Genomic DNA, 144,179 nt, shown 5'->3' with positions numbered 1-144,179 from the left:
GGGATGCCTCACCGGTAATGCCCAGGAGATTGGCAATGTCAGTCGTATGTGTTGGATCGAATGAGTCAAGAGGGACAGTGTTGAGTTCTTGGGATATCTGCTGTTCGAGGTTCGTCATGGTTTGTAGGGTTCGGATGTCAGCAATGGTTAAAACTGAGTCACTGTCATTGTTAGGGTTGGTACGTGTGTTATTGCAGTCAATTTTCAATGCATGCATTTTGCATAGTTTTAATTTACGCTCAAATTTATACAGGTCAACCCTGGCTTGTGCATAATCGAACCCTGTCTCGGGGCAAAAAGACAAGTCTAATTCTAATACACTCATTTCATCATCAGACAGAATCTTATTGGTTAGATTCATTACCGTTAGCTTTGGTGAAATGTTCTCCATTATTGGTTCTTTGCCGTCTGGCCTCTTGTCCCCATGCCAATTGTTCTTAGATTTTCGGCGCCTGATGTTTCTTTTCTGGTTTTGCCTGCGTTTTCTTGTCTTTTTCCTTTCGGCCTTCCTCTGTTTGAGTGTTCTTTTGCTCTCTATACAAGCAGAAGTTCCAGGGAAAAAGACTGTTGTTCCAAACTTCCCGATGTTGCGCTATCTAGCGACTCTTGATCAGAACTAAGATCCGTTATGGACCTCTCCTTGCTTGTTTCCAGGAGTTCATATATATACACACATATACATTAATTATACATATATATATGTATATATATATATTCACTGGCAAAAAACAAAGGTTACAGTGATGTTATAGTTAGGCTGACATTTCACTCGTACAAAACAAGAGAAATTCAGCTGTTATAGTTAGCTAGGCTAACTATAAATCATGCCCCTACAATACACTGCTTGTGACCTCACATATTACATTTCTGCATTTATATTTTTTTTGGGGGGGGGAATTCATGTGCCCTGGGGAGGTGGCGGTACCCGGGACAGGGGGGCCACAAGCCCCCCCACATAATGTAAATTAGCCTCGGGAAGGTGGTGGTCCCCGGGGTGGAGGGGTCAACAGAAAGTAGCCCCAGAGAGGTGGCTGAAGTGTTGGCAACCAATCAGAGCAGTGCATTTCCCTGCACAAGCTCGTCTTGCTTCGCGAAGACTACGCGACTAAAGATATTGCTATAATTTTAAACTTAATTTTCTCAACAACTACTGAACGGATTTACACCAAAGAAGCAAATGGCACTTTCTTGAACCAACATCTACATCCTTGCCAACTTTGGTGTAAGTCCATTCAGTGGTTCAGGCTGTAGGTGTGGCTGAAGGCTCCTATGGGAATTAATATTACAAATGCACCCTCATTTCGCTCAAATTCTCAGTCCCCACTGCACAGATCACCCACAAACTTTCCACGACAACCAGAACCTACATTGACACTTCTTTGGGAAAATGTCATGAAGATTGGTCAAACAACACCAAAGTTATAGCCAAGTAAAAAATGTGCTATATATATATACATATATATATAAATACACATACATATATATACACATATACATACATATATATATATTCACTGAAAAAACCATAGGTTTCACACATGTTATAGTTAGCGGAAATTTTACTGATAAAAAACCAGTGAAATTGCCCCGTTATAGTTAGTGCTGGCAACTATAACTCACGCGACCGCAATCCTCTGCTGATGCTAATACTGTATTTAGACACTTATTTGCCCATGTCTTCTTCCATACATTTTTAGCTATACATATATTACAAATATTTTTTTTTCATAAAGACACATATGTCATCAGCAGAAGATTGCGGTCGCGTGAGTTATAGTTGCCAGCACTAACTATAACGGGGCAATTTCACTGGTTTTTTATCAGTAAAATTTCCGCTAACTATAACATGTGTGAAACCTATGGTTTTTTCAGTGAATTTGCAAGGTTTTTTAAATGCTAATTCCTAACTATAACGTGTGTGAAACCTATGGTTTTTTCAGTGAATTTGTACGGTTTTTTAAATGCTAAGTTACTTTACGCCATTCGAGGCGTGCGCGCCCACTTAATGCAGTTCGTTCCGTGCACGGTTTTTATCAACTTTAATAAGCCCTGTACATTTGGTGGCCTTCGGCCACCAAAAGCACAGGGGGTGGGGTCAATGTGGATAGTGTTTTTTTTATTTCGATTTTATAATTTCATGTTGCCAAAATTTAGTTTTTTTTACCTATTAATAAGCCCTGTACATTTGGTGGCCTACGGACACCAAAAGCACAGGGGGTGGGGTAAGTGTGGATAGTGTTTTTTTTATTTTTATTTTTTTACCGTACGCTTACGGTAAGCGTACGGTAAGCGTACTCGGCGAAATTGCCGAAAAAAAAATAAAACCGTTTTTGCTCTTGGGGGATGTTTGGGGACTCCCTCAACATGACTATGTGGGAGGGAGTTGTCAAAACAGCCCCGTAACATGTTTTTGGCCATCTTGTTTGATAAACAACACTCAGTGCGAGAGACAAAATGGCGGCCGCCGCTTCCTGGTTTCGGCCGATTCGAATGTTTACTAAGATCTAAGAGCCAATCAGAATCGCGCTCGCGCACGCCACCGTACGCTTACGGTAAGCGTACGGTAAGCGTACCGTAAGCGGGCTCAGATATCTATATTGATTTAAAGGCTATTTTCTCAGAATCTACTGAACAGATTTACACCAAACCTACAAAAGGCACTTCCTTGACCTAGGGACTACCTCTCTGCCAAATTTCTAGTAATTCTGTTCAGCCGTTCGGGCTGTAGCTCGTTCTAAAGGTCCTATGGAAAAATGCATGGGAAAAACGCGTTTTGGGACCCCCCTTTTATCTCAGCCCCCGCTTGACGAATCCCCCCGAGACTTTCAGGGTAGGAGTGGAGCGTAGCGCCCCACCTATTTTGAGAAATTCGCGAGGATTCATCGACCGGCGCCAAAGTTATTCAAAATAGAATGTTGAGGTGTTCCTATGGAAAAGGGGTCCTAACTATAACTACCTACTGGCGACCGCCAGTAGGTAATACACACATACACACATACATACATGCATATATTCACATACATACATACATATAGGCACATACATACACATACATACATATATACACATACATACATACACATACATACATACATACATACATACATACATATCTAACACCTACTGGCAGTCGCCAGTAGGGAGTTATAGTTAGGACCTTGTTTCTATTCAAAAAGCATTTTTTCTTTTGGCAATATCTTTGGCGCCGTTTGACGAATCTTCGTGCAATTTTCAAAACTAATGGTTCACTCAGGTCAGCTCAGGTCTTAAAAGTTTCGGGGTGATTCATCAAGGGGGGCCAAGACAAAAGGGGGTCCCAAAACCAGTTTTCCCCATGTTAATTTCCATAGGAACTTTAGACACAGTTACAGCCCAAACTGCTGAACGGAATTACACCAAATTTGGCAAAAAGGTAGCTCTTGGGCCAGAAAGCGACCTTTTTTAAAATGGTGTAAATCTGTTGAGTAGTTGCTGAGAAATTCAAACCATTGACAATTATACATCTGGGCACCGAGGAGGAGTCGCAAACCCTCCCAAGCACGAGCTTAATTCTGATTGGCTGGCAACACTGTAAAGCAGAATGTGTTGGCAGCCATCTTGTGACTCGATAACCAAGTCACAAAAAAAAGGAGAAAAAAAAGTAAAAAAATGAAGGAAAGGGGCCGAATTCGTGCTGGATGTGCGAATTCGGCTGAGAACATTTTAAAAAAAAAGAGGGCTTCATTTCCTGCGCTTCATTTTCCTTAATCCCGCGGGTGGGCCAGGTCCCAGGAAAAATGTATAATTATATAGTGGGGGGCCCACGGGGTCCCCCCAACCCCGGGGACCACCACCTCTCTGGGGCTTAGTTAATTTTATGTGGGCATGCAGCCCCCACGCTGCCCTGGGGACCACCACCTCCCCGGGGCTTTGTTACTGTAAGGCGGAGGCCTGCCATAGCAAACTCCTGCTTTGCTCCTTGGAAGCGAGAGCAGGAAACCTGCTCTCACTTCCAAGAAGCAAAGCAGAATTGCTTTTGGGCAAGTGGAGCTGCATGTCAGCAGCTCCCCTTGCCTAAAAGTAATGCTGGCTCTAGCAGGAGGCAGGGAGCCAGCTGGGGCTATGGGGGCATTGGTGCTCCCCCCACAGTCTCCAACATTGGCCAGGCCCCGGGGGATGGGGTCCCCGAGGCCAGATGTGGCCCAGGCGAGAAGTGCTACATGGCTCCCCTCACTTTTGATGCTTTTTTAAAAAATAAGGCCGGGCCCAGGGGAGGGGTCCAATGCGGTCCCCTCCTCAATAAAAGGAGAGAAAATAATTTTAAAAACAAGGCCAGGCCCCGGGGGATGGGGTCCCCGGGGCTGAAGTGGCCTAGGGGAGGGGGGCCACACAGCCCCCCTCTCAGGGAAAAATACATTTTTCAAAAAATAAAAACAAGGTCTGGCCCCGGAGGATGGGGTCCCCGGGGCCAATAGTGGCCCAGGGAAGGGAGGCCACGCTGCCCCCTTCCCGTTTTTAAAAAGAAAAAAATGCTCAGACCCTGGGGGATGGGATCCCCAGGGCCCAAAAATACTAAAAGAAGGGGGGCCACACAGCCTCCTCTCTAAAAAAAATTTAAAAAAAGAAAAGCCGGCATCTCGCCGGAGGCCCCGTCCCCTCCCTGCACTGCTCTGCAAACACCACCCCCGGCGCGTTCTAAATTGGGAGATTAATTCCCCTTCATTCCTGAGGGTCCCTGTGGGCCAACTAGCCCACCAGGCACCTCCAGTAAGCCCCACACAGTGGGATTGCTGAGAGGTGGTCCAAGGCCATGCCCCTTTTAACACCACTCTGCAAATGCGCCTCTTGGCGCACTGCTGGTGGGGTGATGAGGTCCTCTTGTGTCCTGAGGACCTCAGGACACATGTGGACATCATCCCCCAAGCAGCAGTGCGCCAGGAGCCGCATTTTCAGAGTGGTGTAAAAAGGGGGCATGGCCTTTGAGCACTCTCAACAAACCAGCTGTGTGGGGCTCACTGGTGGTAACAGGAGGGCTAGTTGGCCCCCAGGGACCCTCAGGAGGAAAGGGGACTTCATCCCCCAACCAAGAGCATGCCAGGAGGCGCGTTTGCAGAGTGGTGGAGAAAGGGGGCATGGCCTGTGTCCAAATCTCAGCAATCCCACTGTGTGGGGCTTACTTTTGTTAAGAGGTAGGCTAGGTGGCCCCTAAGGACCCCAGCAGCAAAGGGGACTTCAATCCCATCCAAGAGCATGCCAGGGAGCGCGTTTGCAGAGTGGTGGGCAAAGGGGGCGTGGCCTGCTATGAGAACTTAGCAATCCAGCTGTGTGGGACTTACTGGAGTTAATAGGTTGGGCAGTTGGCCCCAAAGGATGTCCTTGGGGGCCAACTACTCCTCTTATTACCTCGAGTAAGTCCCACACAGTGGGATTGCTAAGATGTCTTCAGAGGCCACTCTCCCTTTCTCCACCACTCTGCAAATGTGCCTCCTGGCAGACTACGGGATGGGGGATGAAGTCCCCTTTACTTCTGAGGGACTTTGGGGGCTAAGAGGCCCTCCTGGTACCTCCTGTTAGTCCTACGCAGTGGAATTTCTGAGCGCTGGTCGGAGGCCCAGCACCCTTTCTCCACCACTCTGCAAACGCGACTACTAGTTAAAGAAGCATTTGCAATGTAGTAGGTTTCGCATTTGCGAGGGTTAGAGCTATTGGCGTTGTAAATGTAAAAGTTTTTTACTAATGTTTTTTGGTGTAGGGTGGATGTACGTTGTGTGTAGTGGAATTATGTGGTATGTTGTGCAGTGAAATTATGTGAATAGAAAGTATGTGTTATTTAGTGTGTAGGAATTATGTGGAGTGGGATTATGTGTTTTGGAGAGTAATTATGTGGTATTGTAGTCTGTGTTGTGGAGTGGTAACCATAGGTTTAGTCTTTCTTGTTTCCATAGAAGCTAAACTATAACTCAATGAGACAAAAAAAGAAGGACCCACTGAGGAGCACTTCTGGACCTAATCGGAGGTATGAGCAGGGCCACTGGAATAATGTGACTGTTCAGCTGCACCAATTTTCACAAAATTAAATTTTTTCCGCATTTGCCAAATATTTCATCATCTGCTGCCTAATCTGCAGACTTGGGAAAAAAAAGACTTGTTTCTAGCTCAAACGGCTCAAATGTTCCCAAAAAGGCAGCGTGATGTGTTACAGCGTGGTGGAAGGCCCTTTGCAAAGCTGGAATGGTCACGTGTTACCAATTGCAAAATGTGGGTGTTAAACTGGTACTAATGGTACACAAACCTCTCTTCTTTCTGTGCCTCTCTTGCCTCCTTCTGCATTTCTCTTGCTTCTTTCTGCACCATTCTTCCTCTTTCTGCACCTCAATGTCTTCTTTCTGCACTTTACTTGCCTCTTTCTGCACTTCTCTTGCCTCTTTCAGCACCTGTTGCTTTTTTCTGCAGATCACTTGCCTCTTTCTGTACCTCTCTTGCCTCTTTCTGCCACTCACTTGCCTCTTTCTGTACTTCTCTTGCTTCTTTCTACACCTCTTGCCTCTTTCTGCTTCTCTCTTGCCTCTCTGTGCATTTCTCTTGCCTCTTTATGCAGTTCCCTTGACTTTTTCTGTACCACTCGTGCCTCTTTCTGTACCTCACTTGCATCTTTCTACACATCACTCTCTTCCTTCTGCACCTCTCTTGCCTATTTCTGCACTTCTCTTACCTCTTTCTATACCTCTTTTTCCTCTTTCTGCACCTCACTTGCCACATTCTGCCCTTCTCTTGCCTCTTTCTGAACATCACTATCTTCTTTCTGCATCTAAAGTGCCTCTTTCTCCACTTCTCGCCTCTTTCTACACTTAACTTGCCTCTTTCTATACCCATTTTTCCTCTTTCTGCACCTCACTTGCCACTTTCTGTACCTCTATTGCCTCTTTCTGCAACACTGTTACTTCTTTCTGCACTTCTTTTGCCTTTTTCTGCACCTTTCCTGTCTCTTTCAACACCTCTGTTTCTTTCTGAACTTGTCTTCCTTCTTTCTGCACACCTCTTGCCTCTTTCTGTACCCTTCTTGCCTCTTTGTGCACCTCTCCTACCTCTTTTTGCACCACTCTTGCCTCTTTCTGCACCATTGTTGGTTCTTTCTGCACTGCTCTTGCTTCTATCTGCACTTCTTTTGCAAATTTCTGTATCCCTGTTCCCTCTTTCTGCACCCCTGTTCCCTCTTCCTGTACCTTTCCTGCCTGTTTCTCCACCTTTCTTGCCTCTTTCTGCTCCACTGTTGCTTCTTTCTGCACGTGTCTTGCTTCTTTCTGCACCCCTCTTGCCTCTTTCTGTACCCTTCTTGCCTCTTTCAGCACCTCTGTTGCTTCTTTCTGCACCTCTATTGCCTCTTTCTGCACCTCTCTTGGCTCTTTCTGCAACTCTCTTTCCTCTTTCTGTACCCCTTTCGCCTCTTTGTGCCCCTCTCTGGACTCTTTCTGCATCCCTCCTCCCTCTTTCTGCACCTCTCTTGCCTTTTTCTGTACATCTGTTGCTTCTTTCTGCAACTCTCTTTCCTCTTTCTGCAGTTTGTTTGCCTCTATCTGCACCTATGTTGCTTCTTTCTTCACTTGGCTTGCCTCTTTCTGCACCCCTCTAGCCCCTTTCTTCACCCCTGTTGCTTCTTTCTGCACTCATGTTACCTCTTTCTGTACCTCTCTTACTTCTTTCTCCACCCATCTTGCCTCTTTTTGCACCCCTTCTCCCTCTTTCTACACCTCACTTGCCTCTTTCTGTCCATCTGTTTCTTATTTCTGCACTTCTTTTGCCTCTTTCTGCACCTCTCTTGCTTCTTTCAGTAGTTCTCTTGCCATTTTCTGCACCTCTCTTGCCTCTTTCTTTACCTCACTTGCCTCTTTCTGCATCTCACTTGCCTCTTTCTATAACTGTTGCTTCTTTCAGCAATTCTCTTGCCTCTTTCTGCACTTCTCTTGCTTGTTTCTGCACCTCTCTTGCCTCTTTCGGCACCTCTGTTGCTTCTTTCTGCACTTCTCTTGCCTCTTTCTGTACCCCTCTTGCCCCTTTAAGCTCCTCTGTTGCTTCTTTCTGCACTTCTGTTGCTTCTTTCGGCACCCCTCTTGCATCTTTCTGTACCCCTTTTGCCTCATTGTGCACCTCTCCTGACTCTTTCTGCACCTCTCTTGCCTCTTTATGTGCCCCTTGTGCCTCTTTCTGCACCTTTGTTGGTTCTTTCTGCACTGCTCTTACTTCTTTTTGCACCTCTGTTGCAAATTTCTTCATCCCTCTTGCCTCTTTCTGTACCCATCATCCCTCTTTCTGCACCGCTCTTGCCTCTGTCTGCACACCGGTTTCTTCGTTCTGTGCTTCTTTTGCCTGTTTCTTTAACTCTCTTGCCACTTTCTGCAGTTCTCTTGCCTTGTTCTGTACCTCACTTACCTCTTTCTGCACCCTTCTTCCTTTTTCTGCACATCACTTGCCTCTTTGGGCAACACTCTTGCCTCTTTCTGTACCCCTCTTGCGTCTTTGTGCACCTCTTTTGCTTTTCTGCACTTCTCTCTCCTCTCTCTGTACCCCTCTTACCTCTTTCCACACCTCTCTTGCTTCTTTCTGCACCCCTGTTGTCTTTCAGCACCCCTCTTGCCTCTTTGTGCACCTCTTTTGCTTCTTTCTGCACTTCTCTCTCCTCTTTCTGCACATCTCTTTCCTCTTTCTGTACCACTCTTGCTTCTTTCTGCATCTCTCTTGCTTCTTTCTGCACCCGTCTTTCTTTTTTTGCATCCCTGTTGCCTCTATCTGCTTTTCTCTTGCCATTTTCTGCATCTCTTTTGCCTATTGCTGCACCTCCCTTGCCTCTTTCTGCACTTCTCTTGCTTCTTTCCACACCTCTGTTGCTTCTTTCAGCAATTCTCTTGCCTCTTTCTGCACTTCTCTTGCTTGTTTCTGTATCTCTCTTGAGTCTTTCTGCACCTCTGTTGCCTCTTTATACACCTCAATTGCTTCTTTCTGCAACCCTCTTTTCTCTTTCTGCATCTCCTGCCTCTTTCTGCACCCCTGTTCCCTCTTTCTGCACCTTTCCTGCTTCTTTCTGCACTTCTCTTGCTCTTTTTGCACCCTTTGCCCCCTTTTTAGCACTTCTGTTGCTTTGTTCTACACTTGTCTTCCTTCTTTCTGCACCCCTCCTGCCTCTCTCTGTACCTCTCTTGCCTCTTTGTGCGTCCCTCCAACCTTTTTCTGCACCCCTCTTTCCTCTATTTGCACCTCTGTTGGTACTTTCTGCACTTCTTTTGCTTCTTTCTACACCTCTGTTGCTTCTTTCGGCAATTCTCTTGCCTCTTTCTGCACTTCTCTTCCTTCTTTCTGCACCCCTCTTTCTGTACCCCGTGTGCCTCTTTGTGCACCTCTCCTGACTCTTTCTGCACCCCCTTGCCATTTTCTGCAGTTCTCTTGCCTCTTTCTGCACCTCTTTTGCTTCTTTCTGCAGTTTTCTTGCCCCTTTCTGCACCTTTCCTGCCTCTTACTGCACCTCTGTTGGTTGTTTCTGCACTGCTCTTGCTTCTTTTTGCACCTTTGTTGCACATTTCTGCATCCCTCTTGCCTCTTTCTGTACCCTCTTCCTGCACCTTTCTTGCCTCTGTCTGCACACCTATTCCCTCTTTTTGCTCCCATGTTGCCTGTTTTTGCAACGCTCTTGCCTCTTTCTGCAGTTCTCTTGCATCCTTCTGCACCTTACTTGCCTCTTTCTGCAGTTCTCCTGCTTCTTTCTGTACCCTTCTTCCTTTTTCTGCATATCTCTTGCATCTTTCTGCACTGCTCTTGCCTCTTTCTGTACCCCTCGTGCCTCTTTGTGCACCTCTTTTTCTTCTTTCTGCACTTCTCTCTCCTTTTTCTGCACCCCTCTTGCCTCTGTGTGCACCTGTTGCTTCTTTCTGCACTTCTAGTGCCTCTTTATGTAACTCTGTTGCTTCTTTCTGCACCCCTGTTGTCTCTTTCTGCACCCCTGTTGTCTCTTTCTGCACTTGTCTTCCCTCTTTCTGTACCTCTTTTGCTTCTTTTTGCACTTCTCTCTCCTCTATCTGCACCCCTCTTGCCTCTGTGTGCACCTGTTGCTTCTTTCTGCACTTCTAGTGCCTCTTTCTGTAACTCTGTTGCTTCTTTCTGCACCCCTGTTGTCTCTTTCTGCACCCCTGTTGTCTCTTTCTGCACTTGTCTTCCCTCTTTCTGTACCTCTCTTGCTTCTTTCTGCACGTTTCTTTCTGCTCCCTTCTTGCCTTTCTGCTGCTCTCTTGCACTTTTCTGTACCTTTCTTGCCTCTTTCTGCACCTCTCTTGCTTCTTTCTGCACCCCTGTTGTCTCTTTCTGCACCCTTGTTGTCTCTTTCTGCACTTGTCTTCCCTCTTTTTGTACCTCTTTTGCTTCTTTTTGCACTTCTCTCTCCTCTTTCTGCACCCCTCTTGCCTCTTTGTGCACCTGTTGCTTCTTTCTGCGCTTCTAGTGCCTCTTTCTGCACCTCTCTTGCTTCTTTCTGCACCCGTTGTCTCGTTCTGCACTTGTCTTCCCTCTTTCTGCACCTCTCTTGCTTCTTTCTGCTCGCTTCTTTCTGCACTTTTCTTGCCTCTTTCTCCACCTCTCTTGCTTCTTTCTGCACCTCACTTGCCTCTTTCTGCACTTCTCTTGCTTCTTTCTACACCTCGGTTGCTCCTTTCAGCAATTCTCTTGCCTTTTTCTGCACTTCTCTTGCTTGTTTCTGCACCTCTCTGCACCTCTGTTGACTGTTTCTGTACCCCACATGCTTCTTTCTGCACCCCTCTTGCCTCTTTCTGCACCCTCCCCCTCTTTCTGCACCTCTCTTGCCTCTTTCTGTACCCCTGTTCCCTCTTTCTGCACCTTTCCTGCCTAGTTTTGCACCTCCCTTGCCCCTTTCTGTACCTGTTACCAGATGAATACACACCATTTGAGGCAATAGAAGTTTCACCCACTTACCAAGAACATATTAATTGGTTTAAAGGTGCCCTTCCACACACCACAGAAAATGTGAGACTGGGCCTACTCAGCAATGAGGCGGCGACATGTCCAGTCCTAGCCGGATACACACTGCATCCAGCACTAATGAATACCATTGTGCAGAGGAAATACAAAACAACACTAGACGTCTCGAATGGATTTTTCTGCCAAAAAATAGCACCGGGAAGCAGATATTTGGCAGCCTTCACAGTGCTAGGTTCTTAGAACAATTCTGCTTACCATAGGCATATAAGAATAGCCCTGGGTGTTCTTGGCAAGAGTTAGACTGCTTGAACATTTTGATGATCAGGCACTGCCCTATGTTGATGACATAGATCTGATGGACAATGACCTTATGGAACACTTGACCATAGTTGACCGCATAATCCTGGGGTTTGCTCACATGGGTTAGAGATTTGGTTTAAAAAAAGAAAAAATTGCCCACTTCAGTGTTCTAGTTTTGGGATACGAGTTGTCAAGTGAGGGCAATAGCTTGGCGACCTATTTTTTCGAAATTTTGGCAAAACATACATTCTAGATTACGCAGAACGTGTCAATCCACTCGACGACTTGATACATTCAGGCTTCCCAAGCACACACTGGAAGCAGGAACATACAGAAATTTGACATTGCGTTCAAGCTGACATGATAGCTCCCAAACACTTACACACAAGTGTAAACACTACAAACTTGATGACCCGTGTAATTGCAGGTACATTTGGGTATACATATTACAAATTCAATGAAGGTGACTCAATACCAATAGCATATCTGAAAAAAACTACTGACAGCAATACAGACTGCTGTAGTGAGAGAGCGAGCCCTTGCTCAAGGGAAAACACATTACTGTTGTGACCTCGGTACCAATCTTATAGGCGGTGTTAGAAATGGGGGTCTCTATTTGGCAAGGGTTTGCACCGTTGTCCAAATAGGGACCGTTTTTCCTAGTCAGGATAAGGGAGTTACACTCCTAAAATAACCCCTGCTGACCCTCTTGGTAGCTTGGCACGAGCAGTCAGGCTTTTCTTAGAGGCAGTGTGTTAAGCATTTGAACATAACCAACAGTAATACAGTGTAAGCACTATAAAAGGACACTTCACCAGTTTAGAAAAGTATCCAATTTTTTTTATACAAGACCAAAAACGATAAGAATCCACAATACAGTATCTAAAATTCTACAGTTATCAAAATATGCTTTAAAACAGTTCCTTGATTTCGATAGCTCCGCCCGGGGCAAGAAAATACCTACTTTCTTAAAGTGGTATTTTCAAACACAGAATGTAAAAATCACCTTCACTAAAAGATCCATCTTTAGATTCTGAGTTCAGGCATGCTAAACTTTATTTTCCCACCTAGTTCCCAGGGCCAGTTATGTTTATAAGATGTTATAAACAAACTTCCAATTCTGTCCTATGGGGAACAGGTAGCCTTGCAATAGTGAAAAACGAAATGAGCTGTAATTCACTATCAGGACATGCCACACACACCAGGGTATGTCCTACCTATCACATACACTGCACCCTGCCCTCATGGGGTACCTTGGGCCTAGCTTAGTGGTGACTAACATGTAGAAAAGGGAAGGTTTAGGGCCTGGCAAGTGGGTGCACTTGTCAAGTCAACATCTCAGTTACAAACTGCGCGCAGACTCTGCAATGGCAGGTCTGAGTTACCTTTTTAGAGCTACTCATGTGGGTGGCACAATCAGTGCTGCATGCCTACTAGTAGCATTTGATTTACAGGCCCTGGCACACGCAGTGCACTTTACTAGGGACTAACAAGTAAATCAAATATCCAATCATGGAAACACCATTCCATAACACAATTTACCACAGGAGCACTGGCACTTTACCACTGATCAGCAGTGAGAAAAGTGCGCAGAAACAATAGGTCAGCAAAAACAGAGTAAAAACCGGGAGGGCATAAAGCAAAAACTCAGGGGAAACACACCAAAAGATGCCAAGTCTAACACATGTCCCCTCCACCTGAAAGTACCTTGTGCATGGGTGCTGTGCACATGGTGGACTTCAGGGCATCAAAAGCCGTCTGGCAGGACTCAGCCCAAATCACCTTTGTGGGCTGCTTCCTGGAAGTCAGCTTGGTTAAGGGGGCAACAATGGTGCCATAACCCTTAACGAATCTCCGCTAGTACCCGGTGAGTCCTAAAAAGGCCCTCACCTCTGTCTGGGTCTTGGTGGGCTCCCAAGTCAGAATGGTGTCAATCTTCGGTTGTAGGGGTGCCACCTGGCCGCTTCCTACCTGCTGTCCCAAGTACACCACTGAACCCTGCCCAATCTGGCACTTACTGGCCTTGATCGTGAGGCCTGCCCTCTGCAGCGCCTTCAACGCTTCACTGAGGTGCTGCAAGTGTTCTTCCCAGCTGGAACTGAACACTGCAATGTCATCCAGGTAGGTGGCACTGAAATCCTCCAGCCCAACCAACACCTGGTTGACCAACCTCTGAAAGGTGGTAGAGGTATTCTTCAACCCAAAGGGCATCACCCGGAACTGGTAATGTCCTTCTGGGGTTACAAATGCTGACCTATCCATGGCCCCATCAGTTATGGCAATCTGCCAGTACCCAGACGTTAAATCAAACGTGCTGAGGAACTTGGCAGCTCCCAACCAATCAATGAGCTCATCAGCTCTGGGGCTGGGGTGTGCATCAGTCCGGGTGACAGCATTGAGCCCACGGTAGTCCACACAAAACCGCTGTTCTAGAGTGGCACCGGGTACAGCAGTCTTTGGGACTAAGACCACTGGGCTGGCCCAAGGACTTCTGGAAGGCTCGACCACCCCTAACGCCAACACCTTAGAGACCTCCTCTTGGATGCTGGCCTTGACACGGTCAGTCAACCTGTAAATCTTGTGCTTCACAGGCGGGCTGTCACTGGTGTCCACATCATGGGTACACCAGTGAGTAACACCGGGGGTCAAGGAGAACAGTGGGGCAAACTGTCCCAACAACCGGTGACAGTCGCTCTGCTGCTCTGCGGTCAGTGTAGGGGATAGGATCACACCTTCCACTGACCCATCACCTTCCTTGGCAGACAGGAGGTCAGAGAGAGGCTCACTCTCCTCTTCCACCCTGTTATCTGTTGCTAAGAGCATGCTCACTTCGGACCTCTCAAAGTGGGGTTTGAGGCGGTTCACATGGAGGACCCTCAAAGGGTTCCTGGGAGCCTGCCAAATCCACCAGGTAGGTGACATCACTTTTGCGATTCACCACCTCAAACGGCCCAGTCCAATTGTCCTGCAAGGCACAAGGTTCCACTGGGGCCATGACCCACACTTTTTGTCCAGGTTGAAATTCGACCAGAGTGGCATTCTGGCCATACCACTTCTTCATTTCTTCCTGGCTTGCTTCCAGGTTCGCCTGAGTGAGTTTCCTGAAGCGAGCAGTTTGGTTTCGGAAGGCCAGCATGTAACTAAACACATCCTGGGGAGTTTTTTTGGGAGCTGCCTTCCAACCTTCCTTCACCAAAAACAGAGGTTCCCTCACAGGGTGACCATACAGTAGCTCAAAGGGACTGAACCCAAGAGACTTCTGTGGTACCTCCCTGTATGTGAAGAGAAGTCACGGCCAGAGGACGTCCCACTTAAGCCTCATGGTTTCGGTTAGACCCTTAATTATGCCTTTCAAGGTCTGGTTGAATCTCTCTACCACACCGTTACCTTGTGGGTGGTAAGGAGTGGTGAACTAGTAAGTTTACCACAGCACCTTCCACAGGCATGTCATATACTTAGATATGAAGTTGGTCTCCCTGTCAGAAACCACCTCTCTGGGCAACCCCACTCAGGAAAAGATCCCCATTAATGCCTGGCCCACCACTGGCGCCGTTGTTGTCCTGAGAGGGATTGCCTATGGGTACCGGGTGGCATGGTCCACCAAGACCAGGATGTACCTGTTGCCCATGGCGGTCTTGGGATCCAGTGGCCCCACAATGTCCATTCCTACCCTTTCAAAGGGTGTTCCAACAACTGGAAATGGTTGGAGAGGAGCTTTGACCTCCCTTCCACTATTACCACTTGCCTGTCAAGTTTGGCAAGATCAGCAATGTTCATCTGACTGCCTTTGCATTTGGGGCCAGAATAAGTGGGTGACGAGCCTGTCAAAGGTCTTGTCCTGCCCCAAATGTCCTGCCAAAGGCACGTCATGAGCCAGACCCAGTAGGAAGGTCCTGAAACGCTGGGGTACCACCAGCACACGGGCTGACCCAGGCGCAGCGACCTTAGGCTCTTAATACAGGAGATCACTCACCCAGTAGACCTAATGTGATCTGGACTGATCACCAGCTGCCTGGTCTGCAGCCTGCCGCCGCAGACCCTCTAGAGAAGGGCACTCTTCCTGCTCCTTGCAGAATTCCTCCCTGGTGGGACCCCCTTCTTGCTACCAATGGGTCAGCTCAGAGATGTCCCCCAGTTCAGCTACCTGCTCCCTTGTAGGCACCGGGGCGTCCCCCTCAAGGTCCGCCTCCTCCCGGTCCATGGGAACTTCAGGACCGGTTCCCCGAGCCCCTTGCCCTTTCTCTTGGCAGGGACTTGGGCCACTGTTTCAGGCTCCAAGTCCTATTGACCACCCTCTCTGTCCGCCATTGACTGAGTGAACACGCGTGCCCACTCTGAGAGCCCAAGCATCTCCAAGTGAGACCTGAGCTCAACATCCTTCCACAAGGACTGCTTCAGGTCATTACCTAGCAGACAATCTACAGGCATGGAAGGGCTCACAACCACCCTCAAAGGACCTGAGAACCCCCCCCCCCCACTCGAAGGGAACCTGCGCCACCAGACACTGGCACTCTGAATTGTCTACCCCAATTACTTGGTGGAATGCCCCTGGGACTACCTGCTTCTCAGAGACCAGGTCACACCGGACTGAGGTCACACTGGCTCCAGTATCTCTGAGAGCCTCTACCCTTTTCCCATTGATGGTCACCCAGGTGCTGTCTTTCTTTGTGTTAGGAGGCACCTGGTTTCCTGGGACCATGTCACTTTTTCCCTAGTGAGCCGAGGGTCATTTCTGGGGGGTCCCCACCCTCCTGTTGGTACTCCTCCTCCTCCCCAAGCGCTACATTTTGGACTGCCCACCGGTGGGTGGCTGAGCCCCCTTTGAGCACCTGGGGTCCCCCATCATGTGCCCCACCTGGTCACATGCTAAACACTTGTGGGAGCCGGTCTCGGCAGGCTTTCCTGACGAGACCCCTTGTTTCTTATCTCCGGGGGGATGGGAACCTTTACCCTGGGTGTTAGTTTGGGGCCCTTTTGAGAACTCCTGTGCTTTACCCTTGCCCCTCACATTTCTGCTGGGGACCCTGCCCACCTTTGGCTGAGTTTCCCCCAAATGCTTTCTTGTGGACCCTAGCACTCACCCAGCGGTCCGTCTCCATAGTAAGCTCCCTGGGGTCAGTCAGCTTACTATCAACTAGGTGCTGGCGCAGATCTGAAAAACATAGACTAGACAAGTGCTCCCATGCAATCAAATTGTAGAGCCCCTGAAAATCTGTCACATTACTGCCCTTCACCCAGCCATCCAGTGACCGGCAAAACACATCCACACATTCCAACCAAGTGTTGGCATCAGACTTCTTACTGGACCTGAACTGATCCCTGTACTTTTCAGGAGTAAGACCCTACTTAGTGAGAAGGGCATCCTTCATGTCTGGATAGGTGAGGCGATGCCCCTTATCCAAAGCTATTAAAGTATCCCTTGCTTCTTCTGGGAAGAGAGGCCACAATCCTTCTCCCCAATTCTCCTCAGGGACCCCATTCATGTGGATTGCTGCCTCATACCCCTGAAACCACCTTTGTATGTCATCCCCATTCTTGAATTCCTTGCCTACATTCTTAGGGATGTGCACAATTCTGTCTACCTGTCTTGACGGGTTGCTGCCATCATCTGGGCTGGCTCTACTCCTCTGATCCAGCTCCTTTTTCCTGATCTCATGATCTAACATCATCCTTTTCTCTTCCATGGCTAACTTAAGCTTCTCCAGTTCTACTGCCACTCTCCTTGCTTCCCGCCTGTCCTCCAGCTCCTCTGGGGACAGGCCACTGCTGCCCTGCCTTAAGGGTTCCCCCCCTCCCAATAGCACACCCACCCTAAAAATAGGCTCCTCTGCCTCTCCACTGAGATAACCAGACAGCTCGCTGGCATGTCTGGCTGCTTCCCAGGCCCTCTGCGCCTTTTGTAGCTCGTCCTTCCTTGTGAGGTCTCTGACTTGGACTTCTAGGTTTTTGCAAATTGTTTTCAATTTCCTAACATTGTAGGCTTCCAACCTATCCTCCTCAAAGGAAATTTCCAGGGCTGCAACGGATGATGCTCTTGAGTCTAGCAGGATGAAGTAGCAAGTTCCAACTGGCAAGATCACAAATAGGCCAAAAAGAAAAAGAACCAGTATGTGGCATGTAATGGTCTGCGATATGGTAGTACTGCACACCAATCACTGTAAGTCAAGTGCAAACGCAAGTCTTATCCTCACCGCTGACAACCAATGTTAGAAATGAGGGTCTCTAGTTGGCAAGGGCTTGCACCTTTGTCCAAGTAGGGACCCTTCCTCCTAATCAGGGTAAGGGAGTTACACTCCTAAAATAACCCCTGATCATCCCCTTGGTAGCTTGGCACGAGCAGTCAGGTTTATCTTAGAGGCAGTGTGTAAAGCATTTGCATATAACCAACAGTAATACAGTGTAAGCACTACAAAAGGACACCACACCAGTTTAGAAAAATATCCAATATTTTTATATACTTAGAACAAGACCAAAACGATAAAAATACACAATACAGTACTTAAAAATCTTTAGTTATCAAAATATCCTTGAAAAACAGTTCCCTGATGTCAATAGCTCCGTCCGGGGCGATCACGGCATCGTGAGCAAATAAATCCAAACAGTTCTTGCTGACCGCGACATCGCGGGCCAGCTACGGTGTCGGGAAGACCCGCAAACACTACCTTTCAGAAATGCAGGGCGTCAATGACCTCTCATTGAGCTTCCGAAAGCACGGCATCCGCAGGCATCGGTTTCGGAGGTTTGGCAGGAGTTGTCGGGGCCCTCGAAGTCACACGTGTTGCAGATCAAACTCCTCTTTGTTGAAGTCAGGGGCGCTGCCGTCGGCAGGCGTCAAGTGCTGCAGTGCGAAGTGCAGCAGTGCGGCGTGCAGTGACCTCAGGTCGCCTTGCGAGCAGCAGCTCGGTGGTGGCGTCAGGTGGCATCGTCGGGGAGACCAGGGTCACGGTGTGAGATGAAGGCAGTGCTCCTCACGGTGCTGGCAGGTCACGGTGCAAGCAGCGGCATCGTCATTGCTGTAGCGCTGTCGTCGGCAGAGGAACTGGAGTCGATGGCACCGGCATTGGTAGGCCAAGGCTGTGGTGCGGGATGAGTGCAGTGCGTCATGTAACTTTACAAGCGGTGCCCCCAAACCATGGTGCAGGCAGCGGCGTCGAGTATGGCATGGAGCGACATCGTCGGGGGTACCAAGGCGTCGTCGTGAAGCGATGTGGTGCGGAGTGCAGTCCCACAGGTCGCGGTGCGAGCAGTGGCTCGGTGGCGGCATCAGCAGGCATCGTTGGTGAGACCAGGGTCACGGTGCGGCATTGCGGCGGAGCCCTCTGCGGTGCCTTCAGGACACGGAGTCGGCAGCGGCGTCATAGACGGCGTTGAGCTTGAAGTCTTTGCTGTTCCTGAGACTTCTTGAACAGGGGGCAAGTTCTACCTCAAGCCCTTGGAGAAACTCACAAAAGTAGATTGCTGTGCGCTTTGCTGTGTTGGCCTGCAGTGGCTGCTTCTGTCTTGGGCAGTGAAAGGATTGGACTAAACTTTCTGCAAAGTGGTAGTTCCTCCTCACAGCTTCTCCAGCACTTCTTCTTGACAGTCTTCTTGATCCCAAAAGAATTCTAAAATCTTGGGGTCTGGGCCCCAATATTTATACTAGCAAATCCTTTGTCCTCTGAAGGCAGATGGTCCTGTACCTAGCTCAAACCAGTTCTGGGTGAATTTTGCCAGTGTGCACCTTCTTCCTTTGTCAGTGTGGGCCAGGGTCCAGACGCACCACAGAAGGTGGAGCCAGTATTGTGGAAGGCAGGCACAGCCCTATTCAGACCCAGGTGCTGCTCCTCCCATCCATCTAAATGCAGATAGGTCTATTCAGCCCTGTGCTGACTCACCCTGTCTCCTGGAGTTTCCTCCAGCCCCTGTCACTCACAAACCAGACAGACAATACACAAGCTAGCAGAGGCAGACTGGATGGTTAGGTAAGAAAATACCTACTTTCTAAAAGTGGTATTATCAACCACAGAATGTTAAAACCAACTTCACTAAAAGATGCATTCTATCATTCTGAGTTCAGGCATACTAAAACCCGAATTTCTACCATGTTCCCTGGGTCAGTTAGGATTATAAGATGTTATAATCAAACTGCCCATTCTGGCCTATGGGGACAGGTAGCCTTGCAATAGTGAAAAATGAAGTAGGCTGTAATTCACTATCAGGACATGCCACACACACCAGGGCATGTCCTACCTTTCACATACGATGCACCCTGCCCATGGGGGTACCGTGGGCCTACCTTAGGGGTGACTAGGATGTAGAAAAGGGAAGGTTGAGGGACTGGCAAGTGTGTGCACTTGCCAAGTCAACATGGCAGCCCCAGGCTGCACAATGGCTCTGCAATGGCAGGCCAGAGTTAGACTTTACTGGCTGTTTGCGTGGGTGACACAATCCAGTGCTGCAGCCCACCAACTGCATTTGATTTATGGGCCCTGGCACTCGCAGTGCATTTTACTAGGGACTGACACATACATCAAATAGGCCAATCATGGAAACCCCAATCCATAACACATTTTACACGGAGAGCATATGCACTTTAGCACTGATCAGCAGTGGTAAAGTGCCCAGAGTCCTAAAACCAACAACAGCAGGTCAGGAAAAAATAGGAGGGAGAAGCAAAAAGTTTAGGGATAACCCTGCAAAAAGGGCCATCTGCAACACATGCCAAAAGATGCCAAGTCTAACAGGCGGTTACTAGAGTAAGCGTTATGAATGCTAAAGCTTTGCAACCAAGATGGATACAATGGGCAAACTCACTAACTGCAACAGCTGTAGATTAAAGATTTGACTCTGCACTACAAACACAAGCATTTCTGCAGTGCGAACAAGAATATCCTCGGCCTAATGAAATTATGCCTCTAGATAGCGATGACTACATCATGTATACTGATGGTTCTGCTCAGCTTACCATAGGGACAAAACAGCAATACTCAGCTATATGTGCAGTTGTAATAGGATGTATGCATGATGGAGCTTTCCATCCTGAGAAAAGCTGCACGCAGTCACTAGGTGATTCCATAGCACAGCTGGACGCATTAAAGGGTCTAGTACTTGCGCTACAGAATACGGATTCTGGATTCCCCCCACTTATAGTGTGTGATTCGTAATACTGTGTGCAGTCCTATAATGGTCTCTACATTATTGGAGCCAGAATGGATTCAGAGATTCAAAAGTCTGCGCAATAAAGCACAAGCTGCTTTGGGAACAGGTAGCTAAGCTGAAAGAATGCTTACCACAGGCTCACTTTTCAGGGAATTAAATGGTGGATGAAGCTGCAAAAGCAACAGTTTGCATTGCCTAGGTAGCAGCGATCACTTGTGCAAGTACGAGGATAGGTAGAGACATCATGGTGGCCATCAATGCTGCTCGCACTAACACACACCTGCCGAATGGCTGTCCTCTCACGTACTCCTACAAGGTAGATGCACAAAACACACCGTATGCTCAGATTCCAGGAGTAGGGGACAGAGTAAAACCAAACCATGATTTCACACTGGGATTGATTCAAGATGCACATGAGGGTCTGGCTTCTGCACACAGGGGTGGCTGCTACAATTTCACTATTGCAGCAACACTATTGGTGGCCAGGTCTTTACAAACAGACCAAGGACTATGTCCTCAGGTGAGACATCTCCAGAAGATGAAGGGTTCCAACACGGCAAGCCCATCTCAGATGCCTCTGCTGATTTCAAACAAGCCATTAACTTTTGTTTACTTGGACAAATATATCTTGGTGGCAGTGGATTCCTGCTCTAAATTACTTTGGGCCTGGCCATGGGGATTGGCTTACCCCGCACTGTTATAAAGGATCTGCAAATCTTTATTGGGATGTACGCAGTTGGCATATTGCGTTATGACCAGGGTCTGGCGTTTAGCTCTCTGGCTTACAAAGAGGCCATGGGAAGTTTGGGTGTGACCTGGCATTTCTCGTCTCTATACCATGCCATGGAAAATGTGGTAGTATAGAGAAAAAATCTTAAATTAAAGCAGTGTTTAACAGTAAGGGTCCTAGGCTCAAGGTACAATTGGGTCCATCACCTATACGGGGTCCAGAGGATTTCAAACAATATGCCAAGAAAATCCCTAGGTGGTCGGATTCCATATGAGATCCTGTTTGGGGTTAAGATGTGGGTCCCAGATCTCGACAATGCCAGCACATTGGTGGCAGAAACACAATTTGATATCAATGAACGTTTGACTGTTTTAGGGGAACTGACTGACTTCTGGGACGAACAAAGCAATGTCCAAGTAAAACAAACCACCACTGGAGAAGTGAAGGTAGTTCTGGCAAGGCCCGGCTGGATCCTGAAACTCAGGGATCTGGTCAGAGAAAAGATTGTGGACAAAAAGGAGTTTGGTCCATTGTATAGAGCACCTGTTCCTGTCCTGGCTGTTGAAGGTACACAAACTGTACTTCTTTCACCCCTTGCCGGCTGTCTAGACAAAATGTTTGTCTCTATTAATCAGATCAAACCGCACTCTGTGGCGGATTCTCAACAGTGAGGCGTGTGGGCTCTTGAGAATCTACCAGTCTGCTCTTGCTACCATACAGGAGGTACAGATGGAAGCTTTAATTACAAATGAAGCCTCCTCGCTTCAACAAGAAACAACACTAAACAACAACGAAGTATGTCTTCTTCTTGTTGCACATACTATGACAACTGTACAGTCAACAAGTACGGAAATACAAATTTCAATTCGGAAACCTGAAAAGAACAAGGTGTATGTCAAATTACCACAGAATAAGTCGCCATCACGTTCAACACAACTGCTAAGGATAGAGTGGACAGATTCTGCCTACTTTGACTTTGATTACTTCTCTTACCACAGATCGGAGCAACCTTACCCTCCACCGCCCCTACCCTTTGAACAGAAGGTGCTCGGTTTCCATCTTTGGCTGAAAAGAACATACTTTGTTTCTCCATGGTTACACATTTGGATTACAATTGCATTACGTTTCTTGGTCCTTTGGATTGGTTTAGTGACAGTGTTCTTTCTGCGTCTGAATGGACATTTTATCCCAGAACGCTGTACAGAACACATGGTAAAATTGGTTCTGAAACCACATGCATCATCACACCGTGAACAGATAGACTTGTCCGTTGTGAATATTTTAGCTGTTCCAGTTACAGATGGAATTGTATGGGATAATGTATCATTTGATGTGTACTGTCCCACTGAACCTTTACAAATTCCTTATTTGTTTAAAATTTCTTTAAATTATATGATCACCCCTACTACTACTGTTTCTGATGATTGGGACATTGGTGCAGTGTACGAAATACTAGAAGATCTAAAACATTCAACTGTGTTTTCTTCTGATGAGTTTCAGGATGGTACAGCTAACTTTGATGAAATCTTTTGTTTTTAACATCACAGGCTTCATTTTCTACACAAAGCTAGTATTCTTCATGAAGTTTTCCTCTTTGCACAATGGGAAAATTGCCCTTCACCACCAAGGGGTAGTTCAAATGCCTTTGCATAGAAGTTTGATTATTTTTCTGAGTATGACATTGCTGACCCAGCCTCTTTCTCTTATAGGCTTGCACCATCACTTGCAAAGGTAAATATGTTAATTGATGCTTAGATGAATTACTCCGCTTCTTTCCTTTACCAACTCTCTGTACCAGGTTTCAACTTTTGGAGAAACACAGTAGATGCCAAATCTATCTGGGGGACTAAAGATTGCCAGGTTCAGAGAACTGAGGCTTTATTTAGGGGCTGTTTAATACCACAGCAAATTATTTTCCTGAACAAAAGTGTGCAAAAGACAACGTGTCTTTGCTTTGCCAAAATAAAAGATTTGAAAACACCACCAGTTCCCACTCTTACACAATTTGAGAACTGGCAGCAATTAACACAGTACAATGAGGATTCCATAGACAGCATGCTGCGTATAAGTAAGCATAACTCGCCAGACCCCAATTGAAAGGGATGGTTATTCTGGCCATTAGACACAAATAAATGTCGGGTTCGATTCTTAGCAAGGGATTTACAGCAAATAGGCCAACATACTATATGTGCAGACTGAACATTTGGGGGTGGTAACAACTTAGTGTTGAGAAGGTGTACCTTGATTGGCTAAAACACTTGACACTGTCTCAGGTAAAGTAGCACTTGTCCCTATTATCTGATCTAATGACCTGGAACTATGAGACTTTTTTTGGGGTCCTCAAAAACCTCATCAAAATCGCTTTCTTTATGCCATCTATAATGAGATATAGAAAAAGTCTCAACAGGAGGCTGCTGAAAGATTGCGCGAGATTTCTAGGGCCAACCTAGAACAGGCTCTTGCAGTAGTGGACAATGGCATGACTACATTATCATCCAGAATATATTCTTTGAGTAACATTGTATCATCAGCAATAGACATCGTACAGCAAGACATGTCTGCATTATAACATGGACAGTCCCAAATTAGGCCTATCCTATTGTTGAGCTGGACATAATAGACACTGCGTTCTGGCCATGTGCTATGGCAACACATTAACATCATGAATCTGTTCCCACCTTATTACATATTGAAAGACTGGAGAAATTACCTTTGATCGTTGCAGAGATATCATCCTTGGATTGGATAATCCACGCGTATATTACACTATCAATCTCGACATTCCACTTTTGAAGGGTACATACATAAACAGTAGGAGCTTCATTTCAAATTACGGTGTTGGAATAAGGGTGCTGAAGTTTTTCTCAATGGTTCTGAATGTTAGAATACTTTGAGTGGGTTCCTAGTATGCAAAGATGTTTAGTTGCACCGAGCAAGTAATGCATCTGTGGAGAACTTGTCTTCATACTGAAAGGCTCTGCAACGGCTGTGATATGTCAGACTTTCAGATTACTCTTGAATGGGAGTTAGCTGAGGTTGAACGTTCAGGATTGCTGCGGGATGAAACCAGGGGTTGCCTATGTGGTAATCATGTATTCCATTGTTACATGTTGTACACAAGTTCTGTTTCCGCCTGCCTGTACAGTAAGGAAGGATACGCTCTGGCCTTCAACTCATCTTACCAATGTGCGTTTTGATGCCCTGAGCAAACTGGGAGCCTGATTATTTAAAAAAAGATGTGGCCTTAACTATGGCAAAGGAGACGCTTGATCTTCAGGTGGCACGTTCCTTTTCAGAGATACAGGCACTACCCCCCACCAACTTCCCACAACATTTTGGGGAGCATCGTATTTTTAACATGTCCAGTACGACTGGAATAGCGGGTGTTTTCAGAAGCACGGGCTCCGGGCTGGTCAGTAACTTCCAGACGGTGTTTGGAGTTATTCCATCTTTTATCCACCCCATCCTCTGAAGCATCTTTGGAGGCCTTCTGCTAGTCCTGCTCCAAGTTGCAGGGATATTTCTTTTAATATGTTTGCTCCGTAATAGATTTCCCATTTCAAGTTCAAATATAGCTGGTACTGCCTAACTTTCTGTTGTGCCATGAATGCATGGGCATTGCTTTGGCGCACCTTTGCTTCGGGAACCTGATGGGAATTGGTTTGTGTCATTCTGGCCTGTATGGCTTCATTGCTTTCAGCCCTTGTTCCACTGCCTCCTGTGCACTCACGAGTGTGCCCTGAACTTGTGCTTGGGGTCACAATTGGTTGAGCATTCGGATATACACGCACTGATTGACCGGCTGACGGTCCACTGGTATAACGGTCTCTTCCATTGATCTTGGACGTATTTTATGAGCCAGCCCCCTGGGTTGACTCTGCACCTGGTGGTTTGGATCTTGGTTCTGTCTCGACAGAATACCAATTGGCTGTTTTAGCTCATACAGTGGCGGCTGTGGGGGGTGGATGGGAACATACTTGCCATATCAACTTGCTCTGAGGTGCGTCTCTGGGATAATCTGCAGACACTGGGAACAAAACTGTTTTGCCTATCACTCGGAACACAAATATTTGGCTCTTCCATGCGGTGGGAACTTTTTATTTGGCCTAATTTGAACTTCCAACTTTCTTTTAGATTGGCCTACGTTTTATAACTTTTTTTTTTTTAGACATATTGCCTTTCTTTATGCTTTGGGCCTCCGAATATCATGAGTGCCTGTTTTTAAGCACTTTTATTGTTTTTGTTAATGAATGATTTTTTAGCAGTTTCTTCTAAATATGCTGTTGCATTTTTTTTCGTGATGGGATTTGTTTGCTTTAGATACTTTCTTAGCCTACTTATGTCCTAGGAGTGGTGTAATGCGTCCCAGTTAGACCTAGTAGGACTTGTTGCCATTTTTACATGTACACAGAGCTTTTCTAAAGTTGCTTTCACTTTTCATATCACACATTTGCATTCGTGACACTTTGGGTTAGTTTCCTGCCAACACCGACCTTGCTTACATGAATCAACTGCACAAGTACACTATCATATTGCCTTGGCATTGTGTACAAGGCCTTCACAAACTATTTGCAAATGTGTTTGTTATTTACGTCCATATGGCGCTATGGCTATCTGTAGAACAGAAACAATGGCAGCCTGATTTCAATCTCGGCTCAAAGCAAGGATGCCTTTTCCTATTTATAAACATCGGTTTCTGGGTATGGTCAGAGGAGGCACTTCTGCTGACTTTGAGATGCCCCTATATGCTGAAGCTTTCACCCAGCAACTAACGGAAATCTCTGTGAGGGGTGTCTAGCTTGTGACCAAGATGGGGTCTTACCCACCTGGTAATGGGGTTACATCATGCAGCATGGGGTTTATTGGCAGAACATACACCCTGGACATGTAGGTTAGGGTTTTTGCATAGTAGGAGTATGCTAGATTGTTATATTATACCATATGCTTGCATATATACGTTGTCTCAGCACGATGGTGGAACATTTGGTTCTGTTTACTGTCCTGGCGCTTATCATTACTTTTATCTGCTTCTGTCTATTGATCATTGCAGCACATATTTTCTATACAAGAATCACTTTGGTTAAAAAAACATTGAAAACGTCCCTTTGTATATTCTTAGCATATTGCTCGGCGCAAACGAGAGCACAAGTGTATGAGCGAAACGTTCTAGGTCTGTCACCATGGTTCCTTGGAGAACAGGATTGTCATATTTAGTAGTTGCAAGAACTGTTTGCTCCTTGTCTAGGTTTAAGGGGGATTATGATGGCACTGTGAGCTACGTGGTCTGAGGGACAACATATCCTACAGGGATGCATGGAATCAGTCAGCCATGTTTCCATAAGGAAGAGAAGGTCCAGGGTGTTGTTGTCCAGGATGTCCCAGATTTCCATTGTGGGTTTGCTAGTTGGAGTGGGAGGTGTGCTGTGTGTACTTTGTGTGAGTGGTGCAAGCATGGTGATTGGGTCCCACACGTGTAGTGACAGTGGGTGCAAGCAAAAACTCCTTCTGGGATGCATGGTGCACTTTGGCAGCAGCATGGGGTGTGCGTGTCTGATTAAGTGGCCAGAGAAACACTGCAGAGTAGCCAAAGTGGACGGAAGGACAAGGGTTTGTGGCACTGGTCGCAGTCCAGGTGAAGACGTGCGTGACTTTGACATGCCAATGGTGAGCCCACTGCATGCATCTGCACTGCGGCTACCATGAAGTAGGTCCCAGGATGGGGACAGAGCATAGGAGGTGGTGAGTGGGGCTTACTTTGAGTACAGGCGGGAGCATAAGCACAGGAAGAAGCAGGAAAGGAGCGGGGGAGGTGTGAGGGGACAAGGAGGTGAGAGGCAAGAAAATGAAGGATGTGAAGGGGGCATCAAGAGATGGCAGAGCTATGGGAGACAGATTTTAAAAAGTGAGAGGAGCAAAAGAGCAAAAATGAGCAAGGCAAATGAGTAAAAAATGAAACTGAAGAAAAGAGTAAAGGATGAAAAAATATCAAAAATTGAAAAAAATAGAAAAGAGTTAAGAAAGACCAAAGAAGAGTGAAAAAGGGGCAAAGAGTAAAAAAGAACAAAGAGTGAATGGAAAAAGTGCAACGAGTGAAAGGCAGATGAGCAAAAAGTGAAAAGTGAAAAGGCACAACATTTCTAAGCGCGTAAAGTGCACAAAAAACCAGACAGGGCAAAGAGTCACAAGGCAACGAGTGAAGAGAATGAAAGGGTTACAAAAGTGAAGAGCGCAAGGAGTGTAAAGCAGAAGAGAAAAAAAGTGAGAGGCACAAAAAAAAATCATATTGCTACAAATAAAAAGCACTGCTGACTTAAATTGCTAAAACCTGAAGGCATAGTTTAAACACATATGGATGCCATGGGAAGGGACGTCGGGGAAATCGATGGCGTGAAAAGGTCTGGACAGCTGCTCCCATCGCCCACCATCTCAAAGGTTTGGGAAGCCTGTTTTCACTGTCGGATGAAGTAAGGCGAGCCCTGAAAGGAGCAATGGGAGGCCGGGTCACATTTTTATGGGCACTACCATAATTTCCTGCAGTGATGAGTAATGTTTCTGGGTACGGTGCCAGGCCATCAAGCATTGGAAAATATTCCATTGGTGGCTTTTCAGAACAACTTGCAAGCCATATGACTTTTTATGTGAAAACGTGTTTTGTTAAATGAATCCCTAGGCCTCGTTATTTAGGCATTGTCCAGGAATGAGACCCCTTCACGCCCTCCAGAAAAGAGCTGTGCTAGTTTGGTTAGTGCAGTATGGGGCTGGTGTCCGCAAGTTTCCATGGATGCTTTTGGCTGGCTCTCCAACCCTGCAGAAGGGCCTAAAAAGGCATAAGTAACTGAAAGCACATGAGGCATGATTTGCTCTTTCCCTTCCATTCCAAATCCCATCGAGTGCGGGTTATAGCTCGGCAGACCATGAAATAATGGTTTAAGCCACCGGTATCGAGTGAGGTGAATTCGCCCAGGCACCAGCGCATTCATTTCTGGTTTATCCTCGCTGTGGAAGCGTGACTGTTTCCATTGTAAATTACTATACCGTGAATCAAGTCAAAAATGTAAAGTCACGCGTGGCCATCCTCCATAGGTGACCATGGTTAAATCAAAGGAAGAGCCACTGGAACTAGAAGGCAACGGAAGACCAAGTAATGTGGCAGGTTTGGCCGATTATGCGGCAAGGAAAAGCAAATAATGCTGCTTTTTTTGCGGCACATTCAGCAATATTATTATCTTGCTATTGTCACTTTTTAACATATATCGGCGCAGCAAGGATTCCGAAACTTCAAACACATTCTTGGGTAAGAAAACTATACACAATCAGCACATCACATTCAAAATGAAAAGCCTTCAAAATTAACACGTTTATCTTGTGTAAACGCGCAAGAACACAGCTGTTGTTTTAAACTCCCAGATTAAGTTGTGTGAAAAACTTAGATTGTGTACTCATAAAAAAACAAAGGTATGCATATATATTTTATACTAAAAGGCAGAAGTCTTTAATATTGTGCATCGTTTAAAACTGGTCTTCATAGATTTGTGTTCATTTTGTGCCCATGTGCAATTGGCCTCTTGAAGCACCGATTACCATTAGAAACACCCCTGCAGTAAAATAATGTATATTGCATATGTATTATGTAACAGAGTCACTAGGAATCACTGCAAGATTCAAGACAACATAACTTAAAAAGAGAAGTCAAACATTTAGGATTTGTCTCTTGGTGCTCGTTTGAAATAGCTGATGCTTTGTGAACAATGCTAGTGGTGTAAAATACGGTTAGACCCAGCGGTTTCCAGAATCCCCCATCCTAGACAGGATAAGTAGATACAAGTGTCCAATAATCTGTGCTCACCCTTGGGTAGTTTGGCACAGAGCTGTCAGGCTTATCCTCAGGGTCAATGTGTAATGTATTGGCATACCACCACCCTCACAAGACACTGTGTATGCTACAAAAAAGCTCCACACCATATGTATAAAACACTGGTCTTTGAATTACACACACAAATCAAAATCAACACAATATATAACTTGAAATCAAAACAATCTGCATTTTGAATATATACTTTATAGGTATATGCAGTCGTCAAACTTTCTTATTAGCAGCAGAACGGCATAACCGTACATGCCCTATTCAGAGGTAATCAACAAACACGACGTTCCCAATATCACATACCCCAATGTTTGCAATGGTCAAGAAAACACCTCCTCCTCAAGACCCAGCCGCTCAGTCACTCAAGTGCACCAGCCAATGATACATTTTGCCCCTGCTGGGCACATAAAACAGAAAGAAACAGTTATTTAGTTTTGTCCATCCGGATTAGACCTCCATGCACCCGGCAGCACCTGCACAAGTGCAGGATCACTTTCCCGTCCCTCCCCCCCATAGACCAAAGGTTGGGACCCAGGAAGATGGTGCTCTTCCAAGTCTGAAGAAATGTTTTCCCTCAGGCAGAGGTGTGAGCTGCTGTAACTCCCTACAGCCAGCCGTAGGTGCCCACAAAGCACAACGAAACCCCTTGGGCCTCATCACGATGTTCTCCACAACAAAGTATCTTGTGGAGTGGTTCCAGGGAGAGGGAGCAAGCGACCACAGATGGAGGCCATGATATTAGGCACTGTCATACTCCCAATCTGAAGGTTGAGGACAGTCTCAGTTGCCAGTTCAGGTTTCCCAACACCTCTCAGACACCATACGGTCCGGAGTGCAAGCTAGCACAGGTCCCCTGGTTGCAAGCATGGGTTCCTCTGACTCTGCAAGCATCCCCTGCACTCCATGCCACTGGAGTCATGCTAGTCTGGCTGATGAACGGTGATGCACCGATACCAGTCCCAGGATGCTTGTTTCCAGTCCAGGGGGGACCTGGCCTGCCAGTACGGGCTGGACTGTTCCCATGGGGATCAGGGTCAAAACTGATTTGCATATGGCTGGGTCTCAACTGGAAAAGGATGGGTGGATTTAGGCCCGGATCTCTGTACTGGGGTGAATGTTTTACATTGTGCAGCATTCTGTCCAACAATTGTTCATTTGGCATTATTACTGCCTAAACAGTTTTTTAAAACAAACAATGGTTATAGAGCGACAATATTTCTTTTGCAAAGTGCTTGCCTACGCTCAGTACAACGTGTGACTATTTTCAGTAACTTTGATTTGCTTGAGCTTGAAACACTAATTTTGTGTTGTTTTCCTGAAAGAGTGTTTGCTGTGTTGTAGTATACCCTGAATAAAATAAAACTACTATATAAAGAAGAAAAAAACAGACTGCTTTGTGGTCTTGAGTGAGCTAACTGTTTAAGGATTGAACTGTGTGACAGTTCAGTTCAGAATTAACACGATCAGCTTCATTTGCTTATGCAAAGTATAAATAAACTATAAAAGCTTTGGCTGTTGTGTTTCTGATGGGGGCGTTGATGTATTTGTAATTACTGTTTTCTATTCTCGTTCATGTACTTTTAAACAATGAACAATTTCTAAGCTAACATAACGGAAAGTTTCAATTTGTTTAATGACGCGGAGGCGTGGATTAGGCTGGTCTATCTTCACTTTTTATTCATAGCAACCTTAACAACAACAAGCTTGGATCAAAACAACTACTTGGGAAAGGAGAAAAACGAAGTCTGTCCAATCAGGTATCCTTATCCTCAATACCTCTGCCTAGGGGACTCTATATGCAGCTAGATTTCCAATATAGATGGTGCCATGTGTGAGACATGACTAAGATTTTCACTGGTGAGGGATTTCAACTACTCTGACAGGACAAATAGGTGACCATATCAAACAAGCATTGGCATAGCCAATAGTTCTCACCTTTGGGACCTCATAAGTATTTAGCTATGCAGAACAACATCCTCCGTGCAACAACATTAACTGTTGCATGGCTAAAAACTTATAAGGTCCCAAAGGCGAGACCAATTGGCTATGCCAATGCTTGTTTCTATAAGTTCCTGGGGCGGGGTTGGGGAACACCCTCCAAACAAACACACCTCCCAGAGACAGGGTCACCGCGCTCGCTCTCACTGGGGGCTGCTTCGAACATGTTTTTACCAGAATTGACTGCAGTTCCAGGAATAGAAAGCACTCCTCGTTGCTTTTCAGCGCTACTAATGGCTGAGAATACATGAATCGGAAGCAGTGTAGAACTCACAACTGTTGCTCGACAAGGCTAGCTGCCCAAATGCAACAGGTTCCAGGATTCCGGTGAAAACTGGAAAGTTTGAAACACATCTCCCCTTTCCCACGTTTCCAAGGTGTCCTCCTCAAGGGCTGTGTCACTCGGAGTCCAGAAGAGCTCAATGTGAACTGCATGCGCCACACTCACTGATGGTTAAAGAGTTTAACACCCTCTGCCCCGCTGAGGCTTCTGGGATGTTGTGTACACGTGGCCTTATCTGCAGTAGAGCAGTAAGGATGCCATGGGTCCTGGTGCAATCAAGGAACATGGCCCTCCCGACTGCTGTTGCGGGTAGCAAACTACAGCAATTATGAGGGTTCAGAGGACACCGGTGCCACTGCACCTGCTGCACCAACTTATATTTTTCTCTACTGTTAAGAAGTGGGTACTGAGAGCCAGCCAGCTATAAAAACAATTACGATATATACATTAAAGCATCTGGGAGCAGCATAAGGAATGGCAAATCATGTTATTGGTATTACCGGACGACCTGCGTTTGGTGGCTCTATAGAACTTGACCATATGAAAATTATGAATATGAAATTCAAAATAACATTACTATTTGGTGTACAGTGTATATTATTCTTTGCGAAGTGTTCAAACACGATGTTATGGTTCAAGCTCAACAAGTATTTAATGGTATCTATGGCAGTTAGTAGGTCCATCTGTCCCAGTGCCTCTCCACATAACATCATGGAGACAAGGCCCATAGATTTCCCTGGGGACTTCTGAGGAGCACACTGTACAAGCAAACACATTTCATAAGAACGATATTTAAAAAAAAAATTTTTTTAAAAATGCTGTATAAGCAAAATCCATTCACAAGCATGTTATTAGAAAAATAATTTTAAACATGATAACTCATCACATAGATACTAAGAGAATGACTTCGATAATATATGCCTTTGGCATACCAAGCAATACAAAATTAAAGCAATATGGCTCTGATTAAAACATACATAGTTATGTATAATATCTATTGAATACCACATGTGTTAATTATTAAGAAAAGTGTATGCAATGCACGCTTATACGACATGCCCATTGAAGCAGACGCGCATTAAAAGCATTGGCATTTTATAAAAATGTCACAAGCATAACTTAAGACACTATGAATACATATGGTGGTGAAACGATACTATGTTACAAAAGTAAAGAATATTAAATATGAAAAAAACGTAAACTTTCTCACACAGGTAAACTGTGTATATACATACTATATTATTGGTGTTTCAGGGATGGATATTTTATAATCAAAAAAGCTGCGAAAGTGAAAGTAATGGCCAGCGATGCGGAGGAAGAGATAAGAAAGGCAGATGCAGCTGTGTGCGTGCACGTGAGCATGCACGCAAGCTTGAGGCCAGGAAAAGCTTGTGGGTAGCACTTTGAAAACCCCCTTACAAAAAGTCGAGCAAGCAGCGCATGCGCTGCTCTAGGCTCAACCTAAAAATATCTGAGGGTGACTGAATCAGCTATTGCGTCAGTGAGATTTGCACAATTGCCCCCCGTTTGCCTTCATCGGATTGGAAATTATTTGTGATATATACATGTGTTCCAAATCGAACTGTTCAAATTTCATTGAAAAATATGGCGTAAAAACACAGTAAAATTCAAATTTGCAGTATATAATCGCTAAGAAAATAATAAAGAAGCAAATAAAACATTTGGTATACTGTACATTACATTAATGTAAAAGAGACATGAACAGAATTAAGATTTTTGTTACTATGCATGGTTTATAAAAGGGCTAAGAAAATAGGAGAAGAGTTGAAATGTTTTTATTATGCTGGGGAGTATTTATGTAGTTTTCCCCAATTAGAAACATTTGATAACATTTCTTTAAATTTGTTTACACTAAGTACAACCGCACTTCCAAAAGATAACATAAATTAGGCTCCGTTTGTTTCTATTTTCAGAGAAATCGTGTGTTAATCAAAAAATTCAAAAACTTACATTTTGGCAAAGTCATGCAATCAAGTTATACACGAATCAAAATGCACGCTTGTGTGCAAGATTTGTTCAGATCATGAGGGGAAAGTAGTGGAGTCTTCCAGGAGAACCAGCCGAGGAAGCAGTGCCGAGAAGCAAGCTGTTATTTTAGACTGTTTTATATAATGCATGTTTACTGTTTGCAACAGTCGTTTGGTGCTCTCTGGCGTTGGAAAGCCTAGTATAGGTTGTAACCTCCTAAAGTGTGCCGCTGCCGGGCGGGCCAGCCTTGTAACCCTCAGCCTGAACACAGATGAGTGTTTGTACTCGTAGTGTAAGGGTGCGCTTTGAACCCAAGAGTGTTTAACTCCTGTTGTTTGGGTGTATTCCATTCCTCCATCATGTTTGCCTTTATAATGTGGCCAGGTTTCCTTGTACCTGGTTGCCAAATGTTTCCTGTTACAAACCATCCAAACCGCTGTTTTCTGATTTACCAACAGTGGTGTGCAAAAGTCTGATTCTAGAAGTGTAATTGTATAAAATCATTAGTTTTCAGTTTCATTCAATTTTGAATTTCAACAAATGTTTGTTTCACCTCTACGTTGACAAAGCTCTTCTGTTTTTGTGGGAAAACTGTGCAACAATTCAAGTTTCAGGATTTCTAACATCATGTGATTCCACCTTGCAAATATATTTCTAAACATTTCAAACTTTCATGGTGTGTGAAGCTTGCAAAGGTGAAAAAAAGAAAAAAAGAAAGGAACAGCTTAAGCGGTCTTTTGCAGCAGCTGCAAACTGTTCCCCCTTGTGGTATAGGGTTGACTGCTGCCACTTGGCAGAACTTCCCCATTTGGGCGCCCGACTCTGACAAGTCCCTTGCATCCCCACCCATGGAAGAGCCCATCACTCCATGAGCTACCATTCTCTACACTCCATGGCAAAGACCCTGTGTCTGTTCCTCCCGCCCACACGCACCATCCCCATAGCTCTAGTTCCCCACACTTCAGCTCTTGCTCCATCACAGCCATACCTCAGTCACTCCCCAGTGGCTTCATCAGATCTTCTGCCTGAGCATCTGTATCTATTGCTTGACTGGGTTTGTTACTTGATTGCTCCTGAGTGGACTCTGAAGTGAGAATACTTTGACTGCATTTCTCCAATGGGTTACTCCACTTTTACTCTTGGGTTGACCCATAGAGCGTTTGCCCTAGCAGCCTATAAGAAGCAAATTTCGATAAGTTCCTCTAGTGCTCCTGGTTAAACTAGGTAGAGCACATAGTCTAGCAAGCATATACTCAAACTTGCCCTTCTCTGTTAATTGTAACGACGATAGAGAATGGACCCGGGCCGGGAAGGCGAAGCCGGACCAATGGGGCGCCCAGGTAGAACACCCACATTAGCATGCCGACTATGATGGCGGGGGGCCAGGATTGGATTGGCCCCCTTTAAACAAAGCAAGCCCCCCCCCCCAATCAGGGGGCGAGGGAAGAAACGAGAGGGGGAGGATAAGAAGGGGCCAAAGGAATGCCGACCGGAGAAGAGGACGACTTCCAGAAACAGACGATATCCCGGATCGGACCCTCCACCTCGTCTTGTGCAAGCAGCGGTAAAAAAGCAAATGTTTTTGGTCTCAGAAGGCACACCCTACCACAGTAGTCCCTGGCACCGATCTCCAATATGTGCATCAAAGCAGAGAGCATTTGGGAAGCATGAGACATAGCGGCATTTTGGCAAACGTTGAAGCAGGGTACACAATATTATAATGGAACCATTGGCAGCAGGTAATCAGAGCGTGCAACGCTACTTTGGGCGCTCACCCTAAGAATAAAGGCTTTCCTTGAACTAACCAGAAACGCAAATAGGAACGGCATTAACATAAGGACAAACGATTTACCTTAACTACAGACAGTGCTCATACCCTAAGCCGTAATATGGCACTGCCACTGACAACCAAAGGGATGGTGCAGCAGGAAGGGGGGGGGGGACTACATGTCCCAAGGATAAAATACACAAAAAAGCGGTGGCCCTGACCACGAACAATGTATGTGGGGCACTATGCTATAGGAATTCCACACCCCGGAGATAAACAAATTCAGCCTAGACAGACCAGTCCCGCAGTGGTGGTGCAAGGGCGCGGGCTGGAGCATGCGCGTGGCTAGAATGAAAGGAATTCCATAGTCTTTTCTTATACCAACGCCGCAAACGGAGGAGCTGGGGTAGGAACCATGGGCTACCGTGGTAGGTGCGAGGCCTAGAGCAGAGGGGTTTCTCTCGAGGAAGAAGGCGAAGGGAGAGCGGGGGGAGCGTGACGGAACAAGCACAAGGAAGCTAGTAGAAAGAGAAAAGTACTAGAAGGTAAATGGAAGGCTCTCACAGTGTCCTTGGGATGCCTCACGGCAGGAGCACTGAGGGAGCCAAGGGGCGGCGTGGCGCCATAGAAAGAGTAGAAGTGATGCTCCCGCAGGACCCTTGGGATGCCTCACAGCAGGGGTACTGAGGGAGTAGATGGCAAGGACTCAGCCCCAGGAAAGGTAGAGTAGATGCTCAAGTAAGGTCCTTGGGCTGCCTTGGACGGCAGGGACTCCTGGGAGAAGGAAGAGCCCACAAAAGGGTTACAGGGCGAGCGGGATGGCACTTGCAGCCCGGGCAGGTCCAGACGGACACCCTCGAAATCGGTAGCAAGCTGAAGCCTCGACCCATGAATCGGAAGCCCAGAAAAAAGGGGCCCCTCCCCTCCCAGGAAATTGAGGAGGCTTGGTCCATAATGCAAGAGAAAGAATTGCAAGGAATAAGAGATGAAAAGATACAACTTGGACATTAAATGAGCTGATGACCATGAACGTTTGATATGGATAACATTTTATGTAAAAAATGTTATGTGATGAATAAACTGCGACCTTTTCAGGCACCAAAGAAAGTTGTCAGTGGTGATTTTAAGGTAAAAGCGCGCAGATGGGAGCGGGACGACGTGACGCCTGGAGGGGATTTACAATTTTTAAGAACAGGGCATTCAACAATTGTGGTGTCCTTCATTTGCCCGTTCTCTAGCTTTTTGCTTGTGGGCCAGCAATCGTGACCTCAGAGCCCTGGCTGCCTGTACTCACAGCATGCATGTGGGCTGCTCCTCTGTCACCCCCGCCTGGAATTTTCTGATTATTTCAGATATATGCATCAGTTTTGCATGCCATACATGGCTAAGAGCTTCCCTCGTCTGTTGGAACCTGATCAAAAATCATCACCTTTGAGACGTCTAGGATAGCAGGCAAGTCCACATTGCAGCTATCTGTAACATAACGTCAGTCCACTGCATGCATTTGTACAACTACACAACTCCAGCAACACAAGGAATGGATTTTACTACTCATCATGCACAATACCAAAACACTTGCCTCTTAGACCACTCTCCTAACCCACACCCTTTCAATCCAGACAAAGCTATACATTAATGAAAAAGCACATGTGCTTAATGCTTCCTTTGTCTTTCCTCCATTGCAGCCTAGGCACTGTAAACCAAATTAGGATAAGACCAAAACTCTCTTCAATCGCGTACTATAAAATACTTCCCACACAGGTGTGTGCTGGTGTGCTTTCACTCCAAAATTTGCGATTCCCTATTTTGCGAATGCATTTACGAAACCGCAAATTGCGATTCCTTAAATGCAATGTAGGAAGCACCCAAGTTGTGCGATTTTGGCTTAAGAAATCGCAAATTACCACAAACTTCAGGTTGGTGGTAATTAGCGATTTCTTTGAAAATGCACTTTTTTGCATTTTTCAAAGTGCCATGTAGCGCCACATGTGCACACCTATATATTTCAGGGGTGCTACAGGGTGTCCTTTTGACACCCTTGCACCCTTGAAATTGCATTTGCAATTTGCAATTTGCGAGTACCTAATGGGTACTCGCAAAATGCGAAGGTCTTCCCATTCATTCCTATGGGACTCTAGGCCTACAGGAATGAATGGGAAGGTATTCCTTAATTGTGAATCGCAATTTGTGATTCGCAATTGAGGAATATGTAGTAATCGTAATTATTATTACGATTCCTACATACATAGCATTTTGCCAGTCTATAATAGCGATTCGCAAAAAATCGATATGAAGGACTCGCAAAATGGCTATTTCATATATATGCCCTAGAAGCCAGTGGTGTAGAGTGCAAAATACTATTCTTTAAATATAGATTTCCAGCCCAGCTAAAGAATCAGCAATTTTATGAACAGTTCCGTATTACTTTGATATGAGTTATTAAGTACTATTGATTGTTTTTTTTTAGATATTTGTTAGCACTCCCCCATTTTAGTTTGTAATCTCTTACTATTGTGAGGGTTCCTGAGCAGTGGGACTCTTTGAGGTGAAGCACAACTAATTTACATTGCTTGTCTACTATCACTTGTGCGGTTTTCCTTGGATATTACTGATCTTTTTGTAGTTGCTTGCTGAAGCCACTGTTTGTTTTAAAATCAGGAAAATCAACAGTAAAATCCGGCCCAGCAAACAATAAAACAGCCCACAAACTGACATTTCAGACCAGCCTATCGCGCATTTTCTGCCCTCCCCTAAGGCCAGTCCAACCCTGAGGCTACCTTCTGGGAGGAAGGGTAGGATGGTGGTGTGACAAACTAGTCCATCCTGTTCCTAGCACTTATCAGTTAGCCCAAAGTACCCCAGTTTTGCAGGATCTATGGGTGCGACAGAGTGATTGTCTTCTATCTCTGATGAAATGCAGCATACTAGGTGCTACCAGGGTCTCTATAACTCCTAGAGGCAGCATGCCTCTTCCTCCAAAGACAAATGCAGATCAAATGTCAGCATACACAATACAGACCGTGCCTGTGCGCGGTTAAGTTTAAGTTAATTGGTGAAACATTATTTTTCCACTGTAAACAAACTAGCACAACTACAGCTTATCGAGGTCCAGAGAAACCTACTGTGTAAAAGAAGATCCTGGCACATGTGTGTGGCGTCCGGCCGTGGACAGGCCGGCACACAGCGGTATAAGGTAGGCCTTGCACACGAATAACACATGCGACGCAGACACTAGATATTTGGTATGGACCAAGACCCCGAGCGGTCATGCGCCCCTTCATTATATACCATTGGGTGTGCCCGCCCTTCGGGTGCCTGCACTAGAAACTATGTAGAGTGCGGGCCGGGTGGCTCTGTCACTACATCCCTCCTTTTGTTTAGATGAGAGAGTACACAGTCCCTTCATGGCTTATTTGGGCACACAACAAACAATGTCACGGAGTCTTTGACTAGGAGCGGGGTTTGGCCGGAGACCATACTTCTTGCTCCGGGAGATGGTAGCATTCCCTGCCCCAGATGCATCTTCTGCATGGAGCAGCAGGCTCCAGACACTGGATGGTGATTCTCCAGCTGGGGGTACGAACCCCTCCGGGCTCGCAGGGAGGCGACCCGCATCCTTCACCGGGGTGCCACTTCTACCTCGACGCTATTCTCACTCTCCATGAATGCACTTTCCACTTTCTTGAACCAGGATACGTTTCTGGCAACAGTGCGAAGCCTGCACCTGACGGAAACCATTGTTGAGTGCAATATTTCCAACCGGGATGTCGATCCTTCAGTATGACTCGGTCTCCCACTTGGACACTTGTCACTTTAGCTCTTCGCACGTGACTTTCCTTTTCAATGGTTGTTTCTCTCCGGGCCTGAGCAGCTGTTGCATCCAAATCCAGAGGGAGCCATGATGAGTCAGCGGGAATGGAATCACGGGGAGCCCACCGGTAGAGCAAGTGCGATGGGGCACACCGGGTCGTGCAGTGAGGTGTTTGGCGGTAGGCGCTCAGGAACTGATGTAAGCATTGTTCTGCATCATCACTCTTCTCCACTCCGATTCGCAGGGTAGGTTCAAAGTCCGCATGAAACGTTCTACCTCACCGTTAGCCTGGGGCCACTGCAGCGTGATCTTTCGATGATTGATGTCATGGGATGCTAGGTATTCTTGGAAATCGCGGCCCTGAAAGGAAGAGCCATTATCTGACGAACTTCCATCGGGAGCCCCATCACTGCAAAGATCTTGTCCAGGGTATTCTTTACCTGAGGAAAAGCAGTGGATCCTATGACCTCTACAACAGGGAATTTGGAGTGGAAGTCAATGAGGACAAGAATGCTCTTTCCATCTGGAAATGACCCAAAGTCGATGCTGACTTGAGTCCATGGGTCGAGGCAGGCATCCTCCGTGATGACAGGGTGAGGACTCGGCTCACCGCTGGTGATGATGCACAAATGGCAGGAACAAATGGCGTCCTCTACCAGGGCATCCATGCCCAGAAACCAGACTTTGCTGCGGAGACAAGCCTTTGCTTTGGCGATTCCCTGACGCCCTGTGTGTGCGAGTTCGACGACTCTCCTCTGCAAACTTCTAGGGATCACTATCGTGGACCCCTGCAGAACCACTTCATGCGAACCCTCACGCAACTCACTTTGAACCCTCCAGAGTGGTTGGCGCGATATTCTTTCTTCCTCCCGCAGACCCCTGGACCCATCCAGGAAATGCTGCCAGCTGTGGTGAAGCAGTGTCTTCTTTACCTTGGCAAGACTTTCATCATCCCAGGTCGCACTCCCGACTTCCTCCAACATGAGCGCTACTGGGCATGCTTCTTGAGAGATCATCTTCACAAACTCTTCTGTGTGCTCTTCTTCGGGTGACTGGCTGGCCGGCACAGTCCTGACAAGGTGTCGCGACAGGAGGTCGTTGGGGTTGTTGATGCCAGGAAGGAATACCACATTAAAGTGATAGGCCTGCAGCTCTACTGTCCACCTCTCGATGCGGGGAGGCACCAGCCACACAGTGCCTGCAAAGAGGGGTATCAGAGGCTTGTGGTCTGTCGCCACACAAAACTCCTGTCCCAACAGGTACAAATGAAAGTGATGACATGCCCACTTTATCGCCAGAGCTTCCCTCTATATCTGGGCATAACGCATCTCGGTGTCCATCAGGGCTTTGCTAGCATGAGCTACCGGGATCCATTCCTTCGCGGGTGTCTCCTGAAGGAGGACGGCCCCTAGTCCCATCGGGCTGGCATCTACCACCACTTCAGTGCGCCTGTTGTACTGGAAGTAAGCCATTGTCGTCTTATCCGTAAGGGCCTCCTTGATGGCGTGGAATGCCGCGTCCTCTCTTCCGGATCACTCCCACGGAGTACCTGCCTTTGTCAAACTTCGAAGAGGCTCGGAGAGCAATGCTAAATTAGGGATGAAACGGCTGCAGTATGTTGCCATCCCCAGGAAACTGCGGACCTCAGTGGCGGAGGTAGATCTCGAAGCAGAGCATATAGCGGTAGCCTTCTTAGGGTCAACTTGCAGGCCATTGTTTGAAAATATGTAGCTAAAGAATTTCACTGACTCCTGATAGAAGGAACACTTGGCGCAATAAAGGGTCAGTCCGTATCCGCCAGTCTCTGGAGCGTGTCCCTCAAGTGGACGTGGTGTTCCTCCAGGGTCTTAGAGTACACTAGGATGTCGTCGCTCAGATTGATGACCTCCTGGAGCCCTGAGAGTGTTTCACGGATGGCATTTTGAAACACCTCAGCGGCTGACGACACCCCAAAACTCAGCCTCTTGCACCTTCTCAGTCTGACATGCGTAGAGAATGTTGTGATGTTCCTGCTCTCCAGGTGGAGTTCCAGTTGATGGTAACTGGCGTTAAGGTCCAACTTCGTGAACCACTTGGCCCCGTTGAGATCTACCACTATGTCGTCCATAGTGGGTGTGAGATGTCTTTCACGCTTCAATGACATTTTCGGAAGCCGCATGTCCACGCATAGCCGGATGGCCCCGGGCTGCTTTGGCTTCGGAGCGACGACCAGAGGCGACACCCATGGGGTGGGGCCATAAACTTTCTCGATCACCCCCAGTTTTTCGAGTTTTTGCAGCACCTCCTCGATCTGAGGGCATAGATGAAATGGCACTCTCCGATGCCAGAGTGCAGTTGGCTTGACAGTGGGGTCGATGTGTAGTTTGAATATCTTTCCTTTGATGCATCCCAGTCCCTTTAATAGCATGGGGAAGTCTTCGAGGATGTCCTGAGCGTGGAGATCATGAACCTGGTTCGCAAAAAATACCATCTCCAGATCCTCCGCCGTGTGGCAGCTGAGGAATGTCCCACTCTTCCCTTCGTTGACGTGAAACCGCGTCCGAAGGTGGTTTTCGTCGCTGGCCACCTCAATGACCCCTCAAAGGGGAAGCGGCTCCGTACCTCCATAGGTGTATATCTTGGCTTTCGAGGGTGACAGCGGCGGCCGTGGAGATAGTCGCTCGTACTGGTCGCTGTCCATGACATTCACTGAAGCTCCGGTGTCTACGAGTGCCTGGACGGTGGACCCGGCCACCACGATGGAGCACATGGGCAGAGGTCAGCGGCGTGGGCCATCCCGACTCACGAAAGAGACTACTAAGACATCATCATCGTCTGTACCTAGTCCGAATCCAGGCATGGCGGAGTCCGTCGGTTCCTGCGTGTCTTCCAACGACACCTGCCTTACTGCTGTCGACACCCCTTACTGCCCTTGTGTGGGGGCTCTGGTTCGTCCACTGTGACACACCTTCACGAAGTGATTGATCTTCCCGCATCGTGAACAGGTCTTTCCTCATGCAAAACAATGGCCTGTCGATGGGTGATCCAGGCTGCAGTTACCACATGTACCACTGCTCGACGGTTTTCCCGTCCCGCAAGATGTCGCGGGCGTCTCTGAACGGCATCCACTCTCTCTTCCTTGATTGTGGGTGTCCATGGCGAGATTACGGTGTTTGGTTGACGGTTGAGTGCTGCCTACATCTCATCTGCTCGAGCGTTCGAAAGCTCGTGGAATCTTGCGAGCACCAGGATCTCGTCCAATGTGATTCCGGGCTGTCTTAGTATGAGGCGGCGCAGCGTCACTGACCGGCAGCCCTGGATGATCTGTACTCTGATCTCTTCCCTCTGGTCAGGCATCGTACAGGAACTTGTCAGTTTCCGTAACCACGCATAGAAGACGTTGATCGACTCCGCCTCTTCTTGCCTTGCGGAGCTTGAACCTCTCGAAATATGGGTTGATATGAGGGTCAAAATGTCTGTTGAGAGCAGCCACCGCTGCATCATAGTTGTCATCAGCCCCAGTGTTCGGTAGCATCTCGAACAGATCATATAGCTTGCCTCCCCCGTAGCACATGAGTAAGGACCTCTTGACTCTCCCATCGGTCTCTCGCATGTCAATGAAATAGCAGTCTAACCAGTTGAGTGCTGCCTACATCTCATCTGCTCGAGCGTTCGAAAGCTCGTGGAATCTTGCGAGCACCAGGATCTCGTCCAATGTGATTCCGGGCTGTCTTAGTATGAGGCGGCGCAGCGTCACTGACCGGCAGCCCTGGATGATCTGTACTCTGATCTCTTCCCTCTGGTCAGGCATCGTACAGGAACTTGTCAGTTTCCGTAACCACGCATAGAAGACGTTGATCGACTCCGCCTCTTCTTGCCTTGCGGAGCTTGAACCTCTCGAAATCAGGGTTGATATGAGGGTCAAAATGTCTGTTGAGAGCAGCCACCGCTGCATCATAGTTGTCATCAGCCCCAGTGTTCGGTAGCATCTCGAACAGATCATATAGCTTGCCTCCCCCGTAGCACATGAGTAAGGACCTCTTGACTCTCCCATCGGTCTCTCGCATGTCAATGAAATAGCAGTCTAACCAGCCAATCCACGACTTCCACCTCGAGGTGGCAGTGGATGGGTCAGCCAGTTCTCTGAACGGTGGCAGGGGGGCAGCTGTGGTGTGGCCTGGCGGTTGATGGGCCTGCTGCTGAGCTGGATGCTGGACTTGTGGTGGGGGCGCCGGAGCACCTGCCCCATCCGCGTTCAGAAAACACTCTTCCTCCCTGTAGCACGTGCGTGCTTGTGCGCGCCTGTGTGTCTGCAGGCTAGACCTTCTGGGTGGCACCTGGTCTCCGGGAGTATGGTGCAGCCGCGTGAAGATGCACCCCACTGGGTCTCTCTTCATGCCTATGTGACTCAGCTAGGAGGCACCCTCTGTCCCCACCTCTGTCTCTAGCTATCGCCGTGACCTGGGCTTGGTTGCTGGCTTGATGTCCACCACATGCTTTTTGCACTTGCCGCCGCTTGGCTGTGAGCTCCTCTGCCTCACGCTGAGGCATGACCAGCAATGTAAGTGGGGCAATGGCACCAGGATGGTGCGAGCGTGTGTGGGAAGGTGGGGGTGGGGCACGGCCTCACCTCGGGCGCCCTTGCGCCTCCGTGTCGTTCCTTGCTGCCGCCGACAGGAAAACTCTGGAGCAGGCCCTACGCTGGGACATGGCCCGCTCGCTGCAGTCTTCACACCTCCCGGTGGACCGGGGACACCGCGGGCGGTGCTCACTCTCTCGCAGGGTGGGCACCTGCAGTCTCGGCGGCGAGTCTTCAATCGGGGCACCACACACCACCAGGGATGCGGGGTAGGCACCCACAGCCCCACTTTGTCCGCGGCACACTGCCAGGGCCTGAATCACAGCAGAGTGCGTGCGCGGTGGTCACCTTTGTCCCCACCTTGCGGCAACGGGCAGGATGGCTGGTCCGGATACAGGCGGCAGAGGTGTGGGTGGGACCCGCCTCTTCGCCAATGTGGCGTCCGGCCGTGGACAGGCCAACACGCAGGGGTATAAGGTAAGCCTTGCACACGGGATAACACATACGACGCAGGCACTAGATATTTGGGATGGGCCAAGATCCCAAGCGGTCATGCGCCCCTTTATTATATACCATTGGGCGTGCCTGCACTAGAAACTATGTGGAGTGCGGGCTGGGTAGCTCCGTCACTACATCGTGTATTAGAAATTAAGAAACAAGACCAGGACCTAAGAAACCTCGAAAATTTCCAGAGCTCAAGTCAAGTAACCGGGCAGCCCACCAGATTCTAAGATGGTGGTGCCAAGGCCTTTTGCTGCGCTGTAACTTGATACGTAATATGCACCACTTACGGTGGTTAAAGTAGATCTACAGCTAACCAGGGCACTAGATTTGAAATTACATCACAACTGGGCAAGACTTTCATGAGCTAATATCCCCAATGCTGCATCCATATGGGCTGCAGGTGGTCCGGCGACACAACAGCCACAGGACAGGAATTGCGCGCTCCCACATGAAGGATAATAAAAAGACGAGGGCGGAAAAGAACACGCCCCGATTCAGGGATGAACTTCATTACTATCATCGAATGTTTGCAAAAACGTAACCCACCTTGGGAGAAGGCCCGCGAGGGATAGATACTATTTTATTAACTTGAATTGCTTCCTCTCTTCTCTGTTTCCTCCTTCATACCATCAGCACAAGAGCAAGCTCCCAAGGAAATGTACTGTTAAGATATATGTGTGTGTTTAACAGAACGAAACATGCACCTCTTCTGCCATCTAGTGTTTGGCTAGATGAACAGTATCTTCGCTTAGAAAAAGAGTCTTCATCGAGCTAAAGTGAAAACGCACTCACTCTTTCGCAGCAGAATTTTCTGGTGCTTGGCAGCGAACTTCCAGACACCTAAAATCGATTCCCAGGTCAAGAGTCAAGACGGTACATCAAAATCCCTGGCCGCTCCTCCCACGCGGTCTAAACTCGATCCCGAGAAAACAATTTACGTAAGTCAGTAGCCTTAAATATGAATGAGACGTTCTCGTTTCGGGAGCAAACTCCTTAGGGCCGAAACAGGATTCCAAGTCGGATTCAAATTGTTCCTAACATAGACGATTTATGGCAGGCAGGCCGTAGCCAGGGGTGATGTTTCGGGGGCCTGGCTCCAAAGGATAACTACACTTGCGTAAAAGGAGTGGTACATAGGGATGTGGCTCCCTCAGAGCAGTTAAATAAAAAGCACAATATAGTGAGCTTTTTACATGCAAACACAGTTAGCAGTATTTTTATTCTACCTTGATAGCTATTTCTGATTAGGGGTAAATGATAACAGTAAAAGAAGCGTGAGAAAGGAAATTTGAGATTTTTTTCAGAAAATAACTGTCGGTGTTATGAAAGCAATTCTGGACAGTAAAACGGAGGAAAGCGAAATAGAATGTAAATGCAATTATACACAGGGATGTGTACTCTCCATCGAGGCACCTCTGGGGAAATTATATAGGCACATTTTAATAATTACTAATAATTGAATGGTTTTAAAGGCAGTCACATGGATACACACACGGACTTGGTGCATTCAAAGATAAGGTGCCACTGTCAATCAGCATTGTGCTGGCCTTACCAGGCTCCTGCAGGAGAGACAGGACAGAACAGTCAGCAGGTCGGAAAGACAAAGTAGGCATAGGTCGTTGGGGACCTTGAGCACCGCACAGGCAGTGAGCCTAATCCCACTGGTCAAAAGGGGCTAACACTAGCCAGGCAGCCACCTACCCATCAATCTAGGTTCTTGAGCCTAATGCTTAAGTTGTGTGGGTCGTTGGAGGCAGCAGGCACCAGCACTCATTTTTGGGGACACAGTCTTAATTTTCATCATCAGACTTTGACTGAGACCAAAAGAGAGGAAAGGATACCACAGGTCGAAGAGGAAGGTAGGAAAATAATAGCAAAGTGGGATAGTTGGGATGAAAAGGAACACACAAGAGAAAGAAAAAGACAGGAAGGAGGAGGCCCGATGCGGAGTTCAAACTAGGCAGACTTGCATTCATAAATGCAGTAACAGACTCCCAAGAATTGCCTTCAGCCTCTGAACTCATGTTTTTACAAAGTAAGGACTGCCTGGACCCCAAACCACTAACAAGGAGTGGCTGTGATACCTTTTGGGTCCAGGTCCTCATTGTATACCGATCTCTGTCTCTTTAGGTGGGAGTCTGCAGAGAACTTCCAAACTGAATGGGCAGAAGGTAGGGAGTGCAGTTTAAATGATGAAGAAGGCTCAAATGATAAGGGAAAGAAAATCTGGTCTTCTCCCAAAGCAGCATGCCTAGTCTGATTGAACCCCCCTTATTTTGTTTTACTCTGACACCAGAAAACATATGGACTTCTCGCCAGGCTGAAAACCACAAAGGTGCTTTCATCAATAGGCTGAGGCAGGGTTCTGGTTATTTTGGGCAGGGCTGCTGAGTTATCGCGTTTGGAAGCTGTTAGGCTGTCTTATCGTCTCAATAATAAAGATTAGTAAGTATTGCTGAGGAAAAGCATTTGTCAATGTTATGCCCTCTTGGTGCTAGGAGGCTTTTAAAGATCAATGTTTTTTAGTTGTGACCACAGACTAGTTGGCACTTATGCCCATGGTCTAAGTGTTGATGGTCTCCCAGTCTAGCTCACAGGCCTAGTCTTATGTCCTCATGTTCCAGTCCCAGTGACCTTGTGTAACCTTCAGTTGCCTGTATGCCTAAAAATCCACATCCCAGTATCAGTGTTGGGTCGTGTAGTTCCTAAAGAAAATATACAGGATCTGCGTGTTTAGACAACATACACCGTAGGATTGGTGTCATATAAACTCTAATCACCCCAACTGGGTATGTTAGCCTTTCTGTATCCACTAGCTCACAGTGCCACTATAATCTCCTCTTACCAAAGAGAGAATAGTTTCTGGCAACCTCAGAACATGACAACCCTGATCCCTCAGGACTGTGGAATCAATATACTACTTTTCGATCAGTCACTCATGCTTACTTAGTTTCTCACAGAGAGATGCACCGAATAAAACAAGCTGGGCATTTTCAATAATCTTTTATTGAACAGTTGTTATTCTGGTGTAAAATAGATGTGCTGCAACAACTGTTAGATAAAATGATTAACATTACTACGAAAGTAAAAGGATGGTAGAGTTCTACCATCTTACTAAAATCATGAATACATTCAAGTATATAGAACACATGATAAAAGATGCGTGCTCCTATGATGCCTCCTTAGCTAGATGTACCTAAATGTACCTAGCATGGGTGTAGGTGTTAAACCAAGAACTCCTGTACCTTAAGTGAGACTGTGGGACCCCAGCGTCTTTGGTCAGTGTGTCGGCCGGGAAGTCTTGATCTCCTCTAGCTATCTCAGCCAGATGTGATGTATATATACCCATAGGTCTCCCAGGGTTCCTACCTTACTGTGTTACTGTGTCGGCCTAAGGATGGCATTGGGCCTTAACTTTGTACATAGATTTTATACAGGAGATGGTAGTCCTGCTGTGCTTCCAAGTACCCTCATGCATAATGTATGAGATTTCGAACTAGGGAAAAACCCGCGTTTTGAATACAGTGTAATATCTAGGTAAAAGGTCAGTCCCTGTAAACCGCGACAAGTGTAATGTAGGGAGAGAATATAGGTGAAGTGTAGCGAGTTTACCGAGGCCTATATTTTAGTGCCTATATGGAATATAACAGTTGGTCATAAAGTCCATGTCACAGTGACCCCCACACCACAATTCAAATGTCAGTGTCTTCATGTCCATGTGCCCCTTTGCCAGTTTGTGTCCCTGCGTCAGTGTCCCATGACAATATGCGCATCACAAGGTCTACAGATTTGCGGATTTAGCTATGCTCATAGCGAAACATGCCATTGCAATGAGGTGGAAGTCCACCTCTCTTCCTTCACCACTTAATTGGCAGACGGAAATGATCAGATGGGGTAATGCAGAGGTCTGCGTTGGATCCCTATCTCATTGGAATGGGACCAAATGTTAGAAGCTTTCAAGGCCATGGAGTCATTAACTCCCGCGACATCTCAAGCTGGACCTGTGCCACCCACATCTCCCACACCCCCACTGGCTCACCCGACCGTAATTGCAGAACACTATATTGCCACATCTTTCTTATTATCTAGGGGTATATATATATCCGTATCAATATAAATGTATATATGAATGCCTATGCTTTGTACTAATTTGTTTTAATTGAGGGACTGCAATCTTCTAAAACGTTATTGTTTACACTAATGGACCAGTAAAGCGGGGTCGGGTGGTGTTCCTATTTTTGATGTAGAATTGTAGTTAGTAGATAAACAGATAAACACACACGTTTTGATTTTTCCCTTTTTTAAAAAAATATTTGATTGTTTGCCTATGTAATTGATACTAATATTTTACAAATTCCTTATTCCCTTTTCTTAGTCCATAGACATTACAATATCTGAGACTTATGTATATGTGCATTTAACTGGCCACCAATTATTTGGTGTAAAGTTACTCTTATAGGACTGTGTCGTTATTTTTTCATGTCTCATTGCTGGCATACGCAGTGTCATATGTAGAACTATGATGAAAAACTCAATAAAATCGTGTTTTAAAAAAAAATGCGCATCACAAAGTCTACATCATTGTCTCAGTTTCCCTGTTCCAATGATAGTGTCCCATGTAATTTAACTGTCCCAGTGACAGTGTCTCACCTTATCCGCGGCTATGTGCCACTAGAAGTAACGGACTTGTCCTTGTACAAGTTAGTGTTCCACTGTCAATACTGTAAACCCCGTGTTCATGTGCCAATGTGTCCAAATCAATGCTCCGGCCAGTGCCTTCCTCATCAGTATTTATGTGCAAATACCGAGGATAAAATGTGTCCACCCCATGGCAGTTTTCCTGTATCAGTTATGATGCTCTAGTGCCAGTGACCCCATGTCTGGGCCTCCATGCTGGTGCCCGGTGTGGTGTCGCTTTCTTGTGTTTGAATCCATGTGTTGGAGCATCTGCATCAGTGTCCGAGTGCCCTTGTGTCAGTGTGGCAGCTTTGGTATTTGTGGACTTGCTGGCATTCCTGAATCAATGACCCCATCTGTCATTGGTAGTGTTCATGTGGCAGTGCTCCTCTGTTTGTTTTTCCCTGTCCGTGTTCCAGTGTCAAAGGCAGTGCATCTGTTTCTCCAGTGCCCCGGTGTCTGGGTCCCAGCATCAATGACCCCATGTGAATTACTTTCTGTCATTGTCCATATGCTAATGGCAGTACTCCTGTGTAAGGTGTGTCTGTGACAATGTCCCCATGCCCTAGTGTTTGTGTTCTCAGACAGTGCCCAATGCCCATGTTATTGTCCTTGTATCAGCTCATGTCAGCCACTACAGGTCAGTGCCACAGTGTTGCGTCCCCTTGTGGTAGTGTTCCTGTGTCATCCCAATATCCTGGTGCGGTCTCCCAGTGTCAGAATTTTAGTTTGAGTATCCCAGTCTCTCCTTTTCAATCTCCGACTGTCACTGATCCTTGCCATTGTCCCAGCATTTGTGTTTTGCCCGGTCAGCATTTCAGTGTCACTGTTTCCAAGTCAATATCACTTTTTAAATGTTGTTGCTCCTGTACCTGTGTCCGAGCAACTGTGTTGACATGGGATTGCTTGCACCCCTTTGTCAATATTCCAGTTTCACTATTCCCATGTTAGCGATGGTGTCCATTTGTCACTACTCAATGTTATGTTATGTTATCAAGAGTTTTGTTAAGCGCTCAGCTACTCAAGGAGAGTGTCCCGGCGCTGACAGACCCAAGACCATAAAGCTTCTGCGGGGAGGAAGTCCTACAGGCTGAACAGCCGAGTTTTGAGCTTCTTTCTCTAGTGTCCCTGTTGTAGTGTTCAAGTGGTAGTGTCCCAGTATCAGTGTTTCCATGTCAATATCTTGGTGTCAGCACTCCCGTCAATATTCACGTCAGTACACAAATATCTCATCTTCCCTAGTCAGTGCCCGAGTCAAATATTACAGATACTGGGTCCCTTAGTCATTGTCCCAGAGAAATTCCCCATGCTAGTATTCCAGTATTAGTGACTGTGTCCCACGTCATCAGTCAAGTGTCACTGTTCTCATGTCAGCATCGGTACTCGTGTTTGTGTCCCTGTGCCAGTGACTAGTGTCAGTGGTGATTTGCCTGTGTCATTATACTAGTGGCAGTGCTCATTTGCATTTCTGTGTGTGTTAGTGTCAGCTCCTTAGTGCCCGAGTGTCAGTATATTTGTGGTTGCTGTACCATTGTCAATGTTGGTGTTTCTGTGGCAGTGAGCCAGTAACAGTGTTGGCGCCCCCTTGTCAGGGGCCCTTTGTCATTGTCAGTACACCTTCAGCAGTTTTCTGGTTTCATTGTGACCACCACCCCTGTGTCCGTGCATCAGCCTTAGAGACGCAAATAATGTTGTTGTTTGTTTATAAACTGTTGGACAGGCCACATGAAGGGCTTGCTCCCTCCCCGCAGGACAATGCCCAAGCCCCGGACTCCCAGGTGTTACCCACAAGGGCAACCCGCACCCCGTCTCCCGACGGAACTCCTGCCCCCGGACATCCATGTATCATGGGGCCGAACCACTACCGGCTCCCCCGGCCGGATCAGCCGCCATCTTGGACACTGCGCCACGAGGCCGCGTGGCCTCAGCTCGACCCTAACCCTGGGCCTGGCCCGGCCCCGACATCCCGGCACCACCATCCACCCAGGAGGTGAACGGACCACTTGGCAGGTCAATGGGAGAAAGAAGTGTCGATGGCTCTCCCCCGCCAGGTGCCGATCGCCCTCCAGCTCCCCCGGGCGCTGGCTCCACCCCCTGCTGGGTGTCTGGACTCCCTCATCCCGGACCCCCCCGACCTCCCAGTGCGAGGGTCCGGACATCAAAGGGCGCCAGACCTATAACTAGGGCAGCTCCAGAGCAGGAAGGCAGTTGTATCCTGGAGTCGAGAGACACCGAGAAGAACTCAGCCTTGACGGACTACTGGCGCTGCCGTAGCCCTGCCTTGTGAATTATCGTCCTGCCTGCTGGTGCTGCCGCGGCCTTCTGCATCATCCATCCTCGTCGGGACCTGCTGGCGCTGCCGCGGACCGTTGTAACGACCACCTTCATCGGGACCTGCTGGCGCTGCCGCGGACCGTGTAACGACCACCTTCACCGGGACCTGCTGGCGCTGCCGCGGACCATGTAATGACTACCTTCACCGGGACCTGCTGGTGCTACCGCGGCCCGTCCAAGCTAGACCACCGAGCTCGAGGATTGTGAGCCACCCACCATACCATCTCAGCTACCAGATTGGTAACCAGACTGTCCCGCTACCCCCTTTTCCCAAACCAAGAGACTAGAATCGAGGGGACCCCTGAGTCCAGACCTCCTTGTACCATTTCATCGTACCTCAAGAAATCGCCTATAAAGAACGTTAAATCCTATCCTTGTGTGGTGTGTATCTGTGGGGGGGAAGTTACTCATCTGTACGATCGCTGGAGACGGCTCTCCCCGGAGACCTCTCCCCTTGTCCTCGGCCGACCCTCCCGGTCCGTCTAACATTGGTGGCCAGCGGCGCGATCCGAATCAACGCGTAATCGTACAGAGAGTAGCTCACCCCACGACAAAACCACGATGTCAACCAAAGAGAGCGGATCCACCGAGAAATTCCAGATGGATAAATTGGAAGAGTATAGCCATCGTGAACTGAAACAATTCTGCATGGAACTAGGCATTGCTACCACCGGCCTGAGTACCAAAGACGATTTTAAGCACGCCATTGAGTCGTGGGCAGAAACCGGGGTCGCCGGATCCCCAGACCAAAACGGTGCAGCATCGGAGAGGAACGCCACGGCTCCCGAGGAGCGAGGAACGGGCCTCTCGCAGGAAGAGATCCAAGAAAGAGAAAAAAACAGATTACATGAGTTGGAAATGGCACGACTCAAAATGGACGGTGAACTAAAATTAGCCGAGCAAAAACTGAACTTAGAACATCTGCGGCTCCGAGAAGAACGGGAAGAAAAACAGAGGCAGAGAGAGCTCGAAGAAAAAAGACTAACATTCGAACACGAGCGCAAACTGGCGGAAATAGAACTACGGAAGCAGAACAAAGAACCGGAGGTGCCCGAGCGACCGCGCACCCCGGGAGCGACAGAAAGAAAGTCCACATCCCCAAGGATGTTGTCCGAGAGTATGTCCGAGAGGACGACATACAACAGTGGTTCAAGGCCTACGAGATCGCCATGACCTCCCACCGGATCGATCGAAGTGACTGGGGAGCCGGCCTATGGGGGAGGTTCGTCAACGAAGGCCGCGATGCCCTACTGCAGCTCCCAGACCATCAGATGTCATCCTATGACCACATGAAGGCCGCCCTCCTCACCCGATATGGGCTCACACCCGAAATGTACCGCCAGAGGTTTCGGGACTGCACCCGGATCCCGGGTACAACGTGGGTGGAATATGTCAACTATTTCAGCCGAGCCTTCGAGGGTTGGATCAAGGGAAGCCACGTAACGACCTACGAGCAACTTTTTAATCTCATGGTGTGGGAGCACCTGTCTAACAACTGCTTCGTCGAGCTCAGGCAGCACCTCCTCGACAGTAAATTGACTGACCCACGGCAACTCACCGCCGAAGCTGACCGGTGGGAAAGCACCCGAGTGGGCCGGAGAGGGCCACACGAGCAAAACCGGAACAACCAAGGTCAGCACCGTCCCCGAGGAGGAGGAGGAGGCCAGGGGCGAGGGAGAGACACCGTCCCGGCCACTCCCGCTGCCAGCACCCCGCCCCCGGCCGGCCGGGGCAACCCCCCGAAGCGCCCGGGGTTCCGAGCCAACGTCACGTGTCACCGATGCCAGCGAGTCGGCCACTACGCCAATGACCCGAACTGCCCGCAGAACCAAACGCCAAAACCCCGCCAGGTAGCTGCCGCCGCCCTGGGGGGAGAACAAATCTCCGAGGAACAAGAAGAATATGAGCAGGCACAACAAGAGTGGGAACCGGCCGCCATGGTTCTAGCGTGCCTAGGGGGAAGAGACATGGTCCCGCGGGCTCCCCTACCCGCCAACACCAGAAAATATAGCCAGTGGGTGAACATTAATGGGCGCCGGGCCGAAGCCCTACGTGACACAGGGGCCAGTGTGACGGCCGTCCGCTGTCACCTGGTAAAACCAGAGCAGATCCTGCCGAACATTCTCTGCCCCGTCCGCTCAGCCGACAATTCCGAGAGTCTATGTCGGATGGCCTGCGTCCCCTTCGAATGGGGAGGGGTCTCCGGCATGTTGAAGGTGACGGTCCGGGATGATGCCCCCGTGGACTGTCTCCTGGGGAATGATCTTGAGAGTTCCCCGTGGGCCGCCGCCGAAAGAAGAGAGCACCTGGGGATGCTGGGCCTCCCGGACTGGGCGTGCGTAACCACCCGGTCCATGGCCGCCCGTGCCATCCCCCGACCAGAAGAACCAGAATGGCCTGCACCTCCTCCCCCGATCGCTCCAGTAGAGGACACCGACTATACCGACCCCCCAGAGCAAACCCCCGAAGGGGTCGCCCAGCCCCAGGACCTTCCCGGCCTGGCTCAGTGGCGTCAAGAAGGGGGGCCCACCCAGGAACAGTTCCGCCAGGAGCAGAGGACCTGTCCCTCCCTCGAGGGACTCCGCCAGCAAGCCATCGCCCAGAGCGCAGGGGACTCCACCGGAGCCCATTGGGTCTATTGGGATAACGACCTGTTATACAGTGAACAGAGAATCGCGGAGTTAGGGGCCAGTCGAGTGCTGGTGGTGCCCCTCCGTTTCAGAGACTTCCTGCTAAATTTGGCCCACGATGTCCCCCTGGCTGGACACCTGGGCCAGGACAAAACCTACAGTCGCCTGGTGACCCACTTTTTCTGGCCAAGGATGCGAAACGACGTCCTCAACCACTGCCGGTCCTGCCCCACGTGCCAGGCCAGCGGGAAGAGCGGCCGCAAGCTCAAAGCACCTCTGCAACCCTTCCCAGTTGTCACCACCCCATTCGAGAGGGTAGGAATAGACATTGTGGGGCCCCTGGACCCCCGCACAGCACAAGGACATCGGTTCATCCTGGTACTGGTGGACCACGCCACCCGCTACCCCGAGGCTGTGCCCCTGCGAACTGTAACAGCTCCGGTGGTCGGCCGGGCCTTAATGGGGATCTTCTCCCGGGTGGGCTTCCCCCGAGAAGTCGTCAGCGACCGAGGCACAAACTTTATCTCGAAATATATGAAGTCCCTCTGGCAACAGTGCGGGGTCACCTACCGATTCACGACCCCCTATCATCCTCAAGGGAACGGACTAGTTGAGTGATTCAACCGCACACTCAAGGGAATGATTGGGGGATTGGAAGAGCCCCTCCGTCGCCAGTGGGATGTACTACTTCCGTGCCTCCTCTTCGCCTATCGAGAAGTTCCCCAGAGGTCCCTCGGTTTTAGCCCTTTCGAACTCCTGTACGGGCACCCTGTGCGAGGGCCCCTCAGCCTAGTCAAAGAAGGTTGGGAGATGGCCCCCCTAAAGACCCCTCCAGACGTCTTCAAGTACCTCCTGGCACTACGCAATCAGACCCGGCGATTCAGGGAAATGGCAAAAGCGAATCTTGAGGCCAGTCAGGAGGACATGAAAAAATGGTACGATCAAAATGCCTCCTCCGTCGAATTCGAACCTGGTCAACAAGTGTGAGTGATGTCCCCCACCGAACCCTGTGCCTTGCAGGACAAGTGGACGGGGCCCTTCAAAGTGGTCGAACGCAAGAGCCCCGTCACCTATCTCATCGATATGGAGTCTCCCCGGAACCCCCTCCGGGTCCTCCACACCAACAGACTCAAACCCCACTTTGTGCGCTCGGAACTCAGCCTCCTGATGGCTACGGACAGTGGGGCGGAAGAAGACTCCGAGCCTCTCCCTGATCTCCTGAAGACTCAGGAGAAAGACGGTTCTGTGGACAGGGTCCGGCTCTCCGATGCCCTCACCCCAGAGCAACGCCAAGGCTGCCGGGACCTCCTGCTGCAGTTTGCTACTCTGTTTTCCCTCACCCCAGGGGTCACCCCCTGGTGCTTGCACGACGTGGACACTGGGGACAGTCCCCCTATCCGACACCGGGCCTACCGCGTACCAGATCGGGTGCGGGCCTGCATCCAAGAAGAAGTGTCCAAGATGCTCACGCTCGGGGTCATCGAGCCCTCGGACAGCCCCTGGGCCAGCCCGGTCGTGCTGGTCCCCAAAGCCGCTGCCCCCGGCACCACTCCTGAACTCCGATTCTGCGTCGACTTTCGGGGCTTGAATGCTGTCACCAGGACCGACGCTCATCCCATCCCCCGAGCGGATGAATTGATCGACCGCATGGGGGCTGCCCGCTACCTCAGCATCTTCGACCTGACAGCGGGCTACTGGCAGATCGGTCTCACACCCCGGGCCCAAGAACGGTCCGCCTTTTCTACCCCCGATGGCCACTACCACTTCAAGGTCATGCCCTTCGGCATGAAGAATGCCCCAGCTACTTTTCAGCGACTAGTGAACCAGGTCTTGGCGGGGCTCGAAGAGTTCAGCGCCGCCTACCTGGACGACATCGCTGTATACCGCCACCACTGGTCCGACCACCTCCACCACCTCCGAGAGGTCCTGCAAGCCCTCCAGCGGGCCGGCCTCACAATCAAGGCCGGCAAGTGCCAAATTGGTCAGGGGTCCGTGACCTACCTCGGACACCAGGTGGGAAGCGGTCTGGTGGCCCCTCTGCAACTCAAAATCGCTGCCATCCAGTCCTGGCAACCCCCAGTCACGCAGACCGAGGTCCGAGCCTTCTTGGGACTCACCGGCTACTACCGGCGGTTCGTGAGGGACTATGGCAGCATTGTGGGGCCCCTCACGGGTCTCACGTCCAAAAACCACCCGAAGAAGATTAACTGGACCCCCGACTGTCAAGCGGCCTTCGAGAAGCTGAAAGCCGCCCTGTGCACCGCCCCTGTGCTCCAGGCCCCCGATTACAGTCGGGAATTCATTGTGCAAACGGACGCCTCCGACCACGGCATCGGGGCGGTTCTCTCCCAGCTGAACCCCGAGGGTCTTGACCAGCCGGTGGCCTTCATCAGCAGACGCCTCCTGGCCCGAGAACAGCGCTGGAGCACAATCGAGAGGGAGGCCTTCGCAGTAGTGTGGGCCCTCAAAAAGCTCCGGCCCTATCTCTTCGGTACCCACTTCCGGGTGCAAACCGATCATCGACCCCTGCAGTGGCTAATGCAGATGCGGGGGGAAAACCCAAAACTATTGCGCTGGTCCATCTCCCTGCAGGGGATGGACTTCACTGTGGAACATCGACCGGGCCAAGACCACGCCAACGCAGATGGCCTGTCACGCTTTTTCCACCTCGACGAGGAGAGTCCCCAAGAGGATGGGTGACTCTCCCCGCCTTCAGCTGGGGGGGACGCATGTTGGACAGGCCACATGAAGGGCTTGCTCCCTCCCCGCAGGACAAGGCCCAAGCCCCGGACTCCCAGGTGTTACCCACAAGGGCAACCCGCACCCCGTCTCCCGACGGAACTCCTGCCCCCGGACATCCATGTATCATGGGGCCGAACCACTACCGGCTCCCCCGGCCGGATCAGCCGCCATCTTGGACACTGCGCCACGAGGCCGCGTGGCCTCAGCTCGACCCTAACCCTGGGCCTGGCCCGGCCCCGACATCCCGGCACCACCATCCACCCAGGAGGTGAACGGACCACTTGGCAGGTCAATGGGAGAAAGAAGTGTCGATGGCTCTCCCCCGCCAGGTGCCGATCGCCCTCCAGCTCCCCCGGGCGCTGGCTCCACCCCCTGCTGGGTGTCTGGACTCCCTCATCCCGGACCCCCCCGACCTCCCAGTGCGAGGGTCCGGACATCAAAGGGCGCCAGACCTATAACTAGGGCAGCTCCAGAGCAGGAAGGCAGTTGTATCCTGGAGTCGAGAGACACCGAGAAGAACTCAGCCTTGACGGACTACTGGCGCTGCCGTAGCCCTGCCTTGTGAATTATCGTCCTGCCTGCTGGCGCTGCCGCGGCCTTCTGCATCATCCATCCTCGTCGGGACCTGCTGGCGCGGACCGTTGTAACGACCACCTTCATCGGGACCTGCTGGCGCTGCCGCGGACCGTGTAACGACCACCTTCACCGGGACCTGCTGGCGCTGCCGCGGACCGTGTAACGACCACCTTCACCGGGACCTGCTGGCGCTGCCGCGGCCCGTCCAAGCTAGACCACCGAGCTCGAGGATTGTGAGCCACCCACCATACCATCTCAGCTACCAGATTGGTAACCAGACTGTCCCGCTACCCCCTTTTCCCAAACCAAGAGACTAGAATCGAGGGGACCCCTGAGTCCAGACCTCCTTGTACCATTTCATCGTACCTCAAGAAATCGCCTATAAAGAACGTTAAATCCTATCCTTGTGTGGTGTGTATCTGTGGGGGGGAAGTTACTCATCTGTACGATCGCTGGAGACGGCTCTCCCCGGAGACCTCTCCCCTTGTCCTCGGCCGACCCTCCCGGTCCGTCTAACATAAACTTTTTATTCTATTCTGAGTTCACTTCGAAACACTAAAGGGAAGGATGACACCTGTGGGCTGAGGAGAAAGATGTAGAGTTTTGGTGAGAACAAAAATTGACCAGGGGTGGTGTGTATTTCACGAAGCATAGCTTCAGAAAACTGTAAAGTAATAGGACGGGTTTACTAAATGTTAGTGCAAAGGAACAACCAAAGTTGCGGCATTGTGTTACGAAAGTGGGAAAAAGTAGTATAGGGCTATTTTTTTTAAAAAATGTCCTGCTGCTGCTTGCTTCCCATGTGCTGCTGCACAAGTGCCTACTACCATGCACATGCATTTACATTATGGTACAAAGAGGTTTGTGATGTCCATAATAAGTTTTTTGCTAGAAGTAAACCCATACAGTACAACATTCTGTCTACAGTACAACATTCTGTCTACAGATGCCACACATTGCATGTGCTGCACTTTACAGAAAAGATGTATCCAATATATGAAATGTAAAGAGAAATTAAATAATTAGTCCAAATTGCACCTGCTTCAAGAAGATGTTATTTTGTTATGGTTTGGATATCGCGGTATAATGGGATTTGCATCAAACATGGACGCTTACACTGTAACACCAAAGTATCCCCCCTTGATGGACAGAGGGGCAAAGTATCGCAAAACACAATTTATGGCAAGAAAAGTGCTCATTTCTAGCAGGATCTTCCTTTTGCACTGGAAAGTACATATTTTTTTCAGACTTTGCAGCAGCACAAAGTCTTACTAAATGTGCCTGAGTGCTTTCTTAAAGAGAGATAGAGACCCACTTAAAAAAGGGAGAGTAGCCAACGAAACATCCATTTCTCTAATGCATACATTACAGTCACTCATGCAGCATTAAGATTATCCTCTTTTTCATACTAAGTTTTGTAGATAATCCTGCTATAGCAGTTTCACGTGTCTGAAAATTAAGTACAGTGATTGCATTGTGCTGAATATCATCTGATGTGAAGGAAGTATTAATGTGAGCAGAGCGCATGTTTCCAAAACTATCTCTTGACCTATGAGCCCTGCATGCTTGGAGCTGAATCTGGGGCCGCCAAGCATTGTGATGGGAGTGCTGTAGTATTCAGGGTCTTGGCAGACAGAGATCAAAGAAACTTCCTTAACATTCTGAGGGGACATGAATAGGAGGTGATGACAATGTTAATCTGTTGTCCAAATTTAAGGTGTTTGTCCAGCCGAATGCCCAGATTTTCATGGTAGATGACGGTAACATGACCAGGCCTAGTTCTGTGGACACCCTCAGAAGGCCCACTGATTTCCTATCACCAGCACTTCTATCTTACTACAATTCAATTTTAGACAGTTAAAGCCCATCCACTTAGCTAATGATTGGCGGCAGAGCTTAAATTTAGACAAGCCCATGCTCTCAATGGGCCTCAGTCTGATGATAATCCGGGTATTGTTCTTATAGGAGATCATGAAGAAGCCAAAAGCTTCTGCTAACGGGCGCATAAAAACTTTAAAAAGGGTGGGACTCATATAGAAACCCTGAGGAACTCCATAGAGACTCAGCCTTATAGATTAGGTGGATGATAAGCGTGCTATCTGAAAAGAGCAATTGTTCAAATAAGAAATAAACCAGTGTAGAGTAGTGGCTGAAAGCCCACACTCTTCCAGACTCCAGAACAGTACCTAGTGGAAGACAGTATCAAAAGACACACTCAGTTCCAGCAGGATGAGGGCTGCTGAGCCTCCCAAGTCCAACATAGCTTCAAGTTCTTCCATCACTGTCAAAAGTGCAGACTCTGTACTCTTACCTAGGCGGACACCTGATGGAGAGGTATGAAGGTAACGATGTGCTCAAGATGATTCGAAAGTTGGAGGTTAAGATGCTTTTCCAAAATCTTTCCCGTGAAAGGAAGGAGAGAAATGGACTGGGCATTTTAGAGTTAGGAGGAATATAGTGTAGGTTTCTTGAGTAAAGGAAGAACCATTGCAAGCTTCAATGCTTGCGGGACCGACGCCTTTTTTATCAATTATTTTAATAACTCCAGGAAAACTGGAAAAACCCTGGACTAGCCTGCTTTGAAACTCATGCAGGAGCAGTGTTTGATGGATAGCCTGATTTCTAAAGGATGCTAAAGCTTTTAAGTTACTTTAATCAAGTAATGTAAAATTCAGCAGAGAGTGGCCCTCCCCATGTCTGCTCACTTGTAGCTGCCCCAGGGTGTCATTACTACAGTTATCTGTGAAAGAGGTGCAGATGTCAAAAATTATTTTTCAGCCGCGGCCGCTGCAGGAAAGAGAGGTGGCGCCGGGTGGGGGGAGGGATGTGATTTCGAACCACAACCACGAGGGAAAGCGAAATAAAGAATTAATTTTCACTCGTGGTCGTGTCTCGAAATCCCCCCCCCACCCAGCCCCCCCCACCTCACCGCTCTTACCTGCAGCGGCCGCAGCTGTCTTTTAAAAGAAGTTTGCAAGCTTATTACATTTCTCCTCCAAAAGAGAGGCGCTAGGAGAAAGGTGTAATAGATCCATCACAGATTTTACAATGATGAAGATTTTTTAAATTAGACTGTTGGAAGTTATCAATTTTCTCAGTGTAATACACAAGTCTAGCTGTTCTACTAGACTTATGGTACTTTCAATAGTCATTTTACAGTTCCTTTAGAACCCTCATCATAAGATCTGTGCCAAATACGTTCCAGGGACTTGCAACTTGTTTTAGTCTCTAGTAGATGTTGATTGAACCACGGGGAGGGGTGAAGTTTAAATCTTTGCACAGTCATAAGAGGAAGAGACTTATGCAAACCACATTGTACTGCAGAGTCTATGTTTGTAATCCACCCCTCTATTGAATTGTTATCCGAGCCTATATGTAAAAGGCTGAGGGATTCACAGAAAAAAAGTAGTGTTCGACCTGGCATGCTTGGCCCAATTCACCCTGACCTTTTGCCTTTAGACCTCATGTTTTGCAGACTTCATTTTTGCTGGCTGTAGGACTCTGGGCACTTTATCTCTGCTAACCAGTGCTAACGTCCATGTGCCCTCTATTTAAGACATGGTAACATTGGCTTATCCACAATTGGCATATTTAATTTACTTACAAGTTCCTAGTAATGCACACTACATGTTCCCAGGGCCTGTAAATTAAATGCTGCTAGTGGGCCTGCAGCACTGTTTATACCACACACTTAAGTAGCCCTTTAATCATGTCTCAGGTCTGTCATTGAGAGCCTGTGTGTGCAGTTTTAAATTTCCATGTTGACCTGGCAAGTAAACCCTCTTGTCAGGCCCAAACCTTCTTTGTTAATACATATAAGTCACCCCTAAGTTAGGCGCTGGGCAGCCCAAAGGCAGGCTGTAGTGTATTAAAAAAATTAGGATATGTACATTCAAGTTTTACCAATCTCATTACTGGAAAAACTCCTACATTTGTATTTTCACTACTGCAAGGTCCACCTCTCCCATTGGATAACATTGGGATTACTTTTTACATTTTATAAGTGCAATTTCCAATTGAGAAGAGATTGGACCCCATGTTTGTTCTCCCTGGAATCACAACATAAAACCACAAATTATGAAGTCAGATTTTAAATTGTAATGCTGATCATGCCTCTTTTAGAAAGTTAGAAAATATATAATTACAGCTGTAGTGCACACAATGTATTTGAGGTATCAATTAAACACCATGTACATAAAAATACTAAGGTTGGTGTGCTCGCTTTGAGGTGGTTCCACCCGACCACCGATTCAAAAGAAGTTAATAAACCAGGACCAAGTTGTTCTGGACAAAGTAAGCACTACCGGGGGTACTCAATCATGAGTGTTCACAAATTGTTCATTCAATAATCTGAGCAGTGAAGACCAATCTTACATTTAAATTAATGCCACCAATCATAAAGTATTGTACTCAGAAAGAACGATGATAATAAAAGCGTCGGAAGACGAAATTCTCCAATCCTTCTTTATTCAGAAGAAAGTTCATGAAATGATGGAGGAGTTGCAAACAGAAGATTTCAAGTGCTTGACATTCAAAACAAGACTATTCCCAATGCATTTCGGGTGTTCTAGGCACCCTTCTTCAGGGGAAATCTACAACAAATGTATACAAATAAGTGCTGTGAAAGAATATACATTAATATCTCATCATAATCTGACACATAATAGTGAAGCGGCCTTACAATTGCCGGGAGAAAAGCATTTAAGTAGTAGAGAAAATGGTTGTTGGAAAGTGAGATTAACGTTGAAGTTCACAAGGAGAAAACCAGATGGTATAACCAGAGACACCAAATAGCTCTCGTGGGTAAGTGCTGTCGACGGCTTAATAATTGTGTTGTGAGAAAAGAAGTGATAAGAAAGAACTCGAAAGGAAAAAAAAATCAGATAACTACCGTTACCAGAAGAGTAAAAGGTGATTAAGAAGATTTTAAAAAATAGAAAGAAAAAGAAAAAGAAGGAACGTGTGTGGTGGATCTATTAAGTAGATGTGTTTGCTTTACCTTGGAATGACGGTCATAATGGTAAACCCATGTGTAACTGAGCTGATGGCCAATGATAGTATACACAGTGATGCGATCAGCAGTTTCTCGCTGGCGGTGGTGTCAAATAAGTTGTCTCAATATCTAACCGGGAAAATGATACAAATGCCCTGAGTGACTCACATAATGGACAATGTGATATGATGTGCCAAATGTGATGCGATGGAGGTGTGTTTCTCACCCATATATGCATAGGACGCCGGATACCTTACTCGAGACTTGGCGTCAAGTAGCGGACGGATCTATTCTAAATGAGACGAAAAAACAAAAGGAAAGATGTTGTGTAATATAAATTAACTGTGTGCGCGTAGAAAATAGGAGTTACTCTATGAATAAAATATACTCTGCGAGTAAAATGCACTTACTGGTGTGGAATCGTGGGAATCCAATGTCATAAACCCCGGTGAACGCGCTAGCGAGAATGGCGGTGTTCATTACGTGACAGTGTAGTGACGCATGTGACTCATAAAGAACGAAGGTGTGACGCGTCGCGTCAGACGTAATTGATATGGAAATAGGACTAATGATTGTCAGAGGAAAAACTATGCGGCCATCTTTGTATGATAACGAGAGTGTGGTAAAGATTAAAACGTATAACCACGAACCCCAGAAACAGAGCAAAGGACAGCGATACACATAAATAGCCTACTTTTTGTGGATGATCGGTAATAAACAAGTGAATACATGTGAACAGTGAGTAATGCCATGTGAAACAACGTGCAATGATGGACAATACTAGCATCCTAATGCCCACATTATACCGAATTACTAGTAAAGCTCTGCCGTTTAAAAAAAAAAAACGTTCACATTCTAAGAGTTGAACAAGAACCATGTGATCTCTGACGTACATTGTCAACCTGAAATTAATTTAATGTAGCAAACCAAATTCTACGAAGAATGCTAACAATGTGTTACTCATAGTGAACACGTAACACATACGTTTATGGAAAGAATGTTAATCATAATGTGCAGATCATCATAAAAAATGCAATATCGGAGTAACAGTATTATGATGGATCTTAACAGTAGGGCTGAGTTAGAACCAATAAAAGTTGTAAATCAAAACAACATGTCAATGATAAAATGATATTATTATAATAAAATTACATATACATGTTAATTGCAGCAATGTGGTGCTACTAGTTTATGACTGAAGAGTACCATGTAAAACCTATTTATAAATGGTGTCCAGTTATCCATCTGGAGTGTGTCATGACTGAAGTGAGGTGAACTTAGGGTCAATATACAAGGCTAACCCTAGAGGAAACAAGAAAGTTCTAATTTGTCATTAAGACCTTTTGGAACCATGGTATCAAGGTACCTGATCCAAAAGGTTTCCCTTTGTGTGATGTATCTAGACATATCTCTATCAGTATGTGTAGTAATGATCTCTAATACAGAGAATCTAAGTTGTGCAATGGAATGATGTGCAGATATCCAATGGTTGGCTAATGGTGAATTGAGTGAACTTGTTCTAATTCTGCTATTGTGTTACGTGATGCGTGTCCTTTAGAAAGTTGGCATTTAGTTACTTTAGCCATTTGGTGCCTTCTGCCTGTCTCTGAATACACGTTTGGGGTGGGTGACAGCTGGGCTTTGTGCATTCCCTCTATACAGCCACACACAAAGGGAGCTTAGGTTTGACTGAAGGGCCATCCACACCCTTATGGGCCATCCTGGGCAGGATGGGAGGGAGGAGCAGACAGTTACACCTGACTAGGCTGTGTTCTGTTCCAACACAAAGGGCTGAATACCCTGTCTGGAGCCAGGGCAGGAAGGGCAGGCACTCCATGCACTTCAAAGGCATAAGTGGGTATAAGTACTGGATCTCAGACACCAACAACTCAGTAAACTTCTGGACCTGTAGATACTCTGCCAGGAAGAAGGACTGCTGTGCTGCTAAAAGGACTGCCACTCTGCCGGACTGATACTCTGCTTGAATCCTGCTCTGCTGCCCTCTTGCCTGGGAGTGAGAAGGACTGAACCTGTATCTCTCCAACCCAGAACCAAAGTGACGTCAAGAGCTTGCAGGCTTACCTGATTGAAATCTCAGGGACAGAAAAGACTTCCCAACTCACCTTGCTCTAGCACCTGTACTCTGCCGTCTGAGAGTCTTGCCCTTCCAGGTGGTGCCAGTCCAGTCCTGGACCCTTGGTAGTGGGTGTAAAGTGCTGTTCCAGTTAAATCCATGCACCAGCACCGTTGCGCAGCTCGAAACAGGCATGTCTCCATTAACGCTGGTACTGCAAGGACCGAGCGCATCGCATCGGCACAGCGCATCTCCTTGCCCGCATTCCTGACTCATCTCCGATGTTGTGTGACCTTGAGCTGATGCATCGCCTACATCCTAGGGAACGACGCATCGCCTCCTTTGCTTTTCACATCTCGACGTCGAAGGGACTGTGAACCAAGGTACTGTTTCAGCAGGCCAGGGCTGGTCCCTCTATTCAACTTGTGCTCCATTGCGGTCAGCCTCACATTTTGGATTTAACCTGCTCTAATGCAATCAAATAGCCCTGGGTGGCGCTTTCTTCTTTCAAGCACTAGATTTCAGTTTATTCTTTAAACATTCATAACTCCGATTATACTAATTGGATTTTCATTGTTTTGGTCTCATATTGTTCCCTAAATTAAGTTCTAATATTCTAACCAGGTTTGGTATCTTTTTGTGTGGTGTTTTCACTGTTTTACTGTATGAGGTGTTGCACAAACACTTTATACATAGCCTCTTCAGTTAAGTCTGACAGCTCTGTGCCAAGCTACCAGAGACTGAGGACGAGCCAAGCTGCCAGAGATTGAGCACAGGTTAATTTAGGGTGTGTTTGTGATAAACCGGACAAGGATTGTTTTTCCTTCTTGGACCGGGTGCATACCTCTGCCAACCAGAGCCCCAATTGCTAGCAAGTGGGAGGAAACTTAGAACAAAGCCTCTGTAGTTGTCTTAAGGAACTAAAATGATGGACCCTCTGCCTAAGAGAGATACACAAGGGAATACCATCAGGAACATCACCTGGCATGGCACCTCACAGTTTAAGAAAAACCCCACCTCACTAATGCATCACAATCCCTAACTCTCCCAGCGTTATCCTCTCATCTCGCCCCAAACTCCTATAAAACGTGTAAAACTCCTAACCGTGCCTCTACCTATCTTTGCACCTCTTGATTTCAAACTATCTCCTTCCTCTTACTTTCAGAGCCTCCTATCTCACCTCCTGCCTCATACCTCACACTTCCCAGAGCTGTTTTATCCACCCAACCAACCTTTCTATCACACCTCAACACACCTATAACACCACCACCCAAGCAATCTCCCACAAGTTGCTTTCCTGCCCGACCTCCCCTTACTCAAGTTTGCCCTACACCTCAACCTCACAACTTTTCTCCCAACAACATCACAACTTTCTCCTGTAAATCAAGCAAATACAGTTCACTGCATGTATACAAAAATATACCCCATGGATCCTGCAAGTTAGGGCATGTGCATTGATAACCATAGCTGTTGAATTTCAATGTTTTTACACAATAGAACCAAAATTAACTCATTTTTAACTGTGTTTTCTCAGTGTAAAGTATAGTATTTATAATGATGTTTATAACTGATAACCTCTGCTGTGGATGGGGAAGTGTCCTTGGGCAGTGGATGTTGACCTCAGGCACACCACACCCGGTAAGTCAACCCCGCTGTGCATGGCCATCTGCAGAGCACAGCAGGCCTTGCATGCCTTTTGCAAAGAATACACCAACTCCGGATGCGTAGGTCCTTTAGTCGAAGGATTAGATGCAGGGCATAACCTATATTTGTTGTGTCAGTCTTTTTTATTGACTTTTACCAAAATAAACAACAGTTGTAGATCAACCGAGTATAGTTCAAATGCTAAGATGTAATGGTATCTAAATAGGAAAACACAGCATATCCACGAGTTTTCAGCATAGTGCGTTTGTATACAGAGCCCAAATTATGTAAGCGGCGTTTCAGATATACCACTTACAGGTTGATGTTGTAGTCCCTGCTCAAGAGCCAACAAGAAAAAAGTAAATAAGAAGACAAAACATGTCTGTGAAAGAAACATAGAAAAGAAAAAGAACACAAACATTTCCGTGGTGTCTCATGTTAGTGCTCCCAATGGGACTGGGGACAATATGGGGCAGGAGACCCTCTAGGGCTCAGAGGCCCCAGGGGTCTCACGCGCCAAACATAGGAGGGAGAGCAGGGCCACCCTCGGGGGATGAATCTTTGAACTCAAGGGCCTAAACTGCTTGGAGGGTCATGGAAGAGCCAAATCTAATATGTCTGAAATAGGCGGAGGGCTCGCAATGCGGGAGGGGCTCCAAATGTAGTCAAAACCCTTATGCGGTTCCTCAACTATATCAGTCATCCGTTCTCCACAGCTGGGCATGCCATTGGGTACGGGATGGGGCCTCTGGTTTCCTCCATGCAGTGGCAATTGCCATCTTGCCTCACCCAAACAGAAAAAAGAGAACAACCAACTAATGGTTGACGCTGCGCACAGTGCTAGGGGTAACAAAGACCCAAACAGTTAGACACATTGGCAAAACAATCATCGAATGTAATATGTTGTGTTCAAAGAAACATATATTTAACTCATATATGCAATAAAACAATGTCACATTTTATCAACATGTAAAAAGTAAAAATTACTATGAAATCTAGTACATAATACATTTGAATGGTCACATGATGGTATACAGGTGAGCCCAATGCATTTCGGGACTATGTTGTCCCTTCGTCAGGGGCGATCTGTGAAAGAGAATACATAAATATCACAACCGTTGGTAAACATTTAAGTTTTACATTCAAGAATACTTCATGGTGAAACCATCTCATGTCAAATGGTGGTCAACATTACCTTAACCCAGATTGATAAAAAAAGAGAGGGAGACCTTGTTGAGCATGCTGAGCATAAATGATGTGAAAATGTAGAGAAAAAAAGGTTGAGCAGTTATATCACCCAAAGCATTGGTTACGCCAAGACGGTGTAGGTGAATCGTTTAGAAGTAGATGTCAAGAAGGAGAGAGGGAATCAGAAAAATGATGGCTGGGAATGTCCTCACCTAAAGTATTATGTATTAACCTCAAGACAAGAATGAGGATAATCGTCAAAACGGACTGCGACGTGATAGACTGAAAGGCAAGGAAATGAGGTATCAGAACACAGAAAGGGCAACTGAAGAGAGTGTTGGGAATGTGGGTTACTCCCTACTTACCACGAAGGTGATGTAGACGAATACGAGGGCTAATGCTAAAAGAAATGTATGAAGATGTCATATGAAAAAATGATCTAATGGAAGATTAGAGAATTAAAGCGCTATGGATACTGGATCTACAAACAAGCAAAGTACTTACATGAAATAAAATGAGGAGATAGCGTAACAGAGCCTCGGTGTATTCGAAGAGTCCCGTGAAGGAAACAAGATGATCCAGTGTGAACCAAACGCCAATGGACGGCGCTTAAAACAGAAGCTCTAGATACAGATGCCGGAGCGAGAGCTGAAACAATATGGGTATGAGTAACGTTAACTGGTGGCCTAAAGACGTGACAGCAGAGTGAACACTGTTAGTATAAGACTACGCGAGGACAGTGTACTTACTGGAAAAAGCCGATGGCGTGGCGGTAATCAGGGTGTCACGAAGCGTCCCGTTGCTGAAGCGGGATGTTCTGATGTAAATAGCGCGCCATTAAGTAGCTCTAAAACGATGTTGCTATAGCGGAAGTGCTAAAAGCGGATGTGATTAGTCAGAGAAATGGTAAAGAGAGAAAGGGGACTGGTTCTGGACGCCATGTTAAGATGGTGTGTCGAAGAAACTTCAAAACGCTTTTCATCGAGAGGGTATCCTCAGGAGGTATTAAACAATTGCCTAACAAGAGCCTTGGCCACATCGCGAGATGACTTATTGAAACAGCAACTACGCACTCCCTCTAATAGACTGGTATTTGTCAGCAGTTTTTCCACTTCATCGACCAAAATCAAGAATATCAACCACTCACGGTGGGAACTTCTCATGCAGGAGCAGTGTTTGATGGATAGCCTGATTTCTAAAGGATGCTAAAGCTTTTAAGTTACTTTAATCAAGTAATGTAAAATTCAGCAGAGAGTGGCCCTCCCCATGTCTGCTCACTTGTAGCTGCCCCAGGGTGTCATTACTACAGTTATCTGTGAAAGAGGTGCAGATGTCAAAAATTATTTTTCAGCCGCGGCCGCTGCAGGAAAGAGAGGTGGCGCCAGGTGGGGGGAGGGATGTGATTTCGAACCACAACCACGAGGGAAAGCGAAATAAAGAATTAATTTTCACTCGTGGTCGTGTCTCGAAATCCCCCCCCACCCAGCCCCCCCACCTCACCGCTCTTACCTGCAGCGGCCGCAGCTGTCTTTTAAAAGAAGTTTGCAAGCTTATTACATTTCTCCTCCAAAAGAGAGGCGCTAGGAGAAAGGTGTAATAGATCCATCACAGATTTTACAATGATGAAGATTTTTTTTATTAGACTGTTGGAAGTTATCAATTTTCTCAGTGTAATACACAAGTCTAGCTGTTCTACTAGACTTATGGTACTTTCAATAGTCATTTTACAGTTCCTTTAGAACCCTCATCATAAGATCTGTGCCAAATACGTTCCAGGGACTTGCAACTTGTTTTAGTCTCTAGTAGATGTTGATTGAACCACGGGGAGGGGTGAAGTTTAAATCTTTGCATAGTCATAAGAGGAAGAGACTTATGCAAACCACATTGTACTGCAGAGTCTATGTTTGTAATCCACCCCTCTATTGAATTGTTATCCGAGCCTATATGTAAAAGGCTGAGGGATTCACAGAAAAAAAGTAGTGTTCGACCTGGCATGCTTGGCCCAATTCACCCTGACCTTTTGCCTTTAGACCTCATGTTTTGCAGACTTCATTTTTGCTGGCTTTAGGACTCTGGGCACTTTATCTCTGCTAACCAGTGCTAACGGCCATGTGCCCTCTATTTAAGACATGGTAACATTGGCTTATCCACAATTGGCATATTTAATTTACTTACAAGTTCCTAGTTATGCACACTACATGTTCCCAGGGCCTGTAAATTAAATGCTGCTAGTGGGCCTGCAGCACTGTTTATACCACACACTTAAGTAGCCCTTTAATCATGTCTCAGGTCTGTCATTGAGAGCCTGTGTGTGCAGTTTTAAATTTCCATGTTGACCTGGCAAGTAAACCCTCTTGTCAGGCCCAAACCTTCTTTGTTAATACATATAAGTCACCCCTAAGTTAGGCGCTGGGCAGCCCAAAGGCAGGCTGTAGTGTATTAAAAAAATTAGGATATGTACATTCAAGTTTTACCAATCTCATTACTGGAAAAACTCCTACATTTGTATTTTCACTACTGCAAGGTCCACCTCTCCCATTGGATAACATTGGGATTACTTTTTACATTTTATAAGTGCAATTTCCAATTGAGAAGAGATTGGACCCCATGTTTGTTCTCCCTGGAATCACAACATAAAACCACAAATTATGAAGTCAGATTTTAAATTGTAATGCTGATCATGCCTCTTTTAGAAAGTTAGAAAATATATAATGACAGCTGTAGTGCACACAATGTATTTGAGGTATCAATTAAACACCATGTACATAAAAATACTAAGGTTGGTGTGCTCGCTTTGAGGTGGTTCCGCCCGACCACCGATTCAAAAGAAGTTAATAAACCAGGACCAAGTTGTTCTGGACAAAGTAAGCACTACCGGGGGTACTCAATCATGAGTGTTCACAAATTGTTCATTCAATAATCTGAGCAGTGAAGACCAATCTTACATTTAAATTAATGCCACCAATCATAAAGTATTGTACTCAGAAAGAACGATGATAATAAAAGCGTCGGAAGACGAAATTCTCCAATCCTTCTTTATTCAGAAGAAAGTTCATGAAATGATGGAGGAGTTGCAAACAGAAGATTTCAAGTGCTTGACATTCAAAACAAGACTATTCCCAATGCATTTCGGGTGTTCTAGGCACCCTTCTTCAGGGGAAATCTACAACAAATGTATACAAATAAGTGCTGTGAAAGAATATACATTAATATCTCATCATAATCAGACACATAATAGTGAAGCGGCCTTACAATTGCAGGGAGAAAAGCATTTAAGTAGTAGAGAAAATGGTTGTTGGAAAGTGAGATTAACGTTGAAGTTCACAAGGAGAAAACCAGATGGTATAACCAGAGACACCAAATAGCTCTCGTGGGTAAGTGCTGTCGACGGCTTAATAATTGTGTTGTGAGAAAAGAAGTGATAAGAAAGAACTCGAAAGAAAAAAAAAATCAGATAACTACCGTTACCAGAAGAGTAAAAGGTGATTAAGAAGATTTTAAAAAATAGAAATAAAAAGAAAAAGAAGGAACGTGTGTGGTGGATAACAGAAAATAGTTTTACATTCAAGAATACTTCATGGTGAAACCATCTCATGTCAAATGGTGGTCAACATTACCTTAACCCAGATTGATAAAAAAAAGAGAGGGAGACCTTGTTGAGCATGCTGAGCATAAATGATGTGAAAATGTAGAGAAAAAAAGGTTGAGCAGTTATATCACCCAACGCATTGGTTACGCCAAGACGGTGTAGGTGAATCGTTTAGAAGTAGATGTCAAGAAGGAGAGAGGGAATCAGAAAAATGATGGCTGGGAATGTCCTCACCTAAAGTATTATGTATTAACCTCAAGACAAGAATGAGGATAATCGTCAAAACGGACTGCGACGTGATAGACTGAAAGGCAAGGAAATGAGGTATCAGAACACAGAAAGGGCAACTGAAGAGAGTGTTGGGAATGTGGGTTACTCCCTACTTACCACGAAGGTGATGTAGACGAATACGAGGGCTAATGCTAAAAGAAATGTATGAAGATGTCATATGAAAAAATGATCTAATGGAAGATTAGAGAATTAAAGCGCTATGGATACTGGATCTACAAACAAGCAAAGTACTTACATGAAATAAAATGAGGAGATAGCGTAACAGAGCCTCGGTGTATTCGAAGAGTCCCGTGAAGGAAACAAGATGATCCAGTGTGAACCAAACGCCAATGGACGGCGCTTAAAACAGAAGCTCTAGATACAGATGCCGGAGCGAGAGCTGAAACAATATGGGTATGAGTAACGTTAACTGGTGGCCTAAAGACGTGACAGCAGAGTGAACACTGTTAGTATAAGACTACGCGAGGACAGTGTACTTACTGGAAAAAGCCGATGGTGTGGCGGTAATCAGGGTGTCACGAAGCTTCCCGTTGCTGAAGCGGGATGTTCTGATGTAAATAGCGCGCCATTAAGTAGCTCTAAAACGATGTTGCTATAGCGGAAGTGCTAAAAGCGAATGTGATTAGTCAGAGAAATGGTAAAGAGAGAAAGGGGACTGGTTCTGGACGCCATGTTAAGATGGTGTGTCGAAGAAAACGGAAATAACATCAGGAATGGGGAATGACTATGTAAATATCATAAATAGTTATAGAGGAACGGTAAAAAACGATGAAAAAAAACGATGAGTCCATTATTAGTACCTGGAAAAGGAATAAAGGGATGAAAGATGATAGATGTAGGAAAAATGGATAGAGGTAGATGTCTATGTGTGTATATGGTGTATAAACTACGGAATGCAGTGGTGTTGGCATAAGGTCTGAGATTGAACATTCGAGAGTGAAAAAATGAAAAAATGATTTGTGAATGTGGGTGAATGAACATGCTGTACCATGGTCATGTAATATATAGGGAAAGAGGAAAAAGCGCGAAGCCATGTGGTGAGAGTGTTAAAAAAGAAAAGGAAGGTAAACCTCAGGATTATAAAAACAGGTCAAGGAAAGAAGGCATACTAATGTTTACAAAAAACATGAAAAATCTAATCGATCATTGAGCCCACATGGGGCTAGGGTTTGCAATTTCTGGATCCAAAAAATCTCCCTACGTAAGAGTAGATTGGTTATGTCAGCGCCTGGTCTGACGTCGATAGTTTCAATGATTTGAAAACGAAGTTGGGACATTGTATGTTGGGCTTCTGACCAGTGCATGGCAAGACTTGAAGTACTGTTTTTATTTCTGATCCTTGATTTGTGCTCTGTAATGCGAGTTTTAATTTTCCGTTCGGTTTTGCCTACATAGGCCTTGCCACACGGGCATTAGATACAATAAATGGCATGTGAGGTATTACAATCACTGTTATGCTTCAAAGAGATTTTAGCACCCGAAGTCGGGTGAGTGAGGATATTTCCTGTAATTACATTATTGCAATGTACGCATGCATGACATTTGCGAGTTCCATAATGAGTGGTAGGTTTCTCAATGGTCCTGGTGGGTTTAAGAAGATCTCGTAAGTTTTTGCCTCTGGTATATGCAAACATGGGTTTCTCCTTGAAAAGGTCTTGAAAGTCTTGTTCCTGTTGGAGAAGTTCCCACCGTGAGTGGATGATATTCTTGATTTTGGTCGATGAAGTGGAAAAACTGCTGACAAATACCAGTCTATTAGAGGGAGTGCGTAGTTGCTGTTTCAATAAGTCATCTCGCGATGTGGCCAAGGCTCTTGTTAGGCAATTGTTTAATACCTCCTGAGGATACCCTCTCGATGAAAAGCGTTTTGAAGTTTCTTCGACACACCATCTTAACATGGCGTCCAGAACCAGTCCCCTTTCTCTCTTTACCATTTCTCTGACTAATCACATCCGCTTTTAGCACTTCCGCTATAGCAACATCGTTTTAGAGCTACTTAATGGCGCTTTTTACATCAGAACATCCCGCTTCAGCAACGGGACGTTTCGTGACACCCTGATTACCGCCACGCCATCGGCTTTTTCCAGTAAGTACACTGTCCTCGCGTAGTCTTATACTAACAGTGTTCACTCTGCTGTCACGTCTTTAGGCCACCAGTTAACGTTACTCATACCCATATTGTTTCAGCTCTCGCTCCGGCATCTGTATCTAGAGCTTCTGTTTTAAGCGCCGTCCATTGGCGTTTGGTTCACACTGGATCATCTTGTTTCCTTCACGGGACTCTTCGAATACACCGAGGCTCTGTTACGCTATCTCCTCATTTTATTTCATGTAAGTACTTTGCTTGTTTGTAGATCCAGTATCCATAGCGCTTTAATTCTCTAATCTTCCATTAGATCATTTTTTCATATGACATCTTCATACATTTCTTTTAGCATTAGCCCTCGTATTCGTCTACATCACCTTCGTGGTAAGTAGGGAGTAACCCACATTCCAAACACTCTCTTCAGTTGCCCTTTCTGTGTTCTGATACCTCATTTCCTTGCCTTTCAGTCTATCACGTCGCAGTCCGTTTTGACGATTATCCTCATTCTTGTCTTGAGGTTAATACATAATACTTTAGGTGAGGACATTCCCAGCCATCATTTTTCTGATTCCCTCTCTCCTTCTTGACATCTACTTCTAAACGATTCACCTACACCGTCTTGGCGTAACCAATGCTTTGGGTGATATAACTGCTCAACCTTTTTTTCTCTACATTTTCACATCATTTATGCTCAGAATGCTCAACAAGGTCTCCCTCTCTTTTTTTATCAATCTGGGTTAAGGTAATGTTGACCACCATTTGACATGAGATGGTTTCACCATGAAGTATTCTTGAATGTAAAACTTAAATGTTTACCAACGGTTGTGATATTTATGTATTCTCTTTCACAGATCGCCCCTGACGAAGGGACAACATAGTCCCGAAATGCATTGGGCTCACCTGTATACCATCATGTGACCATTCAAATGTATTATGTACTAGATTTCATAGTAATTTTTACTTTTTACATGTTGATAAAATGTGACATTGTTTCATTGCATATATGAGTTAAATATATGTTTCTTTGAACACAACATATTACATTCGATGATTGTTTTGCCAATGTGTCTAACTGTTTGGGTCTTTGTTACCCCTAGCACTGTGCGCAGCGTCAACCATTAGTTGGTTGTTCTCTTTTTTCTGTCTTACATATGCTCGATAGACAGCGAGCATAACGCTGCAGCACCTATTTCATTTATTCAAAGCTTATTGATAAGGAAGCCAATAGGAGTGCGCTGCTCCCCTTCTTCACCCAAACAGAGCCACATAATGCACCAGTCACCTTGAGTTTGGTATTTCAGACTAGAGTCCCGCACCCCGAGGAGAGTGTGTTCTACAGTTTCCAGGATTGGGTATCCCAGGATCTGTTTGATTTGGGCCAAAATTTATTTCTAGAAGGGTTGGATGGAGGGGCAGTCCCACAAAACGTGACAGAAGTCTCCCGGAAGCCCACAGCCCCGCCAACATTTGTCTGAGGTATCTGGCAATATAGTGTAATTTCCGGGGATATAGAAACCAGTCATACTTGTAATGGGCTTCCTTTAGGAACAAGGAGCAGTTGAATTTGGCGATGTCTTTGTACAGGTATCGCCACTGTTTGACCCCTATGGGGGTGGGTAGTAGACCAAAACTGTCTATGTCGTGGAGTCGACTGAGGCCTGCTGTTAATAGGAGAGAGTACAAAAATGATATACATCCCTTGCTCATAGTGCCGGATTGCGTGACATTTTCAATTGGGAGCAAGTCCCTTGTCACAGCCAGCCGCTCCTGGGGTTGTTGCACCCAATGTTGTAGTGGAGAGTAATGTTACTTTTCCATGAGCGGCAGTATTAAAAGGGCTGCACAGTCCGCAAAGGTAAGCAGTTCCCCCCGCTTGAAGAGATCAGATAGTATGAGGCATCTCCCGCTCCCTTCATTTATCAAAGGGACCCTCTTGCAGTGCTGGGGGCAAAGCCGGGTTGAAATGAATGGGGGTGTAGGGAGATGGAAAAGCCATTAAAGGCAGAGTCTTAGTGACGCTATTCGATATTTGAAGAGTGGTAGCTGTGTGGGGGTTCTGAGATATACATTAGGCAGTCTGTGTTGCTTCCGTTTCTATGGCATGTCCCATATGGTTCTACCCGCTATCTGCCCATCCATGTGGAACCAGTGTTTGTCAGAGGTATCAAGGGATCACTAGGCCAGAACCGGAAGCTGAGCAGCTTTATAGTACAAAGGGAAATCAGGAAGGGACAGCTCCCCCTCCAGGCGTGGTCTAGTTAATAGTCTGCAAGATAAACGCGCCCTTCGCCCCTGCCGGATAAATTTAGTGGTCATCTTCCTTAGTTCTGGGAACAGTTCTTTGTCCACCGTGATTGAAAGACCCTGAAAGAGGTAAAGTAGGCAGGGCACAACATTAATTTTGATTGCGTTTATTCGACCGATCCAGGAGATAAATGCAGACCCACATTTTTTAAAGTCAGCTTTAGGCTGCTGCAGTAGAAAGGGGAGGGGATTTATAGAGATCTGCCAGTTTGGGTGCGATTTTAATGCCCAGGTATGTGATTTCTTTGCACACTCAGCAAAAGGGGGACAGCTTCTCGACCGTTGCCATTGTTTCTTGTGGGAGGGTCAAGTTGAGTAGAAAGGATTTAGATAGATTGACTTTGAAACCACTTTCGAATTGACGGAGTTCGGCCTGTATAACCAGCAGTGAGGTATAGGGTCTGTGATGGGTAGCAGGATATCATCCGCAAAAGCGAGATTTTAGAACCAAACTTTACCCTTCGGAGATCTGGGTTAACTCTTATTCATGCCGCGAGTAGTTCAATGCAGAGGGCGAAGTGCATGGGGGAGAGGGGGACAACCCAGCCTCGTACCTCGTGAGAGTTGGAAAAAATCCAAGGCCTCCCCATTTACTAGTACTCAGGATTTGGGGGGAGTGATAATTTGCCCGCACTATTCCCATTAAAGACTCGCTGAAACCGAAGCAGCGGAGGGTGGAGATTAAGAAGGACCAATTGATGCAGTCAAAGGCCCTCTCCGCGTCCAGTGAGAGCAGGGCTGCCGGGATGTGTTTTTTCTGCACTTTCCCAATTAAATGTATTATTCTGCATAAATTGTCGACCCTTGATAAAACCCTATTGGTTGGGGTGTATTAATGTAGGGAGGATGTTCTCTATTTGACTGGCTAATATTTTAGACTATAGTTTAGCATCCAGGTTGAGGAGAGCTATGGGCCGGTATGAAGCACAAAATTGTGGATCCTTGCCTGCCTTGGGGATTATAGTGATTAAAGCTTCCCAGATGGTTGGGGATATCTGTTGTGCGGCCGCTATTTCATTGAAAAGATTTGTCAGGTGGGGTTTTAACTCTGGGGCAAATGTTCAATAGAACTGGGCATTCAGGCCATAGGGGCCCAGGGCTTTCTGAAGTTTGAGGGCTTCTATCGCCTTCTGGACCTCGTCTACTGAGATAGTTTAGCTAAGTTCGATATTGGTAGCAGGGGACACCTGTGGAACATCTACTGAATCTAAATATCGAGATTGGTTCTGATCTATTAAGGAGGCTGCAGTATAGAGTGATCGATAGAGTTCCCGGAAAGCATTCGCTTTCCCCCTTCACTAAGATGTGAGATGCCAGCATCGTCGATTTTGTGTTTGACGTATTCTTTTTCCTGGTGTGCTCTAAGTTGTTGCGCTAGCAACAGTCCAACTTTATCTCCATCGTATCCTCAGGCTTGGAGGTGTAAGATTTTTTTTTCTGACCTGTTGGTATATATAGCCCGCAGTTTCCCTTTAAATGCGGTTACCTTCCGAAGGGTCTGTAAAGACGGGGCATCTTTGTGCTCTCGTTCCACAACTCACAGTTCCCCTTCTAGTAAAAGTTGTTGCCCTGTCTGTTGTTTAAGGGTGGTGGCCAATGCGATACATTTACACCTTATGACTACCTTAAAGGCTTACCAGTTGTTCACATGGAAGGTGTCTGTGGGGTCATTAGTGGCAAAGAAATCTTTGACTGCCCTCCTCAGATCATCACGGAGGAGCCTATCTCTACTAAGTAAGTTGGTGAAGTACCATCGAGCGCTTTTTGAGCTTGGGGTCCGCCAGTTGAGCAGTATTTCCAGTGGGGCGTGATCTGAGAGGCATATCAGGTGCAAATGAACTCCAGAGAGCGACTGGTGAAGGGTTTGGCTAGTGAAAATATGTTAAATCCTAGAGTATGATCTGTGGGAATGCGAGAAGATTGAGTAATCTAGAGTTGAGGGATTAAGATCCCTCCAAGTGTCTATCAGACCCATGCGTTGTAAAGAGGCTATAAGTGACTTACTAAAGACTTCTCCTGCTGACCTATGGGAGTGGGACGTGTCTGCAAACGGATCCCAGCTAAGATTGAAGTCCCCCATTAGGATTATGTCCCCGTGGCAAAGCTCTCCAGTGCTATGAGAAATGTGAGGAGAAAGTCCGATTGCCCTATATTGGGCACGTACACCGTAGCTATGGTGCATGGTTGTCCCCTCAAGTCTCCTCTGACCATGAGAAACCTCCCAGCTTTGTTTGTTTTGGTGTTGTGGGGGAGAAATGTACAGAGGAGTGAAAAAGCCAGTCTACCCCATTCTGTTTAGTGGCGGTCAAGGAACGGAATATTAACGGGTACGCTTTGTGTTTTAGGCAAATGTCATCGCCCTTCTTTAGGAGAGTTTCTTGCAAGTCCACTATTCTGACATGATGATCTCCCAAATATTTCCACACGCTCTGCCTCTTATTGGGGGAATTAAGACCCCTTACATTCCATATCAAGCAGTTAATTTGCATACAACATGGGGTATACAGTTCTTCCGCTCGTGCGATCCAGCAATTGGCCTACCTTAGCCACCAGTCTCCTCAGACTACCATCCCGCCCCTCCTACCCCCGATAAACCAGTAAGGTAAATCACCTTTTTAGACACCACGGTACTGAACATTAACATCAAATATAAACAATAACTCTGAACTGAAAAATTCCCGAAGTGGTGTGAGAATTCCACCTTAGGTAGCTCCAGGGGAAAGTCTGCTCTCACTCCCGGAGCCCTATTTACCCGCTTATTGGAACATTGGACACCTAGAAAATTTCCATCTAGGAGTTAAATAAACAGCGGGATCACTGGCCATTGTGTGGGAGATGCTTCCCACTGACGTAATCATAAACTCTAGACCCACGGGTGTAGGGGGGCCTCAACCACATTCCCTCCCCTGGGATTGAGCTATGTCATTGACTGCCTAACTAGGCATAACGGGCAAAGCCAGTCTGTCCTGGCTTGGGGGCAGAGCTTCCATGATGCTCAACCCTTCATCTTCTTGCCACTTCGCCTGAGCGTCTGCCAGGGGCTGGGCGAGCGTCGTTCTGTCGACTGTCCAGGGCGGTCTTCTTTTGAGGTTGTCACCTATCACGGTGAGTTGTCCTTGAGGCAAAGCAGGGCTGCTGCCTCTCCTAGTTCTGTAAAGTGGTGTTGTTAATTTTCGAGGAGAAAGGCTATACCAAAAGGGTAGGTCCATCTATATTTGATTTGGCGTTCCCTCAGTGCATCTGTGATCGGGTGGAATTGTTGTCTGCATGCTAGTGTGGCTTAGGGAGCATGTCGCGCCTTGAAATGTGATCTTGCCGCAGCTTCTAGCTTTCTGGAGGACCATTTCTTTGATTTTAAAGGAGATGAACTTCTCAAGAATATCTCTTGGATGCATGTTTTTCTCTGGGTAACCATGGGCCCACCATGTGCACCCGTTCCAGCATGGTCTTCAGGGCAGCTGTCTCCCAAGGCCATTTAGAATAACCCCACTATGAATGACTCCAGGTCTGGCCCTTCACACCCTTCCTCCAGGCCTCTCACCCTTATGTTGTCTCTGCAAAAGTGGTTCTCGAGGTCCTCACACTTAAGCACGGCGGTGCATAGTTGAGTGCTCAAATTGGTGGATCCCTCCTCCAAGGGCTTCAGTCGAGCTTCCAATTCCTGGCACTTCATTTCCAAGTCCACGTTGCGGGTGCCAAACAAGTCCACGTCCGCCTGCAAAGCCACGAGTTTTGTTACCATCTCTACCCGGAACACCTCAAACAAGTTGCCAACTTCAGCTTTAATGTCTTTTCGCAGTTCTTTCCTGAACTCTTTCAGCGACACCAGCATATTTTTCAAGGTGAGTACTATTCCGAATTCACCACCTTTTCCACCCTGGTCTCAGTAGGGGTGAAATAACGGAAGAATCTGTTGGATTGAGCCTTTTTTGTTTGCATAGGGCTGGGGGCCTTGGTCAACGGAGAGCTGCACCCACCCCAGTCAAGCGAATGTCTGGGACGAGTTCCTCAGGGGCACGACGGGGACTCTTGCGGTAGACAGGGGGCATCTGGGGTCTTCGATCTGGGTAGCTTGGGCACCCCAGAGTCAGTAGGTCTCAGTTGTTTGTGGATTTAGCGCACATGCACATGCAGCAGTCTACCTTATCTTTCCATAGGTCGCAACGTGCGCTGGGCAAATTTTACCCCCTGTCCTGCCAAATGCAGGCCGCAGTGACTCAATAGGCTTCAGACCCATTGGGAGCCATATTAGGGTCAGGCAGCTTCCAAGCAAGTTTGGGGCACCCCCAGCGTCTCTTTGTAGCCTGGGAATACTGTTGGGAAGATCCAGGGAGGTCCCCACCCTCTGCCCAGCAGGTTGCGCGCTCCCACCTGGGTGCTGGGTTGCTCGGCGGGTCCTCCTTTCTTGTTGCCTCGTGGGTCAGGGAGACGGATATCGACTCTTCCAGATCAGAACGCTGCTCCGCTGTGGTTCTAAATGCTCTCGGATCAGAGGGGACTAAGCCATGCCTGGAGCTGGCAGTACATGCTCGGCCGCAACTGCAGTCCTGGAAAGTCAGCCTCGGCGCAGCACCCTTCGCTCGGCAGGAGCTGCCGTCATCTTGGATGCCTTTCTGCAGAGAGAGTCCGCCTGCACTCGGCCACAGCACATGGTTGTGTGATGGCTTTCAGGTCTCCACAGAGTCCTTCCCCGTCAGCGCACTCTTGCTCATCAGTGCAAGCGGGTTTTGCAGAGTTTTGTGCGCTGTGGTCTCTAGATGCCCGGGGTCAGAGCGGAGCCGAATGGAGTCCCGTCCGCGCGGCCATGATGGTTGGCCACACCCCCCTATACATTTTTTTTTAGTACAGATTCACAAATCCGGCAAATGCTCGACACCCTGAAGCATGCATCGGGATTACAAGTCAGATTTTTGACTCACAAATCCCTCACATACATAAGGGCAGGCGAGAACCGTAGCACCGAGGCTGCTACTACTGGTACCCGGCTGACATTTTGTGTGCCAGGGATTCTCCAGTCAGAAATCTGACTCAAAAATCCTGTAACTTTGTTTTTCATTTTTAATTTAACTTAAGGGGCAATATCAGGGTCCCCCCCACCAGACAGGGTAAGAAGGTGCCTACCCTGCTTATGAGCCATTTTTTCCAAAACTGCTGAACAATTGGACTCTGGTCACAGTCCTTTAATGTCTAATTCCTGGGAAATTGTTCTCTAGCCAAAAGGGAGATGATAGAAAAGGCTCCATTGTCCAGATTTTGTTTTCCTCACAATCCCAGGCTCACAAATTAATCATGAATCTGATGGAGCCTAGATGTTATCATGCATCCATCTTCACCAATTCCTACCTGAAAATGTATTTTATAACACTTGTGGAATGGATGAGATACAACAAATGATAAAAGTTTCCTACTGAGTGAAATTTCACCTACACAGTCATGATTTAGATACCGCATCATAAAAGCATACAGAAATGTTAGAATAAATACAATGAGAAACTATGGTACGAAAACGATAATATTATGCTGAATCATTCACGTATTTTATGAGAAATGATGGAAAACCTAAATTGCATCTTTGAGAATTTGTATTGTCACAATCTCAGTGTTCAATGAAATAACGCATTTCCTTTTACTGTATTAGTACATGTGTATTGACAAATGAACGTAAAGAATGCATTTAATAGAGAATTGACAGATTTGTAGAAGGTTTTACTGAAACGAGAATAAATGAATCACGCATTTTAAAGGTAACTGTAGAAATGAAAGAAGTCTCATAGACAGGGTCTTGTAGTTGTAGTTTAGTCTTCAGTTACATCATTACAGGTTCCTTTGTAAGTCTTAATGCAAGCCCCACCAGGAGCAGCCTCCTGGCTGCTCAGCCCATCTCCTCCAACTGCCACCCTTCAGGTCCCACATCCATAACATTCTACATGACATCACATAGCACAGAGAACCAGGGCAAGGGAAATGCATAACATTAGAAGCAGATCACTACATATCTTCCCCCTTTTAATATTAACAAAATGAAATGGTATAGAATTATATAAACATAGGAAGAGAAGATAGACATCCTAGATATAAACACCATATAACAACAGAACTGAAAATAAGAAAAACTCTCCTTTTGTTGTAATAATAACAATAATAATGTAAATGTAATAACAGTAATGTAATAATAATAATAATGCAAGTAATAGACTCAAAGATAGAAATAAACAAATGTAAACAAATAGCAGGACCAGGGAATATTACATGCCCTCTACTGCATGCACAGTAATATCTGTACACTTACACCTACCGCACAGGGGGAATCCACCTCCCTATACTTCTCAGTTACCTCCGAAATTAATGTAAAGGGGGAATCCACCTCCCTATACTTCTCAGTTACCTCCGAAATCAATGTAAAGGGGGAATCCTCCTCCCTATACTTCTCAGTTACCTCCGAAATCAACGTAAAGGGGAATCCACCTCCCTATACTTCTCAGTTACCTCCGAAATCAATGTAAAGGGGAATCCACCTCCCTATACTTCTCAGTTACCTCCGAAATCAATGTAAAGGGGGAATCCTCCTCCCTATACATCCCAGTTACCTCCAAAATTAATGTAAAGGGGGAATCCTCCTCCCTATACTTCTCAGTTACCTCCACAATAAATATAAAGGGGGAATCCTCCTCCCTATAAAACGCATTAAATACCAAACTAATTTTAAATAACACTACAACGCAGCGCACATTAAAATAATGGCTATACATTGCAACCACCAAAAATAGCACTAGGGCCCTAAAGTGATGGTTACACACTACAATCTTCAAAAATAGCACTGGGGCCCTAAATAATGGGGACACACCACAATAACTAAAAATAACACCGGCCCCCTAACCAGCCCACAACTTCACATAATACCCCGAAATATCAATATATGCCCTTCTATACGTAAAAGAACTGAAATACTCACCCCCACAGTGTTAAGTAAGCATCAGACTCCAAAACACATTTTACAACATTTAAAATAAACAAAATACAAAGTGCTGCTCTAGTGAGCATGCTAACATTTCAAAGCTTCACCACCTTCCTTTCAAAGCTCCACATTTGCTTTTAAGCAACTCTCTGTCAATGCTGGAATTAAACGAATTACTCTCTCTGAAGTTGATGGTAGGTGCTTGACAAGTTTTCCCGATTAAATATGTGAATACAAAATCCATAAGGTACTCCTTTTAACGCTCCTTCAGTGACGTTACTATTTATGTGCTTTTGAACATCACCATCAAAACCAGCACTGCCCAGATTCTAGGCTTCCCTGGTGCTAGACTCTCTGTCCTTGTTCTTGGACGTTCCACTTTTACCCTAAATACTATAGTTCAGTTCATGTTTGCAAAAGAGATCCAGATTGTGACCATCCAATGCTTTATTCTATGAAAATGAGCCACAGACAAAATACTTGAAAAGTCCACAAGGTGGCGCTGTTGTCACAGATTTAACATTGTCTGCCACAAAGATGTCTCAAAAACTTGCCTGCTTCACAGCAACGAGATCATGGACCAGCACGACAGCGTGTGAGGAAACTGAATGACAATGCTCACCTTATCGACTCATGAGTGCGTCAATTCATTTCCTGGAAATAGCGTTGGGGGAAAGTTGATAAATGTATAAGCCCGTGGTCTGTTCGCACAATCCTCTGAGCTGCCACCACAATGCCGCTGGTACATAACTGTCTACGCCACACAAGGTAAATTAATCTTCGAGCCGGCGGCGTTACGATGTGTTCCAGTAACCATAGGAACAAATAACAATATGGCTGTTTCACGTTGTGAGAAGCTGCGCGGTGACGTGCCCACCCTGGCAACACGGAAAGATTTCTTCAAGACTTTACCGTGACGGTGGACGCATGACGTCCACATGGAATGCGCTGCTTCTCCACTGACACCCACGGAGATTCCAATACGTCATCAGAAGGAGGATAACAGTACCAAGGGAAGGATCTCTCCACACAGCAACGGTAAGAAGGAGCACGCTTCACCTCTCTCTTCAAATTATGTCAATGTCGAATTCTCTCACTCTCAGCTGCCTCACAAATTATTCACAGCTTGCCTCAAGTTCCTATTTAAACCGGTAAAATTACTTGTGAAACGTTCTTGCTTTGAATTAAAATCCTAACATGCACCTTTCCTTATTTAAAATTATATCATGTAGTTTTCATGATTGTTGACTTGTAATGTCGAGTCGATATTCTTTTGACAAAACTTGGATTCCGATTTAACAGAATATCTTTACTCATGTTGATAGCAGTGCGCACGCGACCAAGAGTCATCTCCAAACACTGGGGCTCAATGTGTACCCCCGACTAATACACTTCAGAGTCATCTGCGACATCCATCTGTGAGGCATCAAACACGCACCATGACTTCTCAGCCAGTTTCAGGGAGAGCGCCATAATTTCCCTGCACCGTTACAATAGTTAAATTGTTCAACTTTTAACTCAGCTTTTCACATCAAATCAAGCTTGGGAATTGACAAGGTAGCTGAATCTGGCATCTTTAGTTTCCAGGGCGACCGATCTCAGGGTCACTGGTGGGGCGGATGCCAGATAATTTAAATAGTTCAGTGTCTTTAATAAAATTAGTACCTTTAGTTGCAGTTCCAAAATTCTTCTCCTTTGCACGCGTAAGTTTGTCTCCAAATCGTCGCCAATGTAGAAATGAAAGAAGTCTCATAGACAGGGTCTTGTAGTTGTAGTTTATTCTTCAGTTACATCATTACAGGTTCCTTTGTAAGTCTTAATGCAAGCCCCACCAGGAGCAGCCTCCTGGCTGCTCAGCCCATCTCCTCCAACTGCCACCCTTCAGGTCCCACATCCATAACATTCTACATGACATCACATGGCACAGAGAACCAGGGCAAGGGAAATGCATAACATTAGAAGCAGATCACTACAGTAACCTATTGAAATAAGCTCACATGGCAACGTATAGAATATACTGACCTACTACTTGAAAGAAAGAACATTTTTAGTAGTGCCTAATACGGACATACATTTAATGTGAAGCTATGCATTTATTTAAATCGACAAATTAAAACATTAAGAAATGTGTTATGTTTAAAAATTGTCATTCTCATAATTTAGCTGTTCCCTGGTTAGGCCTCAAAAGCTTTGTTTCCTTAGCCGGTGTTAAATCATATGAAAGCTGTCACCCAAGCCCTGTGAGAACTTTCTGTAAAATTTCAATTTGCGTTCTAGTTTTCAATAGTCTTTCCTCACACTCGTAGCATATTTGATAGAAATTGTAGCAAAGTTCTGACACATCCCAACGAAATTCGCATGGAAACGGACTGACGACAGATGACCTAAGGAACCGCCTACTTCGATGGATGTTACTAGACTCTAGCCAAATGGAATATATTGATCCTAAAGAAAAGCGTATAATTTAAAGATCACAACATAACAGCCCATTGTGTACGACCAATGAAATCCCATGGACTGATTGTACCGATACTTCAAGGGGTGTGATCTTGAACACATTAGAGTATAAAGCGCACAAATTGAGTAGTCGCCGCGGGCTGTCTGATTTACCTTCCTTTATCTGACTGGCATGCTGTTGGTTTTTCCTTTGATCCACACATGTCCCTATCGCAAAATTTCTCTTACCTTGCCCCTTTCCACTCATTTTGCATGGTAAAGACTCTAACGAACGGAACCCTAGCGAACTGAGACTTTAACCTGTACCATTGCCGTCTGACAAGCGTGTGCCGGGGAAAAAACCTTTGGGCTGAGAGACTATCTGACTCCTGATGTGGCAAGATCAATGCTGCATAACGGAAACAAACTGATTATTCGAGGACATATTCCAAAAGCAACTTTGATTGGTTTGTTAGAGCATCACTGAACCTGTAATTTCATGTACTGTGGTTTTCTTTGCATTAGTCTGGTTATTATATCTGATCTTTTAACTGTATTTGTCATTACCTCCATTCTAGAGGCATTAGATAAATGTTTTTACTGAATTATCTTTATCGATTCTGTCTCATTGTTTTGGTGATATTCTTTGTCTCAAGAATTCTGTACTTATGGCTGGTAAAGGTGCTAAGTTATGCTGAGTTATTAGTTTGAAGTTAACAACTATCTATTCCAGGTACTCATAGGATAATTGGTCATTCCCCAAATATTCTAGTCCATTATAGCTCAATACAAGATCCATGGAAGGACCTAAGAAATAGTAAGGGTGGCAGCTTTGTAAGGTGATCCAAAGAAGTGAAACAAAACGAGAATTAATTGTTTGGGTTATGGGCTTGATAGTTTGAGTGCATGCTAATGAAGTTAGGGAAAATTAACTATTGTGAAAAACTTTCCCCACGTGTTTCCGCTGCATCAGTTTTCTGGTAGCTTGTCGGATGGTTTAGTATTGACTATCCAAACTGGGATATAAGGGAGATGTTGCTGCACTGATTCCTTTATGGTTCAGGGTTCAGTGAGCTTCTTTGACTAAATGATAGTACTGACGAAGAAACAACAAGACTACGTAGTGAGGGAATAGATTGGATTGCGGAATTGTGATCATAGAAGGGTTATGTCTTTTGTTTCCATGAACATTTGTATAGATGTGTTGTATTGAGGTTGAGAATGGGTCCAACATGGCCTAAGATCCTGGGATATACACCTATGGGTGGTCTCAGTGGGGCATACACTGAGCAAGTTTGTTTGCTGTTTCGAGGGTGCTGTGCACGAGACGTCATCGCCAGTGCCACCAGTGCAGGGAAATTTTGCAAGAGTGTGAGAGGTAAAAAATCGTTGGGATTTTTCCCTGGAATGCACCGGGAGGAATCCTAAAGAGTTTCTTTAAAGTGAAATCAAGCTGGACGAGGCTTTACTAGGTTTGAATGAAAACATTTTTCTTCACCGAATAGGAATCTATAATTTCCTTTAGTGGAGCAAACGAGCTGTTTTATGTATGTTTGTGTGTTGAAAAGGAAGAAAAACAGAACTTTGTAAAGGGAGGGTCAGTGCTGTGAGGAGTTGGACTGACATCATAAAGAGCCGCACTGCAATAGGGAGGTTGGTGTTGAACCATGCTGGCATTGGTTGTTGAGATTGTGCAGTGATTGGAAGGTGAAATGATAGTACGAAAGTAAAGCATTTTGATTTGGATTAAATTCGATTGCGAAAGGTGAGTGTGAAGTTTTTTAAGCGATTAAGGGCCTTGATACATGGAGATGAGCCTATTCCTACTAGGGAGGTAGTTACTGTGGCTCCAGAGGGAACATCAGCATTGGATATGTCCCTGGAGATAGTATATCACACTTGTATGTGGTTAGGAAATTGGGTGCGATATACCGAGAAAGATGGTCCTTTGGCTCTTCCCACAATATGGAACTTTTAATGTACAGATTTTGGAAAATTTGAAGAGACAGATTAATGACATGAAACCATTGCCTAGACCTATACAATTTGAGGCTCTCGAAGAATGGGATCATGTAGAGAAATATCAAAGCAGGTATAAAAATACTTTACAATCGATATGTAGAAGCCAAATGGGATTCACAGAAAAAAATGTGGAGACAGGATGTTGCAGAGGGTGGCCAAATGTATCCTGTAAGGGTGGCTGAGAACAAGGAAGGAGAAAAAGAAGCATTTAGAGGTTCTTCAAGCCCAAGATCTTACATCAATGAAGGAGGGTACTGATGAAATAGATGATGATTTTTTTTTTTAATGAATAATTTTATTGATAATATAACAATTGTCACTTGCATGTTCACTGCAATATACATTCTTTTACATATTGGAATTTAGCATTATTATGTACAGTAATACGGACAGACATTACAGTTCAGTGGCTCGTCCCTATGACATTTTTAGTTCCATGACATCGTGGAGGGGGGGGTCAGGTTGAGGTGACTGGGGGTGAGGGTCGCCTGTTCCACCCTTAGCAGCAGCTTCAGTCTCCTCGCTTACCTTCCCCCATGCGAATTTTGCCAGTGTAGTTTGCGTGTTAGATCCTTTGCCACTGGCCATCGTCACTGGCACTGAGCCCTCATCCGTTATGTAAGGCCTTATGCCAGTAATCGCCGCCGCCTGCCCAGGGAGGGAGGAATATAGATAACAACCCTCCCCGTCGGCCTGTCGGTTTCACTGGTAAGGTAGGTGGTATTACTCTCAGGTAGGTGGAGTGGACTGGAGGCGGCTGTATGACTTCCAGGTGGCAAACAAGGAGAGGATGGGGGAGACACGGCAATCCCCCCCACGATGACCTTACAGTGCAATAGGGCCAATTCAACGTGTAGGGTAACAGAGTTAGGAACCAGGTCATGGGGGGAGCCCACCACATTACAACACTTGTGGCCTCCTCTAACGCGGGTGGGGAGCTGTCATGTAAGTGCCGGTGTCCATCAATGTCTTAAACCCACCTGCATCAGTTCGGACTTGCAGCAGTAAGGTGGGGGGGTCGCGCCCAATGCGAGGTCTTGGCAGTGGGTTCTATGGAAACCTATGACCCCCCGGTGGCACAACAAAGCAGCAGCACAGCCAGCGGGGTGGCACTCCGGACCAGACGCAGAGGTCCAGTGATGGGGGACCTCAGGTAATTTGCGTGCCATGCGGGTAGGCCTCAAGCCCGGGTCTCGATTAGTTTCACGGCGGGGAGTCCCCGGCACCGCCGTTCACTCACTTGTGTCTCTGTGTCCAGCGCAGGTCCTGTTCGATCTGCTGCGCGTCCCTAAAGGCTCAGGTACAGGATGTGCCGGGCCCTTCGGCCCTTCAGCCGTGCCGCCGCCGCTGCGCTCTAGCTCCCTCACCTCAGCAACCCGAGAGACAGGAGCGGGCCGCCATGTTGTCACATCAGAGCTCCGATGGCGCCTCTTCGCTCTCGATTACGGCATGCTATGGGACTCGGGCCGGTTGCGTTTTGGGATGTGGGTGTCTTCTGGATCTATGCCCCCTGGAATGAAGGGGCAGTCGCCGTTGGTACATCGGATAATCAGCAGAAGATCGGGGAGGGCAGCGGAGCTGCCTCAGAGCGCAGCCATTCCAGTCGTCTGCTAGCCACGCCCCCGATGAGTTATTAATGAATCGAACTCCACCTTATAACGAAGAGCAAACAAGTTCAGAAAGCTAACCAGTTTGTGGGAATGACACCAGATACACCACCCATACCCATTGGTTCAGGTCCGGGAAATCCCTTTTTTCTCTGGAGGACCGACTCCTGGAGAAATAGAATTAAATCCAGCCATGATCACTGGTCCAGATACTCTATCTATCCCTGTTACTACAGGCCCAGTTGGGAGTTAATCTCATCTCACGATAATTAATTAGGGAACAAATAAATCAGAACATAGCGTATGTGAGAGAAAGTACTGCAACAAAAGAAAATGAAATGGGAATTAGTGAGAGGATAATACCCATTGTGGAGGGAAGATCAGACTCCTTGACTGGTCTCTCCGAAATAATTCCAGAGAAACCAAACAGAGGACCCCAGGCCATATCAGGGAAAGAATCACAAATGGGAGCTCAAAGGTTAGAGATGCCTGCTGCACCGCGTTTAGTGGAGATTGGTGGGGAACCTCAAGGACGAGAGATTAATAAATTTGGGCCCACCCCAGAGGAACTTGATGACTAGATAGATAGCTCCAAAGACTATTGCAAGGAATACTGTAGTGAACAACTGTAAGGGAGTGGATGGTTCAACAGATAGCTCCTTAAATATAGGTAGACTAAAGGTAAAACTTTAAGAAATTATATTGGGAACTATTAGTCCAGAGAGGTTAGCAGATTACAGTGACAACAAAGTACTCTTCATGTGCAAGGATATTACTCGAAAAGCTAGAAACACCCATGAGAATTTTGCCAAAGTAGCTCAGCGGTATGGAGTGGATATAAAGTGGATGTGCAGAAGTCAAAGCCATTACAAAAGACCTATCGATTGGATTTTAGTGACAAAGATTTGGAAGCTGTAAACCCATTGGGGAAAATATTACAGATAAAGGATCTATTAACAACCCTCAAGTAATGGGGAGACGTAGAGAGATGGAAAGGCAGATGGGCTAAAAAGAAAGAAGATACAGTAGTAGCTCTGCCACTGTACCCCATGATGGAGAGGGAAATTGGGGAAGCAGAGACAAAAGCATATTCCATGTGAGAAGTGCCAGAAGGAGGTTATGTCCACGTCCCTTGGAGTCGATCAAACATTTTGTCATTTACCAATGATTTTCCAAAATTAAGAGACAAGCCTGTTGAAGGGTGTTATAAATTGGATTTCTGGTTGGCTAGGGCATGCACCTAAGCCAGGCAGAAACCACCACTCTAGTCAAGGCAAGGGAGTTACACACTGAAGATAACCCCTGCTCACCCCCTTGGTAGCATGGCAGAGCAGTCAGGCCTATCCCAGAGGCTATGTGTAAAGCGTTTGCGCAACACACTCACACAGCAGTGACACACTAGGCACACCACAAAAGAAACTCCACACAAGGTTATATAAAAATAGCCTTTGTATTATCCATAAAAACACATTAGAACATAATCACATATATACACTGTGTCACCAGGCACTTGTCACGACTTCACAGGCAGTATATACCCCGATAAGGCCAATCAGGCCACTGTCATAATATTACCTACATCACAAGGCCAATCGGGCCACTGTCATGACCAACACAGTTGGGGATAACCAATGACTATTGGTAGAACTGTACTTAGTATAGCCCAATATGCTTATTATCACCAGTTCAAAGTAAACACTTGCCACAGTACGGCACATTAATCATGAGCAGGGCAATGGGGTGAATACCCTTAGATTGTACACATCAGGGACCTCATACAACACGGTATAACCATAGTCCACCATGCACCAGCGTAATCACTGTACAGTTAAACCCAGTTACTGATTTACCCTGCGCAGGCTTCAGGAGGTTTCCATAATGGGGGAACTGGTAGACAACCCTCCCTTGATGGGGCGACCTCTCTAGGGCCTCTCGTGTGTGATCCCACTCACCTGACTTGTTCAAGGCAGCTGCCCACTACAACATAGGGCTAGGCCAAAGGAGCTGTGTGTGCCCAGCTACTTCCTGCAGTCTACTATTGCTTTATTTCGGGCAGTTTCCCGCTACCGTGCCGGCAGTGGCTGCCCGCGGGCACCTGAAGAGCTGCTTCCCACCGTCTCGGGGCAAGTGTCCCTGCTGCCGTGCGTGGCCTGCTGGCCTCCGGGCGGTGACGTCAGGGACTCCTGACAGCTGCACTGGTTGCCTAGCAATGCCTGTGCCTCACGCTCCAAGGATTCGGGCGGGGCTGCACTGGCTTCCGTGGCTGCTCCCTTCGCCTTGGTACAGCGCGGTCTCTCTCTCTCTCTCCAGGTGCAGGCCAGAAGACTCTGCGGTGACAGGGCCTCCTGGCTGAGCCCGTTTCACAGGGGCTGCCCGTAACTCATGCAGTGCGGCCCCCTCGGCCCTACAGGTGGGAAGTAAATAGTAGGTCACGGAGTGAAGCCTCCGTTGGCTCCACTGTCTTTAGCCACGCCCCTCTATTACGAGAGCGTTGCTGGGACAAACTCTAGGCCCTTCCGGGCCAGGATTCCTCACTGCTTCTGTGGTGGATGGCAGCCTGGGGCCACATAGTAGAGCCCCAGCTGCCGTGATTAAGCAACAAAAAGGCAATAATGGAGGAGGGAGAGCCCTTTGATACCTCTTCTCTCCCCTCCTGGTGCCCGGCCATACACAAGAGTGCGGAGCTGCCCACGCTGCAGGGCAAGGGAAAGTACTCCTTCCTTGTCACACAGTGTGCCCCCACCCCATTGGCCACAGACTGAATTGCAGCGCTTGCCCCATGCGCTCAGGGACAATAAAGTTCTCCGCTTCTCCAGCCCAAAGCAGCGCTGCCCAAGAGCAGTTCCACAGTGCTCCTTTGAGAGCTGTGGGGCGCTCAGTTTAAGAACACAGGCAGCAGGCCAGTACACATGGTCCCTGGGCATAGGGGCAGTCACTTCAGCATGCAGCTCTCAAGGCAATGTCCCAGTGGTTGTTCCCTGCCAGCGCAGTGTCTTCTTCCTTCAGTGCCAAGTAAGCTTCACCTTTCATGGGGTCACAACCCCAGTACTTATACCACTAACAGTCTTTGCTCTGCCCTCTGGCACAGGGCTCTGAGCCCAGCCCCAACCAGGTCTGGGGGTACTTTGCAAATGCACAACAACCTTCATTGTTAGTGTGAGCCTTGGCCCCAGACACACCACAGGGGGTGGAGCCATCATTGTGGAAGGCAGGCACAGCCCTATACAGGTGCAGGTGCTACTCCTCCCACCACTCCATATGCATACCAGGCCTATTCAGCCTAGCGCTGACTCATCCAGATTCTAAAGCCACTGCACATCCCCTCTCCCATGGCCAGTCAGATCCAGATGGTCAATACACAACAGGCAGGCACAAAAACACATAGCACACAGAAATGGCCACTTCTAAAAGTGGCATTTCTAACAAAGTAATAATAAATCCGCTTTCACCAGTATGCAGCATTTATCAGCACTATTCCAAACATACCAAACTTGACCACACTACTCCTTTCATGTCAGGAATTACCATTGAAGCACATATCAGAGAATCCCCAATGCATCCCTATGAGAGGGCAGCCTCACAGCAGTGAGAAACCAAATAAGATGTTTGTCACTACCAGGACATGGCACAAAGTTAATGAACATGTCCTACCTTTTACCACACCACACCCTGCCCATAGGGCTAGCCAGGGCCTATGTTAGGGGTGACTGATATGTAGTAAAAGGGGAGTCAAAGACGTGGCAACCACTTCATGTGCCACGTCACAGCGGCAGTAAACTGTGTGCGCAAGCCCTGCAGTGGCAGGGGCCTGAGACAGGTTTAAAAGGCTACTTTGGTGGGTGACACAAGCAGCGCTGCAAGCCCACCAGTAGCATTTAATTTACTGGCCCTGGGTATATGGGATACAACTGTACAAGGAACTAATAGGTAAATTAAATATGCCAAACAGGTGTAGACCAATCTTACAAAGTTTATCATAGAAAGCACATGCACTTTAGCACTAAATAGCATTGATAAAGTGCCCAGAGTCCAACAACAGGTCAGAAAAAATACAGGAGGAAGGCAAAAAGTTCTGGGATGACCCTGCAAAAAAGGCCAAGTCAAACAAATAGTATAAGCAGGTCGAGAGATTTGTGAAGGTTTCAATGATTTTATTAAAGGATTTTAATACCTTAGTCCATAAATCAGTCAGGACTACAGTGCCGAATAAGCGCAAGATTGAGGTTGATTGGCCGGAAAGAGAGCCTGCTATAGATTCAAAATCTGGTGCTCCATCACAAGAAGTGATGGGAAAATACAATCAGATCATCACCTAATTGAAAAGGAAGATCTCCCTGAAAGAAACTGATTGGGTAAAAATAGACAGGACAACCCAATAATTAAAGAAGACTGCACATGCTTATTATAAACGGCTTGTACAGGCCTTTAAGCAGTGCAGTGGGTTTGAAAGTGTGTCAGAAAACTGTATGGGTCATTTTGTGTATAGGTTTGTATATGGCTTGAGACCTGAAGTAAGTGCCATGATACAGCAGCATTCGATTTGTTGGCAGAGTAAACCAATTGATGAAATTCTTCAGTACTCGAAATATTGTGGAGATGACCTAGATTCTCTGTATAAAAAGTTGAAAGAGAAGTTGACGTTGGCTCAGATGAAGGCAGTGAAAAAGGGTTATGTGGGTTTTGATACAGATTTTTCAGGAATGGTCCAGAGAAATGGTCAAACGACTACTGGAATGCAAGGTGTAGCAGAAAATTCACTGCAGAATTTGGTGCCTGAAGGGAGAGGAAAGGGGGCTCCTAAAAGACATTGAAAAAGACCTATCCATGTCACATTTGCGGCAAGTGTGGGCATTGGAAATGCGAGTGTAAGTTCAATCCAGCTAACCAGATGACTGGACTGTCAGTATCAGTGAAGGTGATGCAGCCTCAGACTGGTGATGTGTTAAAGAATCAGCCAATGCTGAGACAGAGAAATCAAAATATGAATATGCCACAAGCTCATATGCCTCATTTGAATGGTCAGTTGCAGAAATACAATGTAAACATGGGTTTCCATACCAATGATCAGATGAACCCGAATGCACAAGTAGCTGCACAGTACTTAGTGAAAATTGATAACAGTGATTTTGAAATGTCTCAATGAGGGTGCCTGAGGGGAGAGGAGGAATGCATGCTTGGCACATCCTTGGAGGTAGACCATAGTGTTCCCTATGTGGATGAAAAGGTAAATGTAACAACCTACCCCTCTCTGGACAAAGAATCCAAGTTGTAGGAGTTTCTAACCAATTGATATCAACCCCAGTGACTGAACCAGTACAAGTACAAATTGGGTCGTTCGAAGATTTACTTAAGTTTGTGGTGTGTGACTCAAGTTCAGTAAACTTGCTGGGCTGAGAACTGCTGTACAAACTGAATAGTTCTATCTATTGTACACCCAAGGGAATATAATTTCATACTAAAGATGGGGATGTGGTATTCAAAATGGCAAAGCAGAGAACAGAAGTGGAGGGATTATTTCCTTTACTTACAGAATATAATTTGCCACTTGACATAAGGAAGGTATGACATTACAACGCAAACCATTACAGCGCATGCTATTACAATGCAGTTTTTACAACGCAAGTACCATTACATGGCATGTTTTTACAACGCATACTATTACAACGCAAAATAGAGTTAATGCATTAAATATTCTATTACAACGCAAACATTTACAATGCATACATGGACAACGCATACAATTGCAACTCTTAAAAAAAATGTATAATAAACCCCTGGGATGGGATGCAGTGAAAATAGCGGTTTTGGGTGCGGTAGTGTATTAAAATACAGATATTTGGCAATATTACTAATGTTTAAAATGAATACTCTAGTACTAAAATAATTACTTGTGTATTTTTTTAAAGTCCTTTTTATACTATTAACCGGGATGAGATGCAAAGAAAATCGGGCATTTGGGTGGGGTAGTGTATTAATACACAATTCAGTCAAAATAAAACTAGAGTACTAAAATTAATACTTGAGCTTTTTTTTATGTAATACTTACCAATATGAGGTTTTTTCCAAAAATAGGGGTTCATGGTGGAGTAGTGTATTAATACAAGGGGGTCAATTAGGATGGCGGGGGAATGGGCACCGCCGGTCCGGTGGTGGCAACCGCCGGACTGGCGGCGGCCATCCGCCCGCGATTGAAACCCAGAAAACCGCCGGTCCAATTAGCATCGCGGTCATGACCGCGGAGGTGTGATTTTCCGCCCGCCCCATATCTGCCGGTCCCAGTCCACCCTCGTGCCTGGTGGGCAGAGCTGGACCGCTACAATTGTGGTGCATGTATGTATGTATGTATGTATAAATATTTATAAAGCGCACTGCAACCCTACGGGCATCCTGGCGCTAGTGACAAAGAGGGAGGAAGGAGGGGAGGCTGAGAATTAAACTCTGGGGAACAGCCAGGTTTTCAGCTGCCCACGGAAAAGTGTCAGATCCTGAACCCGACGTAGCTCCAAGGGGAGACTATTCCATAAACGTGCAGCCGCAGTGCTAAAGGCACGGCCTCCCAAGGTAGCTCTCTTCGTTTTGGGAATCAAGGCCTGCCTAGCTGATGAAGAGCGCAGCTTGCGCGTGGGAATATACCATCTAAAAAGATTTTGCAGCGGTTTGGGGCCAAAGCCATGAAGAGCTTTAAAGGCTACACACAGAGATTTAAACAAAATTCTCTGATGCACAGGCAGCCAGTGGAGTTCGGACAAGGCCCTAGTGCTAGAAGAAAAACGCGGTCTCAAAAGGGCAAGTTTTGCAGCAGCTGCCTGGATTTGTTGAAGTCTCTGAATCAAATAAACAGGGGAAGCAAGCAGCAAGGAGTTACAATAGTACAGGCGACTAAGAATAGTGCAACGGACTACTGTACCTTGCACATGGGGGGGAAGAAGGGGTAAGATCCTGCGTAAGCCTCTCATAATCAGATAACAGTTTGAGGCCACCTTGTTAACATGTGACTCCAGACTTAGCTTCTCGTTGAAACAGACCCCCAGATTACGAACAGTCTTTACTGGAACCAGCGGGGTAACCAGTGGAAGAGGCCAAAAATTGGGAGGCAGGGCTGGAGGCACCCTGCCCACTGAGCAGTGTAAAATCTCAGTTTTGGCACCGTTGAACTGCAAGGCATTATTTCTCAGCCAAGTCGTCATTTCCAACATACCGTTGTGGAAAGTAGATAAGGAGTCCGCCCGATCATCATCCAGGGAGATGATCAATTGCGTATCATCGGCATAATTAACTGCCATGATGTTACATGATTTGATGATTTGCACCAAAGGGCGCATGTAGACATTAAACAGAATCGGGCTAATAGAAGAACCCTGTGGGACACCCTGTTTGTTCGGCAGAAAATCTGACTGATATGGAGGCAGAAAAACCGCCTGTCGTCTATCCGACAAACAGGAGCAGAGCCATTTTAGGGCCGAGCCTGTGACCCCCACCTCCTCAAGCCGATGTAGGAGAATACTGTGGCTGACCGTATCGAAAGCGGCGGACAAGTCAAGCAGTATCAAAGTTGCAGAATGCCCCTTGTCCGCCCGCATTCGCAAATCGTCCAAGGCAGTGATCAGTGCAGTCTCGGTACCATGCCCCGGACGAAAACCAAACTGATTCTCCTCCAGTTTACCATTGTTTTCTAGAAACCCTGAAAGCTCCTGGCTAACGAGGCGTTCAACTATCTTAGCTGGATAAGGCAGCAAGGAAATGGGGCGATAGCTCCCATAGCAAGCGGGATCCAGCGAGGGTTTTTTTAAAAGGGGAGATACCAACGTATCCTTCCAACAGGCCGGGACTACACCACTGATTAATGACTGATTAATGATCAAATGGAGATGCGGAAAGGTATCCGACCCTAATTCCTTCCAGAATTTCTGCGGAATGGGTTCTAATGGAGATTCAGAGCATACTTTCATAGCCACATTGGAAAAATCCTCCAAAGAAGGACAGGTCCAGTGATCTAGACAAGGTCCTACTGATACCTCTTCGTATGACCTGAGTACTGTGCCGTCAGGCGGATCCACTGTAGGTATCCACGCTCCAACCTTGCATCTAGTTACAGGATCATGCTGCAAACCCTCGAGGATTCCCTTTATTTTGTTGTGGAAAAAGGCTGCCAGCCCATCACACAGATCCTGCGAGGGAGTGATCTTATTAGCCAGACACTCTGTGTTAGTAACACCTCTCAGAATATTGAAAACACATTTAGCACTATTCGAGGAGTTTAAAATAAGGTCCGCAAAATACGACGCTTTAGTGGAAGCAATAGCTTGCTTGTATCTGACCAGCAGTTCACGCCAGATAATCTTATCACTGATCAGATACTGCCTACGCCACTGCCTCTCTGGGTGTTTGCACTGGATTTTAAAAGCTCTTAGTTCCTCAGAGAACCATGGGGCCGACGGGGAACCTCTTTTCTTAAGCCATTTCAGAGGAGCAATCCTATTAATAATATTCGTAATATAGCTGCAGAGTTCCTTAAAGTTAAATTCAGCCGACTGCCCTGAAACAGGGAGAGGGGCAGCATTGAACAAAGAAGCACACTGAGCTTTCCTTCTCAAAGATTTCCAGTCCCTGCCTAAGACACTATTGCTATCTTTAGGCGTGGGGGGTCTGTCCCTAGGGATCGACATGATTCTGAATCTAATTAGGTGGTGATCGGACCAATCCACTGGGAGGATATTATCCAGGGTCACTACATTCTCTGACGCAAATATCAGATCTAGAGCATGTCCTGCCGAATCATCAGGGCCAAGCACCCCCGGCATGATTATGATGCCAGCGGTAGCCAGCCTTTCCACTGCGGTGGAACCGCCATGGAAAGGGTGGTGGAAACATGTCTCAATGTGTTGGGGGGTATGTGGGTGCACGGGTACCCCCCTACATTGCCCTGTGCAAGGAGGCAGGCACTGTGTAGTGCCTGCCACGCAGTGCAGGACATGCTCATTTAACATCGCAGCGGATTGTTTTGACTTCGATTTTTAGGAGTATAGTATGCCATCCACCGTGACAAGAAGGACATCCTTTTAAAATTGGCAGTTCTTAATGCCTTGCTCCCTAACAGGGATATGGACTGCCACTCTTTGCTTGACAAAGTGCAATTTGTTTCCCGTGTTACTCTTTCTAAAAATGTCTCCGCCAAGGAAGATTCATTGATTTTACTCAGTTGAGAGTAGCAGTTGCCCACCCCTTTTGGTTTGGCTCAAAATAAGGCGATCACCTGCTTGGTTGGGGTGCCACTTGATGAAAGATTATATCGGTTTATAATATTCACAATCTGTAGATACTCGAAAAAGCCAAACTTGTTACGTTCACCATATCTATTTTGAACATCTTGCCAGGTAATTATTTTATTATTCATAAAAAAGTGCCCTAGTTCTTTTAAGCCACACTCCCTCCACTTTTTAAGATGACTAGAATGGATTTGAAGACCCAAAGTTTCACATTCCGCTAACTTTAAATAGCGGAATCCGGAAGAGCCGGCTTGTTTAAAGAAGTATTGCAGTCTAGAAGCGTAGTCTTGTAAAGTCTTGTATCTAGTCCTCTTCGGCAATTTAGATATTTTAAAAAATATCGGGATTTGCAAGCCAGATTCCTGTATCGTTTTATCTAAAAAAAAAAATATCTAATAATCCATCAGGTTCCAGTAAACATGTTGTAAGATCTAAAATTGCAGCCTCATATTAAGTTTGAATTTTCAGTAGTGCTAACCCGCCCTGATTAATTTCTAGCTGTAATATTGCTAACTTGACCCTAGAAGCCTTTTTACTCTAAACAAATTCCCTAAACATAGATTCCAAGGGGCCTATTAGGATGGTGGGCGGACGCACCCTAGCGGTGCTGGGACCGGCCGCCAGTTATGCGGCAGTCCCGCACCTGCAATTAGGATGCCACCGCCACGGTGGCGGTGGCATCCCCCATCCACATTGTGGCGGGCGGTACACACAGCACCGCTCGCCGCAATGCTGTGGCTGCACACTGTGCATTTGCATGCACAACGTGGCAGGCACCGCGCGGTGCTGGCCATGTTGTGCATGCAAATGAAGGGGGGTACCATAGGTACCCCCATGTGCCCCCCACCACCCCAACATCCTGGGGGCCCACAACGGGCCCCCAACTAAGAAATCCGCATGCCTTTGGCTGAATCCCGCATGCATAGTAATATGGATAGCGGTGTCTAGCAGACACTGCCACCATATTCAACCCTTTTCCGCCCGATTGACTTAAAGACCGGGCGGAAAAGCGGCGGACGGTCTTCCCGTCCGCCACGGTACCCCCGCCATCATAATATGGCGGGGGGAAATGGGAGGCGGGCAGGAGTTAATGTTGGGCAGATCGTCACCGCCATGCGGGCGGTGGTGATCCGCCCGATATTGTAATAGACCCCTAACTCTTCAAAATATTTGCTATTAATTTTTAGAGGCACATTTATAAAAAGAAACACGAGTATGGGAAGTATGAACATTAGGGCTACGCAGCCTATTAATGTTAAGGGTAAGAAAGACCATTTATCAAGCAATACTTTGATTTTATTCCGAATTGCTTGATAACTTAGATTAAATAGCTGTTCATATTGGTTGGAAACAAATACCCCCAGATAACATATTGGTTCCGCTATTAAAGCTTGTGGTTTGAGATTTAAGAGGAGGAAATCACAATCAGGGGCCCGGTTCTTTCCGGGTCGGAAGGGCACCGAACGTGATCCGGCTGGAAAAACTACGAGCCGTACGCGTGTTTTTCCGGCCGACTCGTACAGCTGTACGAGCGAGCAAGTACGATGCGATCTACATGAAATTCACTGACCGAGTCATTTCTGGGTCCGAACCGCTCCGTACGTCGTAAGCTAACCGTGGCGTGCAATGGATGCGATTCACGACCGAGCCAGTATGATGCACGCGTCGGACAGCCTGTGCGAGCTGGAGTGTCCGGCGCGCAAATTGTCCGGGTGGATGCCGTTGGGGGTCGGCGTCGGACCCCCTGTCACCCGCAGCCCTACGACTCGGACACAGGGGGAGACCCATGGGCCTCCCCAACACAGGCATGTGTGGTGGGCACCGACGCGTACCCACTGTAGGGGGCGCACTTGTCCGCGACATACCCATTCAGTCAATGGGAGCCCATGTACGCATCGTACGATGGCTCCCATTGACTTCTATAGGAGTCCGACCGAACCGAGTCCGGCAGCATACGGCCGCATCGTAGTCGCTCGGTCGGACTGCAGGACTCCTGCTCGGTCGGAAAACACTCTGGATCCGGCTCGGTCGGAGTGCTTTCCGTCCCGGATCGGAATCGGCCTCTAAGTGTTTAAAGTCAAAATCTCTGTTTTATTTTGATTTATTTTATAGCCTCCGATCAACCGGGTATTAATTCTATTAATTCCCGGTCAAGATTCAGGCCTTAGATATAAAACAAGGTCATCAGCAAAAAATGTTGATTTTGCAATACTCGGTATTGGCGCTCTAATTTCCAAGTTATCATGAATGTTTGTGTCCAGGGGCTCGATAAAGAAGGTAAACAGCAAGGGGGACATCGGACACCCTTGTCTAGTCCCACGATTGATATTTACTGTCCCTACTTGATTAGCATTTATCACCACCTGAGCCTGGGCACCCTGATAGGTGTTTCTCAACATATCAATAACCTTAACAGGTATACGAAGTTTGCCCAAACCGAAAAAAAGTGCATCACAATTAACCAGTTAGAACGCTTTTTTAGCGTCCACCATCATAATGAGTGTCGGAATATTATTATTATTAAAAAAGTCAAGAGCCTGAATAACAAACCCTGTATTGGAGGACATCGATCTTTCGGCTATAAACCCGGACTGGTTCCTATGAATCAGTTCCTGCCCTAGAGGAGTGAAGCGTTGGGCCCAAATTTTCATTAGAATTTTATAATCGGCATTAAGAAGACTAATTGGTCTGTAAGAATTAACATCCTTGGGGTTTTTGCCCTTCTTCACAAAACTTACTTTTATAGACTCCTTAAAACTTGAGGGGACAGGACCCCCCAACTTTATATTACGATCCTCGTGATGGCGAAATTTACTTCTACGCGGCAACGTCAGGTCTTTCTGTAAAAATGAAAAAAGGACATTTTCTCCCATTGACTTCAATGTAAAAGCGTGGGTTACTTTTCTAAAAATGTTTTAAAAAATGTTAATGTACATAATAAATCTATGTTTATAAAATATTTTAAATAAACTATTTTTCCATTACATTCTTTTATTTTGATACAATATTTTTTTAAATGTTAATAAAATGCTTTAATTATAAAATTACCGGTCTTCCATTTCTTACTTCTTGTTATATTTAATACATTTATAATATACAGTTTACATTATAATTTTTAATATTACACATTAGTTAAAAAAAAAAACATTTAAACGCTATAATATTCCAATTCCTTTTTTTCATTATATTTTCTCATCTCAATTTATCTTTTAATATTATTTTGTAAGTCATGTATAAATAATTTCCCTTATTATTTTTAAAAACATATTCTAGTATTAATTTAATACATGGCTATTTAAATAAATTACCACATCTTTTTTTAATCTTTTACATTTTAATTTAATTTATTTAACCAGTTTATTCTCATTATTATACCAAACATTAAATTCATATTTTTGGGGAAATGCACACTCTAGTATCATTTTAAATACATGAGTATTAAGTTAATTTCCAACAAGATCCTTTAATTTAAATAAATATTAGTTAAATACACATCTCCCTTATAATATTAATATATCTCATTCCCTTTTTTAAAATATTATTTATAGTATACTCTAGTATTTTTTTAATACCTGAGCATTATTTGCAATCTCAGATACATTTTTAAAATATTTATATAAAATCAATCACCCTTTCATTTTTTCATAAAAATGTATTTCCAATTTTTTTAAAATATATGCTTGTCTTAAATTTAACACCCGAGTATTAAAATAAACTACTACAACCATTTTTAAAAATATTTACATAATAAAAATCACCCTTTTAAATAAAAATAATATAATATTAATTATAATACCAGAGTATTAATTACAATAGGCTACCACAACATAACAATTCCTTACCAATGCATTGTCAAGGTATATGCTTTCTAATGGCATGCGATATAATGGTGTCTGCGTTGTAATAGAAGCATTGTAAAGGCATTGCATTGTAATGCCTGCGTTGTAATGGATGTCACCCGACTTAAGAGATACAGTGTTACCTGAGATTTGGGACTTTACAGGAAAAGATATTGGTCTGATGAGAGGAGTAGCTCCAATCCGAATAACGCTGAAACCAAATGCAGAATTTCCTAGAACACCCTCTTAAAATTTGAGCCCGGAAATGATTGCAGGTTTAACAACCTTGATTGTCACCCTGATCGAGCAAGGAATCTTGAGAGAGATTCTGGGAAGTCCATGCAATTCACCTATCAAGGGTATTCGAAAGCCAAATGGAAAGTATAGGATTTTCCAGTATTTGTGGAAAATCAATCAAATTGTGATATCATGTTGCCCAGTTGTACCAAATTCTGCTGTAATGTAATACCAGATCCCTTGCGAAGCAGAGTGGTTTTCTGGTATTGATTTGTGCCAAGCCTTTCTCCATATCCCTACATCAATATTTAGGGGTCTATTAGGATGGTGGTCGGAAAACCACCCCGACCGCCATGGTAGCGGAAAACAACCACCCGCCGGTACCGCAGCAAAACCGGCAACCCGATTAGGAGAAACCGCCCCAAAAAAATATGACAGCAGCGGAACAAGGCCATGAAAAAACACCCGTAGCGGTCGTAGAAGGCAAAAATCCATCTGTGGCGGTCGCATTCGTGGCAGAAACACACTAAACCGCCGCCAGGATAGCAGAGACACTGCACGGAAAATTATCCCTGATGTGACCGTGGTACGTTCCGCTGTTTCCGACCGCCACAGTTGCAAATAGTGATGAATGGGAGATCCGGCAGAAGGGCTGTAGCATAGCCATCGCTGCAGACACTCCATAAAAAGAAAAGCAGTCGACTAAAAAAATACACAACAAGACCACCAAGTGCACACAGCAAACTGGTCCTGCCCCCCAAAACACCAAACACATCCCAAAGACACACCCCCATGGAAAAGTCAAAAACTACAAATCCCAGGACAACCCACACAACACACCTGACAGCAATACCCCCATCTTGACACACCCACATAGCTGAGCATAAAACCAGCCCCTTCCCTGACCAGAATGCTTTGCAATACTCCACACCTGAAGGGCACAACACCAGAGCACAAAGGGGAGGCAAACCTGCACACATCACACCAGCACAACAACACACACACACACCACCTACACCACCCCCACAACTGCACCCCAAAACATTAGCACATTACACACCATGGCACCATAGAAATGCCCAAATTCACAGAGAGTTAGTTCTCAGTCATGGTAGATGAGATAATCAGAGTGGAACCACAAGTGTTTGGTAGCCTGGTCCAACAGACACCATTAGCCACAAGAGCACAAATGTGGGCAAGGATTGTCCACAAGGTCAATGCAGTAGGGACCACCCCAAGCTCCAGAAATGAAATCATGAAGCAGTGGCATAACCTGAAGAGGGTTGTTAAACAAAAAAGGAACAAGAACCATGAGCTGGCTCAGAGGACTGGTGGTGGCCCTCCCATTGCACCCAAAACATTCACTGCATGGGAGGAGAAGGTGCTTGCCATACTGCATCCAGAGAGCCTCACAGGAATAGCTGGGGGAGTGCAGGCTGATAAGGACAAACAAATGTAAACCATCACACTGCCATGTACCGTCTTGTACAACTACAAAGCTACACATCCTAGGCCCAAGTACATTCATATGCACAACAATACCCAACACAGGTCCCACAGATGTAACATCCACTCCATCTAAATCACCCCAAAGGTAGCCAACATTTCAGGGTTGTTTATGTCCAGGCAACCAGCACCACAACTCCCACCAGGCCCCCCCTGTCCCACCCCGGAGCAGGATGCAGCACTCCACACCCACCCAGAAGCATGTTGCAGCCATTGTATGGTTCACCCTCACCTAACAGGTAGGTAGCCATCTTCCCAGGGAAGGTTGATTGGGGGTGGGAGGCCTGCACTACAACTACCACCATGCCCCCTGTCTCACACCTGAGCAGGATGTAGCACTACCCCCCCACCCAGAAGCAGTTGGAAACCATTGTAAGGTTCACTCTCACCCAGCAGGTAGGTAGCCATCTTCCCAGGGAGGGCTGTTTGGGGGTGGGAGACCTGCACTACAACTCCCACCATGCCCCATGTCCCACACCTGAGCAGGATGTAGCACTGCCCCCCACCCAGAAGCAGTTGTAAGCCATTGTAAGGTTCACCCTCACCTAACCGGTAGGCAGCCATATTATGCTCTAGTGTCCCACCCCTGAGCATGATGGAGCCCCCCCACCACACACACACACACACACAGATGTGTCACAAATTCCATCCAAATGTGAAAACAGGTAAGGAGACAGTACATGCACAGAGCCATCCCTCACAAAAAGCATGGTGCCATATGACAACACCAGCCCTCTCACCACACAAAACTACACACAGATCCTAATGCCAATTACAGTGCGCAGACAGCTAAGCGAATGGGACTGTTACAGCAACCAAAGTGTGACACACCAATTCACATGTTCATGCACAGCACTGAATGCCATGTGTAAGTGCCATGGGGTCAGAGCAGCAAGGACCATATGAAAACAAAGCAAGCATGGTCGGTAGTACAAATTGACATTTGCACATGACATAACAAAGGTATGCCTGAGACAACAATGGCCAGTTCATGCTCAGCTGTAAAGTCTGCCTGGCATAGTAATCAACAAAGAGGCTACACATAAATTTGTTGTTGCACTAGTCGTTAGATGGCAACATGTCTTCGCAATCACAAAATGTGCACGTGGCGCATGGTATGTATTGACATGTCACACCATGGGCAATTAATGCATGTACCTCAACATCATGTCAGGATGCACAGTAATGTGCATACAAACAATGTGATAGCTAGTCAACTGTGTGGTGTATAAACAGTGAATTAGATACATCTAACAACAAGCTTGAGGGGTGCACTTCAATGACCATTTTCCATCTGTCCCACAGGTGACCAAGAACTGATTGCACCCCCCCCCCCCCAGGACATGGACTCTCGGATGTTGCCTCCCTGGATTCTGAGGGTGAGGAGCTCGAAGCCGGCCCATCTGGTGTGTCAGGGTGCAACAGGTCCCAGGACCCCATCGTCCCCCGACCACATCTGCAGCAACACCACCTTATCCACAGACACCTGCTGTAATGGCCTGTGCGTCCTCCACCACCACCACCAGTGCTGCCTGCAACACCCTGCCTGTCCCAGAGGATGACCACCTCACACCACCAACTGAGGAGGGCAAGGAGAGGATGCGGGTGCCTACAGTGGTGAGGCAAAATGTCTGTGGCAGCAGGGCAGGTGGGAGGGCAAGGTTAAGTCAAAGGCAACCGGACACTGGGACCGAAGTCCTGAACAACATCAACAGAGTCCTTGGGGCTTATGAACAGGCCCAGGGACAAAGGGGCTGGGCTGAGGAAGAGTCACGAGAGCTCCTCCTGCTCATGAGGTCCATGGACACCCACATGGGCCAAATTGTGGACCTCTTGGGCCAGCTAGTGGCGGTACTGAGGGACAGGCCTGCACCACAACCAACACCTCCACCTCCCTCTGGTGGGCTGCAGGATGACAGTTCACCATCCTCCCCTGCGGACACAGAGTGGGATGAGTCCTCAGACCCCACTGGCCCTGCAGCAGAGGCCCCCCTGCCAAAAGACGAAGGGGCCGTCCTAAGAAATCCCTGGGAGTATCCTGTGGCAAAGCACCTGCCAAACGCCAGTCACGGAGTCAGCCATTATGGCAACCCTCTTCAATACTGCATTGACTCTTTTGGACTGTGCTTACCCACACTGCTTTGTGAATGGCATCTGTCTGTTGGACTCCGTCACCACATCAATGTGGTGGCTACTCGATTGTCTCATGTACCATAACTGACAACTCTCAGCTTCACTAATCACCTTATTGTGAATATTCACCCCCCCAAACATCAACATTGCAAATAAACGCTCCTTACACACACATGTTGTTGTGTCTGCTCCGTGTTTATTCCAGGATGTGCAGTCTTCACTATGATTACAATGTCCCTGGAGTATGGAATGTATGTAGGCAAGGAGAGGCTGAAGGGACCTAGGAAAACTCAACAGAACAATATTCACTAGTCAGGGGTTGTGTGATGTCTGTGATGCCAACACTTCCCATCAAGCTACTCCAATAATCACACATTACAATGAGCAACAGTACCAACAAACATCCTGTAGATGTGCCAAACTACCCTGTGCCAGAAACATTGTCAGCCACCACTGAGCCAACAACCTACTGCAGTCACAAAGCGAACATACACCTTGCCAACAACAGCGACATCAGCAGACAATGGGTCGGTTGTACATCGTCACTCACCTTCAAGTGAAGTAGCGGTTGATGAGCTGTTGACGCAGGTCAACACCTTCCTCCTCTCCACTATCCTCGTCACTGGACACGGGTTGGTTTGCAGGCAGGAGCCTCGGCTGCTCATCAGCATCCTGGAGCAGGGGGATCTCCTTGCGCAAGGGCAGTTTGTGGAGTATGCAGCATGCATTTCCAACCTGACACACCTTCCTGGACGAGTACATCAGTGCACCTCCGGACTTGTCCAGGCAGCAAAATCGTCACTTCAGGAGACCGAAAGTATGCTCCACCACACGACGTGTCCTCACATGGGCATCATTGTAGCGGAGTTCATCTGGTGTCCTGGGATTCCGCAGTGGGCTCAGCAACCAAGGACAGCTGGGATATGCACCTAGGTGTGAGAAACACAGAGAAACCTTGTAAAGTAACTGTGGCAGAGGACAGCATGTCACACAAAGAGCACGCTAATTGACAATGCATAATCACCCACAATCCATGCATGCTCAGGAAGCAGATTAGCCATCAGCTGTGGTACAATGCTGTTACGCATGATGTCTAAGTCATGGGCCGAGCCTGGAAATTTGGCACACACGTGCGAGATGATCATATCCGCCTGGCACACCACTTGCACATTTATGGAGTGGAAATGTTTGCGATCCCTGTAGATATGCTCACGTGTATGTGGTAGGACGAGCCCAACATGTGTGCAATCAATGGCACCAACAACTTGGGGGATGAACCAAGGGAATAAAAATCACCCTTTACACCCGCCAATTCATGCCTCCTGGGGAAATGGCTATATCTGTCCTTGTATATCATCATAGCAGACTGGACCTCCCGTAGCACCATGCTGAACATAGGTTGCGATGTCCCACGTGCGCTGGACACCATGTGCTGGAATGATCCAGTGGCAAAAAAATGCAGGGACACCATCACTTTAGACGCTGGAGTGAAACCACCCAGATATGTCCAACGAGGCTGCAGGTGGGGCTCCAACATAGCAAATAGGTCTTGTAGGGTGGCTCTATCCAGACCGAATTTCTGGGTGACCTCCTCATTCTCCATGTCTGCCAGCACTGTGAAGGGACGATGCAGATTTGGTCTCCTCCTAGTTGAGATGAAAGGGGACACATGTCAATGCAAAACACCATGAAATGTGTACAACATATTATGTTTTGACTGATACAACGTCAACAATGACTGTCATCACAGTTGAGTTACAGACCACCTTACATGTAGGGACACCTTCAGCTACACTACTTGTACACTTGTCCCCTTTCACACAGCAATTACCTACAAAACAATATCTGCCTATGTGAATGCACAAAAGGATATGGCCACATCTAGCATGAGCAGCCCTGAGAGTATTTCATACAGCATATGTGTGAAACTGCAACAATACTGTCTCATACCTAGCTGCTGTACATGCCACACCTTCAGGCATATGTTGAACAGGGCATACAACAGCACAATGAGCACAGTCTGTGCGTAAAAGACAAGTTTGTGCATGAGCCAAGAAAAGTGCAGTCAAATCTGCACATTGTTCATTAAGACATACATCACTGTGATTTTCTCAGCCCTTTCACACATTAACATGTGTCCCCATTGGAGAGTCCATCACAACACTGTTCTGTGTACATGCCCATCAATATCACAATTGACATGCGAGGGAGTACATGCCAATGTTCAAAATCCCATACACAAACATGGCATGTGTAGTCAGCAGGGGGGTAAGTGTTACATTGGCATTGTGTGCACAATGATGTGCCATTAGGCATGTGGCCACTGTGCATTGTTGATAACTGCCCATTGACACTGCGTGATGTGTCCATAGGTGCTGTCAAAGTGACACCACTAATGGCCCGCATCTTAGCTGTGACTTAGTCTGAGCTGGATGCAAATTGAAGCAGCATCAGCAGCAAGCTGGGGGTGAGTATTCTGGGAAGGGTAACTTTGGTTGTGAGGGGCTGCATGTGTTCACAGCCTGGGCTAGAGCTGGCCTCCGTGATGTTGGTAGTGTGATGCAGTGGCTTGTAAGTGGCCTCTGCGTTGGATGCAGCTGTAATGCATTTTCCCTACCTGTACTTTCTCACGTCATTGGAGTAATGGGCCTTGACATTGCATTCTGAGTCGTGGGATTCTGGCATCATCTGCATTGGGGTAGTCAGGGTCATCCCATGTAAGGGAACAGCAGTGTGCATCACCTGGGTGTGCGTTCCTCAATGTGTGCATTGTCTGACATCAGAATTGTGAGGACTAGACGCCTGACGCCAATGTGCAACTGGAGTTGTGCCCCAAAGAACGATCTGGTAGATGGCATGAGCTTATGGCCATTGTGGACTGTTATGTTGGAGTCTGTATCTGTGGTGTCCCCTTCTGCTCCCTCCAGATGTGACAGTGGCAACATGTTTGGAGGTAAATCTTTGCCCCCCTCAGGGCCCTAGGTGTGCTCAGAGTCATTTGTGTGTCTGGTTAAATGGAGCCACCATCAGGCTGTTTGGCTGAATGGTCATCACATGGCTCACTTATGCCACGTTTGAATGATGACACGCAAAATTTATTTGAGGTTTGATTGGAGGTTGCACATTGTTACTGCACAGGGAGGCAACTCTCCTCGATGCCTTCCTAGACCATGACAAAAAGTTGGCACAGGTGGTTGCTTTCATGGAGGGCATTCATTCAGACGTGGGTGGGCTACACCGGACTGTCCAGTCTTTGTACTCCGCAGTGACAGCAGGAATTCACAATCACAGATTCCAGCTCCAGTCCCTTTGTCCACCCCCTTGCCAGTGGCTACATCTGACGATAGTGACCACACACCACAGACCTCAAAGGCAAGATACAGCACACGCAGCACACAACAGCAGCAGCCCAAGCAGTCCAGGGTGCAGACACCATCCCCACAGAAAGCTAAACCCACCCCAGAGCGCAGAGGCAAAAGCCCTTCAGGCGAAACCCAGGGCCAGAAAGCCAAGAAGCAGGCCTCAGGCTCACATGCCTCAGAGGCATACCCAGCCAAGGACTCACCTGTCCCAAAAGTGTCTCGCAAAGACAAGCAGACAGTTTCCGTGCCCGCTGAGAAGCAGGTGCCTGCTAAGAGCACACATAAAAAGAGCTCTAAGGCAGATTCACCCACAACATCTACTCCCATCCAGAGCCCTGTGAAGCAGGGAGAGGAGGCCACTGTAGGGGGAACACCTGGTAAACAGGGGATGGAGGGGCAGAGGCAAGACCAGGCCAAGCACACCACTGGATCCATCATGTCCCCACAGGGAGGGCCACCGTCTGCACCTGATGCAGCTTTGGTGGTGAGTGTGCCTGTTGTGTCTGCACCACTTGCCATTAATCGCAACACAGAAGCCATTTCGACTCCCCAAGAAGTGGAAAGGCACCCCTCCTCAATCTCCCACCCACACTGTGTCTCACGGCAGCATGACTTCACCTCCACGTGCCACCACACCACCTGGTCCAAGCAGCCCTCCGGCTTTCAAAGCCACTGATACCTCTACCACAGCTGGGCCTCTCTCCCCCCGGTTCAGTCCTCCAACTGTCCTCTCAGCCACCTCCCAGTCCGACTGACAGCCAAGTCTGTGACAGTCCCCCTCACACACCTGTCTCTCCCACAGAGGTGCCTGGACTGCCCATTGTTACCCCCTGACTGTGTTGCTGACCATGGCATTGTACAGTATCACCCATTCCCAGTGCAGGATCTCATGTACTTTCTCTGCACCTTGGACTGGCCACTGGCCTTTTTGCTCCATGCTGTATTAGCTATTTCCTGTGCAGGATCTCATGTACTTACTCTGCACCTTGGAGTGGCCACTGGCCTTGATGTTCAATGCTGTTTACCCCTTCCCTGTGCAGGATTTCATGGACATAATCTGCACTTTGTCCTGGCCACTGGCCTTGCTCTTGTCTACTTTTGGTGCCTATCTGTGTGCTATGTAAATAAAAACAAACAGTTACTCCAGTTGTCTGCATTGTCAGTGTCCTTGCTAAATAAAGCATTTTATGTGTGGGTCTGGTTTACTGTGACACATGCTCTATATGCCACTTCAACATTGCCAATGGCTTGTTTCATTTTTACAGGGTTTTACAGAGGTGACAGGCACTTCAGTTCTTCTTGACTCTGAGATTTGGAGGTACAATGATGTTGGTTTGTGATGAACTACTGTTATCATAATCACTCTTTGGTCAGATTAGCTATATTGTACAAATGTCATGTTTGTATGCAGTGCCAGCACAAAGTGGGATTCTAACCACAGTATTGCAGGCTAGCAGGCCAGGGTCATCATGTCTGTGTGAGCTTTCTTGATGTGTGCACAGCAGTGTTGGTGTATGCTCATCTAGTGATGGCCAGGCGTCCTAGTCACATGGGTTTAATTCAATGTGTGTACTTGGGTGGTCATGAAGTGTACAGTGTGAAGGGGTGACTTTGTCAGTAGTTTTGTTGTGTGTGCCCCTGCAATGTCAACTGCACACGTGTCACCCAGGAGCTGAGTGCCTGTTTGGATTGGTCAGTCCTGTGCTTGTGACTGTGTGCACATGTGAGAGTTGTAGGTTGTGCACTGTGCAGTGTGTAGGTGTGTCCTTGCACTTCTGGGGGACACCTACTTGTTGTTGGTGGCAATTGTGAGTAAGCAGAGTGTGTGACTGGCAAGTCAGTGTTGCATTTTGTTGATCAGCCATGTGTCTTGATAAGGTTTGTACTCACTGTGCAGACCTGCTCAGCCACACTGACATTGTGGGTGTGTTTCTTCATTCATTGCTGTCACTTGGGGCTTTTTTGGCTCCATTATGGCATGTGTAGTGTGGAGTCATACCATTCCCTATCTGTGCTTATGAAACCTACCCATTGTGAGTCTGCACTCCATCTATTTTTGTATGAGGCACTCCTCACCAGTCCACTACTGGCGTACACACCACTTCACTCTCATGTCAGCTGTCCCCTTGGGTTGCCAGTGTGTATTCCTCCCCATCAGTTCATTAGTTAAACTATGCTTTGTGGTGCTGATCTGTGCACAGGACCAATGTGCCACTCAGGACAGTTGACCAATTGGTTATATGTGATTTTCTTGTATTGTTTTGCAGACATGGTTGCTCATATGCAGTTCTACTGTTTGTGCTGCACAGTCCTCTAGTCATGTTGTTGTCACCTGGGAGTCCCAGACTTGTGCATCTGTGGGTGTTGGGTTAGCTGTGTGTGTGTTTGCAGTGGTACTGCTTCACTTCCGGAGTATGATGTTGTCTTTGTGCTGTGCTGATTAGTGTTGTGTGGGTTCATGTTGTGTCACTCATATCTGTGTCGGACTGGTATGTTTGGTGTGCACACACCGCTTGTCGTGCATGCAGTGCTGTGAGTGTATGTTGCCTTGTCCTTGCCTGGTGTGCATCCTCTGATGTCCTGCTGCATTTGCAATGTGATGTATTGGCATGTGCATCTGTTGTGTGTTTGATGTGGATGTGTGCAGTGTTTGGGCTGTGTTGTCTCTTGCAGCTGACAGATGCTCTGTGTGTGATGTTCTATTTGCATGTCAGTGTGTGTGTTTTGTTAGTGTGTTGTGATTCATTCAGATGTGTGTTTCCAGTGTAGTGTGCATTACTTGTGTGTCTGTCACATGCACTTAGGGCTATTCTTGTCCCTGGGCTTGTTTTGGGTGCATCCTTGGGGTTTTCTCATCTCATGTGTGAGCAGTCATTTGTGAGGATTGTGCATGTGCATGCATGTGGTACACTATGACACCATGTTGACTTGATGGGTGGTGTGGTATGTCGGTCTGTGTTTCATTGTAGGCCCATTGGTCCCAGTTTGTGTCCAGGATTGTTTTGAGATGATGCACTCCTTGTCTGGGTTGGGGTATGTTGTCTGTGCATTGTTCCTGACTGATGATGTTGTGTACTCCTGTACAGTCTGGGCTCCCATTGCCTTTCCACAGTTTTGCTGCACAGGCCTGAGCTTGTTGTACTTTATGTGTATGTTGTTAGTGAGTTTTGTGTTTGACTGATTTGGTGCCAGCATTGGTTCAGGCATCCCGAGTGTGTGTGTGTGTGATGTTTGTGGATGCCCCCCAGGGAGTGTGATTGCTTGTCAGTGTATTGACTGGACATTATTGGCACCCTTCTGTGTGTTTGACACTGGTGTTGTGTGCTGCAGGTGTGAGTTAGTAGTAGGATGCAGATGTGTGGCTGTTCACTGTTTGACTTCAGAGACTTCTTTTTATTCCTTGGGCCTATACATGGTTTGCCTTGCTGTCTACACGAGTTGTTGCACAGGGGTGACTGTGGTTTTATTTCACTCACTGTGCCAGCCATGTGTGATTTGATGGGCTAAGGGTGTTGTTATATGTTCCTTCTCTTGCATGTGATGTACACATGCTTAGTGGTCGTCTCCTTGGTCTTCCATATGTGGCTGTGTGTCAGTGTGGGGTGTGTCTGTTTGACTTGACAGGCTGTGTGTCCAGTTGAGTGATTGTTCCTGTGATCTATGTGTGCTCATTTTGTGCTTGGACTTAGTTTTGTTGCCATGAGTGTAGTGTAGGTGTGGTGTGAGGGTTGCCCTGGCCCTGTGTTTCTGTGCTGTGTGTTCTTCTGCAGCCCCACCTGCTGAGGCGGTCTCCCTAGTTGTTTGGTGTGTGGTGCAGGGTGTGGGTTCACCTGGTGGTTGTTGTACATGGGGTAGCACAAGAGAGGCACAAAGCATGTCCCTTCATGTGGGGTGGGGGCTAGTGTGTGGAGGGTGGAGGTGTGGCCCTATGAACTTTGTGCACTGCCCATGTCTGGCGCTGGCCTTGCCTTCTGCATTGTGCACGTTTTCCCACGTCTTCACCGCTGCAGTGACATGACAGGGACATTGCATCAATATCGCGGATGGTGGGTGACCTGGATGCAGAGATGTGATTTTGTGACAGGTAAGACATGTGTGGGTACACTTGTGGATATGTTTCTGTCTCCACCAGGGTGTCTGGTGTGGACAGGAACCCTATATCAGCCCTGGAGTTGTGTGTTGTGGATGTGTGCAGAGCTGTGTGTTTGCATACCTGAGGCGTCATCCACAACGGTGCATGAGTTGTTGGTAGTGTATCAGGTACAGCACCGGGAAGACATGTAGAGCTGGATCCATTGCGGTCAGGACAGGGTGAAAGGGACCGGGACTCTGGTTTCGCGCTCCGCTGTCGTGCTTCCACTGTCTCTGGATGGGCGGTTTCTCTGCTGCGGTGCAACTCGCTGTTTGAGGCATCCTGATTTGTACAGCAGACGGGACGTCATTCCGCATGGCGGTGGGTCTCCATTGGCTCACACCACCACGGTGACGGGCGCACTTTGATGGCGGTTCACGACGCACCGTGGCGGATTGGAAATGGGCTATGTTTGGCCGTACTAATATGGCGGGCGTGAGGACCGCTGCTGGCATGCGGAAAAAAGCATTTTCCACCTTCGCCAGCACCGTAGTGGTGCCTCCGCCCGCCATCATAATGGGCCCCTTATTTGTGTTCCGGTTTGGAAACCAAGTTTTGGCATGGTGCCGAGTTCCACAGGGGTATACAGAAAGTCCCTCGATTTTTAACCATATATTGAAATGAAACCTGGAATCATTGGAGATGCCAAATCACTCTGTGTTAGTGCAATACATAGATTATTTATTGGTTGCATCAGGTACATAAGAGTCCTGCGTTTATGACACTATTGCCTTATTGAAGCATTTGGCAATAAGTGGGCATAAGGTGTCACCAGCAAAAATAAAGTTTGCAAAAGAGAAGTTCTTTTCCTGGAACACAACATTGAGAAGGAGTCAGAAAAATGTCGCAATACCGGATTACTGCCGTTTTACAGCTGAATCCACCAAGCAAACAAAAAGAAGGTTGCATGTTTTTGGGAATGGCTGGCTACTGCCTACAATGGATTCCAAACTTGTCCTTCACAGCCAAGCCTTTTCAAAGGCTTACACACAAAGATGTGTCAGACCCAGTCCCTAGGATGGTGAATGCATGTGCTCTTTAAATGAACTACGGGACAGATTGTGTTGAGTTCCAGCATTGGGAATGCCCGACTTTAACAAGAGTTTCACTCTGTTCTGCAGTGAGCGTGAAGGTTGCACACTGTCAGTTCGAACGCAAAGGCATGGAACTGCTCACAGACCTGTTGCATATTTTTCAGCTACTTTAGATCTTGTAGCTGCAGCATTGTCTGGATGGCTAAAAGCCGTTGCTGCCACCTGTGTGAGTCCGGAATAGTATAAAAGCATTGTATTGGGTCATCTCTTGAAGGTACATGTGCCCCATTCTGTTGAGGTTTTGCTTACTTGTACCAGGACACAACATCTCACAAGTAGTCGATTGACTAAGTATGAGCAAGTCATTTTGGGATTGGAGAATATGACATAAATGAAATGTAGAAGTCCAAATCCAGCCACCTTGATGCCCCTACCAGGACATGAATTTGTGATAGATAAGGAAGATCATGATGGCTTGGATGTAACTGAATTGTGTACCGAACCACATCCTGATATTCTGGTTGTTTTATTGCCTGAATCAGAACATGTGTTGTTTGTGGATGGATCATGTTTAAGAGATATTGGAGGTACCTTGTGAGTTGCCTATGCCATCTGTACGGTAGTGGGAGTACTGGAAGCATCGTGTTTGAACAGTGTGTATTTTGCTCAAGTGGCTGAGATAATTGCACTTACCAGGGCTTGCAGCATTACCTAACAATTGAGAGTTACCATATTCACAGATAGCCAATATGGATTTGGGGTTGTCCATGATTTTGGGCAGTTGTGGTCTCAATGTGGGCTCATGACCTCTTTGGGTTCACCCATACAAAACGGAGAGAGCATGAGAAGCCTCTTGGTGTCATTACAGCTGCCGGCACAAATTGCAGTGGTGAAGTGTTCAGCACACCAACAGGGAAAGGATTATGTGACGGTCGGAAACCACTACGCAGACGAGACCCTGCGCTATTGCGCTCTAAATTCTTATATCTTTACTGAGGATCTGTTAAAGGAACAATCTGATGCCACAGAATGCAGACTAATGTTTTCAGTCATAGAAACATGGGAAGAGATCAAAGAATTGCTGGATGCTGTGCCATAAACTGAAAGAGAGGTGGATTACAACATGATGATATAATGGCCGACAGGAGGATGAGGTGTGGGTGTCTATTGAAGGTAGGCTGGTTTTACCTGATAGTTCCTTGCCATGGGGTGACGATGAACTATCATGGTTATGCAAATGTCTGAAGAGATGCTATGCTGTGCCTCTTTCAGCAAATATGGTTAAATTCCTGATTCAGAGCCATTGCCAGAGATGTGTGGCATGCCAACAACAAAATGCAGGGAGAAAAATCATTGTTCAGCATGAGTCATATTGGGAAAGGGGCTTGACCACAGAGCTGATGAGGGAAGACGCGTGAGCTGGGAGCTCTGCACCGACCCGGATATTTATCCTGAATTGGGATGTTGAAACGATCCCCTGAGCACTTGGGGAGGCGTCGATAGGGGCTGGGAGCTTCCGCAGCACCAACGGGGAGATTAAATACCCTGATGACCGAGGAACTGACGAAGCGGCCCGATCACCTGAAGGGCGGTCAAAATGGCGGCGTTGCGGACCTGGTGGAGGCGCTGAGGGACGGCCTCGAGAATCGACGTGGGAAGAGTGGAAGAGGGCAGGAATCGTTTATTGGTGCTAACACTGGCGTTACCACCGCAATAACATTTGGGGAGTTCTGAAGGATCGGGGCCATTGACTGCCGACATGGTACAGAGGGACATGCTAATGCTGCGGCTCACTGCGGCAGGAAAGACAGAAGAGGCGCAGGATGAGACTGCCATATCATGAGGTGCCCCTGAAGAGACTAGGGCAGTGATTTAACGCACCGGACAAAGTGCTGAAGTGCCAACTGGAAGGGTCGGTTTGCGAACGAATGGCTGCTCGGAGGAGCGGACCGCCATCTTGGGCACCTGGTGAGGCGGAGAGACCCACTAGACAGCAGGCAGTGGTGAGCATTGTCGCACACAGCCGCACTGAGGGGCTTGCCGCTTGAGCAACGTTGGACAGTGGAGCGTCCCAGATAGGAACCCCAGAGGGCTCTTTTCAGAAACGGCAACTGAGGGCTGGAGGTGCACAAGGGGGCTGGCGGACAGCAGGAGGTGAAGTGGTGCCGATACACACTACCAATCGGTGGAAAGCACCAAAGCAGCGCCACAAGAGGGAACTGTGTCTAGAGCGAATGTGTCCTGGCCCATTGTATGTGGCATCGCAGCACTGCTAAGGGGGATGGGCAGCGGACGGAATGCCGTTTGGGGATGTGGTCCGCCATCTTGGGATCCTGCACAGATGGGAACGCCAGCACTGAGGAAAGGGCTGAGTAGCACCGCTGGACATGACCAGGTGAGAGGTGATTAGCCTCTGGTGCGCTTCCAGATTACTGTGGGCCGCAGGGAAGGCTCCAGAGGGCTGAAAATAACAACACTGATTGGGCAGCATTGATAGGGTGCAGAATCCTGGAAGAGGAGAGCCAGCTAATTGTTTGTGGAGCGTGGGGAAGCTGCGGGACGCTGGAAGGAGAAGCGGAGGGGCCCTGGGGTGATAAGAAGCAGGAGGTGAAGTAACGGCACTATTAGGGAGAACTGTGTTACAGCCCCTAGAACATAGACGACGTCCCCGTACTGCTGCGTTGAGTGGAATACGGCAGAGAACTGATACATCAGGAGGCGAGAGATGACCTTGATACATGGGACACTGCACGCGGGAGTGACCGGCAGGCAGTCCCACTAAAGAGAAAGGGATGGTGCAGCGGCACACGATTGATAGGGGAGGCCTTGGAGTGGACTATTACGGTTGTGTGGGACCTTTGGGGCATCTCCTTGGCCCCTGAGGGCGACTAACCTGTGAACAAGAGAGGCTTGAGCCAAGGTGGGACACTGCTTTGTACCTGGCCTGCGGTGGGCGAAATCTGTGTGGAGATGTGGTGACTTGAGCAGGACGCATCTGGAGGTACCTAGGGGGGTGAACCAGATGGGTGGAAGCCTACAAGGTGGGAGGAGAGAATGGTGACAGGCCCTATTGTTATAGGTACGAGTTTACCAACGGCGCTGGGCGCGCACAACATTGGATATCGGAGGGGGGGGCTACCCGGATGCTGGAACTTACCCCATAATCACTAATGGTGAAGCTAAGAGGGAAGAAGGGGGGTGCACCCCCTGAGATGGAAGAAAATACAGGAGCGCCAGACAGGCAGGAAGTGCTCACACAACATTCAGAGGGGATGATGCAACAACAAGTGGATCAAATACTTAAAGCCATTACCGATACCAGGGAAGCTCTCCAACTGGACATTGCGCATGTGGCACAAGGACTAGGATTGCTACGAGCTGATCATGCTAAGCTTGTTGACAGGGTGAAGCAGACGGAAGTCACCCTAGAGACCCTCGAACCTGCCCAACAGGTGCGGGAAGCTCAGATGAAGGATGTCCAGCGCTGATTGCAAACCCTAGAGCGGAGGGCAGAAGACACCAAAGGGAGGAATCGAAGGAATAACGTTTGCGTGGTGGGGCTGACGGAAGGAGTGAAAGGGACAAACATGGTGGATTACCTGGAAACCTGGTTGAGAACGGAGGTTGCACCTGAAGGCCTGTCATTGTTCTATTCCCTGGAAAGAGCGCATAGAGTTCCAGCTCGGCCGCTGGCTCCCGGGAGACCGCCCAGACCGGTGGTGGCTAGACTGGTTCATTACAAAGACAGGGACCTCCTGTTGCACAAGGCCCAAACCGCGGGCCCATACAAGGTGGGCAATGGTAAAGTGACGCTGTTCCCGGACTACACACTTGAAGTACAGCGCCGCCGGGCTTCGTTTTTAGAAATCAAGAGGGCGCTCAGAGACGAGGGCCTCCAGTACTCCCTGATGTTCCCAGCACGCCTAAAGATAGCCATGGATGGTAAGACGTACTTCCACGACAGCCCTGAGGAAGCCTGGAATTGGCTGGAGTCCTATAAAGTGGGCACCAGGGAAGTGGGGCGTGATACGAGTACACTAGCGAGGGGGCCACGTCCGCGCCGCATCCGAAGACACTGCCCTGCAGCCCGAAAACCTACGGAGACACAGACGGAGAAAGAACGATCTGCTGCACTGCAGGCCGTCACGGCCATTTCACAAGAGAAAGGAACAGCATCGCTGGTGGAGTCAGAATCGGAAAAGGGCTCATTCGGATCGGACACTGAAGAGTCGGAAACAGTAGGTGTTCACTTCCAACACGTGACACCTGGGACGGCGGATGAGATCGCAGATGCATAATTTCATGGACTTATTTGCAAGGATACAAGGTTGGGAGGGGGATTGGTTTTGGTCCTTTGGTATTTGCCCTTGACCCTGTTAGTGGTTGAAAACTGATGACTGGAGGGGTTGGTAAGGTCAGTTCAGTTTGTGCTATTGTGGTCCTGCTATATTGTTGCCTCGGATGAGGCCGACTAACTCTTGGGGGGTCGACCCTCTGCGGCTCTGGGCCCACTCACCTACTCTTGTGTGGGTGTGGTTCCTTGGTTTTTACTAAAGGAGCAGTTAGAATAGTAGTTTGGATGGGTACTAGCGTTGTAGCGCCTGTTCTGGCGTGGGGAAGTTATGGACGGTTTGGGGGTTTGGTTGGGGTAGTTAGATCCACCAGTGTGTTCCAATGTGGGGAACAGATGTTTATGAGGAATCAATCTCAGCATGGGATTGTTACTTGACTTGAAATGTATTACTTGGAATGTATGGGGGCTCCACACAATGCTGCGATGCCATAAGGTGCATGCTTATTTGGTACGACAGGGAGGCGCAGATAGAGAGGGCAATTATTTTATACGACCTACTCGGCTTTTGCTAGGGGTGCTTTGATATGGGTTAGAGCGGGATTCTCATTCCAGCCGATGTAACAATTGGTGGATCCAGAGGGGAGGTTTGTGGTGGTGGTGGGGTCGCCTAAACGGCATAGATGTGATGCTATGTAGTATATACGCCCCTAATGTGGATCGGGTTTCTTTCTTTGGTCACCTATCAGGGAGATTAGCGCCATACCCAACTAGTTCGATACTGATGGGAGGGGACTTTAACTCTACTGCAGATGTTGAGATGGATAGGTCCCACCCCCCGCTGCCCCAATACATAGACTCTCCAAGGCTCAATGTGCATGGCAGAACAACTGGGGGTTGGTAGATACATAGCATGTGCACCATTTGGAGGAGCGGGATTACTCTTACTACTCTGGCCTCCATGAACTGCATGTGCGGCTTGATGCGATACTATGTCCCCTGATATCCATGCCAAAGTTGTCCATAGCGAATATCTAACTAGAATGGTGTCGGATCATAACCCACTACTAGTACAGATACAATGGGTCCGGGAGAGAGCTGTGATACTGACCTGGTGGCTATGACCAGAGGCGCTGGAAGATCCAGCCTTCCGCGAAGATCTTGGAACGGGTAGAAATCAGTATTTTGCGGAAAATGAGGGCACAGCGACAGCAGTGGCAGTAGAGTGGGAGGCTTTTAAGGTGGTAGTGCGGGATTTATGTATTGCCAAAATGGTGGGGGTGAGGAAAACGCTATTAAATGACAGAGACAGCAGAGCACTGGTTGCGTAAGGCTGAGAAAGCCCGCCCAGATGACTTGGGGGGGCTGTCTTGGATGCTAGAGAGGCAGTGGCAGTTAAGGTGGAGAGGCTGCGCTCCTTTGACCACAGATCATATCTGGCGAGGGTGCATGCAGAAGTGGATAAGACTGGCGTGTTGTTGGCATGGTTAGCTAACCCGAATCCATGGGGAACACCTATACTGGGTTTGAAGGCCCCAACGGGAGAATTGGTGTACACGCAACAGGGGATCAATGGCTTGTTTTTGGATTATTATACTGAACTCTACCGCAGCAAATTACGTCAGACGGGGGATCCCATAGGGGAGTTCTTGTTTTTTTTTTAATTGACGCTGCCTAGGCTAGAGAAGGGAGCAAGCAGACCAACTAGGACAAGAGATCACGCTCTGAGAAATTCGGAGTGCAATTAAGCATATGGCGTGCAACAAAACTCCTGGGGTGGATGGCCTACCAATAGAATTTTACTCCACGTACATTGACTGCTCAGCTCCAAGACTCCTGGCGGTCTTTCAGGAGGCACGGAAGAAGGGGAAGTTAACAGTGACCACTCGAGAGGCTATTATTATTCCGCAGCTGAAGCCTTGCAGGGAACCGTCCGATATGACAGCATATCGCCCACCATCAATGTTGACCACTTACTATAAAATTTTGAGTAGGATCCTCACGACTCAGCCCCTCCCGTACATGACACAGCTGGTCCACCCGGACCAGGCGGGTTTCATCCCAAAACGGAACACGTCTACTAACGTGCGGCAATTACTTCGCATTTTGGAGGCGGACCACAGTTCCGCACCTACTGCAACGGTCCTTTCGGTTGATATTGAAAAGGCTTTTGATAGCCTGGAATGGCCGTTCCTATTTCAGGTTATGTGAGTGATGGGCCTGGGGAAAGCTTTCGTGGGGTGGACTCAGATCCTTTATAGCTTGGCGACGGCCCGAGTGCAGACAGGAACAACAGTTTCCTTTGCCCGTTCGGTTGGGCGGGGAACGCGACAGGGGTGCTCACTATCCCCACTGCTGTTTGCTCTAGCAATTGAGCCGTTGGCTGCACATGCCACGTCGGGGATGCATTATGTTGGTCTAGAGTTACGCGGAGACATGTAGTATATCTCGCTTTATGCAGATGATTTACTCATGTTCCTGGCCACTACAGGAGAGGCTTTGACGGGGGTGACAACGTTGCAGCGTATGTTCGGCGCGGCTTCAGGGCTCCGGGGGAACTGGGCAAAGATTTGCAAAGACTTGCCTGTTCACTGTGAGTCTGACGACGGCGAGCCCTAACCAAGTGGGGGGTATACGGTGGGAGCCTCGCTGTTTACCTTACCTTGGGACTAACATTTATCATACACAAGAGGACCTGCTGGAGGGTAATATAGGCAGAGCACTACGGGGGATTAGGGAGAACATGGCGTTCTGGGGGACATTGCCGTTATCGGTAGCGGGACGAGTAGCACTCATGAAGGTGGTGGCGCTACCTCGGTTGCTGTACTATTTTAGGACGATGCCCATTTGGATACCAGGCTCATTATTCAAAACGTTCCGCTCCTTGATGGGGGAGGGGTTATATGGGGAAGGGTAGACGGCGGGTGGCTCTGGCTATGATGATGCAACCCCGAGCTGAGGGAGGATGGGCGGTCCCAGACTTCGAACTATATTATTTAGCAGCTCAGCTGCAATGGCTTACCCAGGCAGTGGCGAGGGAATTTAGGGGCCCAGATGTCCCGATGGGTCGGTGGATTCCACGTCATGTGTTATCATTTGTTATACTCCATCAGAAGCTGCATCTTGGATCGTTAACTCATGAGGAGCAGATGCTGAGATTATGTTAGATCCGAAGCCAACGTAGGGGTGGGGTTGCCCGGCCGTACGCCCGGAGATTCCTTTAGGCATGTGCACTGCCCTACCACATGGGGGGACTGGTCTGTGCTGGCTGTGTGGGAGGAGCTGGGGTTGCAAGTGTTGGGAGACCTATATGAGGAGGGCGTTCTTTTACCTTACCAGACACTGCAAGATAGGTATGGCCTTCCCAGGGGCGATTTCTTATTGCATTCAGCCCTTGTATCGGCAATCGAACGCCATTGGGGAGGAGGGTTATCGGAGCCGCAGACATCTTTGGCATGTCAATATGTAGTGATGGCAGCGGGGACCTTCAAAGCTATAACGTGCTTATACAGACGAATGGTGAGTGAGGGGATGCAGCCGTTGAGCCAATTACAACGAAAATGGGAAGCAGACCGGGGTAGGGAGATTCCTGAAACGACGTGGTCTAGGATAGTTGAGAGAGCGTGGAAGAGCACGCGTAATGCTAGGTTCCAGCTTATTCATTTCTATGTGTTACATAGGGCATATTTAACCGTGGCACGGATAAATAAGTATTTTTAAAGTGGACACAGCCCGGTGTCCCCGTTGCAACTCAGAAGAGGCGGAATTTACTCATATGATGTGGAGTTGCCCGCAGCTGGGAACGTATTGGGAGGACGTGGTCGATATCCTATGTGAGGTTACAGACAGGCAGATAGACACGGTAATGGGTACGTGTATATTGCACTGGTTTCCTCATACGGCAAAGGACGAAAGTTACAAGTAAGTTCTTGGATCTGGGGTTGTTATTAGCCAGAAGAGAATTAACGAAGCATTGGAAATCTAGGCAGGGGCCCAGCATTGAGCACTGGAAGGCAGAATTAACCAAATGGGCAGACAGTGAGAGCATGGTTCGGTTCCAACAAACTAGAAGATCTAGCAATGATAAGGCACTGGAACTGCAAAGGCGTGGGAGGCTTTAGCTGTGCTGCTACTGTTACCTGAACCGGAGTCAGATGGAGATTCGTTGTTTGGATATGCCGATAGGAACACCCTGAGCTGAAGGGCTATAGCAGGGCTCTTAACAATTCTAGGAGGCACTGCCGTGGAACTAGGAACGTTCTAGGTCAAACTGACCAGTTCGGAGGCAGTGGAGGGATACACACCCCTGAATTATTATATATTATTGTTTGTTTTCCAATTATGTTAAGGAAGGACACACCGGTGGCGAGGGTTCGGGAGGGCCATAGGGGAGGGACTGATCTATAACTGAGTGGAAGCACTGACTGATCAAACTAATGGCGCATGTGATGGGATGAACAGACTATTAAGCCAAATATGTCTATTGAGGACATTACTAAATGAGAAAGAAGAGCAAGCATGAAGAGATAATAAGTACTCAATTGCATAACTATGCACTAATGGTTAAGTCAACATACAATGTAACAGTATCATGATCTGTGTCCACTAATAATAGTGTAATGTACATGCCAGATATTTACATGTGGGAGAAAATTAATAAAAATATGTTTTAAAAAAATGAGTCATATTGGGAAATCAGAGGGTCCTTTCAGCAGGACGCAAATTGATTTTGTGGAGATGCCTCCTTGCAATGGATTAAAGTATGTTTTAGTGATTGTATGTTTCTTTTCCCACTGGGGGAAACCTAGCCTATGAGACGTAATGACAGCTTAACAGTAGCTAAACAACTTCTTAGAGAGTTAATCCCAAGATTTGGATTTCTGACCTCTTTGGGATCAGATAGAGGGTTTCATTTCAGCAACGAAGTGATACAAATACTTTGTGCAGCACTCCAGATTGAACCGAAATTGTATTGTACCTGTTGCCCTGAAGTGTCAGGAGTGGTTGAAAATGTCAACGTAACATTAAAGACCCGATTGGCAAAGGTGTGGGCATCTACATCTCAGAAATGGCCTGATGCTTTACCATTGGTGTTGATCAGTATGAGAAGCAGCTCAGACAGAAGAACAGGACTGTCCCCGCATGAGATAATAATGGGAAGGGCTATGAGACAGCCTGCAGTCCCAGCAAAGCAGCTTGTTAACATACTCGACTACTGTAAAGGATTGGCTGTTGTGGTACGTTCTGTGTCTCAATGCACAAAAATACTCTAACAGATCTATAAAGATCTAGTAAAATAATGAAACAGGGGAAGGGAAATGAGAATTCTAGGTTGTGCCTAATACAACCGTGGTCGTGGGGAAACTAAGTCTTTCTTTAAGTTACCCTCACACACCCTAGTGGTGTCATGCTTCATCATCGGGTCACCCAGACCCCTAGAAGTCCGGGTGGGCTCGACCACAGTGTTGGGAGTGCTTTTGATATGTTCTACGACAGAGGGAGTTAACTAGATAAAATACCCAAGACAGATCCCCAGTATCCCTTTATTCTTGGGTCTGTCCGAGTAATTAAAATACTTAAAAAAGTGGGTCTTCTAGGAGTTTTATGGTCCTATGACCCTAGTGCCGACATGTTTCAGTCCGAAAAAGGGGCCAAAAAAGGTCCAGGACTTTCTTCAGGGCAAAAAAAGTAACTCCCCTATGTGAGTGTAATTAACACGTAATGGGGTGTCCCTATCCTGTCAGTATGGTGAGGGCAGAGTAGCTGCTCCACGTGGTTTTTTAACAGTGGATGTGTGTGAACTGCCAGGCTCCATCTGTAAGGGAAAAAATAGAGACAAACAACATATAAAAGTACCAGCGGTTTGGTGGCCGCTTATTTCATTTCTCTTTAGAGCGGTACGGTGTATACCGCCCGTGAACATGCGTGGACATTCGTGTGCATGCTCACGTGAGGAGGAGTGTCCTCCTATCATGCCACTCATCATGACTGCAACATATCATAGAAAATGTGACAGACATACTGTGAGTGTGGCGAGATGATTCGCATTCTAGCGATAACAGAGTGATGTCTGTTCCTATAAAAATAGCGTGCACACAGTGTCTCCAGGTACTAGTGCACATTAAAACCAAGTATGTTCCTGGCGGTGCCAAGAACCATGTTATGAGTGAGCAGGTAAGTAAGTGACTAAAAAACATACTACACATGCATACAACACATTCACACGTGATATATCTACAGTTATACTTTACCCAAATCGGGAAGGTAGATTGAATCTCTCAGGACCAGGGGCCAGATGGGGCTGTCCTGGGGGAACCGTGAATGAGAGTGGTGTCACGCGGTAAATAGCAAAAGGAGAAAATGAAGTCGTTCCGTATCGGTGGAGTCATGGAACGAAGGTTGATACATGATGAGTGGGACATCGTGTGGGTTAAAGTACTTACTTCGTAACGATCAACCGCCCTGCCCGCTACCTGTTTGGTTCTGGTCCTCGGCTTTCGCAAAGTGGTGAAGCCTGGGACAGGTAAATATAACGCGGAAGCGCGCCATAATCGAAGGATGATTGAGTGACACGCCCCTTGATTACAGGAAGCGACGTCAGACGTCGCGGCGTGCGGGGTTGATGGGAGTAGTAGTTCTCAATGGAAAAATAGACTGAACTGAAAGTGCGCGATCTACGCTGGGTATAAGTGAATCTGTGCTACGGAGGGGGTCAAAGTGAATAAAAGATAAATAAAAACGGGTATATACACGAGTGCAGACTGAGCGCTCGTGTTTACAGAGCAGCGGATGGGAAATAGGTAAAATAGAACCAGGAGTTTGAAAAACCGCCGCTGATGAAACAAATAAGCCGGTAATGCCCAGAGTGGAAACTGAGAATAAGGTAATAGTCATTAATGCGTTTAAGCGGACGTGGTCTACGTGTGGTACGACCTATAGGCATATTCAAAATACATAGGGTGAGAGGCGTGGGATGAAAAGTTGGTTAATTAATGACCCATATTAGTCTAGTAGAGGACGTCTTGGTTGAGTGCTGGTGTGACTCTATGATTAAATATGTTGTCATACTAGTGACAACCAAAACCCATCCAGTATCCAAGTAGTTAAACAGTGGGGATGTATATTATCAGTAGTGTCACTACGTAAATCGGACGTAGTGTTTAATGTTCATGTTAACAAGTACATGGTCCATGGGGTTGATTTACTTCTTAAGTTGACTCCACGGTATAGAATCATTTAGTCCTGTCTCATGTGTTCCCAGACGATACACCCACCGTTGTTCTCTCTCTAGGAGTCTTTTCTGTAGGTTCCTGGTGCCCTTGATCTTCTCAATGACTGTCCATCGTATATCAGTGTCTTTGTGATGTTTCTCGACAAAGTGTGTGGTGAGTCTAGTAGCTGAGACCATGCGTCTGATAGTACTTCTATGTTCGCATATCCGAATTTTTATTTTTCGGCTGGTCATGCCTATGTAGGTTAAGTCACATGGGCATTTTATGAGGTAGATGACCCCTTCAGAGTTGCAGTTGGTATGAGAGTTGCAGTTGGTATGAGATCGTTGCTCCCAGGGGGTCTGGGTCTGCTGTGTCTCACCAGATTGGGGATGCTGCTACCTCAGCACCACAGGAGCAGTGTCATGATTTGTGCTCGGGTGACTGGGCTCTAGTGAAGAAGCACGTGCAATAAACCTGTTTGGAACCTCGTTGGCGTGGGCCATACCAAGTGATAATTGTAACCACAACTGCTGTTAAATGTAGTGGTCTGCCTAATTGGGTGCATGCTGCCCACACTCGCCGAGTACCATGTCCCCTTGAAAATGCAGGACCTATAGTGGATGAGCAGGTGGTTACAGAGAGACATCCAATTCAGGTCAGTCACAGGGTAGAGGAGGCACCAGCTACTGGGTCTCATGACACTGGTTCAGACGGGAGTCAAGTAGAGTTGGTTCTAGTTGGCAACGAGGGTCAAGCTGAAGGGGAACGAACTAGGCAAAGTATTGACTCAGATAACATGAACAATGCAAACAAAAAGCAAGCACTGAGGAGACAAATGGCCCTGAAAAAGTGAAAGGCTGTGACACATATTGACTGAAGGCAGAATAACTCCAACTGTGATTGAAGTCTTGAGCCACTCTGAGCAAAGTGACACAGATGATGAGCCTACAGTGCTCTGAACACAAAAAGCAAGAGTTCCAAATCAGAGATATGCTGCTCCAGAGTGGACGTATCTAGCAGCCACAAATGACTGGGAAAACGCATACTACACTTTCTGCTTCAAAGAGGCCAACTCACAAAACCCACCTTGGAAGAACTGTTACAGGGAAGGCAAAGAGAGGAAGACCAAGAAATCACTTTAAGAGACAGAGTACACCGCAAAATGCCAAAACTGTGAACTGAAAAACTGCAAAGACAAAATAAAGGGAAAAATTCTTTAAAGGCACCATCAAAGACATTTCTGCCAACCTCATGTTACAAAGCATTAATTAATTAATTAATTAATATAAAAAAATAAGTTTCCCTAACCAAGAGTTTGAAAATCCAAACAAGTTTACGTTAAGGCGTAAACGCATATGTGCTTGCTACTTAACTATATTTGTCATAATATTTATGTTGTTTCTGATAATACTAAACCTACCTTTCCCTGTTTATGTAGAGCCTAACATTAACTCAACCCAAGTTCTAAACCAATACAAGAGAAGAATGACGTGGTTGTGACTAATGAATTAACTGAGACTAATTTACACCATGATCAGTCCATTAAAAATTTCTCACTTAACGTGTTCACTAAACTGTTGTAGGAGTAAGTCTATACTATGGATATGAGAGATTGTTATTTGTGCATGCAATTACCGTCTTCTATTTCTGAGGGTGTAACCTATCACCACCTTCCATTAATTTATGCAATTTCATGTAGTGTACTAACTAGTTTATTCTGTTGCAAATATTATTATTCAAATTACGACTTGATATTCTCAGAAGTACCCGTCAAGAAAAGTTCAAATGTTTTACCAGATGCTTGAAATGCTGAGATAATGGGAGAATTTTTCCAACCTCCATTACAAAATTGATACAATACATGCACATTGACACAATTTGACTTTTGCTTTGCATAGTGTAGAGAAGGACTTCATTAAGTCTGTAGAAGATCGGCATGGATTGATTAAAAGGAAATCAGAATCGCAAGTAGAAATACCACAAGGGATACACAGAGAGGGTGAAATGAAAAAAAGGGGAAACACACGCTGCCATGGCTCTGGATTGGCACCACAAGGGAAAACTCTGCATATTGAGATGAACAACAGACCATAATAATACATTTGTTGGTTCCAGTGAATGTGATCATACCTTCCTACTTTTAGGAGGATGGGGTAAATATTTAGCAGGGACGGATCCTGTATTTCCAGGAATATATTATTTTTTGGGGAGAAATGCCTATTATAGGTTATCAAAACAATGGTACGGGTGCTGCTGTTACACGGGTATTGTTTTTCCAAAAATGTATAATGTGGGACAGAACAGTCAAATCAATGAAAGAGGACTAACTCATTTGATAAGGAGAATAAGTGCTGCTGAAATATTAGGGGATATTTTTGGAGCCATAATTCCCCTCAGTGGGAGTAATATTGAATTCACACAAAATTTGGAAGCTTTCAACTGTAGTTATAGATACTGAAATGGTTGCTATTTGATCTATGGTTTTGCAAAACAGGCTTGCTTTAGATGTTCCTCTTGCAAAAGAGAGCAGAGTATGTTGCATGTTAAAGGTTCAACAGTGTTGCACATGTATCCCTGACAAAAGTAAAGATTTAAGTGGCTATATTAGCAACATTACTAACTTAGGTAAGGAATTAACAGAACTAAAAGCCAATGGTGCATAGGAATCCTTTGGGGAGGGATTCTCCTAAGTGGGAAAACGGTTTGCAACATTGGGAGGAAGCTTAGCGGGAAAGTTACTGACCCCTTTACTAACAATTGCTATTGGCTTAATAATAATAATGATGATTTATCGTTATTGCAAGTGAATGAAATTAAAATAAAGAAAACAGGGGAAAAAAGAGGAATAAAGCAGAAATTGAACTGTAGGATAAACAATGTGGATACTATGATGAATTAAAGAATCTAGAAAAATATAGATTGAAACAAATGAAGACAACTGCATTCTAATGTGACATCAGATAAACATTAGAAGAGGAATGGGATAAAAATTGTGTGATGGCCTTAATTTGTCATCAAAGGGGAAATTGATGGAGCGTAGAGGTTATTATCCATTCATCTTCACCAATTTCTATCTGAAAAATTATTTTACGATGGATGAGACAAAACAAATGATAAAGGTTGCCTACTGAGTGAAAATTTCACCTACACAGTCATGATTTAGAAACTGTATTGTAAAAGAATGCAGAAATGTTAGTATAAATGATCATATGGCAATGAGAAACTATGGTACGAAAACGAGCATGTTATGCTGAAGCATTCACGTATTTTATGAGAAAAGATGGAAAAACTAAACTGCAACTTTGAGAACTTGAATTGTCACAATATTAGTGCACAATGAAATAACGTATTTCGTTTTACTGTGTTAGTACACGTGTATTGACATTAACTGAACATACAGAATTGATTTAACAGAGAATTGACAGATTTGTAGAAGGTTTTACAGTAACGAGAATAAATGAAACATGCATTTTAAGTTAACATGTTGAAATAAGCTCACATGCAAGATCTAGAAAATACTGATCTACTACTTGAAAGAAAGACAATTTTTAGGAGTGCTTAATACTGACAAATTTAATGTGAAACAATGCATTTAATTAAATCAATAAATTAAAACATTTAGAAACGTGTTATGTTTAAATATTGGCATTCTTGTAATTTAGCTGTTCCCTGGTTAGGCCTCAAAGGCTTTGTTTCCTTAGCCAGTGTTAAATCATGTGAAAGCTGTCACCCAAGCCCTGTGAGAACTTTCTGTAAAATTTCCATTTGCGTTCTAGTTTTCAATAGTCTCTCTTCACCCTCATAGCATGTTTGATAAAAATTGTAGCAAAGTTTTGAAAACATCCCAGTGAAATGCACCTGGGAACAGACTGACAACATAACTTAAGGAAGCGCCTACTTCAGAGGATGTTACTAGACTCTAACCGAATGGAATATAATGATCCTAAAGAAAAACGTGAGATATATGGATCACTTAATTCTTCCAGATTTGTATAATTTACCGATCACCTACATAACAGCCCATCATGTACAGCCAATGAAACCCTATGGACTGATTGAACCAATACTTTAAGGGGTGTGAACTTGAACATATTGGAGTGTAATCGTCCAAATTAAGGCGGAGTCGTGGGCTGGCTGTCTGATTTACCTTGCTTTCTCTGACTGGCATGCTGTTGGTTTTTCCTTTAATCCACGCATGCTGCTATCACAAATGTTGTCTTACCTTGCCCCTTTCCACTCATTTTGAGTGGTATAGACTCTAACAAACTGAACCTTAGCAAACTGGGACTTTAACCTGGGCCATTGCTGGCTGGCAAGCTTGTGTGGGAAAAACCCTTTCGGCTGGGAGGTTATCGGACTCCTGATGTGGCGAGATCAAGGCTGCATAACGGACACAAACTGATTATTTGAGGACAGATTCCGAAAAAACAACTTTAATTGGTTTGTGCGAGCATCACTGAACCTGTAATTCCATGTACTGAGTGGTTTTCTTTGCATTCACCTTGTTATCAAATCTGATCGTTTATCTGTATTTCTATCATTACCTACATTCTTGAGGCATTTAACAAATGTTTTTATTGAATTATATTTATCGATTCAGTCTCGTTCTTTTGGTGATATTCTTTGTCTCAGGTAATCTATACTTATGGCTGGTAAAGGTGCTAAATGATGCTGGGTTATTAGTTTGAATTTAACAATTATCTATTCCAGGTCCTCACAGGATAATTGTTAATTCCCTAAATATTCTAGTCCCTTATAGCTCAACACAAGATCCATCGAAGGACCTAAGAAATGGTAATGGTAGCAGCTTTGGAAGGTGTCCCAAAGGAGTAGTGAAAACACATAAGAATTAATGATTTAGGTTATGGGCCAGATTGTTTAAGTGCATGCTAATGAAGTTAGGGAAAATTAATTATTGCGAAAAATATTCCCCACGTATTTCCACTGCATCAAGTCTCAAACGGCAGAGAAATGCAAATGTGTTAACCGTTTGAAAATTTCTCAACAACTCTTTAAATGATAATGTTGCAAAAACAGCTGCACAGTTATATCAAACAAATGAAAGCGCACTTTTAGTAAAGTCTACTTTAATGCCAAGTTTGGTGTAAATCCGTTCAGCTGTGTCGGCTGCAAATATGAGCAAAGATTCCTAAGTGAGCAAAATTGGGAAAGCACTTCTTCACCACATCCTAACTTTTTACCCATGGACAGATTTTCAAGAAACTTGGAATGTTAATTCTGGTTTTGTTTAGGTGAGGGACTAGCAGCTCCCCAAACAGCGACTGATAATGGCTGGGGTGTTCCTACGTCACAGAACTTCATACAAAAACCATTCAAAATCTAGCCAACATCAACCCCACTAGCTTTGCCAATGTTTGTTTTTTAGGTGCTTCTTGATCCTGTGTTTTGTGGTGAGTTGCATATCATTGTTTTACTTCTTGTTCTAACCATTACAGACTGTGGGATTCTCGCTTTCCTTTGATTCTATTGGACATGTCTGTTTTGTGTAGCTCATCAATTTTTACCCAACTCAAACGAAATGACCTGTTGTGGTTCTTTTTAAAGAAATGTAACCAGAAGTTTGCATTTCTTTTTTCATGTTTAGTAGTGGAGTGTGACCCTGGTTGTGCTTGACAGGAAATGTTTGGGGCATTCATGAGAGTATTTGTTTACAGAAAAGCAAGCACGCCCCAGCAGTTGGACTGCTGCCTGCTCCTCTAATCTTGGGTAGTTTTGCCTTTATGGCAGAGAAGGCATGAATGCCTTTTTCTGGCAAACATGTCATGGCCTGGATTCATTTTAAGGTGAATATAGAGAGTAAAGAGCTATTGAGTAAATTCCAGCGAGGTCTCATGGAATACATTGATATTTCAGTTCCATTAGTCAACAAGGAAAAGGCAAAAAATAAAGATAATTGCTGGTTTACTAAAGGACACAGGGGACAAAGACCTGTAGTAAAGCAGGCAGAGGAGAAGATAGTATGAAGAAAATGTGAATGAAAACTTTAAAAAACATTGAGAGCCTACAAAAGTCTTATTTCAAGCCAAACCAAATCACTTTTTTCGAGACTATGTTAACAGCAGTAAGCTCCCCAAAAGAGCTGTTTCAGTTGATCAGGAATCTTACATGACCAGAATGTTAAAGAAAGAAAATATCAGTGTGAAGTTTGAAGGTTGTGCCAGCTCAGGTAAAGAGGAGGGTGTCCAAAACGTGGCAGATAACCGGTCTTTGGTTTCTGAATCTTCTAACAAGAAGTTCTTGGAGTTTCAAGAAGCTGACGAAACATGGTAACATATTGCTTTGAGACGGGCGTAGTTCTTTATTACTAAGTGCATGGTCTATCAAGTCAGTAATAGGACTGACAAATGATTCCAATGGTCTCACGTGCATAATATTAATTTCATTGTGAAATGTACACATTCTGTAGAACAGGCGGATATCAAAGCCTGTTCCCAGGCTCCTACTTGCTTATGTGGGTCTTAAATAGTTGAGATGCAGCCATTCACAATTTTTGCATGTCTGGTGTTATGCCCTATAGTACATGCGTTTGGGAATTGGTATGAACAAAGTGACAAGCTGAATATTTTCACATTGCCGTTTGTAGTGCAAGAGTCCCCGATTAATTTCTTGCAAGTTCAATGTGAATTCTTTTTTTTAGCTATTTTGCCCGTTTTAGATGGTTTTTAAGCTTTTGTCTTGCTTCACTAACTCGGTCATTCCCTAGGGATTTTAAAGGTCTTCTTTCTTTCTTTGGGAGTTTTTATTTCTGTGCAGCCATTTCAGAAAACTGTACGGTTCAAATATAGGATACGGTTCAAATATAGGAACAACTTTTTTTGGGGTAGTCAACCAAATGCGCAGGGCGGCCTGGAGTGTTTAATTTGAGCTAGTGGTTGCAGGTGGGTCCAACTGTACTAATTTTTCCTCATCAGCCTTTGTCCTATGAGAGAAAACACAAAAAGAAGAAGATAAAGACGGGAAAATAGTGACAAAGAAAAAAAGCAGAGATAAAAATGAACATGCAAAATTGAGATAAGGAAGCAGAGGGTGTCTGGTGGTGGATGAAAGAGCAGCAGGTAGAATCAAGAATATGCAGCCTTGGTGTTTGGCAAACAACCTCCCCCTCTCCACCCCTCACCCCCCCCACACACATTTGAAAGGGCCGGACGCAGGCTTCTTTGTTAAGCTTTGTGCCCTGGCACTTATTCTTTTACAAACTAAGCACTTGCAGTTCCTATCAACTATTACTCACTTATACCCCATATATATGTGGTTTGATAGCATTAGCTGATGCAGCATGCTAAGCCTTCAGCCAAACGGCGTCATGAAGATTTTTGTTCTCAAGATTTCTTTTAACTGGAGGTAATGGCTTTCTGCTCTCAAGGGACAATCCTTTTCTGTAGTCTAAAGGCGCAGCAGTAAATAAGGGTTACTCGCCCACTTTCGAGCTTATGGTTCAGATTGCGGACCTTGGCCATGCAGTACAAGGATATTTGGCTGCCATATATTAATCTATACTAAGGAATCCTAATATTTGGAACTTAATAATTACCATATACGAAGGAGCTTACCAACACCACTCCTAAGGACTTAGAAGACTGTACTTTTCTATCTCCTTGATATTGATTTTAGTTTTTGGCCCTGATGAAGTCCTGGGCTGATAGCCTTGAGGACGAAACACGTGTTGGCTTGGCTTGATGGCATTAGCTTGAAGAATTTGTACAGGAACAAGAAAAACATATGTACAAGAGTGAATTAAAGAAGAAGAAACGAATATAGAACAGACATTTGGACTTTACTTGTTTCATTGATATAAGAACTGTTTTTGCTCGGTTTACCTCTTTCCAAATAGCAGCAGTAAATAAGGTGCAAGTTGGCCAATCATAGGCTTCTGGCTGGATTACAGTAGGGAGCAAGGTTTTGAAGAGGTCTATGTCTTCTGTTTCAGTACATCTTGTGGATGGTACACTCTGTCTAGAATTCCAGCCTGAACTCTACCGGGAGTCAGTGCAGTGCTTTTTAGGTCTCGCATGCGCTGCGTAGGAGGAGACCTTTAGCCATCGGTCCCCTTTTTCACCCACAACCGTGCACGCATTCCATTGCCTTCAATGGCAACGCGTGCACGTGTGGAGATTCACTTGCAGGAGCGAGCGTCACCATATGGTAGCAATTATCGCTCCCGCAAGTGAATCGCGGAGGCCCCCCTCCTCCCCCCTGCTGCCGCGCAAGGCGCGCCTCCCCCTGTTGCCGCGCAAGCTTGTTTGAAGTGGTGTAAGACGAGGAAACTCAATCATTCACACTGAGTTTAACGGCACGCCGTCTCGAAATGTCTTTCTTTCCCGATCATGTTATAATCTGGGACCTCTGACAGCTTGCATAGTACCTAAAGCTGGGTTACTATTCATACAATTTACTTTTGGCAGAAGTCGATTTGTTGTGAGGCTGGATTCTTGAGCGTGTTTTGGAATTCCTAGCCGGAATCCGTCTGTCACAGTTTTGTTTTTTACTTACCTAATTACGGTCTTGCAGAAGCAGGCACAACATGCTGTGTGAGCTCATAGCAATGGCGGCTGCTTCTTTTACGACCATCCCAACACAGTACTGCTCTTTAACCTCTTCAGTGCCCATGACGAGATAGTCTCGTCATGGAGCACGGTTGCGCTGTGCCCATGACGAGACTATCTCGTCATGAACCCCACCCACTAGTGCAACGCCCGGCACAGGAGGGGGAAAGGGCGTGGCACTGAAGGGGTTAAAGCAGCGCTTTAGCATGTGTCCACCCCCCCTCCCCCCCGGATTTAAAATAATCCGCCTAGCAAATAGCGCTTCAGCGTTTTTTTTCTCTCTCTCCCCCTATGGCTATCAAATCCAAATTACGTCTATCCACATGTATTTCTGCTATTGCAAAAAGTGCCCTCAACTAGCCCGCCCCTGGCAAAATGCACCATTTGAATTATAGCAAAGGGCTTCAATAGAGATTTCCCATGCAGACATGCAGCTCCCCGGGCACTCTGGGGGGAGACCCTTCCCCCCCCCCCCCTCCTCTGGCCTCTCTCTAAAAAAAGAAAAAAACACAAAGGCATCGCCAACAAACAAAACATTAATTTCTCAAAGAGAAAAGAATAAATGGTGGCCTAAACTTTTAACAAAATGTAGTTTTTTTGTCCCTGTGCGCAGAAGAGTTTCATTTCCCACCACACTGATTTCACATCCTAGTTTTGTGCGTTGGGACGTGTATCACATGACTTCTGTTTTCATCACACTGTTCTGGCCGCTTTGTGCTACACAGGCACTAGTAGCCCACATTTTTCACCACTAAATGCTACATGCGATATAAATGCTTTCCCAAGGATTTTTGAACTTTTTTTTTCAGGCAGTATATTGCTCTTGTCTCCCCTCCCTCATAACCTATTTCCAGGTTTACCAGTGCCAAAAAGTCATACAAATGGCAATAGTGCTAAGCAAATATAAACACTCCACTGCAAATAAAAAGACACAAGTAAAAAACATTGTCATTTTCAACACCAACAGCTCTAACTTTCCCAAATGCGAGACCTATTGCATTGAAAATGCTTGTTTGGAGTGGTTTCGTTTCTGTAAGCTGAGGCACAGTTTGGCTGCCTTATTTTGTACCCTTTGCAGCGGGGCAGTGAGCTTCCTTGAGGTCCTTGTATAGAATATTCTGCAGTAATTTACTAGGCTAATATGAGCTGCTTAGCACAACACAATGGTTGCTTTACAGGGGAACCATCATTGATTTATGGGAAGAGTGGCAGGCCTGTACCATTAACTGCACTTTCTAGTTTATCTAGCCTGTCCATTGTGTTTTTCTTGCTAGCTAGGAGTGGTTTCATTTTCTTTGCTTCATACAATTTATCAGCATGTAAACTCACAATACCACCTGTGACGTGTTAATTCGAAAAGATATTTTGAACTTCACGGAGGTTCCCTGGGTCCTGGAGATGCTTATTATACCACGTAAATGTCTTGTCCCTTTAAGAAGTCTTGGCATTTATCACTCACAGACTGATTAGGTGATGCAGTGAGTTTCTCATACCGTTTCCATACTTCAGTGTGGACCGTCTTGTAGCTCAAGTCCATCCAAAGGTCCTTTGCTTCCCCACTTTCTACTTCTGGGGTTGTGATGCAATTATTACTGCGCTCTCACCTTTCCTTAGATGACTGATGTTCATGGTGGGTTCTTCCAGCTCCTCTAAGTTGACTTTGTAGTTTTCAGTACGAAGAGAGTTAGTTGACTGTGTGCACTAACATTTGTCTTTTGTGATTTCATATATTTACATGGGCAGGTGGTTGGTCATTTCGAGATAGTGAAATCAATATTTTCTCCTGTGGGCTGGCCTTGGTCTACAATGGTTAGTTTGTTATCAGAGGTATATCTGTAGGCTGTCAGTGAAAGAATGATGAAGTTGATGTAGCTCAGATTTCATCTGGATTCAGGCATTGCTTTATTTTTGTGCTTCAGACAGACTGCATTTAAAATGACGCTGATTTTGGTGCAAGTGGAAAACACATGGCACATGAGATTATGAAAGGAGGCCTCGTCAAATGCTTTTTAAAAAGGTGCACTTTGGTGCATTCAAAATGAAAGACATGAAATGAGGCCTGGTCAATGCTTTCAGTCTGAAATGCTTGTGCTGAATTAACGTGTTTTTGCAGTGTAGAGAAAACTCGTGATTTTAGTGGCCTCTTTAGCTGTGAAAATAATCATTATATGTGTTCTCTCTTCCCAGCTCATTTTCCTTGTAACCTACACTCCTTATTCCTGTCTTAAGAGACTTTGGCTTTGTTGCATATGTAGACAAATATATTCAGTTCATAACACACCTTATAATGAGTGTTAATTAACCATGCACCAGACACTACACGCGGGGCTAAAGCATGTTGCATGAAAAGCTATCTAAAACATTAGAGCATGCTGCTATGAGTATGTATTAACTGTTTGTGCTTTGAATATTTTCACTGGTGCATGTTTTATGCTATGTTGTGCATTGCATATTTTTGCATGTTGTGCACAAATAGAAAAGCTGCTTTAAACTAATAGCTTTTGCTAGGAAAAATAATACCAGGTATTAATATGGGGCGGTAAACAGAATGGGTTCTATTTCTTAAATCAATATGTTTGTGTTTGTTTTATTTTGGGGCCTAAGATAAAATGGCTGCCTGTGTATCCAGCAAGGCTGAGAATGATGCTGAATTTGAGAGCATGCGCAGATTATACCAGCTTGCCTCGAGTGAAGACCTAATTCAAGGCCACTGTGAACTGTAAATGCTTGCTATTCTGCCCATGTACCAGTGTTTGCGAAATGTGCTTATCCTGCGTGCGATGTCACAGGATGCAGGAAACTGGACTGAAACATTTTTCCTAGTAAATGTTGCTGAAATATATGATTATATTTATCATTAACGCTACTTTTGTTAAAACCGGATTTGCAATGAGAACAGGATGGTGAGACCCAAATGTCATCTATGGCAACCAATCAGTGCAAGCTTTACTGAAAACTGCAACAATTATTAGTGTAGTCAGCCAAGAATTAGAGTATAAATAATGACCTCTTAGGGGGCGTGATGCCTTCTCTTTAAGCCTTGGACTCTCTCACCTGTAGGCAAGAAGTGATCACACAGACAAGAAGCAATGGCATTTTCAGTGTCTATAAATACCAACATTCTATTTGGCGGAGTGATAATTTATAATCCCCCGGGTAGTACGCTGGACTTTAGTGCCCAGCTTCTTGCACAAATCATGCCAGTCTGTCTTAAAAACAAAAATATCCTGCTGATAGGGGATTTTAACATACACTACGACAATAGCAACAATCCCCTAACTAAACAGCTACTGGAGGATATGAAAATCCTACAGCTGACTCAGAGAATTGATCAGCCTACACACATGGCAGGACACATATTAGATCTGATGTTCTCTAACATAGGAGCCATTGACATCAATGAGATAAAACCAATGATATGGACAGATCATTTCATGACTGTGTTTTCTATTCACCTATTTACTAAACATTCTAAACTACCGGCATCAGCAGTAGTAAAAACAAGGAGCTGGAAAAACTTTTCTGTAGATAAATTCCAGCAACACTTCACACATGTAAACACAGGAATTACTAACACTAACGACGTAATAGAACTACTCCAGAACAACATTAGGAGTGCACTGGAACACTGTTCTGCACCACACTCCAAGCACAAACGTAGATCTACAACATCAGAGAAATGGTACGGATCAGAATTAAAGTCATTGAAAAGGAAATGTACATTACATGAACATAAATGGAGACTCAATAAAACCCAAGAAACTAGAGCCACATACAAAAGAGAACTCATACTTTATAACAAAGCTATTAGGAAAGCGAAGAAAGACTATTTCTCACGTAGAATAACAGAAAATAAAAATTCATGGAAAGAACTATTTAAAATAGTCAAAGAACTATGTAGCCCTGCAAGTTTTTCATTGGATTTCACTCCTTTGCATGAAGGCTGCAACAAAATAAATGAATACTTCGGCGAGAAAATAGACACTATTTACGCCTCTTTCTCCAATATCGAACTGGAACATACAGAACCCCATGTGCCACCTATAATTCAGGCTAGCTGTCCCAGGTTTGGCCCCTTCTCAGAGGAGGAGGTGGGCAAAGTTATGTTAGAAGTAAAATTGGGCTCTCCATTGGACCCATGTCCATATCATATCTTCTCGCAACTAACTCCAATAATCAGCCCGGCCATAACAAAAGCATTTAACCTCTCTCTAAACTCCGCTGAATTTCCAAAAATCTGGAAAAACGCCACAGTCACCCCTTTATTAAAAAAAGCAGGCTCTGATGTTAACAACCCGGCAAACTATCGGCCTATATCGCAATTACCCTATTTATCTAAGGTATTAGAAAAACTAGTCAATAGGCAGTTGTCCAATTTCCTGGAAGCCAACGATCTACTAGATATTTCCCAAACAGGGTTCCGGACCAATAAAAGCACCGAGACAACACTCTTGGCAGTGATGGATAACATCAGAACCCAGGTAGATTGGGGGAAAACGGTCGCCCTCATATTATTGGACCTCTTGGCGGCATTTGATACCGTACCACATAATCGGTTACTGGAAATTCTTGCAGCAAAAGGCATCCGGGAAAATGCTTTAGGGTGGCTACAGTCTTTTATGCAAGATAGGACACAATCAGTACGGATGGGTGACTTTTCATCTCCTCCTCGGAACATCAAGTATGGGGTCCCACAAGGGGCCTCACTGAGTCCGACTTTGTTCAATGTATTTGTCTCCTCGTTGGCTGAAACAGGAAGAAAGTGGGGTGTCGACATCTGTTCTTATGCAGACGACACCCAACTGATGATCACATTGGATGAGGAGGATGAACTAAAGGATAGGTTACTAAATTGCCTTGTGGAACTAGTCAATTGGATGCATGGCCACTGTCTTAAGCTAAATGCAGATAAATCCGAAATACTGTTGTTCGGCAGACATACACAACTATGGGATAGCAGCTGGTGGCCCACAAACTTGGGCACCCCTCCCAGCCCGACAACGACGGCTAAGAATCTAGGTGTGATACTAGATAACACTCTGAGTATGAAAACCCATGTATCAATAATCTGTGGTAAAGGCTTTGCATTATTGAAAATGCTTAGAAGAGTCTTTCCATGGATTCCTACTGAGTGTAGAAAGATCCTGGTCCAGTCGTTACTAATGAGCAGACTGGACTATGGAAACTCCTTGTTCGTGGGAATGGCTGACTATCTCTTTTCCAAATTACAGGTCGTGCAGAACGTTGCGGCAAAGGCTATCTGCAATAAAAGATAATACGACCCAGCCAAGAGCTGCATGAGAGAGCTGCACTGGCTGCCAATGAGACGAAGAGCTACTTTTAAGCTACTGTGCATAACACATAGAGCACTGCACAATACAGGCCCACGTATTTTAAAAAACAAAATCGCATTCTACGCCCCATCCAGGAATTTATGCTCCCAAACAACAGCAAGAGCAAGAATTACCCGTGTGAAAACAGCAAGGATGGGTGGACGGGCCTTCTCCCACCTGGCGGCGACCAGTTGGAATGACCTGCCTGTGAATCTTAGATTAACAGACAACCACCTGTCCTTCAGGAAGCAACTGAAAACATTTCTCTTCCCCAAGCTTGATTAAAATAATGACCCTGTTATTTGCCTACTACTTACTATTGACATTATAGCGCCGTGATATCCTACTTAGGATGATTGTTCGCGCTTTATAAGTACTATTAACATTAACATTAGTCTGAGAGGGAGGAGAGGAGAAGAGGCAAATGAGATCAGACATCACATGGGTTAGGTACGAGAAATGTCGCGGGTGCAGCCTGCGAGGAGATTGCTGCAGCCTGGGAGGAGATTGCGTCCGAGGAGAGGTGGGGGTTCTTGCTCATATTTTTTTTCAGAGACGTCCTTCCGCGCCATAAGATTGGCAAGGCAGATCACATTCCTCTGTGGACTTGTGAAGGGCGGGCTGTCTTGCTCCTAAGCACAGACAGGCAGATTAATCAGACCAGGGCAGAGAAAGCAACAGATAGAATTAATCCGTTTTGAAAAAGATTTGTCTTATGCATTTATTTCTCTTTATGGGAGATTTTTGCCAACTATTGATTATTGATTAGCCTTGCAAGACTCGCTTTTTCTTAGAAACTCTAAGAATTTTGACTGACATTTTGCACCACATTTTCTTTTCTACATGTGATGCTTAATAAGCAAACTGTAATATGTTCTGTATTAATTTTATATTTTCCTATTTTCCAAATTCTGTAACCTGATTGATATTGGACTAATGAATAAAAGGTCACTTTTAACTAAGAAAAGAAAACCCTTTAAAAATACTCACAACTCTCATTATTGGCTTAAATATTAAATGCATTTTTGATTTTTCATGTTTATCATGTTTATGTAAAGTCTCCTGAAGGTAATATACAGTGACAAGGGTCCAGTACCTTTACAGCGGTGAATTAGAGGTAATGTGGTTTTGCATTCAGAAATTATCGTGAAATTACCGTTGCATCAGTTTCTGGTAGCAAGAGGATGGTCGTTATTGATTAGTTTGGTGATTAAGGATTATTAATAGCACCATCAGCTATTCAACTAATGGATCATTGACCTTAGGAGAGAAGTAAAATAATTACCCAAGTTAGATAAATGTCCAAGTCCTGATTCCTGATTCCTGATCCCAATGCTCAGAACCTGAAGACTGGCAAAGCAGTACTGGAAGGTGATGCAAGAAGGCGATTGCTGGAGTGGTGTGAGTATCAATAGGGTTGTGAAATGTTGTTAACGTGCTAGGATGTATTTTTGAAGTGTTGAAAATAGTAAGGGTGTTGACTGTTGATGAAAATGTTGCTCAATTTGAATTGATGGTTTATTTGATTATATTGGTAATTTCATAGGACAGGATTTATTGGTTATTAATTACATGTTTTAACTCTTCATGTTATGTAAGTTAGTGTCTTGTTCTATGTTGTCTGGAAAAACAGGAATGTACACCTGTGGAATCCCGGGAAGGAATAGCGGGTGGTAACTGGAAGCCACACTGCAGTGAGGTTACTCGTCTGTTGGAATAACACTGAGAAGCTAGGTAGGGCTGGCAGTGTTAAATTAGGGACTATTTTCTGTGTCAAAGTGAGAGTGATTGATAGCAAAGAGTTCGCTGGTGAAACTTTGGCAGTATATCACCTAGAAAGGGTAACACCAAAGGAGTAGCAGGTTCTTCTGAGCTTGAGTGAAGGGTAAGCGGAAGGGATTTACTCGCAGTGTTTGAAGAGTAAACAGAAGTTCTTACTTTGTGAAGGGTAAGCGAAATGTGTTACTCGCAGTGAAAAGAAATCTATCCTTTGTTTAGTGGAACAGACAGACTAGCAAATGTTTTTATGTTGTTAATAACAGAATTTTGATTAAGAAAAACTCAGAAAAATATTGCAGTTGAGAGGGTCAGTAGTAGGAGTTAAGCTGACAAACTAAAACTGACAGTATTGGAGAAAAGACATTGCATTGAACTATTGCAGAAATGAAAATGTTTAAAGGTTTAAAGAAACTGTTGGGAGGTAAAGTGAAAAATTAGTTTTTATTTGGTGATGCTCCTGAAGGATCACCTGTGCATTTTATGCGTACCAATTTGGGACAAAATTCATGTATGTGGGTTCACCAATGGTGGTAGATTACTGAAAAAGAGCGTCCTTTGAGGTTTCCAAAAGATGGTACTTTTGAATTGCAAGTTATTGACAAATTAAGGGAAGTGTTATGTGAAATAAAGACACCATCCAGAGCTGCACATTTGGAGGCCTTAAGCATGTGGGAAAGGACAGCAAGAGACAAAGTAAGTGAGGATAAAAAGGTAAAGCACCAGATGCAGTAGAAGAGAATTAATGATAAAAAGCTTCAAATAAATAATGGTGCAGGGGATGAAATAATGGATGCATTGTTAACTGAATGTCCGTCCACTTTATGTGGTTCCCATTAAAAATACTGAAAATAGTGTACCAGTAAATACTACAGTGGCTACTGCTTCTGTTGAACAGAGAGAAACACAGATTGAGAGAACTGTGCAGACACTTCAGATTGACCCCCTACCTGTTGATTCAACACTGACAGTGGTCCCTCCAGGTGTTACTGGTTCAAATAGGACTGATTCAGTCCAGATACCACAGACTACAGAGGCACAGGCTGTGCCTAGAACAATTGTGACTGTCCCAATTAATATGGTCCCTACTCAAAAGGTTCAAACAGCTGCAGAAGGAGTGATTATGGCAGGGATTATTTCAGAAACTCAGAATTCACAGATTGAACAGAAATTACCCCAGACAGTACAACCACTGGAAGGTGGAGTAAAAAATGGTATTTACAAAATCTGCAGCCCAGGATAAAATGAATATATTTGAAGATGGGATTTTTCAAGCCTGCATTGAGGAAGCAGCAGTAATTAAAAAGATAAAAAGCATGGGGGAGCAAATTAACCCAGACCCGAAAAAGAGAGACAGCTTTGTGTTTTAAATTCAGCATTTGAACATGAACAAATTGACAGTCCCTGCTGTTTAAATCATTAAAATGTGAACCAGTGTCAGGAGAAAGAATTAATTTCCCTTAGTAAGGAAACAGCTACATGTGCAGTAACTACACATGATATACTGACTGATTTGGCTCAAAAATATGAAATTGATGTTTCAAGAAGCTTTCCATTTCAGAAACGTTTTAGGGTACATATGAATGATGAGGCAAATGAGAAAATGTGTTCTTTAGGAATGCAATTGCACATTGCAGAAATGAAATATATTTTTTAATGCAATGGGTTTGAGAAATTAGGAGACAAGTAGGCAAGAAAACATAAGAAGAAAAAGAAACCACCAGATCTAGTTGAGGAAAATAATAAGCAGAATGAGGAAGAAGCTTTTGCTTACTCATTGAGAGTAAAGGTGGGAGAAGTGCATGTACCACAGAACAAAAGTGAACTTGCAGCATTTCTGAACACATTCCCACAACTGAGAGACAAACTTATGCTGTGGTACCCACAAAGTGATGGATTTGTTGACATTTAAAAGGAGTTATGCATTAATTTGAAAATGTTCTTTGACATTGCCATGCAGTCTGAATTATGGTTTGAATCTAAAGTTGTTGTGCAAAGGCCAGGTGAGGAGACAATGAAAAGGGTTTGCATGAATACCATCATTTTCTGTTATGGAGAAAAACGTAGCAGCGATTACTTTCCTGAAGGGCAGAGTGCCAGCAAAGGATGTTGATTGGGTACAGATTAAAAGAACACAGGATGGAAGTAAAGGTGTTTTGCTTTGTGCAAATTCGAGTATGGATGTTGTATTGCTGGAAAAAGTATTCTTTTGCCACCTTTATAACAGGTTTGAGCATTGGAAGAAGAAATGTAAATTTAAACATGATGCAGCAGTTGGAAATGTGCAAATACAGAGAGAAATGCAGGTGCAAGACGTGTCAGCCAAGCAAATGCAAATGTCAGTTCAGAAACAGGTACCAATGGCAGGAGTTTTTCAAGCCCAAATGGTCCCACAAAATATGGAAAATGCTAAAATTAATTTAAATAAGTTGTCCAGAGAAAATATGAATTATTTCCAGTAACAAGGCCTGGTAGGAAAACAATTGTTTTGCAAATTATACAGCACAGATTACTGTACACCAGCTAATGTTAATTTTCAGATTCCTAATAAGGATGTACATTTTAAAATAGCCCAACAAGAGACGGCTGTAGCATGTCACAGGATGCAGGAAACTGGACTGAAACATTCTTCCTAGTAAATGTTGCTGAACTATATGATTATATTTATCGTTAATGCTTTTTTTGTAAAAACCGGATTTGCAATGAGAACAGGATGGTGAGACTCAAATGTCATCTATGGTAACTAATCAGTGCAAGCTTTACTGAAAACTGCAACAATTATAAGTGCAGTCACCCAAGAATTAGAGTATAAATAATGACCTTTTAGGGGGTGTGGTGCCTTCTCTTTAAGCCTTGGGCCTTAGTCTGAGAGGGAGACGAGGAGAAGAGGCAGATGAGTTCAGACATCACATGGGTTAGGTACGAGAAACGTCATGGGTGCAGCCTGGGAGGAGATTTCTGCAGCCTGAGAGGAGATTGCGTCCGAAGAGAGGTGGGTGTTCTTGCTCATATTTATTTTTCAGAGAAGTCCTTGCACGTCATATTTTTGGCAAGGCAGATCACATTCCTCTTTGGACTTGTGAAGGGCGGGCTGTCTCGCTCCTAAGCACAGACAGGCAGATTGATCAGACCAGGGCAGAGAGAGCAACAGATAGAATTAATCAGTTTTGAAAAAGATTTGTCTTATGCATTTATTTCTCTTTATGGGAGATTTTTGCCAACTATTAATTATTGATTAGCCTTGCAAGACTCACTTTTCTTAGAAAGTCTTTAAGAGTTTTGACTGACATTTTGCGCCACATTTTCTTTTCTACATGTGATGCTTAATAGGTAGACTGTAATATGTTCTGTATTAAATTTTATATTTTCCTAATTTCCAAATTCTGTAACCTGATTTATATTGGACTAATGAATAAAGGGTCAGAAAAACATCACTTTTAACTAA

The sequence above is a fragment of the Triturus cristatus genome, chromosome 3_2 (assembly GCF_964204655.1).
Source record: "Triturus cristatus chromosome 3_2, aTriCri1.1, whole genome shotgun sequence".
NCBI classification, from domain to species: Eukaryota; Metazoa; Chordata; class Amphibia; order Caudata; family Salamandridae; genus Triturus; species Triturus cristatus.
The sequence above is the reverse complement of the archived record's forward strand: the minus strand, read 5'-3'. Positions refer to the sequence as shown.